The sequence below is a fragment of the Chlorocebus sabaeus genome, chromosome 26 (genome assembly GCF_047675955.1).
Source record: "Chlorocebus sabaeus isolate Y175 chromosome 26, mChlSab1.0.hap1, whole genome shotgun sequence".
Classification (NCBI taxonomy): domain Eukaryota; kingdom Metazoa; phylum Chordata; class Mammalia; order Primates; family Cercopithecidae; genus Chlorocebus; species Chlorocebus sabaeus.
Genome location: NC_132929.1, coordinates 50,422,305 through 50,527,189, shown reverse-complemented (window position 1 = coordinate 50,527,189; position 104,885 = coordinate 50,422,305). Strand labels below are relative to the sequence as shown.

Below are 104,885 nucleotides of genomic sequence, written 5' to 3'. Positions count from 1 at the left end.
GCTGGAGTGCAGTGGCATAATCTCGGTTCACTGCAACCTCTGCCTTCCAGGTTCAAGTGATTCCCCCATCTCAGCCTCCCAAGTAACTGTAAGTAAGCTCGTCTCTACCAAAAAATACAAAAATTAGCCAGGCGTGATGGCGTGTGCCTGTAGTCCCAGCGACTTGGGAGGTTGAGGTGGGAGAATCGCTTGAACCTGGGAGGCAGAGGTTGCAGCAAGCCGAGATCCAGCCACTGCACTGCAGCCTGGACAAGACTGTGAGACTCGGCTGGGCGTGGTGGCTCACGCCTATAATCCCAGCATTTTGGGAGGCTGAGGCAGGTGGATCACCTGAGGTCAGGAGTTCGAGCCCACCCTGGCCATCATGGTGAAACCCCGTCTCTACCAAAAATACAAAAAATTAACCGGGTGTGGTGGCGGGTGCCTGTAGTCCCAGCTACTCAGGAGGCCTAGGCAGGATAATTGATTGAAGCTGGGAGGTGGATGTTGCAGTGAGACGAGATTGTGCCATTGTACTCCATCCTGGGGAACAAGAGTGAGACTCCATCTCAAAAAAACAAAAACAAAAACAAAAAACCACGAAAATAAATAGAAATATACAGTATATTGTCTTTCATTTAGTGTAATGCATTTGAAATTATCCATGTTGTTGTATACATTCATAATTTTTTCATTTTTAGTGCCATTGTATGGATGTATTACAGATTATCCACTCCCCAATTGTGGGATATTTACGTTGTTTCCAATTTTTGGTAATTATTAATAAAGCTGCTATATACATTCACGTATAGGTTTTTATGTGAACATCGGTTTTAATTTCACTTGAATAAACAACTAGGATTATTTGGATTGGGGTATATGGTTAAGTTGGGATTGTTGGGTATATGGTTAAGTATATGTTTCCAGTTAAGTTTCTTGAAATTATCAGGTGCAGTGGCTCACATCTGTAATTCCAGCACTTTGGGAGGCCGAGGCGAGTAGATCACCTGAGGTCGGGAGTTCAAGATCAGCCTGAACAACATGGAGAAACCCTGTCTCTACTAAAAATACAAAATTAGCTGGCATGGTGGCGCAATACCATAATCCCAGCTACTTGGTAGGCTGAGGCAGGAGAATCGCTTAAACCCAGGAGGCGGAGGTTGCAGTGAGCTGAGATTGCACCATTGCACTCCAGCCTGGGCAACAAGAGCAAAACTCCATCTAAAAAAAACAAAAAACAAAAAACAGGCTGGGTGTGGTGTGGTGGCTTATGACTGTAATTCCAGCACTCTGGGAGGCTGAGGCAGGCAGCTACTTGGGAGAGAGGCTGAGACAAGAGAATTGCTTGAACCTGGAAGGCGGAGGTTGCAGTGAGCCGAGATCTCGCCACTGCACTCCAGCCTGGACAATAGAGTGAGACTCCATCTCAAAAAAAAAAAGAAAAGAAAAGAAAAGAAATTATCATTAGTGGCACACAGATTTAAATATATTTGATCCATTTCTATTGCCCTTATTTATGCTCAAATTGTCCTACTTTTGACCAGTGAAGGCCTCTTCAAGTTGATGTCCAAGTTCTTTTAATGAAAATCTTGTAGTGTGATGGTTTCTTTGCTGTCTTATATGACAAGATGTTCCAGGCATGTGATGTATATTTCTTGTCCCAACTTGTATTCAGTTTTAATACACTATTGCTGGTGACTGTAGAAAAGACAAGGTATCTGGAAAATGTTATAGCATGACCCATGTGTCCCTAATTCTGTATGATGTTGATCTTTAATTTGAATTTGTTGTATAATTAACAAACACATCAAGTTCTAGATTCTGTTGCGAAAACATCCTCTTGTGTAAAACTAGATATGCATTAGTGTGGGAGTGATGAGAGCCCAGGGAAAAAGGTGGGGAAGAAAAGAATCAAATTAGACATTGGAGCAATGAACCTCCAGATTTTCATGTGTGAATGAGGCATGGGGTGGTGTTGAGAGTCTTCGGGAGGGAATGGTGGCGATATGATGTTTTCCCTTGTAATGTTAAGCAAAGAGTTTGGTGCAGCTCCAAAAGTGTGGTCTTCTGCTTCTGGCAACAAGCATCTGAATTCTCTGAGGAGCTAGCTCTTTTTTTTTCTTTTTCTTTTTCTTTTTTTTTTTTTTTTTTAAGACAGTGTCTTACTCTGTTGCCCAGGCTGGAGTGCAGTGGCACGATCTCGCCTCACTGCAACCTCTGCCTCCTGGGCTAAAGTTATCCTCCTGCCTCAGCCCCCCAAGTAGCTGGGACTACAGGTGTGAGCCCCCACACCCAGGTAATCTGAAGAGCTTTTAAAAATACATATCCCTGGCTTGTACCCTAGACTAGGTGAATCAGAGTCTCTGGAAGAAAGGCCTGAAGTGGTAGGAGCCTAATCTACTGAGGTTTTATTAAAGCCTAACCCTGCTGGGGAAAGAAAAATACCAAACTTTAGCCTCTTTAGCCATCCTGTCCCACCTAAGGTGAAGAGAAAACTAAGAAACCCTGGTAAAGTTAATATATACGCTTGTGTATAAGTGGAAAGAATGACAACAATGATAGCAGGGACGAGATGGAAGAATTAGGAATATTTTGTTATTATAAGGTACTTGCAATGTCCATGAGGTAGTATAGTGTTATTTGAAAGTGCAATTGGATTATTTGAAAATGTAAATTGCATATTTGTAAATTCTTGGGCAACCACTAAAACAAAACAAAACAAAGACAAAAGAATAACTGGTATGTTAATAAAGGTGAGAAAAGAGAATCATATAAAATTCTCAATTAAAACCCCAAAAGGTGTCCGGGTGTGGTGGCTCACACCTGTAATCCCAGCAATTTGGGAGGCTAAGGCAGGTGGACCACCTGAGGTCAGGAGTTCAAGATCAGCCTGGCCAACATGGTGAATCCCCATCTCTATGAAAAACACAAAAATTAGCCGGGTGTGGTGGCGCATTCCTATAGTCCCAGCTACTTGGGAGGCTGAGGCAGGAGAATCGCTTGAACCAGGGAGGCAGAGGTTGCAGTGAGCCAAGACGGCACCACTGCACTCCAGCCTGGGGGACAAGAGCAAGACTCCATCACACACACACACACACACACACACACACACACACACACACACATACACACACACCCCAAAGGCAGAAAATGTGTAGAAAACAAATATAGATAAAAAATAAGGGTAACAAATAGAAAATAGTAACAAGGCCAGGTGCCATGGCTCACACCTCAATTCCAATACTTTCGGAGGCTGAGGCAGGAGGATCACTTAACACCAAGAATTGAAGAGCAGCCTGGACAACATAGTGAGACTCTGTCACTACAAAACAAACAAACAAATAAAAAAGCTTAGCAGGCAGGGCGCAGTGGCTCACGCCTGTAATCCCAGCACTTTGGGAGGCCGAGGCGGGCAGATAACGAGGTCAGGAGATCGAGACCATCCTGGCTAACACGGTGAAACCCTGTCTCTACTAAAAATATAAAAAAATTAGCCGGGCATGGTGGTGGGTGCCTGTAGTCCCCAGCTACTCTGGGGGCTGAGGCAGGAGCCTGGCATGAAACTGGGAGGCAGAGCTTGCAGTGAGATGGGGTTCCACTCCATAGAGATGGCATCACTGCACTCTAGCCTGGGTGACAGAGCAAGACTCTGTCTCAAAAAAAAAAAAAGTTTAGCCAAGTGTGGAGGTGGGCACATATAGTACCACTACTTGGGAAGTGGGAGGATCGCTTAAGCCCACGATTTTAAGGCTGCAGTGAGCCACAATCATACCATTGTACTCTAGCCTGGGTGACAGAGTGAGACTCCAACTCAAAAAAAAAAAAAAAAAAAAAAAAAGGCCAAGTGTGGTGGCTCACACCTGTAATCCCAGGACTTTGGGAGGCCAAGACTGGTGGATCACTTGAGGTCAGGAGTTCAAGACCACCCTGGCCAATATGGTGAAACCCTATTTCTACTAAAAATACAAAAATTAGCCAGGTTTGGTGGCATGAGCACGTAATCTCAGCTACTTGGGAGGCTGAGGCAGGAGAATCGCTTGAATTCAGGAGGTAGAGGTTGCTGTGAGCTGAGAACATGCCATTGCACTCCAGCCTTGGCAACAGAGCAAAACTGTGTCTCAAAAAACAAACAAACAAACAAGAACAACAAAAAAAGAGAAAACAGTAACAAATATAGTAGACATTAATTCAACTAGATCATTAATCACTTTAAGCATCAGTGGTCTAAATAGACCAATCAAAAGACAGAAGTTCTCAGTATGAATGAAAAACAAGACCCAACTATATGTTGTCTACAAGAAACACATTTTAAATATAAAGACATATATAGACTAAAAGTAAAGTGATGGAGAAGGATATATCATAGATAACACTAATCAAAAGAAAGCAGGAGTAGGTATACTAACTTCAGAAAGAGCAGATTTGAGAAACAAAAAGTAGGTTGGGCATGGTGGCTCACACCTGTAATCCCAGCACTTTGGGAGGCTGAGGCAGGCAGGTCACCTGAGGTCGGGAGTTCAAGACCAGCCTGACCAACATGGAGAAACCCCATCTCTACTAAAAATACAAAATTAGCTGGGTGTGGTGGTGCATGTCTGTAATCCCAGGTACTCGGGAGGCTGAGGCAGGAGAATTGCTTGAACCCAGGAGGCAGAGGTTGCGGTGAGCCAAGATTGTGCCATTGCACTCCAGCTTGGGGAACAAGAGTGAAACTGTCTCAAAAAAAAAAAAAAAAAAAAAAAAAAAAGGTTATCAGGGTATGAATCTACACAACAAAACATATACAAGAGCTATATGAGTAATAGTACAAAACTCTGATCAAAGATATCAAAGAATTATATAAATTGAGAAATGTTTCATGTTCACAGATAGGAAGACAATACAGTTAAAATGTCTGTTCTTCCAAACCTGATCTATAGATTCAACGCAATCCCAATCCAAGTATCAGCATGTTATTTTTGTGGATGTCGACAAACTGATTGTAGAATTGATATGGAGAGACAAAAGACCCAGAAGAGCCAACTCACTATTAAAGGAGAACAAAGTTGGGGGACTGATACTAGCCAAATTCAAGACTTACTATAAACTACAGTAATAACAACAACGTGATACTGGTGAAAGAATAAACAATCCAGAAGTAGACTCATAAATATAGCCAACTGATCTTTGACAGAGGAGTTAAAGCAATACAATGGAACAAAGATAGGTTTTTCAACAAATTATGCTGAATAACTGAACTTTCACACACATAAGAAATGTATCAGGTCGGGCGTGGTAGCTCATGCCTGTAATTCCAGCACTTTGGAAGGCCGAGGCGGGTGGATCACTTGAGGTCAGGAGTTTGAGACCAGCCTGGCCAATACAGTGAAACCCTGTCTCTACTAAAAATACAAAAATTAGCCAGCCATGGTGGCGGGTGCCTGTAATCCCAGCTTCTCGGGAGGCTGAGATAGGAGAACCGCTTGAACCCAGGAGACAGACGTTGCAGTGAGCTGGGATTGTGCCACTGTACTCCAGTCTCTGAGACAGAGTGAGACTCTCAAAAAAAAAAAAAATTATCTAGACAAAGACATTGCACCTTCTACATGGATTGTAGACCTAAATTGAAAATGAACACTATAAAACTCCTGGAAGACAACATAGGAGAAAACTTAACTGATCTTGGGAATGGCAATGACTTTTTAGGGCAATATCAATAGCATAATCTGTGAAAAATATAATTCATAAGCTGGACTTCATTAAAATTTAAAACTTCTGCTCTTCAAAAGAACAAGAAGACAAGCCACAGACTAGGAGAAAATATTATAAAAGACATATCTGATAAAGGACTGTTATCTACAATATACCTAGAACTCTTAAATCACAACAGGAAAATAACACAATGTAAAAATGGGCAAAATACCTGAACAAACACTTCATCAAAGAAGATATACACATGGCAAGTAAGTATATGAAAAGATGTTCAATATTATGTCATTAGGGCATTGCATGTAAAACAATAAGATACTACTACACACTTATTTGAACGGCCAAAATCCAAAATACTGACACCACAAAATGCTGACAAGGATGTGGAGCACAGACAAGGATGTGGAGCTCAGAAACCATCATTCACTGCCGGTGGGAATGCAAAAAATGATGCAGCCACTTTGAAAAACGGTTTGGTAGTTTCTCACAAAACTAAATATACCATCCAATGCAGCAGTTGCACTCCTTGGGATTTACTCAGATGAACTGAAAACTCATGTCTACACAAAAATCTGCACATGATGTAAAGGGGCTTTCTTCATAATTGCCCAAACTTGGAAGCCACCAAGATGTCTTTCAGCAGGTGAATGGATAAGTCGCAGCACATCTAGACGATGGAATATTATTATTCAGCACATAAAAGAAATGAGCTATCAAGCCATGAAAAGACATGGAAGAACTTTAAAAGCATATTACTAAGTGAAAGAAGCCGATGTGAAAAGGCTACATACTGTATGATTCCAACTATATGCGATTCTGGAAAAGGCAAAACTATGGAGACAGTAAAAGGAGCAGCGGTTGCCAGTGGTCAGGGGACTGAGAAGGATGAATAGGCAGAGGACAGAGGATTTTCAGAGCAGTGAAACTATCGTGGATGATACCATAATGGTGGATACACGTCACTATATATTTGTCAAAACCCATAGAATGTGCAACACCGAGAGAAAATGCTATTGTAAACTATGGACTCTGCGTGATAATGATGTGTCAAAGTGGGTCATCAATTGTTACCAAATGTACCACTGTAGCACAAGATGTCCATAAGGGGACAAGTTGTGTGTGTGTGTGCCTATGTGTACAGGGGATATATGGGAACTCTCTTTCTGTTCAATTTTGCCCTGAACCAAAAACTGCTCTAGAAGTGTTCGTTAATAACAGTAAAAGACAAAGACCCCTTCTGACCTAGGGAATCTCTGGTGATGGATGGGGAAGGCGAAGTAGTCCCCTAGAAAGTGGAAATTTTACAAAGTTCTTCAACTGATTTTGTAGAGCTAGGTTTGGAACTGCTACCCTACTCTATGCCACTCGCCCAAGTAGTGGTTCCCAAACCAGGTGTCAGGCTTCAAGGCTGTGCAATATTCCCCATATTCCTCATTACACTGTCTTGGCCCCAAACACATGCTTTCCCCTCTCCCCACAAATCAAGACTCTAAAATGCCAAGGGTAGAAGAGCAGTACTTTCCCGTGTACTGAATATGGGGGAAAGGAGAGCAGTCAAGCATGGACTGGCTATTCTAAGCCCCAAATGGGCTGAAGCTGATAACGCTTTGAAGATCGACCACGGCAGGAATATCTTGTTTTCTTTAATCCATCAGGGGGTTGTCCCACTTATTGAGTCCCACAGCTGCGGTATAGCACGGAGGGGGCCTCCCTGAAAGTCCTCCGCTCCAGCTCTGCGATTGGCGCTGGGGGAACAGGAGGGGAAGCGGGCGCTTTGCATCGAGCCTGCAACACGGGGCCCGGGCATCGAGGCCGGGGAGTCGTGGGTAGAGCCCCGATTTCAGCCAAGATGGCATAGGACGTAAGTAAGCGTGGAAAGCAAAATGGCTACCCAAGCGCAATTCTGTAAGGCCGAAGGGACGTTCTTCCAACCTCTTAAATTTCCCGGGCGCCACGCCCCTCAGTTGCTTGCCCTGGATTCCAAGGTGTCGCGCCGGAAGTGACCTCACGGCGGTGGCGTGGAGACGTGGGGGCGCTTCCGGCGGCGGCGGCGGCGGCGGTGACGGCCGAAGCTGTAGGGGTGGGCGTGGAAAGAGTTCTTCTGTGGGTCCTCTGGTATTGCGTGGTCGGCTTGGTGTGGTGTGCGGAGGAGCTCCAGGCCCGTCGGGGCGGAGGTGGGAGCGAAGGGAAGAGGCTGCTGGTGTGTGGACGCTCGTGGGAGGGGGATGCCGGGCTTGCTTTAGGCTTCGGAGTTCCAGGCCTCATAGACCTTTATAGAGGAAGGCAGGCAAGAGCTGGGGGCTTCATCGGGTTCGCAGGGGGCCAGGTACTATGGGCGGCCCCAGGAGTTTGGTTTGAGGTGGAAGGCTGAGGACTGCAGGATTCTAAATAGTACCGGGATTGTGTGAGGCGTGAGGCATTAGCTGCTTGGGCCCTTAGTCCAGCCTTGTTGGTGGCTGCTGTAGTTCATTGGCTCACTCATTTCTTCATGCCTCAGTTTCCCTTTGCATAATGAGATATGGTGGCAGAGAAGAACGCCAGTGCCACATCCATGACTAATAGCTTGAGGACAGAGGTGAACTGGAGGGTAGAAAAAGAGGATGCCTGAGAAATTTATACTTACCAGGTCACATCTTCTGAATCCCAGGAAGTTATCCCTGGATTCATTTCTGCCTTTGGTGCAAGTCTGTGGTTCTTATCAGTACGCTTTGTGTGATATTGATTGTATTTATCAATACTTGATTTGTTGAGTGGTTGAAGTGTTTTGGTTTGTGGGAGGCATAGCCCTTGTTGGCTTGGTCAATTGATTTTCAGTTAATCTCCCAATAGCAATTGCTTCGCCTAACTCTGCAATTGGGATATTAGTTGAAAATCAATTGACCAAGCCAACAATCTTCTCCTCTGGTTACAGATAAGGAACTCACGACCCAGAATGGTTTTTCTTTTCTTCCCTAGCCACAGACCAAACCGATTTTAGTCTGCTGTCTCAAATAGAGGTCTTCACCCCACCAAAACAGAAATGGCTGTCTCCAAGCAGTTTAGTATTTCAACTGGACACCCAGATGGATCCTAATCTTTTTTTTTTTTTTAATGAATGGCAGGTTAGGTGTACTGAGCACAAAATCCGCTTAGCTGGTTTCTCTGTATGATGTAAAAATGGTTGTAAAAACATGACTTTTTGTTTATTACCAAATTCTTGGTAGAGCTTCCTTGGCATAGGGTTATGGGGCTAGAAAAGTGTCTCAAAATTTTTGACCTGTGACCTGCAGTTAGATATATTTTACATCATGACATTACTCATTGTGCCCCTGCACACTCAGTGTCTACACACACACACACACAGCCCCACCCACCAATGAAAAGTTTACTTACCCTTTCTACAGAAGATGCATTCTAAAAAAAAATTGGTTGCAACGCACTAAATTGTGTCTGAGCCCTAATAGGTCGTGAGGTATAGTTTGAAAAATATTAAGGGCGGGCACTGTGGCTCACGCCAGTAATCCCAGCACTTTGGGAGACTGAGGCGGGTGGATCACCTGAGGTCAGGAGTTGGAGACCAGTCTGGCCAACATGGTGAAACCCTGTCTACTAAAAATATAAAACTTAGCTGAGTGTGATGGTGGGTACCTGTAATCCCAGCTACTTGGGAGACTGAGGCAGGAGAAACTCTTGAATCCAGGAGGCAGAGGTTGCAGTGAGCCAAGATAGTGCTATTGCACTCCAGCCTGGGCAACAAGAGCTAAACTCTGTCTCAAAAAAAGAAAAGAGAAGAAAAATACTAGACTAGGGCCGAGTGCAGTGGTGGGAGGATTGCTTAAGGCCAGCCTGGGCAATATAGCAAGACTCTGTCTCTAAGAAAAACAACATTAGAAAATGCTTAAAATCTTTGCCATTTGTGAGATTCTGTAATTAATACAAAAGGGAAGATGTATCATTTTTCTTTCTTTTTTTTTTTGGTTTTTTTTTTTTTTTTTTTTGAGACGGAGTCTCGCTCTGTCGCCCAGGCTGGGATGCAGTGGCCGACTCTCAGCTCACTGCAAGCTCGGCCTCCCGGGTTTACACCATTCTCTTGCCTCAGCCTCCCAAGTAGCTGGACTACAGGCACCCGCCACCTTGCCCGGCTAGTTTTTTTGTATTTTTTAATAGAGACGGAGTTTCACCCTGTTAGCCAGGATGGTCTTGATCTCCTGACCTCGTGATCCACCCGTCTCGGCCTCCCAAAGTGCTGAGATTACAGGCTTGAGCCACCGTGCCCGGCCTCATTTTTCTTTTCTTATTCAGAGAAGGGCTTACTAGAGTTCTCCTAAATTCAGCCAGAACAGCAGGACAGGACATCCAAATTGTGTCTCAAAGGAGTATAGTGACCATAATGATAGTGTGTCAGAATTTTAGCAAGGCATTTATGAAGTCTTTTTTTTTTTTGAGATGGAGTCTCATTCCATTGCCCAGGTTGGACAGAGTACAGTGGCGCAATCTCTGCTTACTGTAACTTCCGCCTCCTAGGTTCAAGCGATTCTCCTGCCTCAGCCTTCCAAGTACCTGGGATTACAGGCATGCGCCACCACGCCTGGCTAATTTTTGTATTTTTAGTAGAGATGGGGTTTCACCATGTTGGCCAGGCTGGTCTCGAACTCATGACCTCAGGTGATCCACCCACCTCAGCCTCCCAAAGTGCTGGGATTACAGGTGTGAGCCACTGTGCCTGGTCTTACTAAGTCTTATGATAACCGAGTGGGTGAGATGGAGGAATTTGCCAGATTGTGGTAGAATTAGATGGAGTCATGAGTTTGAGCATCTGTGTATGGAGATTTGATTTGTGAGCACTACTTGCAGCTGGAATTCTGGTGATCTGAACTGGGGTTTCATCACTTTATACAATTCATGTATTTGAAACCTTATCTAGAAGGTTTGCTTATTGGATTTGGTGCCTTTATGAAGTAAAGAGTCATTTGGTTGATGGTTGCCAGAATGGGAAAAGATCTCAATATATTTACTCAGTGCTGTTTAATGAAATGGAAGAAGCTTGTATAAATGTTGAGAAATTGTGCTTGGGTCCAAAAAAAAAATCAACTATACCTATTGGGGGAGGGTGGAGATGTAACCTCACAGGAGTTCCTGTAATAAAAAGATTTGGTGTTTTAATCACCAGTCAGTGGTGTGGTTAAGAAGGCTGTGAGAAGAACTGATGTGACCTGCATTAGTATATTGTATTAGGAAAATACAAAATGTAGAATGAGAAAGGTTGCATCACTGGTAGGCTTGTACCTGGAATATTAGGTTTGGATCTAGATGTGCTAAGAGTAAATTTATGGGCAGAAGTCAAAAGTCTGAAGATATGGTGGTGGTGCTTTAGCATGAGTGATTGTTTTTCTCCTTGTCATTTCAGACTTTCAGGTATAGGCCGGGTCATTGGTCTTAAAACTTCTTCTTGAGAATGTCTGAAAGACTGGGGAATCTGTTAGATCTTATATACTTCTAAGTTGGCACCTGAAACTTTTCATCGTAGATTTAAATAGTGTAAGTATTTAATTTTAAATAGTTTAGGATGTAATTTCTGACAAGTAAATATTGACTTCTTAAAAATAAATATAAAATTACCTAAATACAATATCAATTTGATGTTTTAAAAACATACAACTAAACTTTTGAAACAGACTAAGAAATATATAACATAGCTTGTTACATTACTTGATTTTCAGACTTTAAGCCCATCTTGCATTTGTGAAATGAACCCCACTTAGTCATGTATCTACTACTTTTTACATGTAAATGGATTCAGTTTGCTAACATTTTGTTAAGAATTTTTGTGACTATGTTCATGATGGATTTTGGTCTGAGGTTTCCTTTTTTTTATGTCATCTTTGGCCTTAGTAGCAGAGTAATTATGACCTCATAAAATGAATTGAGAAGTGTTCCTTCCTCCTCTGTTTTCTGAAAGAGTTTGTGTAGGATTGGTATTATTTCTTACATGTTTCATAGAATTTACCAGTGAAGTCCTATGGCCCTGGGTTTTTCTCTCTGGGAGGATTTTACTAATTCAATTTCGTAATACAGTTAGTTGAGTTAGTTTTGGTCATTTTTATCATTTTGGGAGTTTGTCTATTACGTATTTTTCCTTTTTCTTTTTGAACTTGTATCCATTCCACTTTTCCCACAGAATTTTATCCTAAAGCAAAAGTCAACTTGCTGCGAACGGCCAGATGAAAGGCTTTATGAACCAAGTGGTTTCTGTGATTACTGCTTAACTATCACTGTAGTGAGAAAACAGCCATAGACAATATGTGGCTGGGCGCAGTGGCTCACGCCTGTAATCCCAGCGCTTTGGGAGGCCAAGGCAGGTGGATCTCGGGGTCAGGAGATCGAGACCATCCTGGCTAACACGGGGAAACCCCGTCTCTACTAAAAAATACAAAAAAAAATTAGCCAGGCGTGGTGGCAGGTGCCTGTAGTACCAGCTACTCGGGAGGCTGAGGCAGGAGAATAGCGTGCACCTGGGAGGCGGAGCTTGCAGTGAGCTGAGATCATGCCACTGCACTCCAGTCTGGTTGACAGAGTGAGACTTCATCTCAAAAAAAAAAAAAAAAAAAAAAAGCCAGGTGTGGTGGTGGGCGCCTGTAGTCCCAGCTATTCGGGAGGCTGAGGCCAGACCCAGTCTCTACTAAAGATACAAAAGTTAGCTGGGAGTGGTGGCAGGCACCTGTAGTCCCAGCTACTTGGGAGGCTGAGGCAGGAGAATCGCTTGAACCTGGGAGGTGGAGGTTGCAGTGAGCCGAGATCGCTCCACTGCACTCCAGCCTGGGTGATATCGCAAGACTGCATCTCAAAAAACCCCCCCAAAAAACAGAAAACAGCCGTAGATGATACACAAGTATTTGTGTGTAGTTGTGTTCCAATAAAACTTTATTGGTAGCAGACCAGCTCTGGCTTAGGGCTGTAGTTTTCCTACCCATCCTAAAGTAATAAATTTTATGCTTGAAAATTTAAAATTGATCATCTAGTTATCCACACATCAGGATTATGAGAGTAGTGTGGAAATCAATTCCCTTGCTTGCATATCTTTATGTACCCCCTAGGGATATGTGTATTCCAGTTTAAAGACCAGGACTTGATTTCCAAGATGTTGTAGAGGGAATTCATGTATTTTTGTCATTTTGTTTGGGTGAGAAGTGAGGTGGCCCTCACAGTGTAATTTTCCAGGGCCGTAACTTAAGTTCCCTATGTGAGCGGTATTCTTTTTTTTTTTTTGAGACGGAGTCTCGCTCTGTCGCCCAGGCTGGAGTGCAGTGGCCGGATCTCAGCTGTGAGCGGTATTCTTTCTGGCAAAAGGAGACATTTGAACTAATTTTTTTAATGTGGTAGACACTATATGGATTATCTCATTTAATCTTAAAATAATCCATATGGTATCTTAATCTTAAAATAATTCATATAGTGGTTCTATGAGATAAGGGTATAATTGGCATAATTCCCTACAGATGAGGCAGTTGAGACTCAGATTAGGTAATTTGCCCAGGTCGTAGTGCTGGTTAGTAAGGAAGTACAGAAGTGAACCGGGGCGGCCAGGGTGCGGTGGCTCACGCCTGTAATCCCAGCACTTTGGGAGGCTGAGGCGGGCGGATCATGAGGTCAGGAGATCGAGACCATCCTGGCTAACACGGTGAAACCCCATCTCTACTAAAAATACAAAAAATTAGCCGGGCGTGGTGGTGGGCGCCTGTAGTCTAGCTACTTGGGAGGCTGAGGCAGCAGAATTGCTTGAACCTGGGAGGCAGAGGTTGCAGTGAGCCAGGATCACGCCACTGCACTCGAACCTGGGCAACAGTCTCAAAAAAAAAAAGTGAACCAAGGTCTGTGATATCTGATTTCACTTTTTTCTTTTTCTTTCTTTTTTTTTTTTTTTGAGACAGGGTCTTGCTCTGCCACCCAGGCTAGAGTGCAGTGGTGCAGTCTTGGCTCACTGCAACCTCCGCTTCTTACCACTTCTGACTAATTTTTTGTATTTTTTTCTAGAGACAGGGTTTTTGCCATGTTGCCCAGGCTGGCTTTGAACTCCTAGGCTCAAGCGGTCAGCCCTCCTTGGCCTCCCAAAGTGCTAGGATTGCAACCACCTGAGGCGTGAGCCACCACACCCAACGTGATTTCAGAATTTTATTCTCTTTTCACCATGCTGCCTTTTATGGAAGATATGGGTTTAGTACTAGGATTGTGCTGGATTTCTTTTTCTGAGGCGAGGTGGGGATGGAGGTGGAAACAGTCTTGCTATGTTGCCCACGCTGCTCTGAAACTCCTGGCCTCAAGTGATCCTGTTGCCTCAGCCTCCCTAAGTGCTGGGATGTAGGGCCTGAGCCATCATGCTTGGTTGCATATTTTCTTTTAAGATCTCTGCCATTCCCAAGATTTTGATTGTCAACAAACACCTTTCCTGTTGTGTGGAACAATTCCTAGTTTTTCAGAAATCTATAACTAACACTCACTCATCCACAGCTGTTAATTATAATTGTTCTTAGCAGACCAAGGGTTGTTCGTTGGATCTGAATGCTGTGAGTTGTCTGATGTGGCACAGAGATGAAGTAGCTAGATTTGTAATTGGCAACTTGTTTATTTGTAATTTATAGATCATTTGGGCAGCTGCCTCAGTAATATAATAGATGGAAGAGCGTTTAGCACTACCTGACTTTGTTATCCAAAGGCTTATCAGAGTAATGATAAACTCCCATTACTTATCTGGCATTCAGTAGTCTGGAAATCCTGATGGTTCAGCATTTGAGCAAAATAATCCCATGATTAAAAGTAATATGGAAAATCCTGATTATGTGACATTTGTGGCTCCCTTCCTAGCTACACAGATTGTTACGATAGATTTTAATAACAAGGTGGCAAAGTAAGTGTTGGTTAGCTAGCTGCACCAACATTGCATTTTTTTGAAATATTTAACATTGTTGAATACTATACAGAAGAATTCTTTTTAGAAGTGGAATTGTTTGAAGGATTTATTGTCACGAATAGGCTTTACAGGGAAGTTGTATTTTTTTTTTTTATTGTATGTCAAATCCTGTCAGCAAACTTACACAAGAAGTAGCAATGTATTAATGAGATAAAGGATATTCCAAAGTAGCTAGATTTGTAATTGGCAACTTGTTTATTTGTATAAGAACAAAGTGATAAATGAATTAAAGTGTTCTTACCTGGAGGTGTTTAAGAAATGGAGGCAGAAGGAAGACAAATAAGACTAAATGAACTTTGGTAGCAAGTTCTTGACTGAATAGTAAATCACAACATTTCTGAATTAAGTAGTCATTACAATCTTAGGAATAATTTATTGGGAGAAAAACAGTATCAATGAAGCAAGAGTACTTAAGAAGTATGTTTAAGAAAATATCAAAACCATTGCACCCCACCAGAATAAGTTAAAGAGAACCATAGTACCAAGTTTTGGCAAGATGAGCAAAAGGAACTGACGTATGGTGGGTTATGTAAATGTAGATGTAATATAAAATGGTACAACCACTTTGGAAAACTGTTTGGCAGTTCCTAATAAAGTCATAAGTATAATACGACTTCCTGTGTTATATGCCCAGTAGAAATGGATGCATTTATCCATCGCAAAAATATACTGTATGCAGTATAAGAATATTACTCGTAGTAAGTCAGAACTAGAAATAACCGAACTGTGTATCAGCAGTAGAATGGATAAATAGATTGAGGCATACTTACAGAAAGCAGCACAGCCATGAAAAATAACGCACTTCTGATACATGCAACAATGGGGATGAATCTCACAAAGGTACCTTTTTTTTTTTTTTGAGACGTCTCACTCTGTCGCCCATACTGGAGTGCGGCAGCAGGATCTTGGCTCACTGCAACCTCTGCCTCCCCAGTTCAAGTGATTCTCGTGCCTCTGCCTCCTAAGTAGCTGGGATTACAGGCATGTGTCACCACGCCTAGCTCATTTTTTGTATTTTTAGTAGAGACAGGGTTTTGCCCTGTTGGCTAGATTGGTCTTGAACTCTTGACCTCAAGTGATCCACCCTCCCTGGCCTCCCAAAGTGCTGGGATTACAGGTGTGAGCCACTGTGCCTAGCCTCACAGATGTACTTTTGAGCAAAAGAAGACAAACACTCTAAAAGAGAACCTTTATGATTCTGTTTGTATGAAGCTCAAAATTAGGCTCAAATAATCTTTCATGATAGATATCAGAATAATAACTACCTGTAGGAGGACACAGTGGAGCCTTTTGAGGTGTTGGAAATTGTCTGTCTTGTTTTGAGTGGTGGTCACATGGGTGAATTGATATGTAAAATTTCGTGGAGGTGTACACTTAAAATATGTAGACTGACTTACTGTATATGTTATACCTTGATAGAAAAGTAGAAAATAAAAAACAAGATTGGTTCCTTGTAGCTCCTATATCTCCTGTACATCTTATGACATGGAGGTGTTAGCTCTATAATTGATGGAGCCCCTTCCCTAGTCTGATTAGGAACACAGTTGATGGGTACTGTACTTGTTTTAGATTTACTGTTTTCTGTAAATAACATAATTTTCTTTATAGAATAAACCTGTTTGAGGAGTTTTGAATAATGCATTAATGTATTTTACCAAGGGAAGTTTCTGAGGAAAGGGCAGTTTGTTACACTTTCAGTGGTTACATTTTTAAAAGTTTCTATTAATATTGACTACATAGAAGAGCACTTATGAATGAGTATCCACATTTTCTAAGTATTAAAAATTCTATTCAGTTACTATTACCATAATATAAACTTGAATGTACAACATGAGTGTCTTAAAGATATATGTTAAATAAAGAATAAAGCCTTTTCATATCTGGTTAATTTCTGGTGCTTTTTATTCTGCATCTAAGCATCTGAGTAGAATTATGATGGATTATAAATGATAGGAAAGGAAACTCATGCTTTTGTGACATTAGACAAAGGTTGATCAGGAAGGGAAAAAAGTCTAAAATATGTGTATTTTGTGCCTTTTTACCATCATCATTATTGTTGAAATTGTGTTGCATTGAAAATTTACCCAAGGGCCAGGCACAGTGGCTCATGCCTGTAATCCCAGCACGGAGGCTGAAGTGAACAGATCACCTGAGGTCAGGGGTCCGAGACCAGTCTGGCCAACATGGCAAAACCCTATCTCTACTAAAAATACAAAAATTACCTGGGCGTGGTGGCGGGCGCCTATAGTTCCAGCTACTCAGGAGGCTGAGGCAGGAGAATCGCTTGAACCTGGGAGGCGGAAGTTGCAGTGAGCCAAGATTGTGCCACTGCACTCCAGCCTGGGTGACAGAGCAAGGCTCCGTCTCGTTATATAATATAATGTAACAAAAAAAAAGCCTTGGATGAGCCAGCTAATTTATTGTTCTTTTAATCTTTTGTTCTGTCTGCATAGTTTTATGATATTTGCTCGGTTAGATCACTAGAGAACTATCTAGAGTTTGATTAATCCCTAGAGCTGGACTCTTTCAGACTTCGTGTTTCTGAAGGGGCATACCTTTTTTTTTTTTTTGAGACAGGGTCTTGCTGTGTTGCCCAGGCTGGTCTTGAACTCCTGGACTCAGGTGATCCTCCTGCCTTGGCTTCCCCAACTCCTGGAATTAAAACTGTGAGCTACCACGCCCAGCCAGGAGTGCTTTATTTTATTTATTTTTTATTTTTTTCTAGACGGAGTCTTGCTCTGTTGCCCTGGCTGGAGTGCAGTGGTGTGGTCTCAGCTCACTGCAGCCTCCACCTCTTGGGTTCAAGCGGTTCTCCTGCCTCAGCCTCCCGAGTAGCTGGGATTACAGGTGCATGCCACCATGACTGGCTAATTTTTGTATTTTTAGTAGAGATGGGGTTTCACCATGTCAGCCAGGCTGGTCTCAAACTCCTGACCTCGTGATCCACCCACCTCAGCCTCTGAAAGCACTGGAATTATAGGCATGAGCCACTGCAGCTGGCCCAGAGGAGTGCTTTATATGCTTTTTTGCCCTTTTCCCTTCATTTATTTATTTATTTTGAGACAAAGTCTTGCTCTTGTTACCCAGGCTGGAGTGCAGTGGCGCAATTTTGACTCACTGTATCCTCCATCTCTTGGGTTCAAGTGGTTTTCCCACCTCAGCCTCCTGAGTAGCTGGGATTACAGGCACCTACCACCACACCTGGCTAATTTTTGTATTTTTAGTAGAAATGGGGTTTCACCATGTTGGCCAGGCTGGTCTCGAATTCCTCACCTCAGGTGATCCACCCAACTCGGCCTCCGAAAGTGCTGGAATTATAGGCATGAGCTACCGCGCCTGGCCTATTTTATTTTTTTTGAGATGGAGTCTCGTTCTTGTTGCCCAGGCTGGAGTGCAATGGCATGATCTCAGCTCACTGCAACCTTCGCCTCCCAATTTCAAGTGATTCCCCTGCCTCAGCCTCCCAAGTAGCTGGGATTACAGGAATGCGCCACCATGCCCAGCTAATTTTTTTTTTTGAGACTGAGTCTCATTCTTGTTGCCCAGGCTGGAGTGCAATGGCACGATCTCAGCCCACTGCATCCTCCGCCTCCCGAGTTCAAGCAATTCTCCTGCTTCAGCCTCCTGAGTAGCTGGGATTACAGGTACACGCCACCACAGTTGGCTATTTTTTGTATTTTTAGTAGAGACGGGGTTTCACCTCTTTGGTCAGGCTGGTCTCGAACTCCTGACCTTGTGATCTGCCCGCCTCAGCCCTCTAAAGTGCTGGGATTACAGGCGTGAGCCACTGCGCCCAGCCAATTTTGTATTTTTAGTAGATACGGGGTTTCATCATGTTGGTCAGGCCGGTCTCGAACTGGTGACCTCATGTGATCCACCTGCCTCGTCATCCCAAACTGCTGGAATTACAAACGTGAGCCACCACACTCAGTCGGGATATACTCTTTTACCAGAGGGTTGCTTTATATCCTTTTTTGCCCCTTTATGTCTGAAATTAGTATTTGAAACAGCTTCAAGTGCTGGTTTTTTTTTTTTTAATGTAAAAACATTGACCCAGTGTTTCACTTTGTGCTTAACATGTGTATTTATATTTATCTGCTAGCTATTTCCTGACTTCCTTGTGTGAATGGGGAAGTGTTAGGTTTCATATCTTATATAGGATTTTGCATAGAGTATGCTTAAGAATACTGTATTTTTTAGAACCATTTTCACAAAGAGCCAAGACATTTAGATATAAACATACACTCCTGAGCTCAGTGATCTTCCTGCCTCAGCCTCTGAAAGTGCTGAGATTACAGGTGTGAGCCACCATGCCTGGCCTATTTCACCATTAAGTATGATGTTAGCTGCAATTGTTTCATAGATGCCAGCTTTCCCGCCCCTTTTTAAATATAGTAAATGATTGTTAAATTTTGTCCAATTATCTTTCTGCATTTATTGATATGATTATACATGATTTCATCACTTATTTTGTTAATGTGATGGAAGGCATTGATTTTTTTTTTAATTAAACTTCTGAGATAGTTGTAGATTCACATGCCATTGTAAGAAATAATACAGAGAGATTCCTTATGCCCTACCCAGTTTTCCCTGTTGGTAACATCTTGCAAAACTATAATACAGTATCACTACTAGAATACTGACATTGATATGGTCAAAATGTGAAATAGTTCCATTACTACAAGAGTCCCTCATGTTGCCACTCTGTTGCCCAGGCTGGAGTACATTGTCATGACCTCACTGCGACTTGTGCCTCCCAGGTTCAAGTGATTCTCCTGCCTCAGCCTCCCGAGTAGCTGGGACTATAGGCGCTCGCCACCAAGCCCGGCTAATTTTTGTATTTTTGGTAGAGATGGGGCTTTGCCATGTTCGCCAGGTTGGTTTTGAACTCCTGACCTCAGGTGATCCACTCTCCTCAGCCTCCCAAAGTGCTGGGATTACAGGCATCAGCCACCATGCCCGGCCCTGTTCTCCATTTTTATAGCTTTGTTATTTCAAGAATGTTACACAAATGGAATCATACAGAGCACAACCTTTTGGGGTTGGCATTTTTACTTTTTGCCCCGTGGTATGGATGTTACTGTTTGTTTATTCACGCATTGAGGTCATCTGGGTTGTTTCCAGTTTGTAGCTTTTTTGAGTAAGTGTGATCTGAACACTTGTGTACAGGGTTTTTTTTTTTTTAATTTTTGAGACGGAGTTTCGCTCTTGTTGCCCAGAATGGAGTGCAATGGTGTGATCTCAGCTCACCACAACCTCTGCCTCCTGGGTTCAAGCGATTCTCCTGCCTCAGCCTCCCAAGTAGCTGGGATTATAGGCATGTGCCACCATGCCCGGCTGATTTTGTGTTTTTAGTAGAGACGGGGTTTCTCCATGTTGGTCAGGGTGGTATCAAACTCGCGGCCTCAGGTGATCCACCTGCCTCAGCCTCCCAAAGTACTGGGATTACAGGCATGAGCCACCACGCCCAGCCCGTGTACAGGTTTTTGTGTGAACCTAGGTCTTCCTTTCTCTGGGATAAATGACCAGGAGTGCAACTGCTGGATCATATTGTAGTTGCATGTTTAGTTTTTTGGGTTGTTTTCTTTTTTGAGGCGGAGTCTTTGTCGCCCAGGCTGGGGTGCAGTGGCGCCATCTTGGCTCACTGCAAGCTCCGCCTCCTGGGTTCACGCCATTGTCCTGCCTCAGCCTCTCGAGTAATTGGGACTACAGGCACCCGCTACCATGCCCGGCTAATTTTTTTGTATGTTTAGTAGAGACAGGGTTTCACCATGTTAGCCAGGATTGTCTCGATCTCCTGACCTTGTAATCCACCCATCTTGGCCTCCCAAAGTGCTGAGATTACAGGCGTGAGCCACCGCACCCAGCCTTGGGGTTGTTTTTTTTTTTTTTTTTTTTTTTTGAGACAGTCTCTTGCTCAGGCTAGAGTGCAGTGGTGCGATCATGGCTTACTGCAACTTCCACCTCCCAGGTTCAAGCGATTCTCATGCCTTAGCCCCTCAAGTAGCTGGGATTACAGGTGTGTGCCACCATACCTGGCTGATTATTGCATGTTTAGTTTTTTTAATAACCTCCCAGGATGTTTTCCAGAGTGGCTGTACTATTCAATATTTGGACTAGCAATGTACGAGTGATCCATTTTTTCCACATTCTTACTAGCACTTGGTGTTATCACTATATTTTAGCCATTTTGAAAAGTATATATATCTTAGATACTACTCTCTTTTGTCATTGTCAGATAGGTGATTTACAAGTATTTTCTCCCAGTCTGTAACCTGTCTTTTGTGGAATAAAAATTTTTAATTTTCAAGATGTCTAGTTGATCAGCTTTCTTTTTTATGCATTGAGCTTTTGGTGTCAAGTCTAAGAACTCTTTGCCTAGCCCTAGATCTTGAGGGTTTCTCTTATGTTTTTTATAAAAGTTTTAGTTTGATGTTTTACATTTAAGTTCATGATCCATTTTGAGTAAATTTTTGTATAAAGTTTGAAACTTAGTTTGAGGTTCATTTTTTTGCTGATGGATTTCCATTTGCTCCAGCGCTATTGTTGTAAAAACTATGCTGCCTGCATTGAATTGTTTTTGCACTTTGTCAAAAATCAGTTGGGCATATTTTTGTAAGTCTGTTTTTGTGTTCTGCCTTCTATTTTATCGATTTACATGTCTGTCCCTCTGCCAATACTACATAATCTTGATTATTATAATTGTGTAAGTCTTGAAATCAGGTAGACTGATTGTTCCCACTTTCTTTTAAAAAATTGATTTAGCACCCGGGTGTGGTAATCCTGTAATCCCAGCACTTTGGGAGGCTGAGGTGGGTGGATCACGGGTCAGGAGTTCAAGACCAGCCTGGCCAAGATGGTGAAATCCCTTCTCTACTAAAAATACAAAAATTAGCTGGGCGTGGTGGCGGGCGCCTGTAATGCCAGCTACTCAGCAGGGTGAAGCAGAAAATTGCTTGAACCCGGGAGGTGGAGGCTGGAGTGAGTCAAGATTGTGCCACTGCATTCCAGCCTGGGCGACAGAGTGAGACTCCGTCGCAAAAAAAACAAAACAAAACAAGTGATTTAGCTATTTTAGTTTCTTTGCCTTTCCATGTAAATTTTAGAATAACTTTATCTGTGTCTACAAATCTTGCTGGGATTTTAATAAGAACGGCATTGATCCTTTATACCAATTTGGGGAGAATTTACATACTTTATGTTGAGTCTTTTAATCCATGAACATGTTATATCTGTTACATTTAGCATTTTGATTTTTTCCTCAGTGTTGCATATTTTCAGTATACAAATCATGTACCCTTTGTTTTTTAGATTTACACCTAGTCCTTTATTTTTTGAGCAATTGTAAATGGTATTGTATTTTAAATTTCATTGCCCATGTGTTCATTGCCAATATATTGAAATAAGATTAACTTTTGTATGTTTATCTTGTATCCTACAATCTTGCTGAACTCACTTGTTCTAAGACTTTTTGTAGATTATGGGGAATTTCTACATAGACAGTTATGTCATCTGCAAATGGTGACAGTTTTGTTTTTTCCTTTCTAAACCGTATGCTTTTTTTTTTTTTTTAGTCTGTTTCTTGCGTTATTGCAAGAACTTCTAGAGCTGTGTTGAGTGAGAGTGGATATCCTTGCTTTGTTCATGTTCTTAAAGGGAAAGCATTCAGTCTTTCACCATTTAATATAATGTTAGCTGTAGGGGCTTTTTAGATGCCTTTACCAGATTAATGAAGTTCCTCTCTATTCCCGTTTTTCTGGGAGACTTTTTTAAAAAGAATGAATGGGTGTTGAATTTTGTCAGATGCATTTTCTGTGTCGGTTGCTATGAACATGTGTTTTTCTTATTTACCCTGTTGATACGGTAGATTATATTGATTGGCTTTCTGATATTGAGTCAGCATTGCATCCTTGGAATAAACTCCACCTAGGTGTGGTATATCATTCTTTTTTTTTTTTGAGACAGAGTTTCGCTCTGTCGCCCAGACTGGAGTACAGTACGTGATCGTGGCTCACTGCAAGGTCCGCCTTCTGGGTTCACACCATTCTCCTGCCTCAGCCTCTAGAGTAGCTGGGACTACAGGTGCATGCTACCATGCCTGGCTAATTTTTTGTATTTTTAGTAGGGATGGGGTTTCACCATATTAGCTAGGATGGTCTTGATCTCCTGACCTCGGGATCCGCCCGCCTTGGCCTCCCAAAGTGCTGGGATTACAGGCGTGAGCCACCGCATCTGGCCGGGTGTGGTGTATAATTCTGTATGTTTATTGTTTTGTTTTTGATTTTTATTTTTAGAGATAGTGTCTTGCTTTGTTGCCCAGGCTGGAGTGCAGTGGTGTGATCATAGCTCACTCCATCTACTGACTCATGGGCCCAAGCTCCCCTCCTGCCTCAACCTCCCAAGTAGCTGAGATTACTGGTACGCACCACCACACCTGGTTTTTTTTTTTCTTTTTTTTGGTAGAAATAAGGTCTCACTATGTTTCCCAGGCTGGTTTCAAACTCCTGGCCTCAAGCAATCCTTCCACCTTGGCCTCCCAAAGTGTTGGGACTACAGGTGTGAGCCACTGAGCCTGGATCATTATTGTTGAATTGTTGGGTGATATTTCGATAAGGAATTTTATGTTTACATTCGTGGGGGATAGTATTCTGTAGTTTTGTTTTTGTACTATTGTTGTCAGGTCTTGGTATCGAGAATATTTCTGTATTTATTGATGTGATAAAGTTATATGATTTTCTCATTCTGTTAAAATGATTTAAAATTGATCAGTTTTTAAAATACCAAACCAATTTTGCGTTCTAGGAGTAGAGACCTAAATATACGTGATATATTAGACTTTTAAAATTTATTGCTGGATTTGATTTGTTAATATCTTGTTGAAGGTTTTTGGTCTATATTTGTGCAGGATGTTGATCTTTTCTTATAAAGCCTTTGTGGGGAGGCTTTCACTTCAGAGTTATGCTAGCTACATTGAACAAATTGGGAAATGTTTCTTTCTTTTTTTTAATTTTTATTTTTGAGACAGAGTCTTGCTCTGTCACCTGGGTTAGAATGCAGTGGTGTGATCTTTGCTCACTGCAACCTCCCCTTCTGGGTTCAAGCCATTCTCTTGCCTCTGCCTCTTGAGTAGCTGGGATTACAGGTGTGTACCACCACACCTGGCTAATTATTTTGTTGTTGTTATTTTTAGTAGCAATGGGGTTTCACCATGTTGACCAGGCTGGTCTTGAACTCCTAAACTCAAGTGATCTACCGTCCTGAGCCTCCCAAAGTGCTGGGATTACAGGTGTGAGCCACTGTGCCCAGCCTTTTTTTTTTTTTTTTTTTTTTTTTGAGACGGAGTGTTGCTCTGTTGCCCAAGCTGGAGTGCGGTGGCGTGATCTCGGGTCACTGCAACCTCTGCCTCCTGGATTCAAGTGATTCTCCTGCCTCAGCCTCCTGAGTAGCTGGGATTACAGGCACGTGCCAGCACGCCTGGCTGGTTTTTGTATTTTTAGTAGAGACGGGGTTTCACGATGTTGGCCAGGCTGGTCACAAACTGCTGACCTCAAGTGATCCACCTGCCTCAGTCTCCCAAAGTGCTTGGATTACAGGCATGAGCCATTGTGTTCAGCCTCATTCTCCTGTGTTTTCTAAAAGTTTGTATGAGATTAACATTATTTTTTTCTTAAAATGTTTGATAAAATTAACTAGTAAAGCTATCTAGTTCAGACTTGGTTAAAAAGAAAAACCGCCAGTAAAGCCATCTAGGCCTGGATTTTTCTTTGTAGGAAGGTTTTAAGTTACATAATCAATTTGTTTTTTTCTATTAAATAGCCTTTATTTTTTAGAGCAGTTTTAGTTTCAGGGAAAAATTGAGCCCAAAGTACAGAAGGTTCCCATATATCTCACTGTTGCCCCCCAGTAAGCCACCTCTGCTGTCAACACCACCACAGTTGTGTTCGTTACAATTGGTGAATCTACACTGACACATCATTGTCATCCAGAGTCCATAGTTAACATTAGAGTTCACTCTTGGTGTTGTACATTCTGTGAGTTTTGAAGTGACACGTGTCTACCATTATAGCATCAAACAGAATAGTTTCACTGCCCTAAAAGTTCTCTTGTGTTCTGCCTATTCACCTCCCACCCCCACCCCACCAGCCACTGGTGTCCACTGCTCTTTTTACTGTCTCCATAGTTTTGCCTTTTCCAGAAAACCTTGTAGCTGGAATCATAGTATGTATGTATCCTTTTCACTTTGGCTTCTTTCACTTAGCAATGTGCTCTTAAGTTTCCTCCATGTCTTTTCATGGCTTGATAGCTCATTTCTTTTTTGTGCTGAATCATATTCCATTGTCTGGATGTGCCATAGTTCATTCATCCATTCATCTACTGAAGGATGTCTTGATTGCTTCCAAATTTGAGCAATTTTGAATAAAGCTGCTGTAAACATCCACGTGCAGATTTATGGTGGACGTAAATTTTCAGTTCATCTGGGTAAATACCAAGGGGAGTGATTGCTGGATCAGATGGTATATTTAGTTTTGTGAGAAACTACCTTATTAATATGCATATGCAGGCTAGGCGCGGTGGCTCATGCCTGTAAACCCATCTCTTAGGAGACCGAGGCAGGCGGATCACTTGAGGTCAGGAGTTTGAGACCAGCTTGGGCAACATGGTGAAACCCCGTCTCTACTGAAAAAAAAAAAAAAAAATTAGCTTGGTGTGCGGTGGCATGTGCCTGTAGTTCCAATTACTTGGAAGGCTGAGGCAGGAGAATTGTTTGAACCTGGGAGGCAGAGGCTGCAATGAGCTGAGATCGTGCCACTGCACTCCATCCTGGGCGGTAGAGTGAGACTCAGTCTCAAAATAAATAAGTAAATAAATAAAAGAGGCCGGGCACGGTGGCTCACGCCTGTAATCCCAGCACTTTGGGAGACTGAGGCAGGTGGATCACAAGGTCAGGAGTTCGAGACCAGCCTGACCAGCATGGTGAAACCCCATCTCTACTAAAAATACAAAAATTAGCCAGGCGTGGTGGTGCATGCCTGCAATCCCAGCTACTCAGGAGGTTGAGGCAGGAGAACTGCTTGAACCTGGGAGGTGGAGGTTGCAGTGAGCCAAGATTGTGCCACTGTGTTCTAGCCTGGGCAACAGAGTGAGACTCCATCTCAAAAAAAAAAAACAAAGAAAAAAAAAAGAAAAAAGTGCATACTCATCATTGGCTGCATCATTTTGAGTTCCTGTCAGCAATGAATGATGGTTTTTGTTGCTCCACATCCTCATCAGCATTTGGTGTTGTCAGTGTTTTGGATTTTGGCCATTCTGACAGGTGTGTAGTAGCATCTCATTGTTGTTTTAATTTCCATTAATTCCCTAATGATGTGATGTAGAGCATCTTTTCATATGCTTGCCTGCCATGTCCATGTCTTCTTTAGTGAAGTATCCTTTCGGGTCTCTTGCTCATTTTTTCATCAGGTTGTTCATTTTCTTATTGTTGAGTTTTAAGAGTTCTTGGTATGTTATGGATAACAGACCTTTATCAAATATATCTTTTGCAAATATTTTCTCTTAGTTTGTGTCTTGTCTTATTCTCTTGATAAATTCAGTTTTTAAAATAGACATGCAGCTACTCAGATTTTTTATTTCTTGTATCAGTTTTGATAACTTTTGTCTAAGAATTTCCCCATTTCGTCTAGTTGTCAGATTTACTGGTGTAAGGTTATCTTTTAATGTCTGTGATGTCTCTTTGTTCATTTCTGATATTAATAAAATGTGTTTTATCTTTTTTCTTTATTAGGCATTTACCAACTTGTTTAATATTTTCAAAGAGCTAATTTTTGTTTTATTTTTCTTAGTTGTTTCTTGTTTCACTGGTTTCTGCTCTTGATTTCCTTTCTATAACAGCAGGTTAATCTGTTCTTTTTTTACTAATACTTAAGATGGAATCTCAGATAACTGATTTTAGACCTTTCTTTCCTAATACAAGCACTTAAAGTTATACATTCCCCCTTTTACACACTGTATTAAGTACGTCATACAAAAGTTGATATTGTGTTTTCATTATCATTGAGTTCAAACCATTTTCTGACTGCCCTTTTGATTTCTTTTACCCATAGGTTATTTGGAAATGTCTTGCTTAATTTCCAGATATTTGGGAATATTCTAAATATCTATTTTTATCAATTTCAAATTTAATTCTGTTGTGGGTAGAGAATATATTTTATGTGATCTCAGTCTTTTTAACTTTATTCATACTTGTTTAAGGCCCAACATATATGCGTGAACATTCTGTATAGACTTGAAAAGGATATATATTCTGTAGTTGTTAGGTTTAGTGTTATGTAGTACCTTCAATTGGCTTTAAAAATTTTTTTTAGGCCAAGCGCAGTGGTTCATGTCTGTAATTCCACCACTTTGGAAGGCCGAGGTGGGGGGATTGCTTCAGGCCAGGAGTTTGAGACTAGCCTGGGCAACATAGCAAGACCTTGTCTCTACAAAAAAACTTAAATTAGCTGGGATTGGTAGCACAGGACTCTAGTCGTAGCTACTCCGGAGGCTGAGGTGGGAGGATTGATTGGTTGGGCCTGGGAGGTTGAGGCTGCAGTGAGCTATGATGGCACCACTGCACTCCAGGCTAGGTAACAGAGTGAGACTGTGTCAAAAAAAAAAAAAAAAAAAAAAAAAAAAAGCCAGACGCAGTGGCTCACTCCTGTAATCCCAGCCCTTTGGGAGGCCGAGGCAGGCAGATCACCTGAGGTCGGGAGTTTTAGACCAGCCTGACCAACATGGAGAAACTCCGTCTCTACTAAAAATAAAAATACAAAATTTGCTGGGTGTGGTGACCCATGCCTGTGATCCCAGCTACTTGGGAGGCTGAGGCAGGAGAATCGCTTGAACCCGGGAGGCAGAGGTTGTGTTGAGCCGAGATCGCGCCATTGCTCTCCAGCCTGGGCAACAAGAGTGAAACTCCGTTTCAAAAAAAAAACAGAACAAAAGGCAACTACCCAGAATTTATTATTATTATCAGCAACAGTGGCATTACCAGTGTTTGTTTTTTTAGTATATTATTTCTCAGTAACATACTCTCTTTGAAAGCATTTTGGCAGCAGATTTATTAAAACACAATATAAACAGATTATAGTTTGTGTGATTTGATGTGTAATAAATATTATCTTTATCCAATGTATGTGCTTTAAAGCAATTGTAAGATCTTTATATGTATTAAATAATATTACTTATTAATATGTATACTCCTGAAAAAGTTTTTTAATTTTTTCATGGTTTATTACCTTAGTTAACAATGTGATAGAATATGTTTTATTAACCAACACTTGGTACAGAGCCTGATGTATTTGCTGAATTTAATTAAAAGTTTGTCTTTTCACCAAGGCACACTGAATAGTTCCTTCTCTTCACAGTGGTCTCACATCTGAAACATGGCTACAGATTGGCTGGGAAGTATTGTGTCCATCAATTGTGGAGATAGCTTGGGTGTCTATCAGGGAAGAGTGTCAGCTGTGGATCAGGTCAGCCAGACCATTTCTCTCACCCGGCCTTTCCATAATGGAGTGAAGTGTCTTGTTCCAGAAGTCACCTTCAGGTGAGTGTCCTGACTGACTCTTCTGAATCCAATCTGGTGGTCTGTGGAGCTTGAACCTAGGTCTGATTGCTAGTATTCTCTTGGCATATGGCCGCTTTTTGTATTTTTAGTAGAGATGGGGTTTCACCATGTTGGCCAGGCTGGTCTCGAACTACTGGCCTCAAGTGATCTGCCCATCATGGCCTCCCAAAGTGCTGGGATTTCAGGTGTGAACCACCATGCCCGGCCTATACTGTTTATTTCCTCTTTGCATTCCGATATTCATTCCTTGGCCTCCCCTGTATTAAAAACAACCTTCTCCCTTAGACCTTGCGTTTGCCACTAGGTATTGTGTCATTTCCCTTCCCTTGAACCCATCATCCTTGTCAGAGCCGAATAGTCTGCTTTCTCTATGTTTTGTGGCTTCATTCTCTAGACCCTCCTTACCCTACCATTGTCTTTTTTTCTAACTTTATCATCTTGCTGAATTAGCTTTTGCCAAGGTTACAAATAACCTAATGATCTTGCTGAATTAGCTTTTGCCAAGGTTACAAATAACCTAATGGCCAAATTCACTGACAGTATCTCAATCCCAATCTGATTTGAATGTTCCCTCATGGCTGTAGTGGCTTATGACTGTAATTCCAGCACTTTGGGAGGCCAAGGCAGGAGAATCACTTGAGCCCAGGATTTCAAAACTGGCTGGTCAACATAGTGAGACCTCATCTTTACAAAAGAAAAATTTAAAAGCTTAGCTGAGCATGGTGGCATGTACCTGTAATCCCAGCTACTCCTGAGGCTGAGACAGGAAGATCACTTGAGCCTAGGAGTTGGAGGTCACAGTGAGCCATGATAGCACCACTGCACTCCAGCCTGGGTGATAGAACAAGACCCTGTCTCTAAAAAAATAAATAAAAATACAATGCTCCCTAACTTTTTTTTTTTTTTTTTTTTGAGATGGAGTCTCACTCTGTTTCCCAGGCTGGAGTGCAGTGGCATGATCTCAACTCACTGCAACCTCCGCCTCCCAGGTTCCAGCAATTCTCCCACCTCAGCCTCCAGAGTAACTAGGATTACAGGCGCTTGCCACCACGCCTGGCTAATTTTTTGTATTTTTAGTAGAGATTGGGTTTCACCATGTTAGCCAGGCTGGTCTCGAACTCCTGACCTGAAGTGATCCTCCCACCTCGGCCTCCCAAAGTGCTGGGATTACAGGTGTGAGCCACCGTGCCCAGGCAGTGCTCCCTAACTTTTGAAGTACAGTATTCTCCTTTAGTTTCCCTGTCATTTCTGGTTTTTCTTTGCATGTATTCCACATATTCCTCCATTCCTTTACTTTTATGTTCCTTTTCTTCTTCTCACCTGTTAAGATTGAATTACTCAGCATTTTATCTTTGGTTCTTTTCTCAGCTTTTATTCTCTAGACAATCTCATGTGTACCTTACATTAATGAGACCTGAAATCTTTAACTTAGGCCCATTATGAGACAGACACGTCATCTGCTGGTCATTTCCATTGGATATCCCACAAGGTATCTTAAATGCAAGATTTTCGGAGCTAATCTTATTATGTTTTCCTGTAGATTTCTTTTTCCAAGGACATACCCATTATTTGTGATTAATAACACCTTTCCCCCACGTTAGAAACTTAGGAATCATAATAAACTCTTTTTTCTCTTTAATCCTCGTGTTCACTTAGTTGCCAAAATCCTATGGATTTGAAATGTCTCTTGATCCCTTCTCCCTTTTCCCTTTGCAATTACCACTTGCTTGGTTCATCCCCTCTTATTTCTTGCTTGGTCTTCTAACTGGTACCACTGCCTCTTGTTTCTTCTCCTTCCCTATAGCCACCGGGAAAATCCATTGTGATCGTGATGTGGTCCCTGGTTACCTCTGCAGCCTTACTTCCTGATGGCCTTCCACAAGCATCCTTCCCTTTAGTATCACCATAACATTTGCAGTTTCTCACATAGGCCATATTTTCTACATTTCCTTAGTCTCTGAGTCCCTACCTGAGATGCCTTTCTCCCTACTGTTCTTTGCTTAGCCTCTCCTTCGCCTGTCCTGGCCAGATTTAGCTTAAGTATTACATTCATCTCCACCAGACTAACTTAAATATTTTGCTTTTAGGCTCTCTAGTCTCCTATGCACACCCCTGTCATAACATTTAACACTTAAACTTTTTTTTTTTTTTTTTTTTTAGACAGAGTCTCACTTTGTTGCCCAGGCTAGAGTGCAGTGGTGCATTCTGCTCACTGTAACCTTTGCCTCCCAGGGTGAAACGATTCTCATGCCTCAGCCTCCTGGGTAGCTAGGATTACAGGTGTGCACCATCACACCCAACTAATTGTTTCTATTTTTAGTAGAGACAGGGTTTCGCCATGTTGACCAGGCTGGTCTCGAACGCCTCAAGTGATTCGTCTGCCTCGGCCTTCCAGAGTGCTGGGATTATAGGCATGAGCCATTGTGCCCAGCCCATGTAACACTTTTGATTGAATATGTACTTGTCTTTTCTACTGATCAGACTGAGTTCCTGTGGTCACATAGTGGTTTTCATCTCTATATACCAGATCAAAATAGTTCCTAGTGGAGGGCTTACCATATAGTATTTTATATTTATGCCTGTTGAATGAGCAAGGGAGTGAATGAATGAAAAAAAAGCCATTAAACGTTGTGGGAATGTAAGATTAATATAGTTTTGTTGTTATCAATAACCTCTTTTTAAAGGCCAGCATTGTGTCACTTGGACAGTTGGTGGCTGACCCCTGTCCTTAAGCACACAGCCCCCTTTCCTAGCCTCTGATAACTCATTAAAATGCAGTCCTGCAAAGGGGTAGCTGTTTGCTAATGATCTCAGTTTCATCATTCTTACCACTATTATAATTTTGAAACTTGGCTTTTTTGTGTATTTCAGGGCAGGTGACATTACGGAGTTAAAAATTCTGGAGATACCAGGACCTGGAGACAACCAACATTTTGGAGACGTTCATCAGACAGAATTAGGCCCTTCTGGTGTTGGCTGCCAAGTGGGCATCAGTCAGAATGGCACAGGCAAGTTGGTCAAGAAGCCAACCTCTTCCAGCAGTGCCCCTCAGAATATCCCTAAGAGGACAGATGTGAAGAGCCAGGATGTTGCCGTTTCCCCCCAGCAGCAACAGTGTTCAAAGAGCTATGTCGACAGGCACATGGAATCCTTGAGTCAGTCCAAAAGTTTCCGTCGTCGGCACAACTCCTGTAAGTAGGGTCAAGTTGATATTTCTTCTCAATCTAGTGTTTCAGGGCTATAAGCTATAAGCACTGCTACTCTTTAAATAAATCCTTTATTACGCCAATAAAATGGATGCTGGCTGAGCTTCGCAAAAATACAACATAGTTCTCTTCCTCTAGGCCTAGTTCCTCAAGATGTTAAGGGAAAGGAAATAAGGTGTTAGGGATGTCTGTGAGCTTCCTGCCCTCTCTTACCACTTCCTTCGGGAAAAGTCTGCCCAGAGTTTACTGAGACTAACAGTGATGTTTTAAATCCAGTAAGTACTGGGTGTGGTGGCATACATCTGTAGTCCCAGCTACTTGAGAGATTGAGGCAGGAGGATTGTTTCAGCTCAGGAGTTCAAGGCTAGTCTGGGCAAAATAGCAAGATTCTGTCTCTAAAAAAGGAAAAAAAAACTTAAATCCTGTTACTGATGTTGGTAGTAGTGTCTGAGTTGAACCTGCACTTGGGCTGTTCCAGAGGATTCTTGAGTAACTTCTCTTTCTGTGATTTGAGACTCATCCTCAGAAGAGAGGAGAGGACTGATCCAAACATCTCTGTGATCTTTCATTTTCTAGCAGAGTGACAATTTTTAATTTGCTGTATTTATTCCTACTGACACATCAAGAAGAATGTGCATTGGTCTGTGTTGCTGCCCAGTTTTGTTTGGTACTAACCCATTATTAAATGCCATTTGCTGATTATAAAACCATAGCTATGGCCAGGCACGGTGGCTCACACCTGTAATCCTAGCACTTTGGGAGGCCAAGGCGGGCAGATCACCTGAGGTCAGGCGTTTGAGGCCAGCCTGGCCAACATGGTGAAACCTCGTCTCTGCTAAAAATTCAAAAATTAGCTGGGCGTGGAGGCACATGCTTGTTATCTCAGCTACTTTGGAGGTTGAGGCAGGAGAATCCCTTGAACCCAGGAGGCAGAGGTTGCAGTGAGCTGAGATTGTGCCACTCCAGCCTGGGCGATAGAGCAAGACTCTGTCTCAAAAATAAAATAAATAATATAAAATGAAACCATAGTTGTGTTAGTGGTATGGTGGTGAGCATAGCTGCCTTCCAAAACCAGTTAATTCACTAGAACTGTTCTTCTCCAACGTATTTACTAGAATAATGTTACGATAGTGAATCATAACATTCACTGGAATCTGTTATGCTCCTTAAATTAATATGAATGTTGTTTTAAAAAATTACTTCCAAATGGCAAACTATTCTCATTTTACTTAGATGGCTTTGTACTCAGAGATGGTAGTAGAATGTATTAGAAACTTTAAGTGAGAGACTGGGTGCAGTGGCTCACACCTGTAATCCCAACACTTCAGGAGGCCGAGGCAGGCGGATCGCTTGAGCCCCGGAGTTCGAGACCAGCCTGAGCAACATGGCAAAACCCCATCTCTATGAAAAAAAAAAATACAAAAAAATTAGCTGGGCATGGCGGCGTGCACCTGTGGTCCCAGCTACTCAGGAGGCTGAGGTGGAAGGATGGCTTGAGCCAGGGAGGCGGAGGTTGTGATTAGCCGAGATCATGCCACTGCACTTCAGTGTGGGTGACAGAGTGAGACTCTGTCTCAAAACGAACAACCAAAAGAAATTTTAAATGAGTATTCATGAACTCATTTAAAATTATAAGCTAGAGTCATGCTATGGCATTACCTTCTGAAAGGCACAATTTAGAGTGAGTTATGTCTCTCTAGACCGGACTCAGAAAGTTTATTACATAAAATTCCAGATACTTCTTGCTACCATTGTTGCTCCTCACACTGTGGTCCTGGTGGCATTGTAGTAAGGTTTTAGTGTGCTGGGTGAATTACATTAATAGCTTGTGGTGTGACACCTGTGTCAGGGGCCAACATTTTTTTTTGAGATGGAGTCTCACTCTGTTGCCCAGGCTGGAGTGCAGTGGTGTGATCTCAGCTCACTGCAACCTCCACTTCCCGTGTTCAGGTGATTCTCCTGCCTCAGCCTCCCTAGGAGCTGGTACTACAGGCACTTGCTGCCATGCCCGGCTAGTTTTTTTTGTTTTTTGTTTTTTGTTTTTTCTGAGATGGAGTTTCGCTCTTGTTGCTCAGGCTGGAGTGCAATGGCACGATCTCGGCTCGCGGCAACCTCCGCCTCGTGGGTTCAAATGATTCTCCTGCCTCAGCCTCCCGAGTAGCTGGGATTACAGGCATGCGCCACCACGTCTGGCTAATTTTGTATTTTTAATAGAGATGGGGCTCCATGTTGGTCAGGCTGGTCTCAAACTCCCGACCTCAGGTGATCCGCCCACCTCGGCCTCCCAAAGTGCTGAGATTACAGGTATGAGCCACCGTACCAGGCTCCCTGGCTAATTTTTGTATTTTTAGTAGAGATGGGGTTTTGCCATGTTGCCCAAGCTAATTTCGAACTCCTGACCTCAGGTGGTCTGCCTGCCTCGGCCTCCAAAAGTGCTGGGATTACAGGTGTGAGCCACCGTGCCTGGCCTAAAAAAAATTTTTAATGTATGTAATGTACAGTTTCAAGGTAGTTTCCTTTGGTGCGTAAGAAACAACTATCTGAAATGATGATGTTTGCAAATATGAGACTGAAATTCACTTGTGAGTTCTGTATCCTTAGAAAAATTGTAGAATACTTGGATAGAAAATGATTCTTTCCATTTGGACTTTAACCTTCTCTATTTTGCTTGCATTCTGTTCTGTTCTGTTCTGTTCTGTTCTGTTCTGTTCTCTTCTGTTCTCTTCTGTTCTCTTCTGTTCTCTTCTCTTCTCTTCTCTTCTCTTCTCTTCTCTTCTCTTCTCTTCTCTTCTCTTCTATTCTATTCTCTTCTATTCTCTTCTATTCTGTTGAGATAGGGTCTTGCCTTGACACTCAGGCTGGAATGCAGTGATACGATCACAGCTCACTACAACCTTGAACTCCTGGGCTCAAACAATCCTCCCACCTCAGCCTCCTAAGTAGCTGGGACTACAGGTGTGTGCCACCATGCCTGGCTAGTTTTTTTATTTTTAGTAGAGAGAAGGTCTCACTATGTCGCCCAGTCTGAAAATCTTTTTTCTTTTACCAGAAATTGTTGATTTGTTAGAAGTTCATATAGGCAGTTTATAATCTTCCATGCACTTGAAGATGACCCTTATTAGCAATTCGTATGATTTTTTCCTACATATTTTTCTCCCTGTTATTAACATCTTACATTGGTATGTACATTTGTTATGATTATTGAACCGGTGTTGATGCATTATCATTAAACAAAGTCCATATTTTATTCAGATTGCCTTAGTTTTTACCTGATGCCCTTGTTCCAGGATCCTGTCCAGTATATCACATCACATTTGGTAGTCATGTCTCTGCTTGGCTCTTACAGTTTCTCAGACCTTCCTTGTTTTTGATGACCTAGACATTTTGATGAATACTAGTCAGGTATTTTGTAGAATGTCCCTCACTTGGTAGTTGATGTTTTTCTCATGATTAGACTGGTGTTATATGTTTGGGGGTGGAAGACAACAGAGGTAAAGTACCATTTTCATCACTTTGTGTCAAGTGTATATATTGTCACTATGGTTTATAACTTTTGATGTTCACCTTGATCACCTGGCTAAAGTAGTATATGTCTAGTTTCTCCTCTGTAAAGTGACTCTTTCTTCCCCGTTACATATGTACTCTTTGGAAGAAAATCATTATGTGCAGCCCACATCCAGGGAGTGAGGAGTTGTGTTCCCTCTCCTTGAGGACACAGCGTCTTCAGACATTACTTGAAATTCTTTTATTCCAGAGATTCCTCTCTTCTCCCCCATTTGTTTATGTGTTCAGTCATTTATTTATATCAGCATGTACTCATGGGTATTTATTTTATACTTCGGCTTATAATTCAATATTACTTTATTTTGTTACTCAAATTATTTCAGTTTTGGCTAGTCTCCAATCTTTGACTTGGATCTCATGTCCCTTTGACATACTCCAGTGGAATTTTTTTGTTTTTGTTTTTGTTTTTAGTACTTAGGTAGTTTCTGACACTGAAAGATGCTTGTTACTGCCACTACTGCTGCTGCTGCTGCTCCTCCTCCTCTTCCTCTTCCTCCTCCTTTCTCCCCCTCCCTCCCACCCCTCCTCCCCAATTCTCCTTTCTTCCTTCTTCACTAGGTATGCTCATTGCTCCTGGGTGTCACCCTTATAGCTGACAGCAAGAAAATATGTGTATATACTTCTCTGCAGAGTTCACAGAAAAGAAAATATATATGTGTATATTTAACCAGTATATATATATATTTAAATATTTCTATATGTAACTATGTATATTTTACTATACTAAGAATGAGTTCATACTCATGTCTCCAACTTTAATCCATTACCACATGGATCCTTCTAGCCTTCTCCTTTTGCTTGTCTGTTACTTCTCACTCCAACAGTGAGAAACCTGTCTGCTATTGTCATTCATTCTTTACATAATTATTCAATTCCAGTATACATGTATAGTGGTGTCAGAATTATTAACTCGTATCCCCATTCCTGTGGGAGACTGTCAAATAGAATATGGCACTTACGTACCGTTTCTTTTGCCTTTCATCTGACTCCATTCATTTCTAGAGTTATTTAGGTCTCCCATTTCCTTCATTGACTTGTTTCATATATTCATATTACAGTTAATTTGTTTTGTCACATTCTGCATTCCATCCTGGGGTCTCCTGACCTCTTAAATGATTTTTTAAAATTTGCACACACTAAGGCTCACTCTTTGTGCTGTAAAGCTCTGTGGGTTTTGACAAATACAGCATCATGTATCTGTCATTACAGTGTTAAACAGAATAGTGCATTGTCCTAAACAATCTCTTGTGCCTCACCTGTTCAGCTGTCCCCACTTCCCCCTGGCAACTACTGATTTTTTTATTAACCCATCTTTGCAGTTTTGCATTTTCCAGAATATCACATAATTAAAATTATACAGTATATTGCCCTTTCAGACTGGCTTCTTTCACTTAGCAAGATGCATTTAAGATTCATTCATGTCTTTTTGTGGCTTGATAGCTCATTTCTTTAATTGATGGATAACGTTCCATTGTGTGGATGTATCAGTTCCATTCACCTATTGCAGGGCATCTTGGTGGCTTCCAGGTTTTGGTTATTCTGCTTTTGCTGTTTTGTCAGTTTCCTTTTTCTAGATTGTTAACTGTACATAAGTAAGGTAAAGAGATCGTAGGGCAGTAAAATGTTACTATTTTTCAAGGAACTTATTTAGAATCCAGATTAGTTTGGAAAATGTTTGTGGCCTGGGAATTTGGTAATGAGACATGGCTCAGAATAGGTTGCTGAAAGAAGGTAGAGTTATAATTATTTTTCCACTCATTGAGCCCTGTAAGTAGAAAGGTCTGCCTTAGAATTTTCTCCAGTTTATGTACATTGACGTTGAGACTAGTAGATTGATGAAGCTATATAAATATCTGTCGGCCGGGTGTGGTGGCTCACACCTGTAATCTTAACACTTTGGGAGGCCAGGATGGGCAGGTTGCTTGAGCTCAGGAGTTTGAGACTAGCCTGGGCAACATGGTGAAACCCTGTCTCTGCAAAAATACAAAAAATCAGCTGGGCGTGGTGGCGGGCGCCTGTAATGCCAGTTACTGAGGAGGCTGAGGCATAAGAATTGCCTGAACCTGGGAGGTGGAGGTTGCAGTAAGTTGAGATTGTGCCACTGCCCTCCAGCCTGGGCAACAAAGCAAAACTCTGTCTCAGGAAAAAAAAAAAAAAGAAAGAAAAGAAAGAAGGAAATGTAATCTGTCTTCATTTCTGGCTTTTAAGTGTTCTTTCAGGATTGCAATAAGGAGTTGAGGAATTTGTTGGTTTATAATAGTTACCTAATCCAACATTGATAATTTAGCACAAGCAGCTTTTAATCTCTTCTCTTGGGGTGGGAGTGGGTTTAAAGAATCATATAAAGAATAGTTTTTCTGTGACCATTCAGAATGTTTGTCAAATAGATATAACATCAGTCCCAGGGAGCAGAGGGAAACCAAGCCTTGTTTAGGATGCAGTTCTGTGTATGGGTGTAATTCATATTTATCAAATCCCATGTCACAGCTAAAAATGGTGACCATGAGGGGCAGATGAAAGGCATCCCTCTCTGAAATCTTAGTCTATGAACTTGAATAGTCATTGGTAACATGCATTTGAATAAAAATTTAACAGTTAAGTTAAGGCTCTTTTGCCTGTAGAACATGAAAGTAGGTAGCTGAGGCCGGGCATGGTGGCTCATGCCTCTAATCCCAGCACTTTGGGAGACTGAGGTGGGCGGATCACCTGAGATCAGGAGTTTGAGACCAGCCTGGCCAACGTGATGAAACCCTGTCTCTACTAAAAATACAAAAAATTAGCTGGGCCTGGTGGTACATGCCTGTAATCCCAGCTACTCGGGAGGCTGAGGCAGGAGAATTGCTTGAACCCGGGAGGTGGAGGCTGCAATGAGCCGAGATCGTGCCATTGCACTCCAGCCTGGGCAACAAGAGTGAAACTCCATCTCAAAACAAACGAAGTAGATAGCTGGCCTTTAGCTCATTTATATTTAGAGAGGGGTGGTCCTATAGGCATGACATTGCCTCTGTTTAGCACTGATTTCCCTTTTTCTCTTTGTTACTGGAGGTGGAGAGAAATGAGAAATGGTATTGAACCTTTTAAATGGAAAGAAGGTCAATATTATCTTGTTGCAATATGGTTGGGCTTTAACAGTCTGTTCATTTTAACAGTCATCCCGCCACCTGAGGCAGGAAGTAAATTTTGCCAAGTTTTCATGGTCCTAGTGAGGTCTTCTTGACTTTTAAACTTCCTTGGATGTGCTTCATATCTAATAGGCTTGAAAACCCAGGGCCTAGAATTTGAGAGTTAAGAAGAAGGTCCCATATATTCTCAGGCACCTTCTCATGATGCCTGTTGAATCTGGCAGTAAAACATTTGTAGTTTAACATTCAGGTACCCTTTAGTGTGGTAAGTGCAGGACAAAGTTCCCCCTTACAGTGTGTTTGTGACAAAAACCAATAAATAAGTGGCATTGAGGGTTACACAACAATAGGTTTGTTACAGGTTGTCCTGGCCAAAGGGCCTCTGTGTCAAAGGCTGGCAGAAAAACGGCACAGGAAGGCGGCCAGCCTGCAGTCTTTTTTTTTTTTTTTTTCTGGAGACGGAGTCTCACTCTGTCACCCAGGCTGGAGTGCAGTGGCACAATCTCGGCTCACTGCAAGCTCCGCCTCCCGGATTCAAACCATTCTCCTGCCTCAGCCTCCCGAGTAACTGGGGCTACAGGCGCCTGCCACCATGCCTGGCTAATTTTTTTGTATTTTTAGTAGAGACGGGGTTTCACTGTGTTAACTAGGATGGTCTTGATCTCCTGACCTCGTGATCCACCCGCCTTGGCCTCCCAAAGTGTTGGGATTACAGGCGTGAGCCACCGCGCCTGACCCCTGCAGTCTTAATACTTGCATGGCCCTTGTAATTGAAAGGTAAAGAAATCTGGGAAGACTGTTTATCTTTTCCAGTGGAAGTGTTTTTCTCTTGCAGTGGCCAAAGGCCAGTTTAATGCAGAGCCAGGCCCTTTGGGCTGAGTTAGCCAAGTACTGAGACAGCTTATTCACTCAGGACTTCCTAATATTTGTATTAAAGTAAGAGGAAAGGGAAGAATAAGAGACAGCTGAGCACATTAGCCTGCCTTGCATTTATTTTATATTCTCTTACTGACCTGTGATGTCAGTATTTCCTCTTGGGAAATGTTTTTCACACTCTGCTTTCCTGACAGTGTTTAAAACATAGCTGGTCCTTAGTGTCTGTGTCTTGAATGAATCAGCTCTGCATTTAGAGGAGTACAGGAAAACATCTGAAACCTTCTACATACACATCTCTGGGGTTTGTTGTAAGTTATGTTTGTAGAATCCTACAGCTGAGCCAAGAAACGGTGACCAGTGCCCAGCATCATTAGGGCAGAATTAGGGCATCTCCCATTGTGGACCCTGTTAGTCTTTATAGTGGGGCACTTTGTCAACATGCTGTGAGCGAACTTTACAGCTAGTCATGTTTGTTTTCTTTACTTTTCTACTTTGCATTTCAGTAGCTCCTCCTCATGTGGCATGATATGAAGTGGGTACTATTTTTTAGCTTTTTATTTTTATTTTTTATTTTTTGAAACTGAGCAAAAGTTTTCTTTCTACGCTGCACTCTCTCCCCCCAAATAAAGGTTGAGTATCTCTTATGCAAAATGCTAGGGAGCAGAAGTGTTTCAGATTTTGGATTATTTTAAAAGGATTTTGGAGTATTTCTGGAATACATACCAGTTGAGCATCCCTAATCCAGAAATCCAAAATGCTCCAATCAGCATTTTCTTTGAACACCACGTTGGCACTCAGAAATTTTTGGATTTTGGATGTTTGGATTAGGGATGCTCAGCTTGTGCTTTCAAACATTCATATTGGTGTTCGGTGGTTAGTGCACTGTTTAGGGCTAACAAATACTGGGCTAGTGGTTAGAGAAGCGACTCGTGCTTTTCTTTTTCTTTATGTTTTATTTTATTTATTTATTTTTGAGACGGAGTCTTGCTCTGTCACCCAGGCTGGAGTGCAGTGGCGCAATTTCGGCTTACTGCAACCTCTGCCTCCCGGTTTTAAGTGATTCTCCTGCCTCAGCCTCTGGAGTAGCTGGGATTACAGGCACGTGCCACCACGCCCAGCTAATTTTTGTATTTTTAGTAGAGACAGGTTTCCCCATGTTGGCCAGGTTGGTCTCGAACTCCTGAGCTCAGGCAATCCACCCACCTTGGCCTCCCACAGTGCTGGGATTACAGGTGTGAGCCACCTTGCCAGGCCAGCTCATGCTTTTCAAACTTTAGTTCCAGGATAACCGGCCTTCTACCAGTGTCATTTGGGAAGTCTGACCTGCCTTCAGAGTATTTGGGTCTTTGGATTCTAGATTCTTTCCTGTTTTCTCTCCTATGACTGTTTTTGTGCCTCTACCTGTTCCTCTTTAGCAGTATCTATATCCTGTTTCCTCTGAGCTTTATTCTTGGTCACCTGGTTTCAGGAGCTTTGGGTTTTATCTGAATGGGAACGATTTCCCATTTTGCTTCCTTAACCCTGTCTTCTCCTTCATTGATCAACTGCTTATTTTCATCAGTCATTGTAATAGTTCCAGGATAGTTCATTGTCAGTCATATTGGACATGACTGAACTTTTTCCACTGAAGCCCTTGCTTCATAACTCTTTTGTATTGTATTATTGTCAACAACTTTATCTTCCTGGCCTTTTCAGTCATGCAACAAAGTTGGCATGATTTTTATTGCTTTTTCTTGTAGTTAATGTCAAGTTGCCCTTTTTTTATAACCTCTTTTTAGACTTTTAACTTTTGATTGGCTAGTGTTTGCTTTTTAAAAATATATATGTAACTGTTTTTATTTCTTAATTCAGTGGAGTTTTGTGTACTTACACTGAACCCGGCATAGTGTTGGGTGACACGTGTGAATGACATCATTCCTGTCCTCTGTTGGCTTATAAACTCCTTGGGAAGTTAGAGCAAGAACACAGATTAACTACAGAACAAAGTTGGTAATATAGCATAAGTGCTAGGTCAGTGGTACCCACAGTGTTGTAAGTGGTCAGATGGGAGTGATTTTTTTTTTAGCAAGAGTAATCAAAGATAGTGTGTTTGGGCTGAGTCTGTAACAGCAAAAATGAGAAATAACTTAAAAGTTAATCAGTAGGTATGATCTATGTGCTGTATATCAATATGGTATGATCTATGATTTATGCAGTTATAAAAAGTAAGGTACAGTCTTTGAAGAATTTTTTCATGAAACTCAAGGATGCTCCTGAGCAAGAAAGCAGGATACAAAACTTCATAAGATGGATGCAAATTTTTTACTAAAAGAAAAATCAAAATATTATGTGAATATTTAGATTTTCTACATATTTTGTGCATTATCTGGTATGAACATCTGTTAACAAACATTATTTTTAAAAAGGAATACTCATTTCCTATTACCTTTGAATTATTTATTTGACCATTGTGCCGTACTGAATCGTTTTTCATTTTTGCATTGTGTGTACATTTTTTCTTTTTTCTTTCTTTTTTTTTTTTTGAGACAGAGGCTCGCCCTGTCACCCAGGCTGGAGTGCAGTGGTGAAATCTTGGCTCACTGCAAGCTCCACCTCCCGGGTTCAAGCGATTCTCGTGCCTTAGCCTCCCGAGTAGCTGGGATTACAGGTGTGTGCCACCATGCCCAGTGAATTTTTTTGTGTGTTTAGTAGAAATGGGATGAGAAAGCAGAGCTGAATCAGGAAGAAAGAATGGGTATGAAAATATAAGGTCAGGATAACACCAGTAGCAATATACACAGACAACGGAAGAACAAGAGAATAAGGATTATCAATGTACTGCCTCAATATTAAATCAAAACATCCTATTAGAAATAGGTCTCTTGCCCAGTGGTCACTCTTCAGTGGGTATGTTTTCCCCAGGTGTGGACGGAATGATTCACCAGGACGTAGGAAGAAGATACTGAATATTCTATTTTTTATTTTAACTAAAAACAGTAGAAATTAAACTTTATGAATTTTAATGTATTGATGAAAACTAGCACCCTTATGAAGTTCCATGCCAGCCAATTGCTGCCTGTATTTGAGATATCTGAGGAAAATATGACTTTCTATAACAAGAAGTCTATCCATGCTAGTGGGTATACATCATTTTTTAAAAATTGCAGTAAAATATACATTACATAAAATTTACCATTTTTAAGTGTACAGTTCAGTGGCATTAAGTGCATTCACACTCTACAGCCATGCCAATTTTTCACTAAATCATATAAAAATGTATATGTGGCTTAAAAAGATTCTCATAAAGAAACTATATGTTAAGTAACAATAATATTAATGTAATCATAAGTAAACAAGAAAATGGCAGAACACTTTCCCTATTCCTCTTATAGGCCTTCTTTAGCTAGAATGAGGTTGTCAAAACTTAATCAAATCTATGAAGATGGTCTCCCAAATTAAAAAGTATCAAGAAGGTCATTCCGAACATGAATCCACATTAACTATTACGAATTAACTTCACCCTAAGTGTATACTCTGCATCAAAAGTCTGTGCAAACTGTAGCCCATGGGCCAAATCCAACCCACTGCCTGTTTTTGTAAATAAAGTTTTATTGGCACACAGTCATGGTCTAGGCAAAGTTAAAAGAACACAGAGGATAATGTCTAGATAATGTACACACAGCCGGGGGTGGTAACTCACACCTGTAATCCTAGCACTTTGGGAGGCCGAGGCGGGCAGATCACCTGAGGTCAGAAGTTCCAGACCAGCCTGACCAGCATGGTGAAACCCCTCCTTCCATTTATTTAGACTGTGATAGAGGTTCAGTCTAGCATACCAGTCACCTGATCCACTCTTTCAGGGTAGTCAGATGGAGACCAGAGCTTGATTCTCTGGGGGTGGGTGGTTTGGAGAATTCTGTGGGACCTTCTGCCTTGGCTGCTAGAGTAGTTGTTGACTGATGTGTGGTAGCCAAATAGGGTGTCAGAGACAGGTTGTGGCTGGCTACTGTGTTGTGGATGTGCATTAGTGTGGCCTCTACAGGATCAGCTCGGTATGGACCCTCATTATTTGGTGTTTCAGAAACTGCTTACCCAGAAGAGAGAAAATTCTGAGAAAAGAGATCACATTAACCGAAAGGTCTAAAGAAAGGTTTGTAAGTCAGTATAGCAATTTGTATTGGTAGGTGTATACCTGGCTCAGAATGTAGAATTTCTTGAACAAACCAGGGATTCCCCACTGCTGGGATCTAGCCTAAGGCCAAATTAAAAATCAGAAGATTGCTTGCTGGGTAAGCATAGAATTAAGGACTAGCTGAATAGTATTTTCCTGCAAGCTAAAAGAAGACCAGGCCTTCTTTTAGTCTGGGGGTATTTCTCTCTTAAACAACTGCCAGACGTTCAGACTCAAACTGAAGCAGGATATTTCCCTTCCCTGACCTATTCATGGGACTCATGATGGGGTACCTCATTTACTCCGCCCACTGCTCTCAACTTCTTGCTGAAGGGAGTGTGCGAGTGAATGAGGCAGGAACTGGAGTGCACAAGCCGTGGAACCGGCTGTTTTAGTGCCAGTGGGATCAAACTCCACTCAGACCCACTGTGTTCTACCCATTGTGGGAGTGAGTGCACAGATGAGCAGGTGCAGGAGCCAGAACGAACACTCTTGGGCACCAGCAGGAGCGAACTCAGTGCAGGCCATGTGGCAGCACCTACGTGGGGTGCCTGTAACTCCTGAAGCCCTAGAGGATGTGTTATGGTGCTCTTTTAGCTCTGCCATCCATAGATGGCTTAAGTGTTAACAGCTCAGTGGGCCTGCAGCTGCCCTCTGCCAGTGAGGGCAAAGGGCCAATGTGACAGCCTTTTGTATCTGCACTCATGGCTTCTGAGCTTTTGTCCAGTGTCCAGGAAAAATGAGGTCACATGAACGAATTAAAGGATGGTAAATGTGGGTGATTTTATTTTTATTTATGTGGGAAGGGGAGCTGAAAAGGGGACAGTGGGTGGTGGATAGGTAATTTTCCCCTGAAGTCTGGCTGTCTCCAGCAGGATTCTTCTCCACAGTTACACAGTCAAGCTGTTCCTCTGAAGTCAAGCCACTTCTCTGACATCCAGCCGTAGTCTCCAACGTCCAGCTGTTTCTCATCTCTGCTGACTGAGTCTGGGGTCTTTATAGGCACAGGATAGGGTGGTGCAGGGCCATGAGTGGTTTAAGAAAAGGCAACATTCTGGTGGGAAAACAGGGATATAAGTTCTCACTTTGGGCCACAATCTCACGCTTTTCAGCTTCGAAGGTGGGGCTTCGCCAGGGACCTGCCTCTAGAATTTTTCTGCCTCCTGCCTCTATCGTTGTATCAAAACCACCATGCTATGTTCTTACTCTTCCTCTTGTTTGCTAATAGTAAGTTGTCAGAAAAGCTTTTGTCATTACCAGTTTCCTTATGAAGGGGATAACTGGTTAAGATTTCCAGGAGTACTGCTTAGTTCATATTCATTAACAAGTTACTTGGGTGTAATATTTATTGTTGTTGTTGTGTGTGTGTGTGTGTGTGTGTGTGTGTGTGTGTGTGTGTGTGTTTTGAGACAGGTTCTTGCTCTGTTGCCCAGGCTGGGGTGCAGTGTCGTGACCATAGCTCACTGCAGCCTTGAACTCCTAGGCACAAGCAGTCCTCCTGCCTCAGCCTCCTAACGTGGGATTATAGGCGTGAGCCACCCAGATTGGGTGATGTTTGAAATGTATTATTCCAAATAACATTTGTTGTTTGTGCTACTTAATATGATTTTGCAATATTTACCTTTACCATTTTCACATTGGTTCCTGTAACGCTCTCCACAAAGGACTGATGTACTGTATTTTCCACTTTCACTTAGTGCTTTCTGTGGATACACTGACTTTAGTCCCTATTTTTTCTCCAGGGTCATCTAGTAGCAGGCACCCAAATCAGGCAACTCCAAAGAAGAGTGGTTTAAAGAATGGCCAGATGAAGAATAAAGATGACGAGTGCTTCGGGGATGATATTGAGGAGATCCCAGACACAGATTTTGATTTTGAAGGGAACTTGGCTCTTTTTGACAAGGCAGCTGTGTTTGAGGAGATTGATACCTATGAAAGGAGAAGTGGTACCCGTTCCCGGGGCATCCCAAATGAAAGGCCAACTCGGTACCGCCATGATGAGAACATCTTGGAGTCAGAGCCCATTGTCTACCGACGGATCACAGTGCCCCACAACGTGAGCAAGGAGTTCTGTACGGGTGAGTCGCACCAGGTCCCACATCCTGCTGGTTGCTGTTGCCTTTCTCTTGTGCTTAAAACAGAAAGACCTGGCTTCTGAGTCAGAATCTCACACTAGGAATTCATTTAAGTGGCTTGGTGGCTGGCCCAGTATTATTGTCTCTTGGGGACTGCAGCCAATAACAGCATTCTGCCATGGTTAGGGGGTAATTTCTCTAGATGTCTGTGTATATCCTGTATCTGGCAGGATCTGACCTACTACTTACTTAGTATGTTGTGAGTAACAATTACAGGCAAAGGACCTGCTATGTAGATTCAAATATTCAGATCTGTTTTTACTTTGGCTTCCCTGTTACTGCCCATATATTTCACCAGACTTCAACTCTGTTTTACTAAGTATTTGTTGTTGCAAAAAATAGTTTAAGATGGATGATTGGAATCACTGGCTAAAAATAGAGTTTTAATAAATTACATTTCTTTATTATGCTGTTCTTATCTGCTATTAGCCCAGGATATTGAAAGTTGGCTAATTTCATGTAACAGTATAGTACCTTATGTAGGCCACTGTAGATGACAATCTAGTTCTGTTACCTCAGTGATTATTGTTTCTTGTTTTAGCGTTAGAACCTTTTCTTCAAACCCATGGCATAGAAAACAGATTAAAGCAGCTGTGAGAGAGGTAATTCACCACATCCCTGTCCCATCCCTTCCCACCAAACCACATTACCAACTGGGCTTCTTGGAATATGGTTTGAAAATTGTGTTATTGAATGATCTAAGAGCTAAAGGGGAAGTCATAATCATTTTAGTAAGTAGAGAAGGAATTGAGTATAATATTTTTATTTTGGTTTAAAGTTTGGAATATAAGGAATATAAATCTTGGATGCTGGTAGCTGCTATAAGGAGAACAGTGGATGCGGCTAATTGCATTTGGAGCAAAGTCAGACATGGCTTTTTTTATAGGTAATAGTAAGACTCTGTTGTATTTGGTTTTGCTGAATATAGTAGCTTGCTTGTGCTTTCCATGTGAAAAAAAAATAGGCCAACTGTCAGGCTAAGAAAGACTGCTAAAAAAAACCAAGACTGCTGAATTATGTCAGTCTTTTGCTGGCAGATTCTGGTAGGCATGCCTGTTTACTAAGGTGGTGTCCTTAAGTGGCAGTGACAGTGACAGTGTAACTTGCCAAAGTCCTTTCATTTTTAACACCTGTGTAAAGGCAAACAGCCTAGCTCAGAATCGGGTTTAATTTAAATTGCTAGGTTTTAAGCCTTTCAAAGGCAGTTATCATCTGTTAAGTTTGGTACTCCTCCAGATCAGCCAACTATCCTCCTCTGACTGCTTCCTTTTTTTACTGCCATCTTTGTAAAAAAAAAAAAAGCTGCTCCTGCTGCTAGCTCTCTGTATCTGTAGCCCAAGTGCTACTGCTGAGGCTGTTGGATTATGCAGTGTGTGATTTCCCTGAAACTATTTACACTGCAGGATTTTATTTTTTTTATTTTTATTTTTTTTGAGATGAAGTCTCACTCTGTTGCCCCAACTAGAGTGCAATGGCGCGATCTCGGCTCACTGCAACCTCCACCTCCCAGGTTCAAGCGATTCTCCTGCCTCAACCTCCCGAGTAGCTGGGACCACCATGCCCAGCTAATTTTTTTGTATTTTTAGTAGCGATGGGGTTCACCATATTGGCCAGGCTGGTCTTGAACTCCTGACCTCATGATCCACCCACCATGGCCTCCCAAAGTGCTGGGATTATAGGCATGAGCCACCGCACCCGGCCCTACACTTCAGGATTTTTTGAACTTGGGAAGATTATGATCTGCCCTGGAGTCAAGTGGCTAAGAGTGAGAATAACAGTGAGAATCAGGGAGGATTCTCAGATCTAACAGAGCCTGAGAAAATATTTACTAACATGGACAACAGCAGAGGTAGAAATTTTTTCCTACTGCCCACTCCGGCTCCCCAACTTGATCTTCACACCTCTTTTGTTTTTAATGACTGAAAAGTTCTGTCATATAAAACTGTTTTCCTATCAATAAACGTACTACAAACCACATGTGCTGGTCCTTAGCCATAAACTTGGGTGTGGCATCTTGTGGTATGTAGTGACCAGTTGCACTCCGCTGGTTCAATGAGGGGGAAGGAAGCCCAGCAACTTTATGCCATCTGGTTTTTCTCTTTGTTCTTAACATTGACAAGGAGTGAAAATGAAGCCCTTTTGCCAAGCAGTGTCTGTGCTGGAAATAGAGCAAGCAGGCAGTTATCTTACTGAGCAGCTTCTTCTACAGGGGTTTTTTCTCTGTGTTCCAGTTCCAAGGTACAATCCTTAAGCAGGTTTTCACCGAGGGGCAGTCAGTCAATGCAGTTTCTCCGTTGATCTTTCTCCATTGGATCTGCTATCCAAATGTTTGGGTGAAAAAAGGCAAACTAGATTATATAGGGAAACAGTCTAAGACCATAAAATGTTAGTGTTAGGTTAGTTGATCACCTAGTATAATTTTCTCATTTTACAGATGAGGACATGAGGCCCAGAGAGGTAAAGCCTTTTTTTTTTTTTTTTTTTTTTAAAGACAGAGTCTTGCTCTGTCATCCAGGCTGGAGTGTAGTGGCATGATCTCAGCTCTCAGCGCACTGCAACCTCCACCTCCCGGGTTCAAGCAATTCTCCTGCCTCAGCCTTGTGAGTAGCCGGGATCACCATGCCTAGCTAATTTTTGTATTTTTAGTAGAGATGAAGTTTCACCATATTGGCCAGGCTGCTCTTGAACTCCTGACCTCGTGATTCACCCGCCTCGGCCTCCCAAAGTGCTGGGATTACAGGCGTGAGCCACCGCGCCCGGCTGGTAAAGGCTTTTCCATTGGCCAGATGCAGTGACTCACTCCTGTAATCGCAGCACTTTGGGAGGCCAAGGTGGGAGGATTGCTTGAACTCAGGAGTTCAAGACCAGCTTGGGCAACAAAGTGAGACCCTGTCTCTACAAAAAAATAGAAAACATTAACTGGGCACAGTGGCACGTGCCTATAGTCCCAGCTACTCAGGAGGCTGAGGTAGGAGCATCGTTTGAGCCCATGAGGTTGAGGCTGCAATGAGCCAAAGTCATGCCACTGTATTGCAGCCTGGATGACAGAGCCAGACCCTGTCTCAAAAAAAAAACCACGAAAACCTTACCCATCACATCTCCTTTTCTCTTCTAAATGTGAATAAAAAATGAGCAAAAATATAAGAAGAGAAGGGCAGTTTAATGGCAAATAGACTACAGATGATCCCCCAACTTACAATGGTTAGACTTATTTTTTGACTCTAGGATGATGTGAAAGCAATACTTATTCAGTAGAAACTGTAGTTCAGGCCGGGCGGGGTGGCTCACACCTGTAATCCCAGCCCTTTGGGAGGCCGAGGCGGGTGAATCACGAGGTCAGGAGTTCAAGAGCAGCCTGGCCAATATGGTGAAACCCCGTCTCTACTAAAAATACAAAAAATTAGCTGGTAATGGCAGGCGCCTGTAATCCCAGCTACTTGGGAAGCTGAGGCAGGAGAATCGCTTGAACCCAGGAAGTGGAGGTTGCAATGAGTCGAGATCATGCCACCGCACTCCAGCCCTGGCGACAGACTGAGACTCTGTCTAAAAAAAAAAGAAAGAAAGAAACTGTAGTTCACATTATGAACTGACATCTTTTCCTGAGCTAGCAATATGCAGGTATGATATTCTCCAATGCTGGGCAGCAGCAGGAGCCACAGTAGTCAGCCATGCAGCCATGAGAGTAAACAACCAGTATTCTACAGTGTACTGTTTTGCCAGATGATTTTGTCCAACTGTAGGCTAATGTAAGTGGTCTGGGCAGGTTTAAGGTAGGCTAGGCTGAACTATGGTGTTTGTTTGGTAGGTTAGGTGTATTAAATGCATTTTTAACTTAGATATTTTCAATTTACGACGGGTTTATTGGGATAACACCCATTTTAAGTTGAGGGACATCTCTGTAGTCTTTTCTTTAGTACTATACTGTCTCAGGAATAGACCATCAGTTTACAGAAGTAACTTGGAGTAACTTGGAGAGCTCCCACAGTCTGGTCTTGTGGCATTCATATCCTAGAATACCAAGTACTTTTCTACTAATCCCCACTGTAGCAAAAGAACATGTTTATTACTCATTTGGTGATGGCTTGGGATTTAGGATTCTGATAGCTTGCTGCTGGTGCCCTATATATTGACTTCATGCTAAGTGGTATCAACCAAGTACATAAGCTGTTATTCACTAATTGCTTATACTCCTCTTGGCAGTACTCTTTGCCAGCTGTGTGTGTTGTGATGGGGAACAGTGTTGTTTTAGGTCTGTTGATTGGGAAAACACATTCAGGAAGCAACTAAATTTAGCTCTTTGTTTAACCCCAATTTTTTCTCTCTGGAAAGTCCTTTCAGGTTCTTTGGCAGGGCCTCTGTCTCCAGCAGTCACGGATCATCAGACATTTCTCTAGCTTGGCCCTGCCCTGCTAAATAATGGTGTCCAGTGAGCACACTCTGGATTGGCCAGGGTCTTTCTGGATCCAGACTTGTAATTTGAAATTCTTTGAAGACTGATTCTATGTGCATGTGTTAAGTTTAAATATAAAACACTAGATGTGTGTGAGTACTCTATGTTCAGTGGTGAGAACTCCCCAAAGAATACTGCTTAGGAAAGTGGTAAGGCTTCAGAGAAGAATCTTTTTTTTTTTTGAGACGGAGTCTCACTCTGTCACCCAGGCTGGAGTGCAGTGGCACGATCTCGGCTCACTGCAAACTCCACCACCTGAGTTCAAGTGATTCTCCTGCGTTAGCCTCCCATGTAGCTAGGATTACAGGCGCACACCACCACACCTGGCAAATTTTTGTATTTTTAGTAGAGATGAGGTTTCACCGTTTTGGCCAGGCTGGTCTCGAATTCCTGATCTCAGGTGATCTGCCCACCTTGGCCTCCCAAAGTGCTGGGATTACAGGCATGAGCCACCATGCCCAGCCTAACACTCATGATATTCTAAAGGAAATATTTTAAGACAGTTTGGGTCAGTCAAAACACTGTGTTTATTATGTTTATTATATGTAACTGACTCTAAGACATGCTTGCCTTTAAGTTACGAAAATATAATAGGAGATGGAAAGATTCCATATATGCCCAGAGTCCAGTGAAAATGTGGACATTAAGTGCCACTAGGTGTTGAGAGGCAGGAGAGGTCCTGTAGGTTGCATCAAGGAAGGCTTCATGATGGAAGCCTTGAAACATGGGCAGGATTTCACCAGGCAGAGAGAAAGAGGAGGATATTCGTGGGTAGGCTAGGCAGGTGCAGGTGAATAGTATGAGTAAAGGGCTGTGTGGGAGACTGGTCATTAGCTGGCTTGGCCAGGGCAGAGAGTTTGTGCTGGGGATTGGAAGGAACTAAAATACAACTTTGGACCAGAGCACAGAGGGCCTTGTGTGCCAGTACTATCCTTGTCCTGTAGTCATAGGGAACAACTGAAGGCTTTTGGATAGGAAAATGACATGAACCAAATCTCTTTTAGGAAGACTGGTCTTGTGGTAGGATTCTAGGTAGAACGAGAGGGGAGAGAAGACACCAGAGCAGGACCAGTCATGCTCATGATGTAATTTACATACTAGGGATTTGGACCATTGAATGAAAAGGAACACAGAGATTTGAGAGAAGCGACAGAGGGCAAGGTGATAGGCTATGATGATTGAAAATAGAGTTGAGTGAACAGGAGGATTTGGAGGTATTGAACCCGTGAGGCAGGAAGAATGGCAGTGAGTCAAGTTATCATTAGACTGTATGAATTTGTAGTGGGCCAAACCTACATGGTTTTGTGACCCCCCTCACCCCCCCCCCCCCGCTTGTTTTCCCCCTTCTGCAATGCTTTGTGCCTGAGCCCAGAGAAAGCAAAGGTGAGAGTTGTTACAATGAGGGATAGGGAGATGTGGGAGTTATTGGTTATTAAGAGCTTTAATAAGAAGTTAAAAGTTGTGTAGCCAAAGAGAGGCTACTAAGCTGGTTTCCTTATCTATAAAGTGGGCTAATACTATGGATTAAATGAGATTGTGTGGAAATGTAGCTAGCACAATACCCAATTTGTAATTATTATTCAGTAAATATTTGACTTCAAATGTGAATTTGCAAAGGCCACCTCAGTAAGATTATTTCAAAGCATCAACATTTGTAGAATACCTACTATGTGCCAGACACTGTTTTAGATACTCTGGGTAAGTCATAGTTCATCACCTTAGGACCTCTGAGTATAACCAAACCAAATATGTAAATATACTAATAACAGAAGTGTAGTTGGCTGCCGTGGCTCACACCTGTAATCCCAACACTTTGGGAGACTGAGGCAGGAGGCTGGCTCGCTTGAGCCCAGCCTAAGCAACATAATGAGACCTCGTCTCTACAAAAAATAAAAATAAAAAATTAGCCAGGGTGTGATGGTATGTGCCTGTGGTCCCAGCAACTCGGGAGGTACAGGTTGGGGGATTGCTTGAGGCCAGGAGTTCGAGGCCAGCCTGGGCAACATAGCAAGATCCTATCTCCACTTTTTAAAAAAATGACTAGAATTCTTCCTTCCCTCTGTTGTAATAAATTATCTATTCATGAGCCTTTCCTTTTGGGTAGACTTCTTTAACCTCCACCATTTGTTTTCTACTGTGCAGCCTCTTCTGTCCTCAAGTATATAAAAGCCCAGATGGGAGGCAGTAGGGTGCTCTTGGTGCAGGCATCTCTGCAGCTTTGCCTGAAGGATGATCCACCTCCACACTGTGTGCCGAGATTTAGGGAACAGCAAGTATGTGAGGATGACCTGAACTAGAGTTCCTATTTATTGTCTTAAAAAGGATCCAGTTGGCCGGGCGCGGTGGCTCAAGCCTGTAATCCCAGCACTTTGGGAGGCCGAGACGGGCGGATCACGAGGTCAGGAGATCCAGACCATCCTGGCGAACACGGTGAAACCCCGTCTCTACTAAAAAATACAAAAAACTAGCCAGGCGAGGTGGCGGGCGCCTGTAGTCCCAGCTACTCGGGAGGCTGAGGCAGGAGAATGGCGTGAACCCGGGAGGCGGAGCTTGCAGTGAGCTGAGATCCGGCCACTGCACTCCAGCCCAGGCGACAGAGCGAGACTCCGTCTCAAAAAAAAAAATAAATAAATAAAATAAAAATAAAAAGGATCCAGTTAAGCTTGAGTGAGGTGCTCTGGTCTGAGCTCGAGCACCTCTTACCAATACTCATTTCTTTTGGAAAAGGCCGTTCTGGTATCTGCTAGGAAGGGAGGCAGCTGGTGAAGTCACAAGTGATTTGTTCCTGCTGCTTTGTGACTGTACTCTTCTCACCCTGGATGGCTAAGTCTTTGAGTCTTAGTGGGGATGTATCTAGCTCTCAGGACAAGTTTGGCTTTCAGAAAATTCCAGGCTAGCAGTTGTCTCTTTCACAGCTGGCATTCCATTCCTGCCTCTGAGCCGTAGCTGCCTTCCTCTGCTTCTTGTCACCAAGAGTCTAAGGCTTTCAAGACCAGCAGTGTTTTTATCTCCTCAAAAATAGGTAGTCAAGAAATCTGTTTTGATTTTTTTACATGTGTGTTCAAAAGGAATTCAGGAAGAAATAAATCTTGGAGTTTATTGCCACTGAAGTTTATTGCCACTGAAGTGGCACTTGGAGTTTAGTGCCGCTGAAGAATTTTACCCTGGAGGTAATGAGGTCTCCTTTGGCAGCTATTGTACTCTTGCAGAGAATTCTTCCCATTGAGAGAATCAAGTGTCTGCCACCATGGAGCTGGTCAGCATCTCATTGCCTTCTCACCCATAGACCCAACCCATGCAGGGTCCTGCCTTGTCTCCCCATAAACCCCTCCCCAACTTCATTTCCCGACTATATGTGTATGGATTAGATCAGGTGCCACAAGGATGTCATTCTGAGGGAGAACCACTGGGAGACATCAGGAAATAAATTCTGGGTGGTGTTCTGGACAGAACACCTGCACTGGATAATCCTGTGCTCCTCTATGAAGTGTCACAACTTTTCACTGAACAGAGCTAATGAGCCTAGTTTCTGAATTTGTGTCTCCGGCAGGCAGACTTACTTAACAGTGACTTGGTTGAGTTGGGGAACCTCAGGCTGTAGCAGATCTTTCAGTGCCAGAAGTGGAAGAATTTATCAGTCCTTTTCTTTACCTTGGAATCCTTCAGAGTTCCTGGGCCTGGGTAATCGGGTGGATGGTTGTCATAGACTTGAAGGGCTTGGTTGTGATCATTGGTGATCTCATGAGGTTTTAGAGCAGTACTGTTAAGATAGGTGTTTTGACTGGACTCCTAGCACAGTAATGAACCATTGTGCTTCTTACATGTTTTCCAAGAGTTTAAGCTCAAAACAAGGGCTAGAGTATCTGGAGCCTAGTGCATTACAGCCTGACATCTGAGTTTTTATGAAACTGCCCATTGGTCATTCCAGAAATGCACTGGTCCCTGCTAATGTGACTGCTTTGCTAATATATGCCCTCTTGCCATTCCAGAGCCACAGGTGCCTAAACAGAGTGAGAAAGAAGTTTGATTTCTATGTATATACCATCGTCTTGAAATTCAGCAATCAGGCTGAGGCAGACAGATCACTTGAGGTCAGGAGTTTGAGACCAGCCTGACCAACATGGTGAAACCCTGTCTCTACTAAAAATATAAAAATTAGCTATCCGTTGTAGCACATGCCTGTAGTCCCAGCTACTTGGGAGGTTGAGGCAGGAGAATCACTTGAACCCAGGAGATGGAGGTTGCAGTAAACCAAGATGGCGCCACTGCACTCCAGCCTGGGTGACAGAAAGAGACTGTCTTTTTTTAAAAAAAAAAAAAAAAAAAAGTCTGGAAAGGACTAGGGAGGTCATTTTTTCTAATTTAATATGCAGACACTGTGTTCTGTAGCAGCCTTGGCAACAGATTTTTCTTTATCCTCAGTAGTATTTCAAGCTTACAGAAAAATTACTAGAATAGTATAATGAACAACCATATACCCCTCATTTAAATCATCAGTTAACATTTTGACACATTTGTTTTATATAAAATAAATACATACGAGCACACACATATTTCTGAACCATTTGAGATTTAGTTGTACTCATTAGATTTCATCCCTAAATGCTTCCACAGCACATAAATTTAGTATGATATATATGTATATATTGCTCTACACAAGCACACTACAAGATTGCTCTCAGCAAAATTTAAATTATTACAGAAGTATTATCTAATATACTCCGTATGCAGAACTTTCCAATTATCCCAGTAATATCCTTTATAGCTGTATTTTTAATCATCCATTGCACACTACATTCAGCTGTCATATCTCTTCTGTTTCCTTTAAACTAGAACAGTTCCTGCAACTTTTGTTGTCCTTTGTGATATTGATATTAGTGAAGAATCTAGGCCAGTTGATTTGCAGAATGTCTCGTAGTTTTGATGTATTGTTTGTTTCCCTTTTATCTGATTCATGTTAAACATGTTTTCTAGGATTTTGGTAGGGCTGTGTCTTTCTCAAGGAGTCACATCAGGGAGTACATTGTATCTCCTTGTCCCATCACTGGGGCTGTTTGACCACTTGGTAAGGTGTTGACCACCAGATTTCTTCCTCATAAAGAGAATTTTTCCCTTCATAATTAGTAAGTTTCTTGTTGAGCAGTTCTTTGCGTCTTAAAGTTCAAAGCTTGTTCCAGTATGAAGGAATGAGGTCCAGTGTGGACACGGGGGTGGTCTGGTTTTAAGTGGGGAAGGGAAGAGGTGGGGAAAGAGTCAGATGTGTATATATATATATATATATATACACACACACTTTAAGTTCTGAGATACATGTGCAGAATGTGCAGGTTTGTTACATAGGTATACACATGTGCCATGGGTGGTTTGCTGCACCCATCAACCTGTCATCTACATTAGGTATTTCTCTTAATGCTATCCCTCCCCCACCCCCCGACAGGCCCCAGTGTGTGATGTTCCCCTCCCTGTGTCCATGTGTTCGCATTGTTCAACTCCCACTTAAGAGTGGAGTCAGATATATTGAATACAATGAAGGGAAGTAAGCAGCGTGCTGACCTGACAGGTGAGGAGCCCGCTGTGTAGGGATAGCACTGGAAGAGAGAATAGAGCCCCAGAAGAGAGAATAAAATGCTGGGATAGAGAAAGCATGTGAAGGGAACTGTCTCTTGAGGCCAGAAGGAACTTGGAGAATTTAGGAACCAGAAGGTGGCCAAGGTGTCTGGGGTGCAGCTTGGGTACCTGGTAAAGGTTGCCAGATCACAGCAGGTCTAATAAAGAGTATTGTGAATGTGTAGTTAGGTTTCTTATAACAAATCCTTCCTTCAGAGAACACTTGACACTAAATTGCATTACTACCAGTTTGTGGTAGCTTTAGTGGAGATCTCCAGGGACTGTCTATACATTGCTGGTCAGGGAGTATAAATTTACCAGTGGATTTATATCCCTAAAGGAACCAGTGTGACATCAGCACTCAGTTTTGTGACTGCCACAGAATAGAATCAGAAGTCATAGTCCTGGAGAAATCCCATGCCTATAAATGAGCTGTGCTCCTTATTGATAAGACTTGGGACACATGCAGCCTTTCCAATTAAAGGGCCAGTCAGTGAGAGGATTGAGTTAGATCTGAGATAACACTTTGTTGTGGGAGCCTTGTTACACAACAGAAAGACTGGGCAGGTCTGAAGGAGATAGGAACCTTGGACATGGTACTGAAGGGTGTCTGTGTAGGGGGGAGTGTGGACATGCGTATGTGTCCATAAGGGAGGGAAAGGCCTGAAATGCTGTGTGCTGGAATGAGCAGTGCCAAAGTGATGACCTGACAAGGGGTAGACTGCAGCCGGCACATGCATGCTGGACCACTGCGTTCCATGGTCCGAAGAGACAGCCTCAGCCTCTTGCAGTGGAAAGCAGGTGTGCAAGGAGGAGTTTTCTTTCCTGGCCTGTACTGAGTGTACTTGTTGTCTTCCTTGATACCCTAAGGTCAATCAGATCCTAAGAAGTTCCCTGCTTGTCACGAACTGGTTATAATTATCTCTTCCTTTCTTGTTTCACCAGCAGCTATAAAATACATATTAATACTCAAAGAAGCCTTACCAACTGATTTTACTGCCTTGAATCCTGAACAATAAAGATCTACCTTCCAACTCAAACATAATTAGACTTGGCTCATGTTCAGGCTTTGGCAGTAGCAGTGTTGTTGTTTGCAATTTACACGCTATGGTCTTAGTTCCTTTCCTTTGGAATTTATTTTATTCCCTTGGTCTGTTTCTGATAAGCCAGTCCAACTCGTTGGACTTACGTGTATAAATGTTTAAAAGGAACATTTTGTGGTGTTTGTACGTTCCTTTCAGAGGAAAGTCAGAGTAGAGTTCTAGACCTTGTAACTGCCAGACTCTGAGCAGAAAAGCTCTTGGCTTTGTCTTTCTCTAGGCTGCAAAAATATGCTGATTCACCAACAGTGCCCCTTCCCCCAACACAGATAAGTGAGGAGATGGTAAGCGACTCACAGCTTCCAGCAGCAGCATCTAGCCAGCTGGTGTCTCCTCTCCTATACCATTAAGTTTTGTACTCTTAAACACTGTGAGGGAACGGCTAGCAGAAAATGCTTCTGCCTGCTCCCAGAGAGCCCTCAGAATGAGGGGGCAGGGGAGGGGCTGCCTGCCTGTACACATAGCACAAGAGCCAGACCCAGAAAGAATGCTTGATTTGTAGAAGGCCCAAGACTCACTGCCCTGACCCATTTCAAATCTAGCAGAAAGAGTTCTGATAAATAGGTGAAGGAATGCATAGACGAGTGAAAGCTCTGCCTTGCGTGACTCTGCAGGTAAAGAGGGTGTTTGAAGTAGTCAGGTGCGTGACTTGTCTGATAGGTTTGAGTTGTTAGTGGCTTAGGACTTTTGAAAATTGTTCAGCCTGATTAGTTCTGATAATATGTGCGTGCCTGAAGCAGGCCATAAAAATGGCTGTTTTAATCAGCTATTGACGTGCAAGGTCAGACTGCAGCCTCCAGCACTGGCACCTGAGATACCAATGACTGACATTTCAGAAAGAGGTGGGAGGAGAGACTCAGTGCTCCTAATGGCACTGTTTGTTGCCTCTCTCCAGCCCAGGAATAGGACTTGGACAGGTAGAGGGGCTCAGTTAGCCAACAGGATAGTGTTTATTTGATATGTTAGACATTTTTTATCATCATCATTACATGACATTATTATTCTGCCTTCCCTGAGAGGATACAGACCTGGGTCCTATAGGTTCAGTCTTTGTGCTTGGTTTCCTGTTGCTAAAACATGAAGCTATAGCCTCATTCTGTGTGGTTTTAAGAATCTATGCAGGTAGGACTGGACCTGATAGAACCTCAAGAGAGTTCTCCTGACATGACCAGTGAAGAAAACAGATTTTTCTAGACAGGACTCTGGAACGATGCAATGAGATAAATGTACTGAAAATTTTATTAACTTTTATTCCCTAACTCTTCTACCTTAGAGTTAGACCAGACCAGAAATGGCACTAGTTTTGCATCATTTGTATGTCTGAGTACCTGATAAGAACTCAGCTTTGTTGATAAGTGTACATGGAACAAGTTGAGAAGGCGAAGGCTGAAATAGTAAAAGATTAATTTCCTTACCTCAGGCAGTTGACAGTCCAGTATAATTGAGGACACAGGATCTAAAAAGGTATCTGATCTAGCTGGACAAAGCTAGCGACATGCAGTCCCACAGTGACTTGCTAATTAGAATCTGCATTTGTTGGTCCATTGGCCAGTGAAGCCAAATGGGGCTTTTTGGGAAAGGGTCTGCTGCTCAACCCAGTGGCTTTGGCATTTGTAAGACAGCATTGGCTTCTTGGAGGGAGCAATACCTTGGTTGTCAAGGTAAGAGCTGTCCATTGCAGATCACAATTTTTGGGTTTGCTGTTTCTTTCCTGGTATGTTGACACTGGTGCATATAATAATATTATGGACTTATTCACATACATCAGCTGCCATAGATATTGGCTTTGAGCCTTGAAAAGCCAAGTATTTTCCATAGTGTACTTTCAGTGACTAATTCTCCCCAACTTTTGTAAAAGTTGCCCTTTTTTAATGGTGAAAGTAGCTTAAAGCCAGCCATAGCTTACTTAACTTGTACTCCTTCCCTGTTTTGAGTATTGGGTTATACCCAACTCAGATGGGGAGAAAATGACAAATTATTTGAGAAAACAACTTTGCTAGCTGAGTTTCTTAATCAAAGAGGAAGGGTAAATAGAAGAGAGAAGGAAGAGGAAGAGGGAAGCAGATGCAACAAGTCCTCTTGCCCTACAGTTGAGGAGAACAGCAGGGACCAGAGGGCCATCAGGGTTAGCTAGTGTCTGTGTCTGTTCCACTTCTCAGGAAGGACAAGGCACCTGCTTGTGAGGAAACCCTGCTGCCCAAGATGGCGTTTCCCCCACTTTGGGAAAATCATGTTCTCTTCTCTTGTGCCTGATAGGTTGCTATTACCGGCTGTGTGCTGGTCTTGATAGCACTAAATATATCCTGGTAGATTTGGCTTTCGTGGTCTAAAGCTAAACTGCTAAGGGAGCTTAAGTTTGTCCCCACTCTGTGGTGACCTGGAACAAGTTGTTACTTGGTTCACCATTCACTACTCAGAGTGTGCCTTAGTCCTGGAAGATGAAGAGGATGGGCCAGAGGGTGGTCCATGGTAAAATGTTGGCATTTGCAGAATCTTGGATAGAGTATACCCAGTTTGGACCTGGTTTCTGTAGTCACTTTCCCTTTCTCTTCTCCTTTTGAACTGCAGACTCTGGCCTGGTTGTCCCAAGTGTTTCCTATGAGCTACATAAAAAGCTGTTGTCCGTGGCTGAGAAGCATGGGCTGACCCTGGAGCGGAGACTGGAGATGACAGGTGTGTGTGCCAGTCAGATGGCACTGACCCTCCTTGGAGGACCCAACAGGTAAATGCCTGTAAACTGGCAGGGACTCAATGTGGAGTGAAGAAGCTCTGCTTGGCCACCATCACAATGCCTCCCATACACACAGACGAGTTCATTAGGCAGTTTTCTGCCCATCTGATGGGAGTATCTCTCTGAAGTCACTTTCCTGGATGCTGCGAGGTTTCTTTGCCCCTCCTTAGACCCATCTCCTAGATGTCCTCATTCTTCTTCTGGCAAACTGCCTTTTGACCCGCTGTTTCCTGACAGCCGCCATCTGGCCTGAGACTCCTGCTAACTATCAGAAGCCTTCCTTCTAGGAACCTTCGGAGACCTGGCCTTTGGCACTCATCATTTACTTTACGTGGCTGGGATGCAAATCAGTCTCCATATCTGAGAACTTCCAGAACCACACTGACAACTGAGTAGGGGAGCTGGAGTTTGGCACCTTCCCACCTGCCCCTTATGCTCATATATCAAGGGCAGTGCCTTATTTGTGGACAGACTGATACCAGGTGCCAGACCTTCTGCTAGACACTGGGGACACGAAGAATAAAATACTGCACCTTTCCTCCAGTAGCCCAGTGAGGTCTCTAGAAAGTCTAGTGCTGTGGTAGAGGGAACAAAATTCTCCAGTAAGCCATATTATTGCCGCAGGCTGGAGAAACCAGTCACGCTTCTGGAGCACTGGCATCCAAGCGGAGCCCTGATGAACAAGGGGTGATTAGCAGGGGCAAGCAAGAAAGAGGAAGGCATTCTTTTTTTTTTTTGAGATAGGTTCTCACTCACTCTGTCACCCAGGCTGGAGCACAGTGGCACAATCTCAGCTCACTGCAACTTCCACCTCCTGAGTTTGATCAATTCTCCCACCTCAGCCTTACGAAGTAGCTGAGACTGCAGGCATGTGCCACCATGCACGGCTAATTTTTTTGTGTTTTTGATAGAGACAGGGTTTCGCCATGTTGTCCAGGCTGGTCCCAAACTTTTGGCCTCAGGTAATCTGCGCGCCTCTGCCTCCCAAAGTGCTGGAATTACAGGTGTGAGCCATCGCACCTGGCCAAGAAGAAGGTATTCTAAGTACAGGAAGTAGCATGTGCCAAGGGCAGAGAGAATCAAGAGACCATGGAATTGTTGGCAATCTGTAAGTTACTCTGTCGCTGGAAAGTAGGGCCTCAGTATAGCTGAGTGGTAGGGAGCTGCTGAAGAGATTTCAGTAGAGCTATGACATGGTGAGTCTTGTGTTTTAAAAAGATGATTTTTAGCTACAATGAGGACAGTAGATTCAGTGGAGGCAAGACTGAAGGCAGTGAGATCAGGTAGAAAACTGCAACACTTAGAAAACTGAGCCAGGGCCCAAATGATGGTGGCCCAACTAGGGAAGCAGGGATCAGAAAAGTGTACAAATAGGTTTGGTGATGCATGCCTATATCCCAGCTACTCCAGAGGCTGGGGTGGGAGGATTGCTTGAGCCCAGGAGTTTGAGGCCAGCCTGGGCAACATAGTGAGACCTTGTCTGTCTCTCTTTCTCTCTCTCTCTCTCTTTTTTTTAATATGACCTTGTCTCTTTTAAAAAAAGAGAAATGGACAGATGAGGGTTTGTTGTTAAGGTAAATTCAGCAGGACAAGGTAATTGAATGGATTTTAGAGGTGATGGAAAGTATAGTGTCAGAAATCAGTGAACTTCAAGCTTTCCAGCCTGGACATCTGATTGGATGATGGTACACATTCACTGTGATAGGAAACATGGGAAGAAGAGCAGGTTTGAGAGAGATTGTGGGTTTTGTTTTGGATGTGTTGAGTTTGGAATACCTGTAAGATATCCAAATAGTCTTTTAGCTATAAGGATCTGAAATTTAGGCCAGGCATGGTGGCTCACACCTGTAATCCCTGCACTTCAGGAAGCCAAGGTGGGCAGATCACTTGAGGTCAGGAGTTCAAAACCAGCCTAGCCAACATGGTGAAACGCTGATCTCTACTAAAAATATAAAAATTAGCTAGGCATGATGGCAGGTGCCTATAGTCCCAGCTACTAATGAGGCTGAGGCAGGAGAATTGCTTGAACCTGGGAGGAGAAGGTTGCAGTGAGCCGAGATCACACCACTGCACTCCAGCCTGGGCAACAAGAGCAAGACTCCATCTCAGAAAAAAAAAAAAAAGAAAAAAAGTCTGAAGTTCAGAAAAGGGTCTGAGCTGATGCTAGAGATTTGAGAGTTGTCAGCTTGTAGATGGTGTAAGAGTAGATGAGATCATGTGAGAAGGTGTGAAAAGCAAGGGCCTAGGGTGGGATTCTGGGGAACATCGGCATGTAGGGCACAGTTAGGAGGATGAAGAAGAAATCAAGAGAGGTAAGAAACCAAGAGGGTAGCGTGTAAGAACCAAGGAAATAGTATTTGAAGTCAAAAGGAATGGCTGGCAGTGGTACTGCTGAGAGATCAATCAAAATTAGAGTTGACAAGTGCCTATTGGCTTTGTCAGTAAAGAGGAGGATGTGGGCAACCTTGTGGGAGACTGGTGTCTGGAGTGGGGAGGTGGCTTCCAAGGAGCAGGGCAGATCTGGGTTCAGTGGGGCAAAGAAAGCCTCTTTTCCCTGAGCAGCACTCACAGATCCAAAGCCTCACATGATAGGATGTTGCTTCCCACAGGGCCTCTTCCCTATTTGCGAAATGGAACCTGGTCCTTGGCTTGTGCTTCCAGCCATGGTGTTTGGGAGTCCTTGCCAGAAAACTGATATTGCAGATAAATCCTGGAGCTCCTCACTCCAGCCTCTTTTCATTCTCTGGGCCTGATAATGTGTTTGGATGGAAGGCATCTCCTGATTCTGAAGTGATCTTGATTCAAGCAGGCTTAGTCCAACCCAGATGTAAGATTTCCATCTCCCTCATCCTATTTGAGTTGGGGGTTGGAGTGTTAGTTTTTCTTGTCTCTTGATTTAGGCCTGCTTCCTAGCTGTTAGATCTTTGGGCTCTCCTGTGCCAGGGAAGAGCCAGGGAAATGCCTATAGGAAGGGGTAGTGTGAGGTACCCTCTGAAAGAGCATCAGGCCCGTGGGTCAGGTGTCTCCTGCACCTCCTCCCAGAGCCACTGTTGGGGGCACTTTGAGACCATTAAGTGGCTTCCCAGAAACAGTAGTTTTGGGGCAGGAGCTGAATGTCCTTACCAAATCACACTCCTCTCTAGCCAGCTTCTCGGGGCTGGCTGTTCTTGTGCCAGTTTTTTCTCTTAGTGTCTGAACTGTCCAAAGGTCTATCTCCTGTCCTTTGTAGCAGTTACTGATGTTGAGAAATCAGACCTGTAGTTAGTAATCTTGAAGTTTAATGTATATCAAGTGCCATGCAGTGTTCCACGGTGCTTTCACAGCATAATTTAATGTGGTCCTCATAACTTCGCCTCAAAGCTAAATAATAGCCCTGTGTTTTTGGATGAGAACACTGTGGCTCAGAGAACTGAGGGACTTGCCCACATGATACTGCTGGTACACAGTCCAGCCAGGCCTCTAATGCACATAGGTCCATTTCCAGTGCCCATATACTCTTCGCCTTGCCGCTGGGTGTGTGAATGCTGTGCTCTGCTTCTTTTGATTGAGGGTGGGACAGGTTCTCCCTGAGAGGAAGAACCCTTTTAGGGAACAAAGTGAGTCAGATTCCACAACTCTGCAGCATCCTCTGAAGGGAGCAGTTCTCATTATATTTCCTCTAAATGCAGAAATGGAAAGGCGAATGGTTTAGTGTCTAGAAGGTAGAGTAGATTGTTAAATTCTCCAAAATGTGTCTGGGAATGGGGGCAGTTATGAAGCTCCTCTTAGCTTGTTGACAACATCTTGTCATCTTTCTCCCTTTGGGAAACCAGTAAGTGACAATCATTGCTCCGCCACTAGGCAGGGACCTATGGCCCTGCCGTCCATCTCCTCCCTGCCTTGCCGCCCCGTGAGCCAGCTGTGCTGCCTATGAGTTCGGCACAGCTCCGGGGCTAATCCTCTTTATCTCCTTATTTGTGACTTCTCTGAGTCCAAAGGAGTCTGAGCTTTGAATAGCAGAAAACTGGAAGTGACTACTTCATCCAAGGCAGCTGCTAGCATAGGAGGCCAGGTAACCCTTAGCCTGCTGCCTCCTCCATGGTCAGCACTGATTGAGTACCTTCTTTGTGTTAGGCAGTGCTAAGTGCTGGGCATCCAATATCCACACAGCATCTTATGAAATAGGTACTGTTAATGCCTGCAGCATTGCTTTCATTAGCTTCAGTAAGCTACTAAGCTCAGTAAAGAGAACTTGGATTGGCAACTGATTGAGGAGAATTGAGGGCTATGGTACTTGCTGTGAGCTTATTAGGAGTTGAGGAGAGGTAAAGTCATGAGCCAGAGTCATCCCAGCAGAGGTAAGCTTTGAGCTAGATCTCTAAGAAAAGGCGGGTCAGAGTTTGGAATGTGAAAGGCTTTCTGGGCAGGGGCCGTAGTTTCAGCATAAGCAGGAAAGAGCCTTACAAGTGCAGGAGAGAATGAGACCAGCCCTGCTGGAGTGAAGCAGACACGTTGTTGGGGAAGAAGAGCAGAGAAGGCTGCAGAGGAACTACTGAGTGTTCATGGGTCAGCAAAGCAGTGTTCTGGCAACAGCGTTGTGTGGCGCAGGATCTGGGTGAACCACTTAGTGGGAGGACCCAGCAATGACGTGGGGCTGGGGTTTGGGACAACGGGAATGCCACCCTATAGACTTGGCCTGCAGTGGATTTTGTCCCCCTCTGGAGCCTGGGACATGGTGAGCAGTGGGTAAGAGATCTGAGACCAATAGGTGCTACAGGCAATTGTCTGGTATAGGGTGCAAGGGATTGGCAAGTCTGTAGCTGATACTGCTTCTTCACCTTCTTTTCCAGATTGAATCCCAAAAATGTTCACCAGAGGCCTACAGTGGCTCTACTGTGTGGACCTCATGTGAAGGGGGCTCAGGGTATCAGCTGTGGAAGGCACCTAGCCAACCATGATGTCCAGGTCATCCTTTTCCTGCCCAATTTTGTCAAGATGTTGGAATCTATCACCAACGAGCTGTCGCTCTTCAGCAAGACCCAAGGCCAACAAGTGTCTAGCCTCAAAGGTGAGCACTTATGCAGGGCTGGGCTGAAGGCCTCCTCCCTCCTTAGCAGTTTGATGGTCTCGTCATGCCACCCAGTGGCAACAGGTGGAAAGGCACCATGTGTGTAAGGATGGTGCTCTGCCTCTAAGGAGTCTTAGAACAGTAATATACTATTTTCCATCCCCTTACTCTTCTCCCTCTCCCACTACTCAGATGAAAAGCTGGGGACCCACTGGTCCATTCCACAAATATTTGTTGAACAGGCACTCTTCCTGATGCTAGGGATATGGCAACAGATATTTTAAAATCCATTCTTCCATGGAGCTTATATTCTGGTTAGGAGGTACAAACAGTATGTAACATACTCGTGTAGTTGTAGTAAGAGATATGAATAAAAGTAAAGCAGGGAAAGGAGGCATGTTGGAGGACTGGGTAGAGAGTAGGAGACCTGGACATTTCAGGGTCAGGTCATGATGGGCCTTGGGGATGACCACAAGGATTTGGGCTTTTACTCTGGTGAGATGGGCATCATTGAAGGAATAAGTAGGGAAATGATATAATCAAATTTAGGTTCCAGATGATCATTCTGGGTGCTATTTGAGAGTAGACTACACAGAGGAGTACACAGAGGTGTCAGGATGCTGTTGTGATTATGGGAGAGATTATGGTGGCTAAGACAGAGTGGTAGTGCCAAAGGTGGTGAAGGTAGTTTCTAAATCAGTTTTGGAGATAGAATCCACAGATTGGATGTATGGGGGTGGGAGAGAGAGACTTGGGAATGGCTCCAAGGTTTTTGGCCTCAGTAACTGAGGTGCAATCACTGAGATGGGAAAGCTTGATGGAGAAGATTTGGGGAGGAACAGCAGAAGCTCAGCTTGAGACACCTATTGGATATGCAGGTGGAAATGTTGATAGGGAAGGAGTTATATGAATCTGAAGTGAAAGGATTCAGCCTAGACTTACAAGCCATAGGGAATATTTAAGCCATGAGGAGCCTGGATATGCTGTCACATAGGAAGAGAGTAGATACAGAAGTTGGAAAACTGAGCTCTTTATTTAGAAGTCAGGGAGTAAAGAGCCTAACCAAGGAGATGGGACTGGAATGGTCAGTGAGGGCGAAAGAAAACCAGGAGAGTATGGTAGCTGAAAGCCAAGTGAAGAAAGGAGCATGTCATCAGCTGTGTCAGCAAGCCACGCTCTAGGTTAAGGTCAAAGGAAGACAGAATCGACCACTGGATTTAGCATCTCTGTGGAGGCTCCTGGTGAGCTTGACGAGTGTAGTCTCAAGTGGAGTGGTAGGGATAGAGTCTGATTGGAATGGGTTTAAATGAGAATGGCAGGGGTAAGAATTGGAGAGAGCAAATATGGCCCAGAGAAAGGACTTCACCAGAGGTCAGATGGTGAGTCAAGGGCAAAGCCTGGACCAGAACCTTTGTCTCCTAAGTCTCAGGCCAGGCTCCTGTGGGCACACAGAAGATAGGATGCCAGTCTCACTCTTGAGAGCCTCATCACCCACAGAGACTGCCCCCAACGGCACATTCTAAGCAGGGAAGTTGTGAGTCTCTAGCTGAGAAATATTACTTTAGGCTGAGAGCTTGGAAGGGGGCCTGGTGTGGGTTCCCCTTCTTGTAATTTTTAACATGATGCCCCCTTCTAGGCAGTTCTTCCTCTTGCTGCCCAAAGGTTTTCCTATCCCAGCTGCTCCCGGACACAAGTCTGAACAACGATTAAGTTTGGTCTGATTTCTGCTATTCTCAGTTTAACCTCTTAGGCCAGTACAGGATCTATATACTTGGTGAGACATCCCCTTCTAATACTGTTCCAGAGGCCTGGTTAGAGCAGAGGAGCCTGGGAGAGGTTCTCTCTTAATTCTTAATTAAGGTTGGGCTGAGTGGGAAACCCATTCCTATGAGATAATGAGTACGAGAGAGGACAGGCTTGCTAGAGTAGAATGAGTAGGCCAACCGGAATAGAATAAGCATGCTCTCACCTGCTCACCCTTCTTGGGTCGGTCAGCAGATAGCAATCAATTCCTGTTTTTGCTGGGCCTGAGTGGGGCTTCCCTGTGACAGCCACCTTGACAGTGGACTCTGCCTTCCCAGAGGTCATAAGGTGCCCAGGGCATTAGTTGAATATACAGAGGCGTGCCTGAGAAGGCAAAGGAGGTGAGGGCTTTGTGCCCTGAGAAGCTCTGCACACTGAGCAGGACAGTGGTTCATCCTGAGAACTCCAGGAGGGCAGTGGTCTGCTGGGCTGACCTGCAACTTGGTCTCTAGCACTCAGCCCAGCCAGCTTGCAACTCCTAGGGCCTGTGCCCTGGCCCAGCTTTAAGAAGGCCAGCCTTTGGAGAGGCATCGGAGTGGTGTCTGGAAAACAGAGATACCCTTGGGACGACCTGGGCCCTAGTCCCAGCCTGGGCTGCTCTCTGCTTATAGGGATTTTCAGATGGCACTCTTTCCACCTGCAGATCTGCCCACTAGCCCTGTGGACCTGGTCATCAACTGCCTGGATTGCCCTGAGAACGTCTTCCTGCGGGATCAACCCTGGTACAAGGCTGCTGTGGCCTGGGCCAACCAGAACCGGGCACCAGTACTCAGCATAGACCCTCCCGTGCATGAAGTCGAACAGGGCATTGATGCCAAATGGTCACTGGCACTGGGCCTGCCTTTGCCACTGGGGGAACACGCAGGCCGTATCTATTTGTGCGACATTGGCATTCCCCAGCAGGTCTTCCAGGAGGTGGGCATCAACTACCACTCACCCTTTGGCTGCAAGTTTGTTATCCCACTGCACTCTGCCTAGAGGGTTCCTGCGCAGGCAGGACCCTGCTGTCCCCTGCTGCTCTGATAACGAACGCCTTAAGGATATGAAGCTTCATGGACCTTGTTAAAGTTTTTTCCCTTTTGGGTTTGTTTCTTCTGTGAGAGAACAGAACTTACTTAAAACTGACCTGTCACTTGCTCTTAGCTAGGGAAGTCTTTCCCACTGGGTTCCGGGCTGGGCGGCAGGCTGAGCGTGCAGCAGCTCCAGGCATCTCTACCCTCAGCCCCCTGCACGGCCAGGTGGGCCTTTGTTTACAGCCGTAGGCAGCTCTCTAAGACTGTGTTTCAGGTTTACAGCCACTGGGCCTGGGCACATGCATTGAGGAGTGGGCCAGGTCCTGTTTGGGGGCCTGTACCTGCTCTATTTCAGAGCTTGTGGCTTTGTGTCTCCCTTGCTTTCCCCATGCAGACAGCCCTTCCTCTGTAGAACCAGCTGCGTGGCAGCTGTCCACCAGAGGGCAGACCTGCACTCTCCATTCATTTCCAGGGCTGTGACAGACCAGGCCTTCCCCTAGCCCCACAAGTTGATTTGGGGGGTTTTGACCCTTACTCCTGAGCTGATCCAAGTTTTATGCTGATTTTTCCAAGGATCTCTCCCTCCTTTTCCCTCCATCACTCAGAGGTAGGGAAGGGGGCGGCATTAGGATGGTGTTACTGTATTGGGATTTTATGTTCTGTCGTCTTCAGCACAGGTAGTATAAGGTTATATTACTGTAGAACCACAGTGCCCATCTTGCCAGCAGTGCCCGCCCCCACCCCCAAAACTGAGCAGGCTGAGCCTTTGCCTAGTCTGGGGCCAGACCCCTCAGATGGGGATATCCCTGGGGGAGCCTGGTGCTGAGCCAGAAGAGGCTTCCTGGTGCTTCTGTCCTAGGCCACCACTCCTCCAGCCCTTTGCCCGCACATACATGCCCCACCTACTCTTTCGTCCCCTCTGCCCTTCCCCTGAAATGGTCCTTTGCAGCTGTCATCCCAGAGCAGGGCACATGGGCTCCCCTGCTTGAGCTCCACCCCATCTCTTAAAACATCTGGGCTTTGAACCCTTTACAGTTGTCCAGTCTAGATGAACAGGCTTGGGGCCAGCACCCTGTCTCAAAGATGGCAAAATGAGGCTAGTTCTGGATGAGCTAGCTGGTGTGGGTTCCAACCATAGGAACACACTGATGCTCAAATCCTAAGGTGCCAAGCCCTAGGCCCTGGAGGCTGGTAGAACAGGATCTATACCTGGAACCCTGGCAGGGATTCCTGCCAAGAACCTGTGCTTAAGCCTGCTTCAGGGCTTCAGGCTGCTGCTGCTGTGTCTGCCCAGACTGGCTGAGCGGGTGGATGGGTGGGCAGAAGGGCTTACCGAGGATTGTGGACACAGGGTAGGCCCTGGTACCATGGGTTTCAGGCTGTTACCACTTTCCTTGTAGGAGCATAGCCAGAAGCAGATGAGCCAGGGTAGAGGGCTGGCCCCTCCTCTCATCTTCCCTTCAGTCTTAAATTGTCTCCAGCAATAGGAAGAGGCCAGGGACTGTAACCCTTGTGCTATGTATTCTCTGAGCCTCTGCTCACTCTCAGGGCCAAGCAGCTCCCAAGCCGGAGCCCTCTCTTGGCCACAATCCGAAGAGCAGTCTAGGTTACAGGCATTTTGGTAGGCAGGTTCTGGCTGCCTGTTAATGCAGTTAGGCCCCCTGATTAGGTACAGTGAGAAACAAGCTACAAGAACCCTGGCCCAGGAGACTGCCCACTCCAGCAAGATCCAGGGATGATAGCCTTGCGGGGCCACTGGGAGTTTGTGCCCAAGCGTCTCCCTCTTCTCTCCCCAGGGGGCACTGGGACTGGTCCTTGCCCTCATCCTTAGCCTGGGCCTTCCCCAGAGGTATTAAGTATGATTCCTCCATCTTCAGTTCTTTTCAGGGGCATCCTGCCCATAGTACCCAGTTCCCAAGGGGCCCCCAGTCACGTGGTGAAACCTAGCACTCGTGCAGCTCTTAGGGAACCAAAACCAGCACTGAAATAAAGCTGAATGACTGAGTCCTGTGGCGTGTGAATTGCTCTGTAGGCTGTCATGAGGTGCTGCCTGTTCCAGCCTAGGAACCCGCCCCACTCGTCTCCTGCCCTCAGCAGACCATAGTTGTTGGGCACATACAGCCTAAAGTCCCAGCCAGTAATGGGACTGGCAGGCTGCGGAAAACCAGACCCCAACTGGCTAGTCACGGTGGGCTGATTCCGTTACGTTCTCTGGGGCTGAGAGGTACAGGAGCCAGCAGGGCAGAGGTGCCGTCTAGGACTGCTCAGCAGCCTGGGCTCAGGACATCCCCACTTCTGGTCTTACCCCTGCCTAGCTCTTCTGTGCCTGGCCCAGTTCACACTTAGCTCTCCACAAGCTGAACTGCTAAGAAAGACTTTATTAATAAGGTCAGGTAAGGGGAAGGCAAGGAGCCTGGAGATGGACACACTGGTACCAGGGGTTACAAACAGTAAGAAACACTTTATTATAACTTTACAACATATAAATAGCTTGGGTCAAATCTGTGCTTTCTGGCAGCTGGGCACCAAGTCTGCTCCCCTGCAGGCTCCTGCCTTCCTTCACATTGCACTGTTCATTGGGTGGCTCTGGCCTGGGGCCTGGTGGTCAAGGCTGGAGTCAAGGGGCTGGGCGGCCCAGTCCCGCCCTCCATCTCCTCATGCCGTGGCCTGCGCCTGTCATCTGCTTGGGTTGCGGCTGGTGTGGAAGGACCGCTCCTCAGGGGTCAGGCCAGCAAAGAAGGGGTGCAGCAGGGCCTCGGCCAGTGTGATGCGCTGGGCAGGGTCAAATTCTAACATCCTCCTCATCAGGTCAAACAGCTGCACGTGCTCCAGGGAGTCTTGGAGCATATAACTCTGCTCAGGGACACAAGGTGCCTCAGTGTGACGGCAGGATCGTGGGAAGCCACAGCAGGTCCCCTTGCCTCTGGGATGCCTTGCTGGACTGGATCGAGGAGGCAGTGTTGCCTCCTTGGAGGACTCTACTTCCGCCCTCCTGGACAATGAGCAGCTCCTTTCCTTTCATGCCTGTGTTTAACGTTTTGCTCGGAACTTGCCAGGCTACTAGATGTCTTGCTGGATTGATGCCTCTGCCCCCACATGCAAAGTCCTGACAAGTGGGTAGAGATCACCTCTGCGAAATTCACTTGCCCGAGCACCAAATGCAGTTGACAGAGACCAAATGCAGTTGGCTTCCTGGCCATGTCTAGGTCTTCCCTCCCCCTCACCTCAGTCCTGCCTAGTTCTTCCCAAAATTTCGCGGAGAGAGAGGGACAGGAAGCAGCAGGGTTTCTGACATCTGGCTCTTCCGGTGTTCCCCAATTCATAGCCACCCTATGGGGAAGGGGTAGGGCCAAGGGCCCCTCTGGGACAGTATGCAAGAAGCCCCACTGCCAGCATCCAGCAGTCTTGGGTGCTGCCTCCCATAGAGCTGGATCGGGGAGGCAGCCTTTAGTGGCCTGGCCTGTCTCTGCTGTATGTCTGCCCAGTGCCTGGGGTCTCTCCTTGGCATGAGTTGAGCTGGGGGTAGCCAGAAACTGACCTTCAGAGGTTTGCAGTTCTCCTTCACATACCGGCCATCAGAGCTGTTCTCATCCCAAACTAGGCCCCCTTTGTAGAAATATTTCTGCTTCCTGAAAATTAAGGGGGTGGAGTCAAGTGTGGGAGTAGAAAGGGGACAAGCCTCTGGTGGGAGGTGGGGAAGAGCAGCTCCCAAGACAGCAGCAGAACCAGGGCAACAGGTTTGCAGGGGCACACAGGGAAGGTTTTTGGGACCCATGGACTGTCCAACAAAGACTCACCACATCCAGTACCCTGCTGACCCACAGCCAAAAAGAGAAAGGCCCCTATACCAACCCTGAGGGGGCTACTGGGGTCCTTACCTGGTACGGTGGATCATGTGTGATGGGATGGGCCCTAGGATCTTCTCCATCATCACCAGATGCTCTCGGTTTTCGTGGGTCTGTGGAAGATTAGGGACAGTACAAGGGGGTCAGTCCTAGCTCTGGCCCCTTCAAGGAGAATAAGGAACAAGAAAGATGGGCAAGTGCCCTCACTGCCCCCGGAGATGCAAACCTACCAATGAAGCAGCAGCCCCAGCTTCTCCTGCCAGCCTGTGCTCAGGCTCAGGCTCCTCAGCCCTTGTGGGTGGAGGCAGACTGGGCTGTGGCTGCATTTCCCTCTGGTTAGCTCTTCGCTCCCTACCCAGAACATGCCCTGTCCCAGCCCATCCTGATGCCTTTATTCATCTGTGCCTTTTATCTAGAAGGTCAGGTCACCTCCTGCCCATCCTCCATCCTCGACGGCCTAGCATAAGACTCCTCTGAGTGTTCTAGCTCCCCTGACTTGTGCACTCCCTTTAGCATCTACATCCTTAAGACTCTGAATTTCACATGATGACTAATGGGAGGAGGAAGACACCTGTCTTCTCATCCAGGTGGAGCTTCCCACCCCAGTGGCCTGCAGCCTATCACAGTAGCAGTGCTTAGGGTAGGGGAGCGATGTGGGGTGGCTGTACCTGGAAGAGTGTGAAGCCCCGGTAGTACTCAAAGAGAATGCAGCCAATGCTCCAGACGTCACAGGGCTGTGCCCAGCCCAGCTCTGAAAGCCAAGATGGGGAGAGGCTGTGAGATCTGGCCCTATGCTTCCAGCCTGGAGGTCACAGGGCAGCCATCACACTGGCTGGCAGGACTCTTGCCCAAATCCCATTACAAGGCCCTCTCTCAGTAAGGCTAACAGATAAAGCCAGGTCAGTCACCTGTGTCTCATGACACTGGCCTCTTGGTCTGAGAAACTCTGCCTGCCCTGGGTGGCAGAGACTGCCAGGCATGCCACTGCCTGTTTATACCCTCCCAACAGTCCAGTGTGACAAGGTCACAGGCCATACAGTCACTCACCAAGGATCACCTCAGGTGGGCGATAGTGACGGGTGGCCACAATGGTTGTGTGATGCTCATGGTCAAAGGTGGCACTGCCAAAGTCAGCCACTCGGATGCTGGTGTTCTTCACTGACTTCTCCTCACAGCTCTGAAAGGCAAGGCAGGCCTGCCAGGTCAGGAGTCCACACCAGTGGGTAACCCACTCCTGGAGCAGGGCCTCACCCTTACCCCCACCAATACCTTGTGTTCATTGTAGAGGGTTTCAAACTCAGAATTCACAAACAGGATGTTCTCTGGCTTCAAGTCTGTATGGGTCAGCTGATTCTCATGCAGAACTAAGGGAGCAGGGAAAGAAGGGGAAGTAGGCAAATGAGAAGCTGGCTCTCCTGCCAGCGCTAGGCCAGACCCCTCCTCCAATGCCAGCAACTGCCAGAGCTCCTCACACCCCCACCTCAGCAGGGAGCTGGACTGCAGCCTGCCTCTGTGCTGGCCTCTCTCTCAAGAGTTCTCTGTACTTGAGGCCTTGGAGGGTTCTGATACTTCAGCAGGGGGGTGGGAAAGAAATTTGCCATTTGAAAAACCTCCCTCCACCTCTCCTCTGCAGAGACCAGGCCTCCTCACCTGTCTCTCACCAAAGCTACAGCAACAGCCTTGAGTTGGTTCCCTCTTCCCCGCACCAGCTACATAATTTGCAGGGCCCTTTGCAAAATGAAAATGCAGGTCCCCTGTTCAAGTTACTAAGAATCAAGCACAAGGTCCTGTGTGACTGAGTGCACAGGTTGCATACCCAGGAAGCCAGCCCCGCCTCTCATCGCTAGTCATGAGCAGGCAAGCCTTTCCCGCCCAGCCCCTTCTGACAGTGGCTTCCTGCTTGTAGTCACTTTTCAGCTCAAGGCTCCCATCTGGCACTCAAGACCCTCACAACTGTGTGGCCCACGACTCCCCAATGATAGCCTACTCCACTGGAGCCAATTCTCAGCCCATAACAGGCTCCAGGCCTCACCAAGCTGTTCCCCTTGCTTGGAAACCTTGTCCCATCTTGCAAATCCTGTGGGAGGAGGAAGACACCCGTCTTCTCATCCATGTGGGGCTTCCCACCCCAGTGGCCTGCAGCCTATCACGAAGTAGCAGTGCTCAGGGTAGGGGAGCGATGCAGGGTTACCTTGAGCTATTCTATATTCTAGCTCAAGGTCTACCAACTTCACCAAGGAGCCTTTCTGTACTGCTGCAACCACTGCAAATCCTACAGTGCTGAGCCCTGGCACCACCAAATGCTTTTCAAGGCTGGCAGGGAGATGACAAGTCAGGGTTGCACAGAGGGTCTCCATGTGGGAAGGACCTGTGGCCCTGTCAGGTCAGGCTTCTACCTTTTTACCCCATGCATGAAGCAGGGAGGTGGGGTTGGTGGTTAGGCCAATTCTGGAGCAGTTCTTTTCTGTTTTCTTCCTGAGTGCCTGGGGGTAGAGAGGCTGGTCCGGTGGTCCCTGGAGGGAGCCCTAACCTTTCCATCCTCACACTGAGATTCCCACCTGAAGACAGGCCTTTCTGCCAAAGGGGATCTGGTGTCCCTCAGGCCCAGGAGAATGGTTAGTAACGTGCTGGAATGAATGGGGACAAGTAACCAGATGACTTGGCTGTAGGCATGTGGCTGCCCATGCTTCTTTTGAGGGTGGACACTTACATCTAAGGGCGTGGCAGAGCTGGTAGGCCATGTGCCGGACATGTGGTAGGGGGTAAGGCTGGAAGTTATTCTCCTTCAGGAACTCAAAGGTGTTCTTGCCCAGGAGCTCAAAGGCGATGCACATGTGACCGTGGAAGTTGAACCAGTCAGACATCAAGACGCACAGGCTGGAGGAGGAGGATGGGCAGGGCTCAGGCTGTGTGCTGGGGGCCTGCCTCACCCCCTCTCTCAGATGAAGACAGTTCCCAACTCTCTCCTAGGCCACCGGGTCACACACCAGAACGCAGATACACACAATGCAAGAGAACCACAGCAAGAGCACTTCTCCCCACCAGCCATCGCCCAATCCCCAGATGAGCTCTGGACAAGGATTAAGCTTCCTGCAGTGGGTATGGGAGATGTCCAGAGTTCTGGTCCAAGCCCTCCAAGCTTCCCTACTTATGATGTGGGAGAAGCCCTGCCTCAGAGTTGCTGAGGGAGACATGGAAAGTGCTAGTGCACTCTGCAGGACTGGTGCTGCTTTTCTCGACCTGCCCACTCTGCTGAGCTTCGTGAGGGTGTGCTGGATTCACCCATCTGCCCAGGCTCAGCACAATGTGTGGAGGAGAGTGCTCAGTGTGTTTGCCACAGAAAGGCCCTCCTTTGGGTATCTCCTACTATGTGAAAGCCCCAAACGGCTTCATGTTTTTATCTTGTCTTACGCCCAACATAACCCAGTGAGCTCCCCAATTCACAAATGCAGGGCTGGGAGGCCCGCCTCGGGCCACAGAGCCAGCTGAGGTGGAGCCTGGACTGCAGTCTAAAGGCTTCCAGCAAGACCTCTGCCACACTCCCCTGGCTCTGAGTGTGGGGAGAAGGCACAGTGCAGACGGGTGAAGGGACACTACTAAGCCCCTGGGGGTCCAGCAGCCCCACTGAAGGCTTCCCTCCCACTCCTTGCAGACACTCACAACTTGTTTTCTTTGTCCTTCTCCTTGATTTTTTTGAGCACGTTGATTTCTAGCCGGGCAGCCTCCCGGTACTTGCCCACATTGCGGATGATCTTCAGGGCAACCTGAGACTTCCCTCTGGTACCCGGGAAGGAAACAGAGGTTCTCATCAGCAGCTGCCCAGTCCTTCCCCCACCCACCACCCCAATCCAGCAACTCCCAACAAACACTGCTCCAGGAGCAGCCTGCACTGAAGAAAGCAGATACTGGATGCCCAGCCTGCCCCATGCAACACCAGACCTCTGCCCACCCAACAGCAAGCTCCCTGACATCTGTGAGTTAATGCTCTTGGCATCCATGCCAGCCTTAGGCTTTTATGTTCTCGGCCACTGCCAGCTCCCAAGGGAGTGTGGGAGAGTAGAGGTCAATCCTGCTTACCCAGCGCCAGCCCAGGAGCTCACATAGTGACCTAACCTATAGGCCAGGCAGCCCCAACCCTGGCCAGGCTGTCCCACCCAGAGCCCTCCTGCACCTCCTGACCTTCCTGAGCTTGTCTGCAAGTCTGAGCAAACAGGGATGGGGGTGCCAGGATCGAGTAAAGATCTGGCAAGAGGCAGGGGTACCAGCAAGGGTACCTCTCACTGTGGGGTCCAGGGCCACTCCTTTTACCACACCCCTCTCCAGCCGCACCTACCTGCCACAGCGTTTATCAGTGACCACAAAATGCCAGGAACCCTTCTTAAGTGTCCAGGGAAGATTTTAACAGTCCCTGCTCTGTGCTTCCCACCCCCAACCCCACCCCAGGAGGCCATCTGCAGGGAGCCAGCAGAGAAGGAAATCTGCTGAGGTCTGGCTGCCAGGCCCTGTCAGGAAAGGACCACTAGAATTCAGATGTCCAGTGGGGAACTTGAGTGAGACAGCCCTAGCCTGGAAGGGCATGTCTGAGGCCTCAGGGAGGCTGACGGTGGTACCTAAGGCTCACAGGCCCAGGGTAAAGGGATCTTCTAGAGAATTCCCTGCTTTTCTTTCCCTATCCTATTTTCCCAGATTCTCAGGGCAGGAAGGGACCTCAGGGGAAAGGTCATGCACTCCGGCCTCCTCCTGAAACAGGGTTCCTCCGTGGCATCCCAGTCCTCAGCACAGGGAGCTCATCACTTCCAAGGCAGCCCTGCCAGAGTTGCATGGCTCTTACAATAAGACCCTGCCTTTCACTGAGCTGAATTCTGCCTCCGCGTGACAACCCCCACTGGCCCTGGCTCCCTTTGAGTCCTTTGAGTGAAAGTAAAGGTTCCCCGGACCCTCCACCTGCCCCCTAGTAACTCCAGAGGCTCATTTTCCCTCCAGCTCCTCAAGAGAGGAGCAGCCCAGACCGCCTACTTGAGTCTGCCATGTCTCCACCTGGCCATGGTATAGTTGTGCATGTCCCTCCACCCACTGGTCCCAACCCTAACCTCTTGGGCCGCACTGAGTCATACAGGCATTTGCATGGAAACTTGGAGCAAATAGAAACTTCCTCTCAGTCTACCTTGTGGCCACAGGGAAGGCTGGATGCCTGGGTCTGAATGACCTGAGTACCCCATTTAATGTAGGAGCACTACAGCGCAGTGGTGGCCAACTCTGCCGTTAACTGGAGTATGATGCAGGCAAACCCTGAGTATGTTCATTCATCTCTGCAACAGCGAGAGGGCCACATATGGGTGGCATGCGGCTCCAATGAGGACACGAGCACTTTGTAGCTGAAGTGCCAAACCAACTAGAGAGCCTACAGCAGGGAGGCAACTGGCTCCCTGGAGGTGGCCTCCCCAACCCAGACCTATATGAGAGGAAGCAAATGTTCTAGTCTTGTGGAATGGTGAAGGAACAAAACTACTGCACTGTTGGGCTTGGGAGAGAGGGAGGTGCAGCATGACACACATAGGTATACCCCACTCTCCTGAGCACACTCAGTGGAGACCGCACACTACCCTAGCCACACTGAAGAAGGCAGCGGCCTGCTTGGTGAGAAAGCCCAGGGTCATGTTTCTCTCGACTTAAGGTCTGCACAGCCTCAAAGGCAGACCCTCAGGGGATGGGACTTAGGCCCTTAGGGCTGGGCTTGGTGGTACTCCTAGCCCCTTGCCAGGCCAAGAACCTAAAAGTTATCACAGCTCCAAGCCATAGGGGAGCTATAGAGGCAGCTCCAAGCCATAGGGGAGCTGGGGCCTTGGCCTTGTTCTGATATCCACCACTACAGTCCTGGAGAAGTAGAGAGATTAGAGCAGAATCTTTCACTGAGCAACAATTCTTGGGCAGTGTTGCCACATACCTGCAGGACCCAAGAATTTCTCCCTTATTACAGGGGATCAGCAAAACCCCAACATGGACAGGTCAGAACCCTACTTTAATGCCACCCTTCAAAGAGAAAAAAGTTAAGCTCTGATAGCTGCCACCCTCAAGAACTCAGGCCAGCTCTTCCCAGGAAGATCACATCCAGAGCCAGCTGTACTGCCCCAGCTCGCTCACCTGGCATGGTCCAAGCACTCCACCACCTTGCCAAAGGTGCCTTCACCCAGGTTCCCCACAATCTCATCTAGGAGAGAAAAGAAATTGGGCATGAGACTCTGGAGGGCAGGGAGTTGGCAGCTCCTGCAAGTTCACAGCATTCAAATTCTCAAAAACAAAAAAGGTTTCTCTCTCACTGCTACACTCTTTAAAATGGAAGTTGCTAGTGTCTGTGTCATTCAGGCAATTACTGGTGGCCCCGCTAAGGCACCACGCGCACTAGAGGCCCCTCCAGGCAGGAGAGGTCTCGTCTAACAAGGGGGGTAGAAAGTAGAGAGGTAAAGTTTTACGAAAGGTGGCTGTACATCGCTCTTGGAGCCAATCGCCGATCCGGCACACCAGGTGACCCTCCTTGTCATCTTCCACACTCCGGCTGCTGCGCTTACTGCTCTGTTGGCTTCTCTGCATGCACCGCCCCCCGAAACGCCATCCGACCAATCGCATGGTAGGCGGTTCCGATTGACAGATTGAGGTGTCAGTCAAAGGCAGAGGTGGAGACGGTGAGGAGCCGGTGGGTTGGTTGGTTGGATTTTCCAGATCCCAGCATTTCATAAGGCACACAGCATATATAACGATAGGGATATTGCAAGGGACACGTCAAGACACAAACTGACTTCAAAAACAGAAAAGTAAAAACAGCTACAGGTATGTAAAGAAAACTCGGACATTATCTCTAAGAGGAGCGCCACAAACGCTCAGGAAGACGACCTGCCTCTGCTGATGAGGGCCACGCTGTGAGGAGAGCCATCGCCCCGACTCCCTCCTCCTCCTCCTCCGAGTCTCTCCCTCCCAGGCCCTCCCATGTGGCTTTGGCCAGAGCGGAAGATGCAGTGAGAACGGTGGCGCAAGAAGGCAGCTGGCCCCGCCTGGGTCCAACCATCCAGACTGGTCAGCGGCTGCTCCGGCTTCAGCTGCAGAATGCCCAGCCTGTCCTTGCCTGCCTCTGTTCGCCCACGCAGACTTGCACATGCCTGACAGCTGCCACTCAGAGCCAAGCTGCTACCTGCCTCCAGACGGCATCCTTGGCCAGACTTCACCATCACTACCAGAAACAGCCTTCCGTCAGCAGCCCTCCTGCCACCAGCCTCAAGCAGGAAAGCAGCCTTGGATCCTCTGGGCCGGTCAACTGCAAGGCTTCCTACCACAATGGCCCACACAGGCCCCATGCCAGCTCCTGCCCTGGCCTTGGCACCTGTGCTGCTCACAATCTAGGCCCATCCCAAGCCTCACGACGATCGATAAGAGGGCACCAAACAGAGAAGCAGAGCCAGACCTGCACTGCCATCCTGTGGCAGCATGTGGCAGTGTGCAGAGAGGCCAAAGGGCCATGCTGCAATCGCCCGCACAGTCAACCCTCAACCTGTGGCCACTCAAAGAAGTCACAGAAAGAGCTGGGCAGAGAAGATGCCTGGCCTCTCCACCGCTCCTCAGGGGCCTCAAGGCCGGCAGGGGGGAGGCAGGGAAGAGGGATGGGGGAGAAGAGAAGACCACACGTAACCTCGGAAATACACAACTGGCTTTCCTTCCCCAGGGAACTGAGCGCAGTGAGGGCTCCAGAGACCTTACAACCCTCCGTGCTAGGAATACTGGCCAGGCCCCGCTCTGGGCATGTGGCCTGCAACTGGACAAGGCCTGGGGCAGCAGCCTTTCCACCATTTCTTCACATGCCCCATCACACAGGCACCTGCCCCTCCTCACCGCGACTGCCCCTCGTAAAGAGGCTCGGCTGGAGAGGGCCTGGCCGGAGATTAGAAGGGAAGTTCCCAGTCTGAGCTGGCTGACAGGCAAATCCTCCCGTCCTGTGAGGCACTCCAGACTGGGGACCTTTGGGAAGGGGTATGCAGATGAGACGCAGAGGTGGATGCAGTCCACATCAGAGCACTCGGTTACACGAGGAGGCAGTCTCTGGGTGGGAAGGACCAGGCCATATAGCTGCAGACCACCATACCAGCCACTCTACTAGGATCCTTAAGAAGTGTCCTAAGAAGTGTCCCCAGCCACTTGCACCACGTGGTCTGTGTCTAGAGCACTGTGTAGACATAGACAGGCCAGAGGCCAGCCAGCATCGGAGCCAGAGTTCCTATAGTTGCCACTGGAAGGGGCCAAAAGACACAGGGGTCAGGACCCTGTGATCAGCCCTGCACCTGGACCAGACAACACATACACACACACATGCACGCACACCAGTGCACGTGCACAGGGCTGGCAGTACTCACCCGGACCAGCCAGCCAGAGAGAAGGCTAGAAAGAGATGAGGCCTTTAAGCCCCAGCCAGCACACTCTGGCTACCACTCACCGAGGAGGCGCTGCTACAAGACCTGGTGCGGCGTTTGTGGCAGTGGTGGGCGTGCTTGCGGGTCCGGTATGGCCCCCTCTCCCGTGATCGCCGACGATGACGAGAACGTGAAGATCCATAGTAGTCCTCTCCAAACGATGGGCTCCGCTCTTCACACCGGTATGTATCGCTGTCACGGCGCTCCCGGTACCTCCTCTGGTAGGGCAGGCGGTCATGGCTGCCAAAAGGGGGATGGGGATGCTGGTCAGCTGGGTCCTTGCTGTTAGCAGGCAAGAGACCTGTGGTAGGGCCACTGTAAAGGGCTGAAGGGGGACGGCCTGTGCTAAAGCATCCAGACTGGTGGGAAGTGGCTGAGAGGGGAGGGTGCAAAGGTACTAAGCCTGCCCTCCAGAGCCCTGTCCAACAGCAGCATCCTCCAGCCATAGGAGGAGGGGTACAGGGGAAGGGGAGTATGGTAGAGGGCCTCCAAGCGTTCTACACCCTCCAGAGTTCCCTGTGGCCTGCTGCAACTCTTAAGTTTGGCCTGGGGGCTGAGATAGGCCCAGGGAACAACCTTTCCAGGGGTGAGGTTATGTTCCTAATCCTCACCGAGGAAGGCTTAGGAGGTTAAGCAGGAAAGTTGCCAGCCTAGAAAATGGGGGAATGTGTAGGGAGAAAAGGCACTCCAAAACAGAGAAAGACTGGGCGACAAGGAAGGCAGCTACTGCTGAGGCCAAGGCATGCAGGTGAGGTTAGTGGAGGAGCCCAAAGAGGACAGGGCAGGGATCCAGGGACAGCTGGGCGGGGATGGAGTCATCTCAAGGAGTCTGGAGTTGCCACAGCTGAGCCCAGCTGACAGAAGGAGCCTTTCCCTCCTATCTAGTTTCCTCTCACCTTCTGGACCGAGATCTCCGTGGGGGAGGCTCCCTTCGGGACGGGTATCGCAGTCTCCCTTCATGTTCCCGACTGTAGGACCTCCTCCTCTTCCATCGGTAGCTCAGGTACGGGTCTGGTTCAGGGGAGCGGTATCGCTTACAGTGATGCATCTAGATCACGAGGAACAGAAAGCCCTGCTAAATACACAGCCAGCCAACTCCAGCCATGGGGATGCCTGGGGCTTCCCAGTTGCTCCTGAAGTGGCCCATTGTTCTGTTTGGAGGTGGCCCCTCCCAGAGGTTTATGAAGCAAGAACTCTGAGGTCACACTGGTCAAACAGCAGACAATGGGAAACAACCTTCTCTGCCAGTGAACAAACAAACAGCTGCCTCCCAGCAGAGCATCACTGGCCTGGTGGCCTGAGTGCTCAGGGAACTGGGTGAGCCAGGGCCAGGGGCTGAGGCAGGAACCCTGGGATGGTGAACACTACCGCAGGGAGATCAAAGGCAGGAGAAAGGGGGGCCTCCTGCACTCCATTCCCTCCCGCCTGGGGAGTCCCGTGAAGTGAATGCTCTATAAAGCCAGAGGCCAGGCAAAGGGCTGTTGGCATGGGGCCAACACACGGGAGGCGAGGGCTCAAAGACCTCAAGTTTGAGAAGCTGAACGCTGTCTGGCTGAGGCCCTGAACTGGACCCCACTCAAGGAAGTAAGGACCACAAGTGAGCATGAGGAGCCACAACAGAGACGAGAAGAGCAGCCCTTGGAGAAAGAGGCACACAGGCCTCAGGAACATTCCATAGCCCTCCTGAGGGTCTACCCAAGGAGACGTGGACCCAGGGGGTCTGTCCAGCCCCTGCTGGCTCATCCTGGGTCTCAGCACTGGGTAGGATGCCAAGGTCCTCAGAGTATCCAACTTTCTTGCCAGAGGCCCATTTAGTACCCTTTTACACCCCCACAGTGCCCTGCCAGGTGCCTTGCCTTTATCCTACAGTACCATTACTGTCCCTTCTTCTAGCTCTCCGGCTCTAGTATCCTACCCTACGCCTATCTCAGGATAGCCAGAGGGTTAGTCGTCTGGCAGGTAAAAAAGCCTTGCCTCGCTATCCCTGTTCAGTGAGGACTTATATCCACCACATGAAATTGCCAGGCTGGATCCGCCACCAGCGGAGAAAGCTGGCTATGTGAGGCCAGCAACCTGCTCCACCCATACATGAACCCCTGACTGCCTCCATGGAGCCAGTCTTCTTCCCAACACTCACACTTGGCTGCAGCCAACCTCCAGTCATGGTCAGTCCTGAGCTTGCCTGGCCAAGCACATTTTGTACAAACCCACTGAGGCTGCCTCATCTCACCAGCAGGGTCTGTCAGGAGACCATCAGCATAGAACAGCTCCCCATGCATGAGCAGAACAGTGAGGCCTATGTGACCACACCCCTGGGAGCCTCTCCGTGTCCCTAAGAAAGCCCTCTATCTCCCCACTAACATGTCTTCCCCCATTTACCTGGGAAGTCTTTGGAGATAAACATTTTGTAAAATCACCTCCCCACAAGCTTAGATTTGTTGTTTTGGTCATCAGTTGACTAATGTTCCACTGTTTTCCTGCAATTACTCTGGGTCAGGTGCCCAAGTTATGGAATGAAAGCTGTAACTCACATCCCACTAATTGACCCAGAAGATGCTCCACTGGCCAGGGCACATATCATGCCATAAGGCAAATATGGTCCTGCCCATCCTCACTGGGCAGACAAACACCAGAACTGGAGGACACGGTCACGGTCACACCAGGTCAAAGACTCCCTCCTGGGACCTAGAAGATTCTTATGTCCATACATATTCACATCAATGGAGAGCACAATTTCAGAGTCTTATAGATGTCCATCTGAATCATGGCATGCTACTTCTAGCTGTGTGCCTTTGAACAGATTATTACACTACTCTGACCATCAGCTTCCTCTTGCATCAAGGGAATAGTAATCTCTTACAAGGTTCTATGAAGATAAAATATGTCTGTCCTGTAAGTGAAATGCCTAGCACAGCTTTGTGCCCACAGAGGTACTAGTAGCAGCTTTTCATGACTCATTTAAAAGTTCCAGGTAACACTTCAGGGGTGTGTTAAATGCCTTACAGACATTTTATAAGTCCCTTCCAAGGAAACTGGGAGGAGAGAGCTCTGGCAGAAAACTCTAAACTAAATCCTAGTGCTGTCACATACCAGCCTCATGACCTTAGACAAGGCACTCTAGGCCTTGGTTAGCATGCCTGGAAAACGGAGATAACATTTCCCAGCCTGGCAAAAGAGATGAGAAGTATGAGAGTTATAAGGTACCGCACACAAAGCAGTAATAAAGAGTATCCTTCCTTTAACACATTCTAGGCAAGTAAAATATTGGAAATAGCAGATATCATCCTCCCAGCCAGGGCTCTAGGGCCTATTTCTCAATTATTTCTGATTCTCTAAAACCTCAGCAAACAGCTTGTTTAAAAAGCAGCTAAAGGCCACAATTATGCTTTGGGAAGCTCTGCTCTGCACAATAAGGAAAATGGTGATGTGAAGGAAACCAAGCCAGGGATGTCAACTTTGAGTACAGGCCTTGTCGGCTTCTCATTTGCTGTTCCTGGCCAGAGAACTGGGCTGACTAGAAGTGCAGCCAGCCAGGTCAGCGGCTGCCCTCCCAGATTCCAGCCACCCCAGCACCCATGGTTATTTTTGGCTGGCACTGCCCTACCACTGCAACCTCAAACCTGCCACCTAGCAAGCCTCCACCACCAACGGGTGAAACGCTTCTTCTTTTCAAGGGCATCAAGGAGGGAAGCTGGAAGGCCGCCAACTCCGCCTCTGCTGGGGGCCTGGTTCAGGCAATTTCCACCCCAGCTCCACATCAGGGCACCCACACCCGGAACTAAAGCTAGAGACTCCCGGCAGGACGGAGGAGCAGCCAGGGGATTTGTACTGTCAGCTTGGCCTAGCCCATACCCCGGGCTGGAGCGGCTCCATCACCACAACAAAACACTCAAGGGGGCCTGCGCTCTCGTTCGCGTCCCTTCCTGCCGCGCCAGGTCCCAGGGGTCTCAGAGTCCCCTCTCCTGTAACCGCCACCAGTGGCGCCGAGGGGAAAACCTGCGGGCAGAGGCAAAGCCGAACTGGGCCAGAATCAAACTCCAGGCCGTCAAAGGAGGAGTCGTCTGTGGACCAAGTCTGAAGCCAGGGGTAGGGGAGGTGTCTGAAGGGACTCTGGCTATTCCACGTCGGACCCGACCCCATTCCGCGGGCAGGCACAAAGCCTAAACTGGACTCTTGAGCGGCCCCAGAGACCGTTCAGGCTCCGCCTTCAACACCGCGGAATCGAGGTCAGGGTCTGCAGTGACCGCCCTCCGGGGCAGAAGCTGCGGGTCAGGGGTGAGAGGTCGAGGCCGCGGCCCGAGGTGGGCCGAAGAGGAGAAAGAAAGGGAGTAAGCCGAGACCGAATGGCACCAGCGCGCCTGCCCCGCCAACTCACCCCCAGCCGCCGCCACCGCTGTCGCCGCCACGGGCCCCAGCCCACACTTACCGTCTCCCAGGCTCCGGCTGCAGCTAGGCCCCACTCCCCGCTCCGAGCGCTTCTTCCGCTTCCGGCTGCGACCTCCGCCCGTGGCGGCCCCGCCCCCTCGCGTGACGCAGGCGTCGCGAGCCCTGGCTCGACCCGGCTCGGAGGCCTGGCCGCTCTAGCCCCCGACTCGAAGGCTCCGGGACACCAGCCCTCTCCGCTCCGGTGGGCGCCGCGGCCTCGGAGACTAGTTCCGGGAGGGTCGAGGGGACGGGCCTGGCCCGGCCCGCCTCCCGCCGTGTCGCGGCGCACGTAGGTTCCCCGACCTGACAGGTGCGCGGCCCGGGCCGGCTGGGCTCTCAGAGCCGAGACGTGGGGCCCCGACCCGGCCGCGGGGCTGGGCCCGCTCCGTCGCCCCGACCCCGCGTGGTCAGCCAACTCCCTTCTGCGCGCGGAGAGGACGGGCATTGTTCTCGGGGCCCCGGAGAGCGCGAGAGCGGCCTGAGGTCTGTGCGCTGGGGCTCGGGCAGGCGGACGCGACTCCGCTTGCGCGAAACGAGCGAACGACACATTGTCTTGGTGTGTGCGGGTTTTTTGAAAGCCGTGGTGGGGCTCCCAGCTAGCCAGTGCGTGCGGGGCAGTTGCTGGGAAAACACCCTAGAGCCACTCTGGCGGGGCCTGTCGGCGGGGCCGGGGTCTGGCGAGGAGGAGATCCCCTCTCCTTGAGCCCCCTTGGGTGGAGCGGCTTCCTGCCAGCCTGCGTGGCCTCTCCGTTAAGACTCCCCCGCCAGACAAAACCCCCGCCGGCCGCGTCTCCGGGCCACTGGACAGTCCTGTTTTGCAGAGGCCTCGAGCGTGAGGTCACCAAAATCCCTGACACCTCCTGTCCCGCGCCAGGTCGGGCAGGATTACGAGGCCCCACTTTGCAGATGAGAAAACTGAGGTGGGGCTCTTTTGAGAGACCTCACTGTGAGCGTGCGCGTCCCTCCCGGTCTGGGAGTAGCGTCCCCGGCCTCGCGAGCGTCGTGCAGCGGAGCGACAGGGCGTGGCGCCTAATTGACCCCACGCCACGCGAGGGCTAGAAACCCTCAGTCGGGGCGGACCATCCCTCCAGGCACCGCCCCCTCGGGACCGCTCCGCGGGGGCGCCAAGGGTTTCCCCACCACCGTGGGGCTCCCCACCGGCCGGCCAGCCGCTGCCCAGCCCATACCCACTCCCCCGTGGGGCTGGACCCGCCCCTGACGCGGGACGCTGTTGCAGGGGGGCCCCCCTTCCAAGCTGCGACTGTGCTTCAAGTCCTTCGCCAGCGGCTCTCCCTGAAACGGGGGATCTCACAGCATGATTTGTAGGGGTGTTTAGTATCCCCCAAATCTCTGCCAGCTCCACCACGGCTACCGGAAGTAAACAATAGACGCTAATTCAAAACTAGGTCCCCTTCCAAAAAATTACAAAAATTAGCCGGACTTGGTGGCGCGTGCCTGTAGTTCCAGCTCCTTGCAGCGGACTGAAGCAGGAGGATCGCTTGATCTCAGGGGGTTGAGATTGCAATGAGCTGTGATCACACCACCACACTCCAGCCTGGGCGACAGAGCGAGACCCTGTCTCAAAAAACAAACAAAAAATCTGCCAGGCGCGGTTGTTCACGCCTGTAATCCCAGTACTTTGGGAGGCCGAAGTGAATGGATCACCTGAGGTCAGGAGTTCGAGACCAGCCCGGCCAACATGGCGAAACCCCATTTCTGCTAAAAATACAAAAATTTGCTGGACGTCGTGGCACGCGCCTGTAGTCCCAGCTGCTGGGGAGGCTGAGGTGGGAGAATCACTTGAACCCGGGGGGCCAGAGATTGCAGTGAGCCGAGATCAGGCCACTTCACTGCAGCCTGGGCAAAACAGCGAAACTCCATCTCAAAAAGAAAGTCAGGAGCCGCTTCAGTGTACAGTGGGTGACCCAGATCGGCTGCTGAGGTCCTGCCCTGTAAGGTCCTACCTCAAAAGCTGAAGATTTTGAAAAATCCCAGGCCGTCTGAGATGCCATTCCTGCCTGGTCCCCATGGCCTCAGCCACACTAGCCAGGTTCCATCCCAGGGTTTCATCAGCTCAGATAAGGTGGGAGGCCTCTGTGGTGTCTCCTCCTCCCACCACTTAGTGTTGCCTGAGTTTCCATGGCTCCAGGATACCAGCCCTGAGGAATGGATGTTCTCAGAGAAGCTCCTGTCCCCAGCCCTGCCCTGAGCTCCAGGCTCTGATGGGGTAAGTTAGTCACCTTCCTACCAAACTGCCTACCATTAAGAATCCAGGAGTCCCTGCCTCACAGTCACGAAGCAACTCTCTTTTTCTGAGGTGGAAAAGAAGCTATCTCCTAGCTCTCTCCCTCTCCACACTTTGCAGCCTGGAGGCCATCCTGCCTGGCATTCTACCCTTAGAGTTTCATTCTTTTGTGGCTTTCACAGCTTTCAGATACTTGGAGAAAGATGTGCCCCCAGTTGAGGTTTGGGTAACTCCTCCTCTCCCATCCCCCCCCCAGAAGAGGCTTGCTGCACCTCCACTGCCCCTCAGGCCCAAGCTCCCGTCTCAGTCCTCAGGCTCTGTGGAGGTGAGGACTGCAGCATATCTCAAGGGCACCTGGGGAGGTGCCGCTGCCCTGCATCCTCCCAAACCCCACAGCTCTTCTCACCCCTCTTGGTCTCCCTTTTGCCCCCCACCTCCACTTCCACCGAGCTTAGGGCTCAGCTCACTGCCTGCCAGGCCCAGCTGCTCTGATGCCCTCCTTGTCCTATTGTCCTTACTCTCTCCTCTGTCTGCCTCATCTGACTGTGACTTCTCTGGAGGCAGTTGATTCACCTCTGAGCCTTGGCCCCAGGGTCACCTCCCTGGAAAACCTTCCTGGGGCTGCCCTGGCCTGCCCCCCTGCTCAGGACAATCTGGCCTGCATGTGCACTCCATTCTGTAGACCATGAGCCCCTCCCAGACCAAGCTGGGCACAGCTCAGGTTCTCACTAAGGGCAGGGGGCTGCCATGGAAAACCTGTCACTACTGACTGGCAAGACAGTGCCTAGGCAGAGTGGCATTGTGGGAACTGTGCCCAGTACGGGAGGTGGGGGCAGGGCCAGTCTTCATGGTCCATCTTAGAGAAGCCTTGTGTGGCAGTGATATTTTGGAGGGGAGGCAATTTTGGAGGGGCTGCAGGAGCCTGGGCCTGGAGTAAGGGGAGAGGAGAATCAAGCTGTCCAGTGGGGAGAAGTCCTGGTGGGCGATGGTGCCATCCTGAGTGGAGAAGGCCTGGGAATGTGAGGAGTGGGGAGGTCAGGGTGGGGGTGGTAGAGGTGCCAGGTGTACCCACTGCTTAGGTGAAGACAACGCCTGTGTACTTTCAGAGCCTGGGCAGGGTGCCTCATGCCCAGGGTTGGGAGTCGGGAGGCAGTGGACTTGGGCCCAGACCCTAGAGGTGAGGAGGGTGATGGTGAGGGGTGTAGGGATGGCAACATTGGCAGAACAGCCCCTGTCTACCCTCTGACCTCCCTCACCAAGCTGGTGGGTGAGAGATCTGTCAGGGCCTCCATCTTACAGCTGAAGCTATGGAAGGCAGAGAGGTACCTGAGCAGTGACTTGACTTAAAGGCTCTGACACCCACATCATAGCTAAACTGTGGGGTCCCCCAAATGCCTCCCTGCCATTTCCAGACTCCCACACTGGAAGGGGGAATGGGGCTCTGGTGCAGACAGTGTTGGGTGGGAATTGCAGCTCCTCACGGGACTCCCTGCCAAACTTGGGCACCGGCTTCCCTTCAGGAGTGCCTGCTGCACCTCCCCAGACCTGCTGCTGTGAGGATAATGGGGTTTGTGTTTATTTAGCAAGTGGCCACCCCTGGCAGCACCCACAGCTCATGGAAACCACAGGGAATTGAGAACTCTAGTGGAGTTGAGGCTGGTGTTTAGTGAAGTTCCAATCACCAGGAGACTTTCAGGCCAGAGGATCAGGGTTGAAGGGTTTTAGTGCGTGCTCAGCCACACTGCCTCAATTCTGAGTCTGAGAAGAGGCCTCAGAGGCTGGTGCTTTGGGAAGCCAGGACTGCCCCTGATCTGTCCTGCTCTCAGGGCCCACTGAGGCAGAGCCTATGGACTTGATGCCCAGCCCTGCCCGCTGTCTCCAGAGCTCCTATTGCCTTGGGGCATTGGACCATGTCTGCCCACCAAGCCCCACTGAAGGGTGCAGGTGAGCATAGGGAAGTTGGGCATGGCAGCTCCCTTGGCCCCGGGCTGAAGTCTGGCTCCTCTCTCCCTGGCAGGTGCTCCAGCAGGGCCCCCGAGCAAGACTGGAGGCAGTCAGAGAAGGACCAGTGGAAGCAGCTGGCAGAAAGCAGGCGGCAGAGGGCGAAGCTGGCCAACCATCTTTGGGCAGTGCTGGAGGCCCATTCGGAGCAAGCCCTTGTGCTGCAGAGGCGAGAGCATGAGCTGGGACTCAGCTGGTCCTAAAGCAGAAAGTGAAGCCCTGTCCTCCCCCACTCCTTCTTCCTGGGCTTTCTGTAGCTGAAAGGAGGTCCCCTGAGCTACCAAGATCCCCTTAGCAGGCTGAAAGCTCCAGAATGCGCAGAGCCGGTGTCCACATCTGGTGCCATATTCTCAGGGAGGCCTGCCGGGGTCTGGGGCACCCAGAGGAAGGGAAATGGAGTCCCCAGCAAGGCTGCGGTGTTGAACAGAGATGTCTCTGAATGGTACCCCTGGAAGGGTGCAGGGTGTTGCCTGGGAGGCATATGCTCGGGGTGGCTAGGGACAGCGCTGGAGGTGAAGGAAGGGCCAGGGTCCCAGTGGCCCCCCAGGGAGAATCTGAGGGAGGGAGGGGCTTGTTTTAGCTCCATAGACTGAAGAGCTTCCTTAGAAGCGCAATCTCCCCAAGTGAAACGGGTGATCCCCAGAGAGGGGGAGATGACTGTGCAGGCTGAGGGTTCTTGGGAAGATTACCAGCATCCCTACCTCGTGTGAGGGTAGGGACATCCTTACCTCATGTGAGGGAAAGGGACACCGTGTGATGGCCCAGTTACCCAAGCCTTCAGTGACTCCGTGTCTTAGCTCACAGCTGGCCCTCCTGGAGCCACTGCTCCCTTACTAGGCCTGGGGGACCCTTGGGACCTAGTTGACAACCTCGTGTCTGCCTGCCCTTTAGCATGCCACAGCAGTTCTGCTGGCCTCCACCCTGAAACCCGTCAGCAGTTGGAGAGCAGCTGGAGAAGCAGTGTATCTCGGGCCCAGCTGGAGGCAGAGGATGCACAGCTGGAGCATGTCGTGATAGATAACAGCCAAAAGCAGCCCCTCAGGGCCCCAAGGCACGGGTCCATGCTGGGCTGTCAGCTGGGCTGTTGGCTGCCAGTCCGCCTGTGTTATCAGAGGCTGCAGACACTACCCTGCCTGGTGGGAGGCAGGGAAGCTACGCCTACCTATCCGAGGCTCTGTGCTGCCTTTGACCCTCCCACTCAGCCTCCTCCCAGCAGGTGGAGTGCTCCCTGGCCTGCCTGGAGCAGGAGAGGCACCAAAGGCAGGGATCCCAGGGACAGGCTGAGTGGGGGAGGCCAGACCAGGACATAGAAGACAAGTGAGTGGGGCTGGGCTGTGGGGGAGGGGTAGGGTGGCAGGGAACAGGCAGACAGTCCCTTCTACCCACAGGATCCTGCTGCTGCAGACAGAAGTGGAAAAGGCCCAGTGGCATTTGGACCAGATGACCCAACAGCCTCTTGGCCCAGAGCCCAGCCCGGGGATACCCCAAGTGGGTGCATGGCAGGCCGTGAGCACTGGCCCTGCCATACCTTTGACCCTGCCCTACACTTTATTCTCTGGTTCTCATTATTGGAGCATTATCTGGAGAAGGAGGGCAGCACAGGGGCTTAGTCCAGCCCAGAGAGGGATCCTCTTCCAACATTTGGGAATACCCTGGGATCATTCAGTGACTTCCCTCCTGGTTCAGATGGGAAACTGAGACCAGAGGGCAGAGGAGAGCTTGTTCAGAGTCATAACTTGAGTTGGGGCCAGGACCCTGCCACAACATGCCCTGAGGCATCAAGGGTCTGCCTAGACTACCCCAGTGTGGTCTAGAAGCTGGAAGGAGACCCCAGGATTCTGGACCAAGCGTATCCACAGGAGATGCTGGTGCCAGGCCTGCAGATCCAAGAGCAGAGCTGAGATGGAGGCAGGGCCCAGGAGCTTTGGGACCCAGACAGAGTCTCCATGCCAACAGCTGAGACCCCTGCCCAGGCTCAGGACACAGTCCATCTGCAGGAACAGTTACTGATGCTCGCTGAGGTTGGTCAAGACAGCTGGCAGGGGCAGCCCCACAGGAAAGGGAATCTGGGCATTAGCTGATCCAGGCCATGCCCATCTGTACCAGGGGGCAGAAGCAAGGGAGCCTGGGCCCCATTCCTGGGGGATTCCAATGTAGGGCGAGGGGATCTAGGGGCACAGAGGAAAGGAGAATGACAAGGAGAGACAGATTCTAGCAGCGCATCCACACAGTGAGACTCCAGAGAGCACCATCCTCGTCCTCACATAACTGGCCCCCCTGCTAGTGTGCAGCCAGGCGCTGGTCCAGAGTCATCGCCTGGAGCGTAGAGGAGACTGCGGGCTAGGGTGGTCAGAGAGGCCTCCTGGAAGGGCTGAGACCCAGACGAAGTGGAGTTTGGGGCCTCTGAGGAGAAGAAGGGGCTGCATGGGTAAAGGCTGGAGCCCCACAACCCTGGTGGAGGCTGAGCCACAACTGGGTGGGGTAGAGGTCTCCCCAGGTGAACAAGAGACTCTCAGAAGAGCTGGGCCGGAGCTCCCAGCAACTGGGGGCCTGCTTGGAGCATTTGCAGCATCTGTAGGGAGAGCAGATGGTGTTGGGGGGCTATGTGCAGGCCCTGGAGGCAGAGCGCACCTGGCTACTTCTGGAGAAGGTGGTGTTGCTAGCAGTAGTGGGTGTGGCCCCGGGCCAAGAGGCCTGGTAGGTGGCTGCTTGGGCCCATCCTCAGACTGTCCAAGCCAGGCTGGGGTGGGTGCTTTGTTCTCACCATGGGTGAGATGGCCCTCTCAGCAGGCGGTGGGCCAGCCTCTGTCACCAGCTGGCTGAAGGGGAATGGCCCAGAGCCCTAAACCTGGAATCACTTGACCAGAGCCAGTCTTCCTTCCCCAGGTATCAGCGCTCCTGGTTTTCACATTCTGACTCTTATGGGGTGGGAAATCTTTCAGCTTCAAGAAGTCCTGTCTCGCCTACACATAGCCAAGCCCCTCCTGCTGGCCCAGGGGCAGGTGGGAGGTGGGGGTGAGATGACCTTAGCTGCTGGGTGCAAGTCAGGGTGCTTGAGAGTGGAAATGCCCAGTACAGAGGGGTTCTGTGTGTTCAGGGAGCCATGAAAGAGGCATCTCTGCCCCACTCCCTGTCCTAGCTCATAAGACATAATAATCATTGAAAGGGAGTGGGGTGGGGGTGATCTGGGGTCCATGCTATACCTGGACTGCCCCATTTCTTCCAGTACACTCCAGGTCCCGGAGGTACCAGTTCCCCTCAGGAAACAGCTAGAAGCACAAGAATCACATTCCAGGCTTCATGAGGAGATGGCTGAGTACTGGAGGACACGCTGGCACCATGTGGCAGTTGCCCTGAAATTTAAAGAGGAGGAATTGCAGAGACTCCAGAGGCAGAGTGGGACCTGGCCTCCCCAGGTGGGCACTCTCTGTCTCTCTCCTTCTTCTCCACCCCCCACAACCCTGTTCTCCCCATTGTCTTCCCCACTGCCCAGTCTTTCCCATACAAAGCAACTAATCTCTTACCCCCTTGTTATACTTCCTTCCCATTTTCTGGCTCTTCCTCATCATGCCTCCTCATTCTCCATCCATGTGTTCAGCATGCATTTATTGAGTATCTGCTACATGCCTGGCCCTCTTCTGTGTGCAGAAGCAATGTCAAATCAGATCACTCCTTGTCCTCAACAGCTTATGGTTTGGGGGCACCCGGTAATTGAGCAAGCAATTATTTATTATTGGTTGATTTATAATTGATTGATTGCATCACAGTCTCTGTCACCCAGACTGAAGTGCAGTGGTGCAATCATAGCTCACTGCAGCCTCGAACTCCTGGACTCAAGCGATCCTCCTGCCTCAGGTAGCTGGGACTGCAGGCACGCATCACCACGCCTGGCTAAGTTTGTTTTTGTTTTTGTTTGTAGAGATGGGGGGTCTCACTACATTGCCTAGGCTGGTCTCGAACTCCTGACCTCAAGCAGTTCTCCCACCTTGGCCTCCCAAAGTGCTGAGACTACAGGCATGAGCCACGGTGCCTATTTTGTAAGCAATGATAATTTAATGTGCCAGATGAGGGAAGAGGCACAATGGGAGTTGGTTAAGGGGTGGCAGATAGGAGAGTCCCTCCCAGAGAAGGGGTTTCTGAGCCTCTGAACCCTCACACAGGATAGACAGGCATTTCCAGGAGGAGAGAAGGAATGAAGGGCATTTCAGCAAGAGGAAACTGCATGTGCATACACCCAGAGAGACAGGTGAGGAGTGTTGTAAATAGTGCCTGATCCAAATGAGAAGGAGAGTGGGTGCAGGGGTTACTATGGACATGGGACAGGGGCCACATCTAGGGTTTAGATGTCCCAGCTCCTGTCCATCTGACTCACGTCCAGCTTGGTGGCTGCCTTCTCCTGGTCAGCATCCGTAAGTCTCCTGGGCAAGTGTATGTATGCATGGGCAGACAGACACACAGACATGCATGCACATACACCCCCCCAAGATACATATCAGACATGTGCAGACACCCCCAGATATGCACACACAGAGACACAGAGAGAGATACAGACATTAGCCATTATGATTGCAATGAGGTGCCTGGGAGCCATAGGGAAGTAGTGTTCTAAGGACCCCAGGTGGGATCCATACTCTGCCACAAGGCCCCTGACTGAAGCTGATCTGCTGATCGCAGTGGAAGGAAAAGGAGAGAAAGTTTAGCTGGCCTTGGGCCTCAGAAAAGGCTGAGTTGGTCTAAATCAGTGTAGCTCAAACAGGTACACAGCTGTGCTGAGAGGGGGCTGTTCCTAAAATCAGAAGTGTAGTCTGCCATTATATATTTGTACAGAAGAAAAGCTCAGGTTTTTTTTTTTTTTTTTTTTTTGGTCTATTTCTCAAACCAGACCCTTGAGGGTCAGAGGATATATCCTCAGGGCCTGGATGGGCTATATTCTTTGGTCAAGTCTGAGGATCTGCAATGGACGGTGTCAGTGAGAAGGTAGTGGAGTGACAGAGGGCTGGGCCCTCGGCAGATTCGTCTCCTAGCAGGAAGTGGTTCTAGGTGAGCCAGATGCACTTAGCCTGCACATGATGCATAAGCCAGTGCCAATTTGGGCCCCATGTGTAGGGCCTTCCAGCCCCTCGGAGACTGCCCAGGCCATTTCTGCTCCCTCCCTGGACCCCTAGAAGGCCAACCCAGGATTCATCTACGGGCAGGTGGGGACCCTGGGCTCTGGGCCTATCCAGTGAGGATGGCCTAAAATGCAGACCCTGGGTCCTAGGCAGGGGTCCTGTGCAGAGTGGCTGATGGACCAGACTAGCAGCGCGCTTCCAGCAGGGCGAGGCTTTCAGAGATGGGGCAGCAGCTGGATAGGGTCTGGACGAAGCCATATTACATGAATGTCCGGCTGGCCAGGGGGTTTGAGGGCTCGGCGCCCAGTGCTCCCAGGGCCTCTGGCACGCTCCACCTCCAGTCCTATCCCCAGCCTCAAGCTCCTCCACCCGACCCTCTCTGGGTCTCTACCTCAGTCTGTCTTCAATCCCAGGATTCAGTAGTCTGCACTGTCCCCAGATTAGTGGCTAAGATTGTGGGTTTAAATCTTGGCTCCACAATATACTAGCTGTGTGACCTTGGGCAGTTACTCTGCCTCTCTGGGCCTTATCTGTAAAAGTGAAAATAACAGTTATCCTCCCTGAATGGGTGCCTAAGAGGGTGACATTTAACAAGCATGTGAAAACACATGGTATTCAGTCATGAAGCATTAGCCACTGATTGCACACTTCCTGGTGCTGCGGTGTGGCCGCTTTGAGGAGAAAGTTCTGCTCGAAATCAGGGTCCTTTTAGGGCCAGAGAGCTGCCACATGGGGCTGGATCCCACTTACCGTCTGTGAGTTTGCTAGGGCTGTGGTAATAAAGTGCTGAAGATGCTAACTTCAACGGCAGGCATTCATCGTCTCTTGGTTCTGGAGACTGAAGTTCACGTCAGGGTGTCGGCAGGGTTGGTTCCTCCTGAGGGCTGTGAGGGAGGGTCTGTTGTAGGCCTTGCCCCCAGCTTCTGGTGCTTTGCTTTGACATTCTTCCTGGGCAAGGGATGTCTGTGTGGCATCTCCCTGTGTGTGTGCCTGTGTCCACATTTCCCCTTGGTATAGGACACTGGTCACCTTGGATGAAAGCCCAGCCTATTGACTTCATTTTAGTCTGATTACCTCTGTAACGATTCTGTCTCATTAGGAGGTACTGGGGATGTCAGTATATTTTTTTGTTGTTGCAGGGGATGCAGTTCAACCCAGAACGCCTCCAATTTGCTTCCTGCTACCTTCCTGGCTGGGTGGTTTGGTTTGGGTGTGACTTGGGACCTCAGGCCCCCAGCTGCTCCCTCTTGCTTTTCCCATTGTGTAACCACAGGACCCTCACGCAGCTGCAGAGAGGCCAGAGTGTGTGCTGAAGGAGCTGCCGTGAGTCTGGGTGGGCACCACCCAGTGAGCCCCCAGGCCCCTAGTCCACACGCCAGCCAGGGAGGGCAGGCCAGGGCCCAGGAGGAGATCCGCTCCCCTCTGCAGGCTGGACCTGCCCAAACCCAAGAACCAGGGTGAGGGTTTCTGCAGGCATGAGAGGATGGGGTAGCAGGGCCCCTAGATGGGAGTGCAGCCTGCCTCTCCCTGGCCAGCCACAGGAGCAGGATGCAGGCTCTGGAGAGGGAGAACGACCAGATGGCTGCTGGGATCCAGAGGCGAAAGGTAGGCAGGAGCTGGCTGCTTGGAGTGGTGTGAGGTGGCCCCACCTACAGTCAGGGCCCCCAAAAAACCCCTCCTGAGGACCCTAGAGCCCTCCCCAAGCCTGAAGTCAGGGACTTGTGCAATAAAGTGGAGGCCCAGGCTGTACCACAGCCACAGCTCTTCTCATGGGGCCTCAGCTTCCTGTGTGTTTAATGGGTCCCAAGCTTTCCACCCTGGCCCTGAGTACCAGGGTGCTCAGGCCCAGGGGTGTGGGGCCTCCAGGGCTACTACGGCCCATCTGTCCATGAACAGAAAGGGCCTTGCCCTCCAGCCTGAGCTGGATGCCTGTGGGCAGGAGCAGGACTTTGGCTGCCACTGGCACCAGAACCCTCAGCACCAGCTGCTAGGGGTGAGGGTTGGGTGCCCCCAGGTCAGGGTGACCTGAGCCTGCCCACCCAAGGACAGGTACATGAGGATCTGGACAATCCTGGCCGGGCGCGGTGGCTCATGCCTATAATCCCAGCACTTTGGGAGGCTGAGGTGGGTGGATCACGAGGTCAAGAGACTGAGACCATCCTGGCCAACATGGTGAAACCCTGTCTCTACTAAAAATACAAAAAATTAACCAGGCGTGGTGGCAAGTGCCTGTAATCCCAGCTACTTGGGAGGCTGAGGCAGGAGAATCACTTGAACCTGGGAGACAGAGGTTGCAGTGAGCTGAGACCATGCCATTGCACTCCAGCCGGGGCAAAAAAGAGCAAAAACTGTCTCTCACACACACACACAAAAGGAATCTGGACAATCCTGCCAGCCTGAAGGGAGGGCAGCCACCTGCCTTCTTCCCACAGGGCAGACCCCAGCAGAGACCGCAGGCCAGCCTCCAGAGTCTGCAAAGGGAAGGTGGGTGTCACCTCACCCCTGCACCACCCAGCCCACTGTGGCTTCTCCTGGGTACTACACAGGCATTTACCTGAGTGGGCGCCAGCCAAGCCCCACCCACACGCCTCTGGCCCCACAGCCTGTGGGTGGAGCCACTGGGAATCCTCACTGGCTGGTCAAGCGACAGGGGTTCCACAAACACCAATGGAGATTCCAGTCCCACCTCTACCACAAACTGGCCAGTGGCCTTAGCCAAGCCCCTCACTGCTCTGGGGCTCAGGTTCCATCTGTACATTGGGTGTGGTGCCTGGGGGACTCTGGAAGCTCTGACACTCAGTAATCCTATGACCCTGTTCAGTTTACTCACTGGGTCACTGTCCCTGTGTCACAGTCTCCCCAGCTCTATAGAACTGTGCCTGTGCCCCAGCTGAGTTGCCCAGTGGCCTTGGTGGAGCTAATGATGCACAGAGCGGGGTGGGGGCAAGGGGACAGGGTCCTACTGTCCCTGCCACATCCCAGCATCGTTTCTGTCTCCCATACCCCAGGAGCTGTGGGACCCCAGGTCTGCCAAGGAACTGGAGTCTGCAGTGTGGACTCTACCAGAGGCCAATGGGTGAGCTCAAGGGCAGACTGGGGTGGAGCTGGGACAGCCCCCTCCAGCGGTGAGAGCTAGTGTGGGGCAGCCCTGGTTGCCTTCCCTGAGATCAGGCTGGATGGAAGTGGGACCTCCCAGACAGAGAACTTGGCTGTGGTCTCCCATTGCCATGTGGACTGGGCCCTCTGGGACCACACTGGGCCCTTGTTTCCAAGAGCTGGAGGAGCTGAGACAGGGGCCATGTGAAGTGAAGACAGGGCCTGGGCTGGGCAGGGCAGGGGATGGTGTAGGGAGCCTGGCTTGTTGGAACCAATGAATCGGGTTGGGGGTTCTCCACTGAGCACCGAGGACTCAGCCTAGATTCATCCCAGGCCTGGAACCCCGGCTGCCCTGTCCTCGTACAACCTCAGCGTGGCCCTGAGAGGGGACTAGGCATCACTCCTTGGCAGGGTGGACTCAGCAATGGAGGTGATGAAACAAGTGCGTTGGGGAGCAAGGCTCTGCGGGCCTAGCCCTGTGCAGGGAACCTGTATGGGGACCCTGGGAAGGATGTGGAGATGGAGGGCGATGTGAGGCCTGCTCAGGGGCTCCTGGGCTAGGCAGTACTAGCCGTATGGGGAGCGCTGCGGGAGTCAGGGTAAAAGAGGGAAGTGAAGGATTAGGGGTTCAGGGCAAGTGTTCTGGACTTCAGTCACCTGCACAGCTTGGAGGGGAAGGTGAGCCCTCTTGCCCCCTCCCCTGGTGCTGTTTCGTCAGCACTGCACCTGATACCGCCATGGTGGCCTCTTTGGGGCGAAGCACAGTCCCTAGAAAGGCCCCTGTGAGGCTGGAGCTCTGAATCCAAGGGAGAGTAAAGTTCTTGGGGAGGCCCCAGATCAAGACACGCTGCAGCCCCACCCTCCTCCATCCCAGACTTCTTTGCAGATGGGTTCACAGCTGGCTGAGATGCGGACTGAGCTCGAGAAGGTCTGCAGTGTGCTGGAAGCTTGAGACTCAGAGCTGAGAGCTCAGCAGTGGGTCCTGGAGGCTGTCCAGGACCAGGTACTCAGCAGCTGTCCCCCTGCAGTGTGCTTCTGACTGGCCCCCACAGGCTCCCCCATGCCCGATCCCTGGTGCCTGCCACATGGTGCCTACCATGGCCTTGACCTTCCCTTCCTCACACTCTTGTCACTCAAGTTCCTCCCAAGCCCTCGCTGCCCATGGGAAGGCCTCAGCCTGAAATGTACTCACTGTTTCCCCCCACCCACCTCCAAGCTGGTGGAGAGTCTCCCTGAGAAACTGAGGCTGCAGCAGCAGCAGCTGAACAGGAGCTGGTAGAGAAGCAATGACCGCAGGATGAGGGGTGCCTGCGTCTGAGGGGCTCTGGGGGGAGAAACCCCACCCTCCCTCCCAGATACTCCTCAGCCCCCACAGTTCTCCCTCTTCTCTGAGAACCTGGGGCAGGGGTCAGAGGCATTTAGGGACATGTTGTGGAGGCTGCCATCTCATCCCCACAGGGGTTAGGACGGGTGGGACTGAGCAGCAGCCTGAGGCCTGATCTATCTCCTGGTCTGCCTTCTCTCTGAAGAGGGGAAGCCAGGGGAAGCAGCAGCAGGAGGGGGTATGGCAGGGTAGGCTGTGGGGCACAGGGAATCAGGCCATCTGGGCCCCTGGACCTGGAGCAATGGATGGAAGGAGAGTGGCCGTAGAACTGAGAAGTCTTACACTTCACTCTCCACCACTCCCGAGCTTGGCGAGCATGAGCAAGTCTTGCCTTCGCTAAGCCTTAGTATCCTTCTCTGTAACATGGGAACACGGACAGTACCTATGACGTGGGATTGATGTGAGGATGACATGGGACACAGTGCACTGAGGACCGTGCCTATGTTCTCCGTCCTCCTTGGTTTCTCCTGTATCTGGGGTCCAGTTAGGCTGAGTCAGTACCAAAGTCATAAAATCACATATGTGTGCCCAGGGACGGCTGCATATGGGCTTTAGTCACAAAGTGTTTTTTTTTTTTTTTTGAGATGGAGTTTTGCTCTTGTTGCCCAGGCTGGAGTGTAGTGGCGTGATCTTGGCTCACTGCAACCTCCATCTTCTGGGTTCAAGTGATTCTCCTGCCTCAGCCTCCTGAGTAGCTGGGATTACAGGCATGCACACCACGCCCGGCTAGTTTTGTATTTTTAATAGTGATGGGGTTTCTCCTTGTTGGTCAGGCTGGTCTCGAACTCCCGACCTCAGGTGATCCGCCCACCTCGGCCTCCCAAAGTGCCGGGATTACAGGCATGAGCCATCGCGCCCAGCACAAAGCCTGTTTTATGCAATGTTCAATCTGCAAGGCTTTGTTTGCACTTCTTGGGATATTCAGGAAATAGTTTGATGTAATGCAGAGCTGCCAGTGACAGACAATACAGCACATTCCCAGGCTGGCGACAGCTACTGGCTTGTGCTTAAATACCATTTCATTCTGACCACGGTCATCGTCTTTGAGCTCCTGCAATGAGGGGCTCAGTAGGGTGGGGGATGCTGTTCTCTGCCTCAGCTGCTCTTTGGAGGCTTTCATAAAAGAGGGTCAGAGCCGCCGATGGCGTCTGGGAGACCCTAAGAGTTCTGACTCTCAAGCTGAGAATTATGTCCTCAGGGAGTGGGACCTGCTGCAGGTCTGAGCACCAAGGGCTGCAGCACCAGGAGGACAGGAGCCTCCAGCCATCTCCACTTCACAGCCCCTGAAAGGTAGCATATGGGGACCCTCTAGATGGGGTGGGGAGTGACCTCTGCCCAGTTCCTTTCTGTCCCGTGGCCTTCCCGTTTGCAGGTTGTAGAGGGGAAACAGAAGGCTAGAAAGGCCCTTCCAGCTCAGGCTTTTACTGGTTCTAAATGGATTCCTGAGCTGGCCTCCCTGTCCCTGGACAGAGCGGAAGCTACCCCCTGCCCTGCTTCTCTGACCCCCATGGTATCAGCCTCTGTCTTATCTGCCCCTAGATCCCAGCCACAGCCCTGGAGCCCAAGGAAGGGCATCTGAGAAAAGTTGGAAGCCAGGGGCAGTGCCCAGGCAGTGTAGACTGTGCCGAGTCAGCCAGGGGCAGATTCACAGCCTCACTCTGCAGCACAAGAGCTTGAGGTCAGGCCCTGCATCTCTGCCCAGTGAGCTGAAGGGTCCTGGCATAGACAGGATGAATTGAGAGGCCTCAGTGAGTTGGGCACGGTGGCTCACACCTGCAATCCCAGCACTTTGGAAGGCTGAGGCAGGTGGATGACTTGAGGCCAGGAGTTCAAGACCAGCCTGGTTAACATGGGGAAACCCTGTTTCCACTAAAAAATACAAAATTAGCTGGGTGTGGTGGCACGTGCCTGTAATCCCAACTACTCAGGGGACTGAGGCAGGAGAATCGCTTGAACCCAGGAGGCAGAGGTTGCAGTGAGCCAAGATCATACCACTGCACTCCAGCCTGGGCGAGAGTGAGACTCTGTCTCAAAAAAAAAAAAAAGGCCGGGCGCGGTGGCTCAAGCCTGTAATCCCAGCACTTTGGGAGGCCGAGACGGGCAGATCACAAGGTCAGGAGATGGAGACCATCCTGGTGAACACGGTGAAACCCATCTCTACTAAAAATACAAAAAATTAGCCGGGCATGGTGGCGGGCGCCTGTAGTCCCAGCTACTCAGGTGGCTGAGGCAGGAGAATGGCGTGAACCCAGGAGGCGGAGCTTGCAGTGAGCCAAGATTGCACCACTGCACTCCAGCCTGGAGGACAGAGCCAGACTGTCTCAAAATAAAAAAAAAAAAAAGAGGCCTTAAGCAACCGCGGCTGGGCAAAGACTTGGGAGGAGGGGAGGCCCCTTTGGCTGTGCCTTAAGCCCCCAAGGCCAGGATTTCTATGAGACCTGAGACCTGGAGCCTGTCAGAGGCAACTGCAGTCAGAGAGGCCTCCCTGGCAGAAACCACTCCTTGTCCCCTCCCTGCCACAGGCCTGAAATGTCCATGTTATATGACTCTTGGTGGATGAGACCACCTGACACTTTCCCAGGGTACCCTGTGGCTAAGAGTAGAGTTGGGCAGGCAGTGCCCAGCACCACAGGGGGTGCTGCGGGCCTGTAGGCTTGGTTGGTCCAATTACTGCCCTAATGCCATAGGACAGTGCCTACCAGGGACCCCTTGTCTTGCCAGGGAAGGCCTTAGGCACTGTGCTTTAGACATTTCAAAGTGAGTTCTCATTCACTTGTGTCTCTGATCACACTAAGGTCCCCATTTCACAGACTGCCTGCCCAGAGAATTTGTCATAGGTCACACAGCAAACCAGCAACTAAGCCCGCTGGTCCCCTAATCTGCCCCAGAAAGGTAGTTTCTCAACTGTTGTGAGCTTGACAGCATGACCATCCTCAGGAGCCACAGGTAAAGTGGGCTGAGGCTTGGCATTCCCCTCGGGGTCATCTGGCCATTCTGAATGCCCCTCCCCAGCCTGCTCCCTCCGGCTGAGCCATGTGTCCCCGGAACCCCTCTCAACTCTGTTGCCCACCCCTCCCTCCGTCTGCGCCTTCAGTGAAGCAGTTTCTCAAAGGAGGTGTCCTTGGTACCGTGGAGGGACAGGACACCTCTGGGAATTCGTACCCAGCTGCGTTCATGCTGAGTTCTTCATGACCACTCCTTCCAGCCTCAGCTTGTGGATCCAGAGCTGGGTACTGAGCCGTACTGGACCAGTGGGCCCCCTCCTGGGATCGCTGGACTTGGAGCAGAAAAGTTCCTCCAGGACTGAAGACTGGACACACAAAACTTGGGAACTGTCAACTGCCCTGTTATTCACCTCGTGAAAAAAGCTGGATTTAAATGAGAGCGAATGGAGCTGACAATTCCCAGAAACTCGAATTGGGATGGTGAGATTTTAGTTCAGCCCAGGGCGGTCTCATGCGTGGGTGGTAAAGTTGAGCTTTGAGGTGGTCTTCAGAAGGAGAGGAATACCCTCCGCGGGCAGAGATTCCCGGGTTCCGGGCCCTTTGGGACATCAACACAGGTCCAGCTGCCCTTAGGCTCCTCCGCACACCCTGGTTCCAATAATAAATCCCTTTCCTCTCTGCCGCCATTGGCCTGACTGGCTTCGGTTACTTCGCACAAAGAAACCTTGCCAAGCAAACGTCCCCGGTGCTGCTCCAAAGGAGACCCCTGTCCTCCTAGAAGCCCCTCCCTGAGGCCGGGTATGCACTCGCCGCCCGCAACCCTCACCCTAGCTTCAGCTTCTGCTCCTTTTCCTGCCCACCCCCCCCCAGTGAGGAGATCGGCACCCCTTGTATGTCTCTGTGTCTGCCGGGGTTCGTGCCTCACTGTCTCCAAGCCCGGCTTCTATCCCTAGTCCCTTCCTGTTCCCGCATCTCCTGCATCTCCTGCTTGCTTCCTTCTCCCCTTCCCTCCAGCGGTGGTTCCAAACCTTCTCTTCCATAAGACCCTCGATTCCCTTTCCCAGGGACCCAGGGGTACCCCCTCGTTGGGGGAAAGGCGCAGCCTGTAGCGGGTTTCCCTCCGCGCAGCGCGGGCAGTCTAAGATCATTCTCGGTCACCCTGCCCCCTCGCTCCCATTGGCTCTGGGGAGGGCACGTGACTCAATCCTGGCCAATGGCGTGGTGGGGCCTGTGGCTTGTAGCCGGGCAAGCTTTTCTTTCTTTCTTTTTTTTTTTTTTTTTTTTTTTTGAGACGGAGTCTCGCTCTGTCGCCCAGGCTGGAGTGCAGTGGCCGGATCTCAGCTCATTGCAAGCTCCGCCGCCCGGGTTTACGCCATTCTCCTGCCTCAGCCTCCCGAGTAGCTGGGACTACAGGCGCCCGCCCGGCTAGTTTTTTGTATTTTTTTAGTAGAGACGGGGTTTCACCGTGTTAGCCAGGGTGGTCTCGATCTGCTGACCTCGTGATCCGCCCGTCTCGGCCTCCCAAAGTGCTGGGATTACAGGCTTGAGCCACCGCCCCCGGCCCGGGCAAGCTTTTCTAGGAGCTTCTGGAGGCTGTCCGGGGATCCTCGGCTGGGCGCAGCGTAGCATAGCAGAGAAGAGGGAGAGGCACCTGTCCTCTTGGAAGGAGGCAGAGGGAGACAACCTCTGCCTCCCTCGCCCCTTCCCCTCCCTGAAGGGAAGGACTTGGGGGAGAGGTTAAAGGCACCCGCTTTGGAGTCCTGCCCCAGCCTTGCCATTCACTAGATATATGACTTCCAGCACATTTCTATTCCTCAGTTTCTTCATCTGAAAAATAAACAAAACAACTAGCTTGGCAGAGCGCAGTGACTCACGCCTGTAATCCCAGAATTTTGGGAAGCCGGAACGAGAGGATCGATTGAGCCCGGGAGTTTGAGACCAGACTGGACAACATAGTGAGACCTCGTCTCTATAATTTTATAACAATTAATTAAAAAAAAAACAAAAACAAACCTGCCTTATAGAGCTGTGGGTAGAGTACGAAATGAGATAACTTGTATAGAGGGCTTAGCACTTGTGTTCAGGGCACAGGCTCTGGGCCCTGCAGCCACTGAACTACAGCCCCAGCTCCTCCGCTCCCTAGCTGTGGGACCTCACCACACCAGGTTCAATTGGTAGCTTCACAGCCAACTTACTATGCAGTCATCAGTGCTGTGTGAACCTTCCTGCCCATCTCTTGGGGCACAAACGTAGGAGTAAAATTACAGGGCCCTAGGGCCAAGTGCATGATCAGCTTTACTAGGTAATGCCAAAGTGGTTTCCAAATTGGTTAGCCCAAGAGTGTGAGAGGTCCTGCTGCTGTTCATCCTTGCCAGGACCTGGTACGGTATGACTTTTGTGTCTATCCAGTAGTGTGAGGTGGTTTCTTGCCCATTTCCCTGATCACGAATGAGGTCAAGCCATTTGTATTTTCTTAGACAAAACATCTATTTGTGACTCTACCCCCTCTCCCTAACTTACTTTTTGCTCTTAAGAATAAGCATTAAAAAGAAATCATTATGGGCTGGGTGCACACCAGCATGCCTGGCTGATTTTTATTTTTATTTTTTTATTTTTATTTTTGAGACGGAGTCTCGCTTTGTCGCCCAGGCTGGAGTGCAGTGGCACCATCTTGGCTCACTGCAAGCTCCGCCTCCCGGGTTCACGCCATTCTCCTGCCTCAGCCTCCGAGTAGCTGGGTCTACAGGCATGCACCACCACGCCCGGCTAATTTTTTGTATTTTTAGTAGAGACGGGGTTTCTCCGTGTTAGCCAGGATGGTCTTGATCTCCTGACCTCGTGATCCACCCGCCTCGGCCTCCCAAAGTGCTGGGATTACAGGCGTAAGCCACTGCGCCCGGCAACCTGGCTAATTTTTAAATTTTGTTCTGCAGAGAGGAGGGTCTCGCTATGTTGCCAGGACTGGTTTCAGACTCATCAAGTGATCCTCCCGCGTTGACCTCCCAAAGTGCTGGGATTACAGGCATGAGCCACCTCGCCCAGCCACTCATTTAATCCGGCTTTTAATTTAATTGAAGGGTCTAGCTTGAGAAATTCTTAAGGTCAAGATATTCTCCAATATTTTCTTCTTAATTTGAAAAGGATCGGAGATTCATCATTTCTATTGGATGCCACTTCTGCCAGAACTCTCCCAGGATCCCCGCCTCGCCAGCCACCATGTGCTGTTTCCATCTCAAATGCCTCTGGGCCTGGTTCTGCTCTTCATCACTCAGCTCCCTCCTAGACACGTCCTTTTAATTTCCATGTGGCCAGAAGTTGTGAAGTGTGATACCAATGAGTGGTTACCAGTGAAGTACTATAGTACCATTTTTTTTTCACAAGATTAAAAAAAATCAGCAATGGACGCTCAAGACTGTCCCAATGTCACCCTCTTTTTCTAGCATTTCAAAATGCCAGAGGCTGGGTGTGGTGGTTCACGCCTGTAATCCCAACACTTTGGGATGCTGAAGCAGAAGGATCATTTCAGCCCAGGAGTTCAAGACCAGCTTGGGCAGCGTGACAAGACCTCATCTCTTCAAAAAGTTTTTAAGAAAAAATTAGCCAGGCGTGGTGGCATGCACCTGTAGTCCCAGCTATCTGGGAGGCTGAAATGGGTGCTGCCTGAGCCCAGTTTGAGGCTGCAGTGAGCTATAATTGTGCCACTGCACTCCAGCCGGCATGACACAGCAAGACAATGTCTCAAAAACAAAACCAAACCACATATATATATATATGTATACACATACACACAAAATTAAAAATGCCAGATAGGAAACCCTGCTAGCCTGACTTCACGTGGTTACCTAAACAGGTGTCATCAGTACGTTGTCAAGGATGGCAGAGGCAATTACCAGTCCACACAAGGCCTGCCTCTCTGCACATCTTCAGGGTATGCCCAGAGGAGTGTGCATCATGGTAGAGAAAGGCTCTAGGGATAGGCCTGAGCTCCACTGGCAGTCCCCCAGGGTTCCACGCCCAGCAGGTCGCCTGGCATCACCTTTCTAGAAAAGCTTCTAAGCCCATGCCCTGGTGAAAATACATCCTGATTCTCAGAGGATGGCCCCCAAATCTATTAATCCTGGCCCCACCTTTTCCCAATTCCCCTCTCCTCCACCCACTGACCCAAGGCACCAGCCATAGTTCCCCAATGCCAGGTCCTTTGATGCCACTGCATTTCCATATGTATTCATATGTATGTATGCATGCATGAATTCCTCTGCAAGAATTGCTCCAGGTGCAAACTCTGACTCTTCCAGCTTTAATGTTACCACCTGTGGAAAGCCTTCCAGAAGTTCTGTGGCTGCTGCAGCTTCTGTCTCC

At 47.9% G+C, this 104,885-nt stretch overlaps 3 protein-coding genes across 26 annotated transcripts; 2 read left to right on the top strand and 1 right to left on the bottom strand.

Moving 5' to 3' along the window:
- The first annotated feature begins 7,692 nt into the window (after positions 1-7,692).
- On the top strand, positions 7,693-69,026 carry EDC3 (enhancer of mRNA decapping 3). 4 transcript variants are annotated; one of them, XM_008015878.3, is made up of 8 exons: positions 7,700-7,841; positions 11,054-11,184; positions 28,015-28,196; positions 31,089-31,408; positions 44,878-45,213; positions 58,996-59,149; positions 63,988-64,205; positions 66,652-69,026. In XM_008015878.3, the coding sequence occupies exons 3-8, from the start codon at positions 28,033-28,035 to the stop codon at positions 66,984-66,986; spliced, it is 1,527 nt and encodes a 508-aa protein (XP_008014069.1). In that variant the 5' UTR covers positions 7,700-7,841; positions 11,054-11,184; positions 28,015-28,032; the 3' UTR covers positions 66,987-69,026. The 4 variants fall into 4 exon arrangements, with proteins under 4 accessions (XP_008014067.1, XP_008014069.1, XP_008014070.1 ...); XM_008015879.3 differs by having other exon boundaries at positions 7,700-7,867; XM_008015876.3 differs by lacking the exon at positions 11,054-11,184 and having other exon boundaries at positions 7,693-7,841.
- A 353-nt stretch (positions 69,027-69,379) lies between these two features.
- Positions 69,380-84,189, bottom strand: CLK3 (CDC like kinase 3). Of its 2 annotated transcripts, none has more exons than XM_008015882.3 (13): positions 83,746-84,189; positions 80,216-80,367; positions 79,343-79,559; positions 77,352-77,448; positions 77,008-77,074; positions 74,527-74,643; positions 73,577-73,743; positions 72,136-72,230; positions 71,914-72,043; positions 71,535-71,617; positions 70,900-70,979; positions 70,560-70,650; positions 69,380-69,874 (listed from the first exon to the last, which is right to left on the bottom strand). In XM_008015882.3, exons 1-13 carry the CDS (start codon positions 84,187-84,189, stop codon positions 69,698-69,700), a joined length of 1,917 nt encoding a protein of 638 aa, XP_008014073.1. In that variant the 3' UTR covers positions 69,380-69,697. The 2 variants fall into 2 exon arrangements, with proteins under 2 accessions (XP_008014073.1, XP_008014072.3); XM_008015881.3 differs by lacking the exon at positions 69,380-69,874 and adding an exon at positions 69,881-70,127.
- On the top strand, positions 83,943-101,212 carry LOC103246069 (uncharacterized). Of its 20 annotated transcripts, XR_012091547.1 has the most exons (10): positions 84,217-85,971; positions 88,007-89,307; positions 89,379-89,478; positions 90,857-90,876; positions 91,217-91,406; positions 95,534-95,585; positions 96,110-96,177; positions 97,072-97,200; positions 98,780-98,871; positions 100,787-100,797. XR_012091547.1 is itself a non-coding variant. In XM_073012306.1 (9 exons), the coding sequence occupies exons 3-9, from the start codon at positions 89,431-89,433 to the stop codon at positions 100,941-100,943; spliced, it is 627 nt and encodes a 208-aa protein (XP_072868407.1). In that variant the 5' UTR covers positions 83,943-84,054; positions 88,007-89,307; positions 89,379-89,430; the 3' UTR covers positions 100,944-101,212. The 20 variants fall into 20 exon arrangements, 18 of the variants coding, with proteins under 18 accessions (XP_072868407.1, XP_072868406.1, XP_072868405.1 ...); XM_073012306.1 differs by lacking the exons at positions 84,217-85,971; positions 97,072-97,200 and adding an exon at positions 83,943-84,054 and having other exon boundaries at positions 100,787-101,212; XM_073012305.1 differs by lacking the exon at positions 97,072-97,200 and having other exon boundaries at positions 84,130-84,227; positions 100,787-101,212.
- Positions 101,213-104,885: the final 3,673 nt, after the last annotated feature.

Coding starts and splice junctions, on each gene's coding strand:
- EDC3 (XM_008015876.3), top strand. CDS start 28,033: ATGGCTACAGATTGGCTGGGAAGTATTGTGTCCATCAATTGTGGAGAT. Junction 31,409..44,877: donor CCGTCGTCGGCACAACTCCT/GTAAGTAGGGTC, acceptor TTTTTTCTCCAG/GGTCATCTAGTAGCAGGCAC. Junction 45,214..58,995: donor GAGCAAGGAGTTCTGTACGG/GTGAGTCGCACC, acceptor TTTGAACTGCAG/ACTCTGGCCTGGTTGTCCCA.
- CLK3 (XM_008015881.3), bottom strand. CDS start 84,189: ATGCCCGTCCTCTCCGCGCGCAGAAGGGAGTTGGCTGACCACGCGGGG. Junction 73,744..74,526: donor AAGGACAAAGAAAACAAGTT/GTGAGTGTCTGC, acceptor CTCCTCCTCCAG/CCTGTGCGTCTTGATGTCTG. Junction 72,231..73,576: donor GCTCTGCCACGCCCTTAGAT/GTAAGTGTCCAC, acceptor CTGCTCCCTTAG/TTCTGCATGAGAATCAGCTG.
- LOC103246069 (XM_073012306.1), top strand. CDS start 89,431: ATGACCCAACAGCCTCTTGGCCCAGAGCCCAGCCCGGGGATACCCCAA. Junction 96,178..98,779: donor ACTCTACCAGAGGCCAATGG/GTGAGCTCAAGG, acceptor TTATGTCCTCAG/GGAGTGGGACCTGCTGCAGG. Junction 98,872..100,786: donor CACTTCACAGCCCCTGAAAG/GTAGCATATGGG, acceptor CACTCCTTCCAG/CCTCAGCTTGTGGATCCAGA.